General features: G+C 41.9%; 3 protein-coding genes across 6 annotated transcripts; 1 reads left to right on the top strand and 2 right to left on the bottom strand.

Moving 5' to 3' along the window:
- Positions 1–9,531: 9,531 nt before the first annotated feature.
- TARBP1 (TAR (HIV-1) RNA binding protein 1) lies at positions 9,532–45,770 on the top strand. The gene is made up of 30 exons (XM_035559108.1): positions 9,532–10,375; positions 10,608–10,705; positions 11,786–11,855; positions 12,684–12,832; positions 14,026–14,078; positions 15,918–16,015; positions 17,007–17,142; positions 18,136–18,232; positions 19,151–19,240; positions 20,976–21,114; positions 22,182–22,278; positions 22,582–22,757; positions 25,807–25,904; positions 26,513–26,674; positions 28,204–28,397; positions 29,116–29,368; positions 29,466–29,654; positions 32,148–32,347; positions 32,508–32,579; positions 33,539–33,659; positions 35,146–35,256; positions 36,260–36,409; positions 37,705–37,791; positions 38,622–38,818; positions 39,850–39,931; positions 41,223–41,394; positions 41,655–41,846; positions 42,833–42,957; positions 44,127–44,263; positions 45,390–45,770. The coding sequence occupies exons 1-30, from the start codon at positions 9,532–9,534 to the stop codon at positions 45,550–45,552; spliced, it is 4,752 nt and encodes a 1,583-aa protein (XP_035415001.1). The 3' UTR covers positions 45,553–45,770.
- A 705-nt stretch (positions 45,771–46,475) lies between these two features.
- LOC118254760 (cytochrome c oxidase assembly factor 6 homolog) lies at positions 46,476–48,146 on the bottom strand. The gene is made up of 2 exons (XM_035560348.2): positions 47,805–48,146; positions 46,476–46,876 (listed from the first exon to the last, which is right to left on the bottom strand). The coding sequence occupies exons 1-2, from the start codon at positions 47,946–47,948 to the stop codon at positions 46,781–46,783; spliced, it is 240 nt and encodes a 79-aa protein (XP_035416241.1). The 5' UTR covers positions 47,949–48,146; the 3' UTR covers positions 46,476–46,780.
- Positions 48,147–56,983: 8,837 nt separating this feature from the next.
- Positions 56,984–113,667, bottom strand: SLC35F3 (solute carrier family 35 member F3). 4 transcript variants are annotated; one of them, XM_035560324.2, is made up of 7 exons: positions 113,614–113,667; positions 97,034–97,358; positions 64,439–64,658; positions 61,024–61,149; positions 60,062–60,254; positions 59,374–59,463; positions 56,984–58,590 (listed from the first exon to the last, which is right to left on the bottom strand). In XM_035560324.2, exons 2-7 carry the CDS (start codon positions 97,312–97,314, stop codon positions 58,346–58,348), a joined length of 1,155 nt encoding a protein of 384 aa, XP_035416217.1. In that variant the 5' UTR covers positions 97,315–97,358; positions 113,614–113,667; the 3' UTR covers positions 56,984–58,345. The 4 variants fall into 4 exon arrangements, with proteins under 4 accessions (XP_035416217.1, XP_050565958.1, XP_035416209.1 ...); XM_050710001.1 differs by lacking the exon at positions 113,614–113,667 and adding an exon at positions 113,572–113,588; XM_035560316.2 differs by lacking the exon at positions 113,614–113,667 and adding an exon at positions 112,888–113,038.
- Positions 113,668–144,179: the final 30,512 nt, after the last annotated feature.

The following is a 144,179-nucleotide window of genomic DNA, read 5'->3' as shown; positions in this document are numbered from 1 at the left end:
TTATTTCCAGCCTGCTGCAATAAAATAGTCTCAGGTGTTTGAGAACTATTTGGAGAATGAGTTTTTATGGGCCTTCTGCTAAGGCCAAGGAGTGCTTGAGGTGCTTGTGGGATGGCAGATTTAGGTGCCAGAACTGCAGATAGGAAGCGGTGTGTCACACCGACACTGCTGCTGTGCCTCCTCTCATACTATGCTTCTCCGGAACAAGACATGCAGGCATTCCCCATTGCCTACATTTCTGTCCAGGTATTTCTGAAGCCTATTCTAATCACTGAAAGTACCTCCGAAATTGCAGCAACACCCTGCACTGCTGCTGGTTTTTGTAAGAATTGATCCGCTACACAGAAAATTCAGGATGCTGCTGATCTGGATCATCTCTCAGCTGTTTGATATCTATCTTGATATGCCACAAGCAAGGCACAGAAGTTAGAGAGAGATAATATTTAGAGAATGAAGCAGATAAAAGAAGATGTCAGCCCCCCAACGTACATCTCTTAGGATTACAGCAGACATATTCCTGGCTTCTCGGTTGTCACTGGCAGGAAGCTGCTTCAGATAGGGAGCTCTGCAGGGGCTTGTCACTCACGGAGGAAATATGGTCTGCAAGTGTAATGTCTTTTCCCTCTGCTACAGCTTTCGGTAATGCAGGTATGATCATCAGCTACCAGCTGAACAATAAATCAAAATGCTTGGAAAAAAAAAAAAAGACAAAATACACTCCATCCTCAACAACTGTTAGGCACAGGATAAAAGCAGCCACCAGCATGTGTATTAGTTAAGTAATTTTGTACTGTCACTGATGTCAATTGGCTTTAAAACAAAGCCTAAGATTTAGAATATATTATTAGAATATATAGATACACCACTTAGAATATATTTGTCTTTACCGTGTAAGTCAAAATCAGTCTTACGTGACACCATCTACGTTTTTAGACACAACGTGCATGGTCTAAACAATTCTGGTCCTATTTCTGTTTTAAGCACTGACAGTGCGTTATGAATAATGACAGGGACTTCCTTGAAGGGCTCACATCCATAGCTGGAGAAAATGCTCGGCACTTCTTTCACACTGTGGTCTCCTTCCACCATCTGCTGGATTTTCTCTGTTATTGCATTATTGCAGGAATTAAAATTCAGAGATATTTTTTTTAATTATTATTATTATTTTTATTTTTTAAGGACATGATTACTTATTTTAATCTTATTTTTCCCTCATTTCTCAGGTCTGATTTGCTGCTAACAAAGTCCCAAATGAATGGCTGAGTGAAAAAGTATTGCTAAGTTTTAATGGAATGTCATATCTTACCAAAATTATGGCCAGCTATGAAGGTATTTTTTTAGAGAAAGGAAAGGTTTAGTCTGTTGTCATGAGTAAAAAAAAAATAATAATCATCTGTAGGTATTTTTCTTTCATATATATGTATATTATATATAACATTTTACAGACAAAAGTTGGTTGCGCCCTATTTCTAAATGACTCTTTCTTAAGTCTGTAGTACTCCACACCAGCATGAACAGGATTTTGGCTTGGACTTCACAGCATAAGCAGTGACTAACCAAGCATCTCTTACATTTTTATGGGAGTGATGCACACATGAACAGCTACACAAACATTCCTTTTCTTAAGGGTCCAGAATGAACTTGCCTCAATGGTGTTTAGGTGAGGAAAGTATTTATTTAATATAAACTGCATACATATACATAAAATTATCAAGAGATGAGAAATGCTAAATTCCCCTTCCATACACAGCCATCCATGCACACATCCCAACACTATTTTTAGACTCGTTTTTCAGAGTAGCAGCACATTTTAGTTTGCCTTACAGTCCAGAATATGGAACTAGTTCAGTGTCAAAATTCAGTGTCAAAAGTGATGCATCAGCACTGGTGTTCAGGACAGTTTGATACATGAGGGGGCTGTATCAGAAAAAGGAAAGAAACATTGGTTTCAGCCTGGTAATGACACTGAGTCTAGAGCAGACACTACAGATTGCCTGAGAACATGCTTGCAGAGCTAACCAAAAGGCAGGCGTTTCCTCTGTGGCTTTTGTTTTCAACATGTTTTTGTAAGGAAAAAATCTACACCAGGATCTGTAAAAAAAAAAAACATTTTTTTTTAAAGCACAGCTGGTGCAGAACTGTCAGAGATCTCTAGGGTGGGCTTACAAACATAACTCCAATGTGACTATGTATTATAAAATTGTTTTCCACTAAAAAAAAAAAAAAGTGAGATCTCCAAAGAACTGCAAAGCTTTGCTCAGCATTTATTTATGCAGTAATTTCAATGGAAACCAGAAGGAAACTAGGCTAAGGTTAAACGCTTCTGGAAAACGCCATCTCCATTTTCCTTTTTTCTTTTTTTCTTTTTACAATATAGCGCTATGCCTCTACAGTGGGAATTTTCAAGATTTATGTGACACTGAATAAAAAAAGAGAACTAATTAGCTATCATGGCAGGATGTGGAGGGGCAAGAAAAGATTTTAAGGTCAAGATTCTCAAAGATGGATAGTTATTTTGGATGCCTCCATTTTTGGGCAGCTACTGGAAGAGAGCCATACTTGCAGAAGTACATTCAGCTCCCGAATGCTGGGTCCCATTGCAGTGTTTCTACTGTCCAAATACTGATGACTAGTTATTTGGGTTTTCAAGTTGTGTAATTATTGTGGTACATCTTCCTGAGTGTAAAAACGTAGTAATAAATGCCTCGGTAGTGTGCTTTGAAGCTTCACACATTACTGTCTATAAGATGCTTTGAATGGACTCTAATGGAGGACCTCTTAGATGTGTAGAAGACCACCAGCATCACTCTTTACATGCCCAAGATTTAAGGGATGAAGTAAAGAAGAAATGTTGTGGCAATAAGCTAAATGCCTCTTTTTTATTATTCCTGTATATAGGACAGGAAAAATTAGACCTGCAAGGCCAAGTTCAAAAATAAAACAAAACCCACTGCCTTTATAAGGAGGTTGTAAAAGAGTTGTATTTCTACAAATGAGCTGATCTGGGGGTTTCTCCTTTGATCCCGCTATCTTTAAAGCTCCTTGCAAAAACTGAAGAGATTGTAGCCTCTTGGAAAAGCTTTTACGGCATCAAACGAGAGCCCTCCTCTGACTTTGAAGATATCCTGCAATCAATTAAGAAGGCCCTAAATGATGTTGGAGTGAGTCAGGAGTTTTGCAGAATAACTGGCAAGCTTCCACTTAGAGAGAATCACTGGGAATATGAGAAAACAGAGAGGATTAGCCATCCCCATTAAAGACAACAGCATTAGGAGCTGCTTTCAAAACACCAGAGCTTCTTCTTGCCTAATGCTTTCAAAGTTGCTGTTCTCAGCTAAACCGATGAGTTGTTCTGTCTTTATTTTTAGTATGGAAAATTCAAAATAGACTTAAAAAAAAGTTCTCTGAAGTCAAATGCGCAATTCAAAATGTGGAGACTACATCTTGAAACAAGTGCCTATTGCCTTTTCCTTGTGAGGTTAGTTAAGCCTAACCTAAAATACTATGGAAGATGAGGGAGGATATTTAAAAACCTTTTTCCTTTGCTTTATGGTGATGTAAAGGACTGTTGGAGATGGAAGGCAGCAGTGGTGTGGGTCTTTCACGCCCAAACTTCCCACGCCCAAACATGAAATAATCTTGCTTTCAACCAGTGCCTGACCAATTTCTCCACTAATCTGAAAATCTAAGATAACTTCTGTGTATGTAGCAGGTTATGTCTGTTCTCCCAGAAGGGATAGCAGATTTGCTTTAGCTCACCACAGAAAAGCTATTCACCCATGCTGCATCTTCTTAAGCCAAGGCCCTAAAAAACTCTTCATACCATGCATTTGGAAAAGATAACACTTTGCAAACCTTCACCTCTGCAAAGAAAAATACCTAGGAGTTGGAAGCAAAGTGGAAGCTTCCTCCCTCCCTCTCTGTGCCCTCCCCTTCCTCCTTTCTTCCTTCCCCAGAATAAACTGGCATTTTGCTCTGTTCTCACTGAACTAAGTGAGAACTGTATTGGTTTTTGTGATTTGGTTATATCTGGGATTGTTTTAATCCGCCTTCCTGTAGTAAGGCTCTACTCCCAGTAATATCACCAGGCATTTAAAAAGACTAAAGGCTCCCAGGGTTGCAGCTGGTAGATATTCATACAGGAGTCACAGAGTATTTTCCCCACTACCACGGATCCTCTTATCCGGTTCATTATCAATAGAATCCCCTGTACACTAAAATCCAGAACAGCAAAATACTCAGGCATGTACTTAGAATAAGCTCATGTTTACATGATTTGCTGGATGAAGACCTGGAGACAAAGGCTGTCACAGAGAAACTATGTGGTGCCATATGGACATTTGGTCAATTGTCACATTTCTTCCACACCTATACATACTTTCTGGGCTGAAAGCTGGAGAAGGATGGATTATGTACATTTTAACAGCCCTTTTACTTCTCTATTGAGCCAATAGTAAAATCTATTTAAGCTTTACCATCTGGCTCAGCGTCCTAGCAAAGGGGAGAGGTTGAAAATGAACGGTGTAGCCTACAGCTGAATGGAAAGTCCTAAACTTTATTTTTAATAAAAATAAAAAATAAAAAATAAACAGGGCCAACAAATGGGAAAGCAGGTTGTGACTGGGAAGATTTTTGATTCCAGTCTGTACAGCAAATGATCTTCAGCTATGTGAAGCAGATGAAAAACGACTGCAGATTTCAGCAGTGCCCTGTCAAGTAGGTTAGCAAAATAAGGACAGATGGCAAAGGATTACATCTAATTCTTTCTCCTAATTCATCTTTCCGAGACCATTCCACTGCATTCAGTATAACTAGAGATTTACCAGTTTAACTTCCTCCCTATAGCTCCTAGTGACAATCCACATAGTACCTATTTGTGAATTCCCATCACCAGGAACGTTCAATTGGACTCAACTGCTTTTCACCCGCTGCCTTTAAATGTGCTTCTGAGGGAAGGATGTTTAGTGTTGGAACAGCAACTTTATTTTTATAGCAAACATCCTAAAGAGCACACAGATAGCAGTGTGTTTCTGATGAATGTAGCCATCCTGCTCAAAGAAGGACTTCAGACTGAACATCTCTTACCCAGGTGTGGGTAATGTCACTGCGCAATACTACCACTGCTGTCCTAAAGATACCTTTCTGTTTCTTTTTGTTGTGCATTATCTGTTTTATCAGGTACCTTCTGACCATTCTTCCTTCATGCTCCTTTTCTTGCTAGAACAGATAATAAAGGTAGCTGTGCAGCACAGCCCAGATAAAGCTGAAAGCATGCGGTCCATCACTGAGTGCAAGAGGGCTGGTTCTGCAGTCACAGCTTCTCATTACCTGCCTCATTCTGCTCTTCCTCCTTCCCCACTCAAATATTTAAAACTATTTTTTGAAAATTCTCAGGGTTTTTCAATGTCTCTGATTTCAAATGCTTGGCTTGAGATACACTTCCAGGTGACAATAGCTCCTTATAAAGTCAGTGGGGAACTGCCAGTGTTTGGCACCTTCCTCATCAGAGTTCAGGGTGTCCTGAAAGCAATGGGGAAGGGAAGATCCAGAATACAGCCTGTGCTGCCTCTCTGCCTCTCCTAATTGCTTTTACACCTTCCTCTGTACTAGCACCTCTTGAAAATTACAGATCTGGTCTCTCTTTTAGATAGCCCTTTTGATTTTCTGTGCATTTATCATTCTTCTCTTTGAATTTCTTACTTTCACTAGTTAAAAATCCAGGAAATGGCAGTTATCTTCTTCTCCTATACTTTTTTCTTTTCCTTTCCTTTCCTTTCTTTTTCTCCATGGTCACATACTTTCTTTTCTCCAGAAAATAAACTGGAAGGCACTTGTCAGTGACAACAGCACCATCTGCTGTTCTGCAGAGATTAGGAAGCCTTCACTCATGTTTGTGAATGAAACCCACTGCACGTTATGAACTGTGCACAATTACCTGGAAATGTGCAGGTGATGGTACAAGACTATCTTTCTGCACGAGAAGGGAGATATTTTATGTGATCCAAAATCACCATCAAAACTAAACTTTTTAAAAGACATCTGTGTGGCCTTGCTCTAATAATCTATCATGGTGGCTCAGCTCAGCAGTGGCTTTCTAGAATTGTACATGGGGATTTCCAAAACTTTTAAATAACTGTCTGTAGTTTATACTGTAATTTTGTCCATGACCCTTTTCCAATATAACTGAGTGCTGGAATGGTCATCACTGGACTGTTCCTCACACAGAATTGCCCAGTTGTGTGATTACAGGGGAAATATTTACATCAGAACACGGATCCAGTTGACTAAAAGAGTGTGCACTTAACCGGGGCACTGATTTTTTAACTAGGGGCATGAGGAAGGAACCTTAGTCCTCTTGTATTGCTAAATAGGTATAGTATTACAAATTACTGAAAAAAGAAAAAGATAAAAAAAATACTGAAATCCAGTAAACTATAGTTGTTAAACATGTGAGTTGTAAAATCAGCCTGAGCTTGGTCAGCTAGGTGCCATGTGCTGGAAACCCTAATCATCATCAAAGGCCATGTTAGACAGTTCAGATGTGAATCAACACTAATATGCATTTCTCATCTCTGTCCTGCCTCCCAGAGGCTGAGTAATAGTATTAAATGGCACGGACAATCCACTTAAGGGAGAGGAGAGTGCAGTAAGCCCTTCATCTGTTACGGGGTGTTGAGAAGCGTTTTGTGGCCTATAGATAGTAGGGGCCTGTGACAAGGACACGTTCAGACTGGCCCTTTATTTCAGGGCTGGCTGCTGCCGTTGTGGACTGGTTTTGATGTTTCAGGTAATACCTCTCAGTCCCAGGTTTCCAAAGCAGATTAATCTGAATGAGGGTGGATACCTCATGTGGCAGAGGTAAAGAAAAGAGCTGCAGGCTGTCCTGTTTAGAAAACAAACAGCACAACAAAATACAACCAACCAACAAACAAATGAAAGCCAACCAAAGTATTTCAGCTTTTGATCTAGGCAATATGTTTAGGCTGGAGGGCACCTGGATAGGTCAGGAACTACAGAACATCTTCTAAATAAAAGTGCAGAGGGATCAGCAGGGGTGGGATGCTCTGAGTCCCTGGGTTGGTACATTAAGTGAAAAGCGTTGAAGGGTGAAAAGGGTTTGGGATCCCAGAGGTGCCTGCAACTGGCAGGCTGGGGCCCAGGAGCAGGGCTGTCTTGGGAATAAGGGTGGGAAGGAATAGGATTAGGAGGTGGGGAAAACAGAACGGGACATGGTGTTTGGTGAGGTAGGGCTACGTGTTGGGAATATAAAGCTGGAAGGCACAAATTCAGGGTTCTGAGCATTAAGGAGTGTGGGGTGGGGGTGTGAATGCTGTGGCTCTTGCCACCTGAAAATTACAAAACACTGCTTCTTGGAAGAGGATTTTGGACAATCCCCAACATACAGCAGAATTATTGAGCTCAGACTGTGGAAAAGTCATCATGTTCACGGACTGTCTACTGATGTATAAAATTTGTGGAACCTTCTCCTGGCATGTGGCAGAACCACCACTACTGTTACTATTGTTAACATACTGCTAATAGTGAGTGTAAGGCTTGCTACATATGTACCGACTAGGTTGTTAGGTACTAAAGAGTGCCTTTCTGCTGCGTGCAGCACCAGCCAAGGGAAAAACATTTCCTTTTGATGATCCCTAGTGTTCCTTTTTGTTCTCTTAACTCCATAACCACCTTTCTGTGTTTTTTTTTTTCTTTTTTTCCCTTTATCTTTCTGCATCACATTCTGCTCAGATGCTCCCCCGTCTATAATCTCCCACGGGCATAATTTCTCACCCACTTCTTTTTGTCTGATAAAATGATCTGTAGTAAACCAGTCCAAATTTAAATGCTGATGTTTAAGTTGATGTAATAGGACTTTAGAATTGGCACCCCATTGTCATAAAAATAATAGCAAGGCTGAAATCAGGCAATAATGGAGACCAGCAAAGCACCTAGTATTTTATTGTATTGATTACTACGTGTTGTACAGACCTTTAATGCTTCATTCAGTTAAGTCCTATAGGTGCCTAGAAGAGAAGGTAGATTGTAATAAAGAAATGTCCCCTTTTCAGGACTTATTCAGACCTGCTGAAAGAAACACCCACAATTCATCTTGACTGCATGCTGCAAGTAAGAAATGAAGAATTTCTGAAGAAAGACATCAAAGCAACTGGAAGAGCAGACAAAATGTATTATGGCATGAAAGAGATTTCAGCTGCAAGCATCCTATTTAGTAATTTAATGTATTCTGTCATTCCTCCTCTGAAAAAAAAAAAAATGTTTTTGTGTGTGTGAAACAAAGCACTATGTTTTACTTTACATTTAAGTAAATGTATGAATTTGAGCTGTTCTCTTAAGCTTTTTCTGGATTATGTATTTTATATGTAACTAAACATGCAGAATGTGAAGGCAAACAGAAACCACGTTAACTAGCAGGTCTAAAATATCTCCTTTTCCCCTTCTTTTTCTGGAATTTATCTCATAGGCAGTCAGTCACACTATAGGTCCCTTGCAATAACAAGCTTCAGCTCTTTTGCAGTCAGTAGACTCTCAAAGATCACAAATTTCAAAAATGCATCGGGGAAGTGGGTAGCCAGGGAAAGGAGAGAGACTATACTTGTGTGATTTAGAGAAAAAGATCTAGTGGGAGCTCACAGGGAAAACTTCAAGAGGCCTTTCTTTTTCATTAGACGCCTGAGAAGTTAGCCATGGTAACTCCCATATCCATCGGAAACTATGCTTTCCTAGTGCTACTGTGCAGGGAATTCGCTGTCCTTTGCTTTCACAGGACCAGGTTCCACATTTGCCTCTCTCTGTGACATCTTCCTGGAGAGTGGTCTGTGACCATTTTCGAGGTGCTAATTTCTATCTTTTTTTTCATAGGCCTTGTGGATCCTGTGTAGTGAATTTACACCCCCTGGAAATCAGCCTGCTTTCCTTTGTCCCTTTTGGCTACATCAAACCGCCCTGGTCCCCACACCAGCTGCTGGCATGCAGCTAAGGAGCTAACAGCATGGTGCCAGCGCCCTAGAACACCTCCTACAGTTTTCCTGGGGCAGATGCAGGGCACTCAGGTGGGCTTCATTGCCATGACCGTGGGTCAGATCTTGAAACTAGAAAGTGTTTTATGGGGCAGATGCAGGGCACTCAGGTAGGCTTCATGTCCATGATCGTGGGTCAGGTCTCGAAACTAGAAAATTATTTATTTATTGGAATAGATGGCAACAGCAAGCACGACCGATGGAAGAACACCACAGTTAGTGCATTAAAACTGGAACAGCACGGTTTGGTTGGAAGGGGCCTTACAGCCGACCTCCTTCCAGCCTCCTCCCACCAAACCCATCTGCCCAAGGCCCCATCCACCCTGGCATCGACTCCTCAGGCTGTCCCCCCCAACATGGCGGCCCCTCCCTCCCCCTCAGCGGGGCGCCGCGGCCCGGCCCCGCTTCCCCTCCCCTCCGGGGCCGCGCCTGCGCAGCGGCGCCGTGCCGAGCCGAGCCGGGCCGAGCCGAGCTGTGCCCCCCCGCCGGCGGCATGGAGGTGGTGCTGGCCGACGCGCTGCTGGCCCGCGGCGGCGACCCCTGCGCGCTGCTGCGGGCCGTGTGCGCGCCGCTGTCGGCCGAGCGTGCGGAGGCGCTGCGCCTGCTGCTGCAGCGCCTGGCGGCGGCCGAGGGCGAGGCGGCGGGCGAGGCGCTGCGGCGGGCCGCCTGGGAGGTGGCGCTGGAGCGCTGCCGGCCGCTGCTGCGGCTCGGGGAAGGGGCCGCCGGGGCGGCGTGCGCCGAGCGGCTGCGGCTGGGGCGGGCGCTGCGGGGCGCGCTGCGGCACTGCGTGCAGCTCTGCGGGGCGCCGCTGGCCGCTCGCCTGGCCCGCGACGCCCTGGCCGAGCTGGCGGGCGGCGGGGCGGGCGCCGAGGCGGCGGTGGAGGCGCTGGCGGCGGCGGCGCCGCGGCTGGAGGAGCCGGCGCTGGTGGCGCGGAGCGTGGCGGCGGCGCTGGCGCTGCTGCGGGACGAGGGCGAGGCCGAGGCGGCGGCGGCGCTGGCGGCCGGGCGGCTGCTGCCGGCGCTGGGCGGCAACGGCGCGGCGCTGGGCCGCGTCTGGGAGGGGCTGCTGGGGGACGGCGGCGGCGGCGGCGGGGGGCCCCCGCGGGCCGGGCGGGCGCTGCTGGCGCTGAGCGCCCTGTGCGACGCGCTGCTGCCCCGCGGGGCGGCGGCCGGGCTCGACGCCAGGCTGTGCCCCCGCTTCTGGCGGCTGGTGCAGGAGGGGCTGACCGAGAGGGACGGGCTGTGCCGGAGGAGGGCCCGCTACCTGCTGAAGAGGGCCGTGGACCTCTGCGGGAGCCAGGGAGCCCGCCTGCGCTGCCCGACGGACGGCGGGGACGGTAAGGGGGAGACGGAGGGAGGCAGGGAGGGAATGGAAACAGGGCCCCGCATCGCGCCCCGGCCCTGCTGGCCCCCCCCCCCCCCCCCCCCCAAGGGACTGGGGGCTCCTGGTCCCCCCATGCGGGCACACTCGGGAAGGGAACAAGTGTGATCGCCTGTCCTGGGCAGGGGCTTTTGTGGGAGGGATGGTGGAGCAGCCCGGTCTCAGCAAGCTCTCTGCGTTGCCTTTAGAACCCAGCCTGTTCTGGTGGTCTGCTGAGGAGAACGAAACGCTTCTGCAGTTCTGGGAGACATACATCTTGGTGATGGAAACTCTGGAGGGAAACCAGGTAAGGGCGCCTCAAAACCTTAGAATCATAGAACCATAGGATATCCCGAGTTGGAAGGGACCCATAAGGATCATCGGGTCCAACTCCTGGCACCACACAGGTCTGCCCAAAAGTTTAGACCATGTGACTAAGTGCACAGTCCCTTGTCCTTGTGACAGCTTATACACGATACGTTAACTTCTGGCACGTACAGTATAAATATTTCATTAAGGTAAAACATTTCCAGTTTTGGTGATCGAAGGCATTTAAGCATTATCAGGAATATTTTTATTTTGAATTTTAAATATTTAAAACACAGCAAGCATAGTTTGTTTGGCATACATTCACAACTCTATCTCTGAAATCTGGTTAAGGCAGTGCATTGAACTAAGGAAGGAGAACCTGGGTTGCAGCTTATTGCATGACCCATTGGGCTACCCGGTGTGGTAACCCATTTCTCAGCAAAAATCAGGCTGTTACACTCAGTAACTTCTTTTTAGTAGAGGGCACTACGTCTCCAAGTAAAGCACTTTGTGCCCCTTGGTGGAAATAATTTTGAGTTTGACTCCGAGACCAGTGTACTTGGTACAAGTACTTGCTACAAAATTGCTTTTGTCTTGAGAACCTCTGTAGTTCCATGGTATAAATTAGTTGTGACTACCTCTTTGTAGTTTACTTATCTTGCATTATTTGTGCATGATTGTCCTGTAACTGAGAGAATAGTAATTATCAAAATGTTTAACTGTAGAGTTTTGTGCTGTTTGACTTGAAAGCTTCACACTGTAATTGTGATGAATAGAAGTTCACACTGTAATTGTGATGAATAGAAGGGTTGGTTATTGGGAAGGATTACTTTTATGATACAGTAGCATGGAAGTTTCAATTCGTCTTAATCTCTGGAGGACGATTAGCTGTTATATACCAAGTCCTTGGATCAGTTGCACAGGCATTGCAGAGTATGTTTGTTTATTTAAATGCAGTTTAATTGTCAATTGCCATGTTGATGCTGTTGATAGTAAGTTCTAGCTCATGACTAAGTGCCAGTTCTTAGATTTGAAATTGTAAACTGACTACTTACATTGTATCTGATTTGCATTTCAGATCCATGTCATAAAGCCAGTATTACCAAAACTAAACAGTTTATATGAGCATGCTATATCAGGGGAAAAAGGTAAGACAAAATTTTCTGAAGCATCTCTGAAGTATTAGGCGATTAAGTCTCACTTTTTTCTTTGTTCTAGTAGCAGCTTTTTATTAAGTTTTCACAGTCAGTGTCGCTCTGCTCAGAGATGCAGCAATAAGAAATCCTAGCATATGACAAAATTGCTTATCTTATTATGAAGTATTTTCTTCTCTGCCAGCAAACCTAACTACATGGTCCTTTCCTATTATGTTTTGTTTTGCTTGAGCTAATGAGAAAACAAAACGCAGCCAGAGATTCTTAGGGTAGGTCTTACAAGTCAAGTCAATTGCAGAGCTCTGTAGAAGGAAAAAAACTCAGTGGAAGTGGTGAGAGAAAAAATAAAAGGAGTGCTGAAACAGCAACGTGATCTTCTATAGGGCAAAACGGAGCACATCCAATTACTTAGCGCGAGGTGTTAGAATTTAAAGTTCCCACACTTCTAAAGTAGAAAGATGGTAAATAGGACAGCGTTGCAGGTGAATACAAGGAGACTTGCAAGAAAAAGGACATGCCTTTCGATTTGTTAGCTGTTTTCATTTGCAACTACTAAAACTTACTCCAGGTTTTGGAAACCATGTTATTGTTTTTTTTTTTTGTTTGTTTTCTATGGGAGATTTAGTAGGGTATTTTTATAAATCTAGCAGCTATAATAATATTTTTGAAGTATGTTGTGTATTGACTGTCACGTTATCCAGAATGTCAGTGTATTGTATGTGTGTTTGATAAATTTCCTTAAAACATAGATTTGTATGAAGAGTATATTAATGCGTCACTGTCATTTTTGTCAATTTAGAAGAATTTGTTTTTTTTTAACAGGTTGTTGGTTGTTTCACCCATCGTGGCACATGTGCATCTATAAAAGAATGTTTGAGAGTGAGAATAAGACATTGACAAAGGAAGGCATTCTTCATTTTTTAGAGCTTTATGAAACAAAGCATCTTCCAAATTCTCGTGGTTTTTCAGAGGTAACGGTTTTATTGTTACTTGCCAGAACAAACAGATGTTTTAACTTCTAATATATATCTTAACACTGATGGAGTCAGTATGGAATTAGGTGCATTCTGTAAAAATACCCTCTTACTTAGCTGCATGAGCGATGGCAATATTTGTAAGTGTTGTCAAATATAAAATTAATTGGAAAATGGCCAGGCTACAGGAAATGGATTCTTAAATGCAGTCATTCATTCACATATTTGAAGCTAATGCTCTCTAATTAAATGTAGCACCCAATGTATTGAAATTTTTATCAAGGGTTACATTAGCAGGGGAATGATTGATGCTTCAGACTTCCACAGCTCCTGAACTTCTCCAAAATTATTAAATCAATGGGTTGAACAGAGTTTTGGGTAAACTTGGTCAACAGACTTTAGGTCTGTGCACAGCGTCTCCTGTTCAAGAAGTGATTTTGAAGAACCATTGCTAGATAACCCTGCAAGGTATTTTGAATATGTCTGTAGTATAATCAGTATGTTATTGCATCTCCCTTCAAAAATACACATACGTGTATTCCATGTATGGGGTATATGTATTGTCAGTTTTAAGTCTCTTTTTTTTTTTTTTTAAATGGTAACATGCGTGGGTTGATACCCCAAGCCTATACCTTAGTAAGAAGCGATCTATATTATACTATCATTACTTTTTTCTCCCCCTCATAGAAGGAATATTGCCCTCAAAGTCTAATGTTTCTGATTTATACAAATTAAGTTAGCTTCTTGATCATTAACTTGAAATCCAGTCAACCTTTAAAACAAAAAATCCTTAATCTTTCTACTGCTGGTTTAGTAGTAGTTCAGTAGTCTTTTCTATTGCTTTCTTCTTCATCTAATCTTTCCTCTATTTCATGTTTAAATATCTTTTCCCTTCTTATGCTGAACACCATCTATTCTCCATCTGTTTCTCAAAAAGTTTTATGTGCCTGCATCTTTCACAATGCTTTGTGAAATTTACCTATTGAAAAATACTGTTCTGCTTGTTTAGTCTCCTGCTCCCCCTTCTCTTTAGTTTCCAACTCCTTTTGCTACTGATAGTTATTGCCAAGAGTGTTCTCTAATTTCTGATTCTTTACTTTTAAAGTGAGGTTGAATAATTCTGGTTAGTCTCTATGTATCAGTGCCTTGTGAGTGTACATTTACCCATTGTTCTTCTTTCTTTTTATCAGTTTGTTATCGGGCCGTTAATGGATGCCCTCTCAGAAAGTTCCCTTTATAGTAGGTAAGCCACTGATTATTAAATGTATTGATTATTGGAAATGTATTCTAACAATAGTGGTTTGAGCATGTTAGTAAAATTTTGGATAAAGGAAAACACATTAATAAATAAATAGTGTTCGCTAAATTCACTGACAGATGGAGCGTCTCAGGAAAGACGGGTGGCTGTGAGTAAGATGAAGCAGGTTCAGTTTCATACTAGTGATAGCAACATAGGGATGCCCAAAGGTGCCACTTAGCACGTAAGTGTTAAAATACTAATTTGGAAATGAAGTGAGATATGATTAATGAAAAACTTTCTGAAATATTTATCTTCTCTTTTTCTTTTTGCACAGATAGAGGGGTTGCTCTAGCTGTTGCAAATTCATAACTGATAGATTTTTTTTTCCTCCAGTGGATGACTATCTTTTGGCAAATAAAAGATTTTTCGTAGCAGATTGTTAGAGTTCAAGAGGTGACAGTGGCCTCCTTGGGTATAAATACGTAACGAACAGATAAAAGTTGGAGGGGTTACGAGTTGCAGTATATTCAGTGTACTGATGGCTTTCAATCCTTTGTGTGAGTTGCATGGAAAGTACTAAGAATGGGAAGTAAAGTGCTGAATGCACTTTATTCCAGATGAAATGTCTTGGGTGATGAACGTTTGGCTAACAATCTGAAACTCCAACTCAGTTGGAGTAGCCTTGACTGGCAGACCTTTTTCGGCAGCTAGAAGAGTTGACATTATTTTCCCACTTTAGGTGTGGGGGAAATATGGTTGTCACTTAACCAGTGGTCAGTTTGGATTTGGTTGCTCTGGATACCTGTGTAAGCATAGTCAGAGTATGTTGTTTCATCTAAATGTGACAGGACACGTGACTTTTGTTTCAGGCTCTTGCAGCAGTTTTGTGTTTGTCACCTCAATTAGCTGGCTGCAGTATGGTTTGCACGGGCGTACACTTCAAGTTAGTTGAAGCAAATGCTGCGTGATTTGGTGTGCAACATGTATGGGCATGTATGTTAGAACAGGTTCGGGTTAAGGCTTTATAATCTTCTGTCATAGCTTTTATGTGTCTAGTGAAACATGTTGGGATATATCTGAAGGTAGAGGAGGGGTATGTGTTTGATTATACCAAGAGTATACAAAGTTCTGGGGGTTCATGCCGAGCCATATGAAAGGAAACTACGATTTCACAACTGCCTCGTGCTAATCCTTGATAGAGAGGATTTTGAGACTTCTTACATGATTTTGCTTACCTCTATTTGTCTCATGGGAAAATTTTTGCATCTTTACGTAGTCTTTTGTGCCAGTCAGATGTTTTGTTTATACTGACTTTATAATCTGTTTCAGGGAGAAATCCTTCCTCCCTACTGCACTTGTATAGGTAATTTTTCTTCACTGTTCTCCAGATCAGACTTGTCACGTCCCCACTACATATTGTTTGGAGAATTCCCTGATCATCTTACATAGGCTTTGGTAACCTGCTTGCCCGAAGGCCTGTAGAATACTGCGAGTGCAGACACAAAGTTGAACCCACAATGCCATTTCGTTCTGTGGGCTCAACATTTGATACTCCCAGTCCAGTAACTTTTACCTGAGTCTATACTTGAATGCCTGAGTCTGCTGATGCTGTACCACATCCTTGTAGGTGGCTAGGGAGATTTGTATTGTTGTGACCTTCCCCATCCTCTCTATATTTATTGTTGGACTGCTGGGCAAAGTGGAGGGAGCAGGCTGATGCATTCCATCTCTGTTGCCTGTTGGAACTGTCTCTGCAGCGAAGTAACCGTTCTGGTTTAAGGTCAGTCCCACTTGTAGCTGTTCACATGTCAGTTGTGTATTTCCTGTTTTAAAACTCAACAGGACACCAGGTCAGTTAATGGGAGCCTGTCCTCCATTGGGAATGAGGCTGCAGAATTTTTTGGCTACTTACCTGATGCTTCTTCCAGAGGAAGAAAAAGGTATGTTTCAATATCACCTTTATCTTTTTTAAATAAAGAAACCAAATAAAAACTGTGGACTCATTTTCCATATCCCATGTAAGCATTTACCCCAATTTTTCCACTTTACTTGAGGAGGGAAAAAGAGTAGTTCTCATTATGACAGTGAAGTTCCCAGAGAAGAGAGAATTCTTCAGAGACTTAGAGGGATGCTGCTGTAACAAGTTACAAAATTGTTTTAAGGAAAACTCGAGGGCACTTATTTTTTTATTAAAAAAGAGACAAAAATAACCACAACACGTTGTTCTGAAGATGAATAGTTTTTGCAGATTCTTTTTTCTTTGTCAGTTTAAATAATGCTGTGCTGTGTAAAATCTTTAGAACTATTCTGTATTGGTGTTCTTTTATTTCTGTTGTTGTTGTTGTTGTTTTTTGCTTGTTAGGTTGATTTATAAAAACAAACAATCTGCCAGACCTTTTTGGTCACAACCTGTGTAGTTAGCACTCTGTTTCTTTTGAAGCCCTAAGGCAGAAGCTGAATGAGTGTTTTTTTTTTTTTTCTTTTTATTGTCAGGTTGGATACAGGAAGATTTCTAGGATGTCTCCCAAATTTTGGTGGTAGTGTAGGATGAAAAGGAGCAACCTTTTAAAGACCAGAATTTAATATATGGTCTAATTGGATGAAATCAGGGTAGAACCAGCTCTATTCAATATACTCTATTCACAGGTACATATTGTTGTAGAAAACACCTTACATGCTTGTAGTGCCATAGCTGCTGTTATTTCTTTGCCCTTTCCTATGGCATGTATTTTGTTTATCACAAAGTCAGGGGTCTGTGATTAGCAACTTGGAGACACCGTTTGTCATTCATTTAGTTTTCAGAAATGATTTTAAACGTGCAATGTGAGTGCATCATAATGTTCTCCTGCTGGGATCTTTGTCATTTAAATGCATTGGAAAGCAGAAAATCACACCTGGTTTGTTTATATTTTGTTTACTTTTTATTTTAAGGTAGTTTCCTGTTAAAGTTTATTCAGAAGATGACAAGTCGGCATTGGTGTGCTGTTCCCATCTTGTTTCTTTCTATGGCTCTGGCGTGTATCCCTGCGTGTAAAGTACTCGGCACTGATGGACTTCAGGCTTTAAGGTAAAATGTGTACTGCCTTGCATTCTTTCCTGCTTCTTGTAAGGAAACATGCTGAACATCTGGAGAGCCAGGATTTTGTTCGTGTTTGTTACTTCTGGGAGGATGTGATGGTTGCACATGAGAAAGGAAAGTTCTCTCTCCTTTATACCTAAATCGCAGAAGAATGCAATTCAAGAACTAAAGTATTTGTATCACTATGTGACTTAGAATTAGTTTTACATTTTAGTCATTTGCCATTGCTTCTTTTTTTGGCATCGTTTTTTTCCTGATCATCCATACTTCCTGACTGATACGTGTCAATCAACTTTTCTTTTAAATACATTAAAACCTTGTGTAATGGCAGTTGAGCCTACATCTGGAGGCAGCCCACAAATTGACACCTGAAAGACCTGTAAATAGAAATCTAGGTGAAAGTTATTGGCATGCACTGTGTCCTTAATTGCACTGATTTTTTGGAAGTGCCTGCATTCACTTTCCAGATCTGTTAAGTCAGTAATTATTCCAGTTTAATTGAATTTGAACTTTGAAATAAAATCTTATGGGTAGACTAAGGAATATTGAATAAAAGTAATTTACAAAGAATAAAACAGACACATCTGCTGATAAGAGAGCAGTGAGGGTTTCATCCAGCTTCTTTCAGTGCTAGTGTAAGAATTTGATGACATACATAATTTACTTCCCTGTTTGTTAGAAGTAGAAATGCAAACATTAAATTATCAGTTTGAACTGATGTGATCACAGAAAATTTTCCTGTACTTTTTCAATACTTTTAATATTGTCATATACATTTATCGAAGTTTTAACCTCAGTTTTTGAAAGTACGTAGAGCAGTAGTCTGGGATTAGGGTTGTATTCTGTCCGATTAGGGCAAAGATTGTTATACGTAATATGTATGTTAAATACAATCTAATATGTGGAAAATCGTTAGTAATTAGGAAATGTCTAAACTTCCTAAACATGTATTTTCTACAGTACATATTTTTCTCTTTGCAGAGATGTGCTGCAGTGTACCATGATTACACATCAGATTTTGTTGCGTGGAGCTGCTCAGTGCTATCTTCTTCAAACAGCTATGCATTTGACAGATGTGGTGAGTTCTTTCTTCCCGATGGTGATACAAATACACCAACACTTGTACTGTGTAAACAGATGATTAAAAAATTGCTAGACACAGCATTGAACAACTGGTTTTATTGGATTTGCAATTTTGTTGTCGACTACTTAAAAAAAATGAGTACTTAAGAATGAGTATACTTCTGTTAATTCTGGTTTTCATAGAATGAATTTATTTCATTACCATTTATTCGTTGATACTATCTTGTAGGGTTTTCACGAATCTAAGGATTAGTATTCTATTATGATATTCACTATATAAACTCAGGTTTTAACAGATAGGAACTGAATGGACTTCTGTGAGTACCTAAGAGAGTAAAAGTATTCTTGATATCAGAATGATAAAACTATTGTTAATGATGAAATAGCAAAAAAGCTTTATTCAGTAGTCAAATTGTTTATGTTCTGGCTGTCTTATGATATGCTTGCTTTCTTAGATGAGTGGAGTATTAGCATTCCTCTTCAATTATAGGCTTCTGTGTTCAGTGTTACAGCTAGAGGAACGGAAATTTCCTTTCAGAAATAGAGAAATAAGACTTACTGGTGACTGAACATTTATGTCATTCATTTAAAAGGTGTTAATAATGGATATCACTATTATTCTAGTCATTCATTAATTTTCAGATAGATTTCAGATGGGTGTTGGAACTAGATGATCTTTAAGGTCCCTTTCAACCCATTCCATGATTTTAATACTTGGGAGAGTTAAGTTATATTCTTTGATAAAGGTACGCTGGTCCCTAAGAGCCAAAAATGAGTCTGTACCATGGAAAGGCAAGGTCAATTTCTTCTTCTACAACATTTGCTAGATGAAAGTGACTTCCTGAGTCCTTAGGTAGATGTTATTCATTGTATATTATGTTAACAACTATTATATCTTAATCGATTTCTTCAGGAGAAAGTGTCTTTTCCAGAAGTTTCAAGCTTTCTTCTGTGCCTTAGACCAGATGAATCCCTAAGGAGAGATACTATGTTATGGATAGAGGTGAGAACTAAAGGTACTTATATATTTACTAAACACTTTTTAAAATACCCGTACAAATGCATAATATATTATTGTTAATATTTAAATGGTTAGCAACTTCTGCATCAATGCAGGACTTTCTGGATATTGAGTCCTAATGGATTTGTGTTCCAGTTGGAAGCTGTGATTTTTTTTTTTTTTTTTTAGTACTACAGAGGAGTTAATGTTAACCCCAAACAAATTATTTGGCAGATTTGAAACAAAAAGGAATTCTAAGGTATGCCATCATAGTTGTTGAAAGTAAGGGAGGGAAGAAAAAAGTGACTTTTTCCTCTCTTCATGCAGAAATTCTCAATTCTACAGAAGAAAAATCTTTTTTGAGGCAGAGGCTTTTTTGAACACAGGAGCTTGTATACACCAGTTCACCACGTTTCTTAGAGTTTCTCTAGTATATCTAGTATTGTAGCTGTTGGGTTTAACCATGCTGAAATGCAAATCAGAATCAGTTCTTACTGAGACTTTGGTCCCTGAATACTGGTCCTTTAAGAGGCTTTGATGTGTTCACCACAGTCCTAGTCTTCTGCATCCTTTGCCATTGTTGTAGGAACTAAAATAACTACTGGTAAGCCTGTACTAGTATCTGTAATCTCTCCCATCAGGGATCCATGCTCACTCCTCTAAATCGTTGGTAACTTCAAGGAGAGAGTGCGAAGCAGGGCATCCTATGGAATCCATGGAGCCACGACTTGGGCTTCTCTACTTTTATTAAGGATACCAGGTGGATGTAACATCCTCAGCTGAAGCTGTTCTTGGTCATCGGATCTACAGGCAGTTATTTCTCTGTATTATATATTTTTCTCTCTCCTTTGGCTAATTCCTTCTCCTCCTTTCCTCTAAACTATGTTGTAAAAATTCATTTGAAGAAAAACTTTTTTTTAAGTTTATCTTTAGAGTGATAGTCTGCTAGAATGGTGCATGTTTTCCGTTTCTCTTAGTTCTGAAGGTAGTGTCTGAGTATGCATCCTGAGACTCTCTGAATGGGCCAGTATATGGGCCAAAAAAATGTATGAGCTGCCTCTGATTTGCATGTAGCTTGGATGAACCCAGCACAGGCAGGAGTAAAAGGGTAACCTCTAAAGGAAAAATGTGCCTAGGGTGTAGAGTGAGATTCTGAATTGCAAATTTACAGAGGGCGTATGTGTTACGTCTTTGTAAGGTGCAAAATGCTATGGAAAAAAAGAAATCATTTTGTATATAGGATATGCAGAACCAGATGATTAAGTAGCCATAGTTTTGGTTGGTTGTCTAGCAATACGATAAGAAGGTTTGTGCAGAGTGACCTCTTGTTATATATGCTGTACCTTCATCTTATTCAGTTGCTTTTTGGCACAGAAGTTGAAATAAAAGCTCAGCTCTCATTAGGTAACGTTCAATGATCAGAAGCCTTTTTGAGATAAGGAGATTTTTTTTTACCAGCGTTATATTGAAGAGTTGTTTTTTTCATTATAATGGTACCAATAATTTCATTTTTTTGGGTGCTCTGAACTAGTCTATGGAAGAAACTTTTTCTGTATTTGAGGAGAGTAGTCTGTTAGGCCTCCCAGTAGTTCCAGTGAAAGCCTTTATTGGTGTGGATCTGTTGATGTAACAGTTGATATTTGACAGTGCTTCAACATACTGCTGTTACCTTGCAACAGTAATGTCAGTACAGAGCTAGCAGATACAGTTAAATAGTAACATACTGGTTTTAATTTAGCTTTGCAGTTGGCTGCAAGTGAATGACAGAAACTTCAGAAAGTCTGTGCGCTCTGATTTTGAGCATCAAGAGACATCATCACTATGTCTGTATGTACGCGGTCTTGTGGTAGAGTATCTTAAGACACCAGCATCTGAAAGTAAGTTCAATATTTGTTAGTATAAAAAGTTCTTGAAGATAATTTTTAAAAAAAGTACTTTGGATTTTAGAAGTTACTAATTTGTTTATATTGTACTTACTCAAATTCTGCTAAAGTTGTGGCATTCATCGTTCTTAAATATGAACTTTTATTTTCTAGTTCCAGTTTTTCTTCACTAAATATAGTCCTGCAGTATTAGTTGAAAGTTAAGCCTTAATATTCAGTTTTATTGCTGCACTGATGCTAGTCCATCAGATTTCTTATGTTAGTCTTTTGGGGATGTGTGAAAGTGCTAGAGTATGGGGGCAAAGGAAAACACAAGCAAATGTGGATACAGACAGGTCTGGTAGCCTTGAAAGAAAATCTCTTGCCTTTGACAGGAAAGCTTTGTAAAAGCTTTTTTTACAGCAATGTTTCTAACTTGTTGCATTTACATGAATCTTAGTTTGTAAGCAGTTCTAGGTGGGGGGGGAGAGAGAGGGGAGGGCTGTATGCAGCTGCTTGGATTGGACCTCCAAAGGATATTTTGCTTTCTAGATTCCCAAAGCCAAAAACATACCGATCAAAAATCCCAGAGCCACTTAAGTACTATTTAAGAAATTATTCATAAATACGATGTGTTCCGGTATCATTGATGAAACTTTGGTTAAAAGTTTTTTTTAATTCTTTTGATAGAATAGCTTTAGTTTTTGATACAATTTCTAGCTAGTTAAAATAACAGCTGATGTTTCTGAGGAAGCATAATGGAATTATGTTCTTGGTTAATTTATTTTGAATATGCTAATATATTTTTAAAAGCAGTAGATAAGTCTGTGGGGAATCTGCTACTAAATACAGCTCATTGCCTAAAATTGATTTTGGTGCAGAGGCAAATGGGATCAACTTCTATGATGTGTAGAGGAAAAGTACTTGTGTTTGAGTTTGTATTTAGGTAAAAGAATGCAAAAAAATAGTAGTAATATTATTTTTAACAGTAGTTGCTTTTATACTATTAATTTCTTTCAATAATTTATTTAAAAAATGCTATTTTCTAAATGTTGTGGAAACCTTAAAATATCTTTAATTAGGAGAAAATTGCTTTATGCCTGACTGGTTTGAAGCTAAGCTTGTTGCAACAATGATTCTGTTGGCTGCCGATGTGGAGCAGATGAGGAATAAATCCAGGTAAGTATGAATTATCTTACTTTACATTTTTGCTCTTTTTTTCTTATCTACCTATGCCCTAAGGGTCTGATAGAAGCCTAATCAAGATGGGAAACTGTCTGTTTGTCTCTGTAGACATCGGGTCAGCCTGATAGACCCTTAGACCTTATCCAAGTGTTGCTGCAAACATACTGGATAACATTTCTATAGATACTTAAGTGGCTTGGAAACCTGTGTCCTATTTATTTCCATAAGTAAGTGACTTCAGTACTTAAGGCAGATACTCAGAAGAAGACTTTCTTTTTAATTTTTGTTTTTGTGTAGTGGAAAAAGCAACATAGAATGGATTGAACTAGAGGCTTTCTTGAACCCTCTTCTGGATGTCTTGATGAAACTGGGCAGTAATGCTTACATACCAACACTGAAAACAGATAAAAGCCTACAGCTTCTCTTGAAGTTATTGCAGACCCGTTCGTTAAAATGTTCCAATACGCAAGATGGTTAGTGATGTCTTCAGTATACTGTGTCTTATATTAATTATAGTCTAACTAAAAATAAGGTACTTAATGTTTTAAGGCTATCTTGTCAAATTAATACAAGCCTAGAAGTGAAATTTTTTTTTAAGTGGACAAGCTGACATAATCTTCTATGAAATCAGGCTGTGGGTCCAGTCCTACAGAGGCTCTTCTGAAGGTTTCCCAAAGTGGGAATTGAGAATATGGAACCCTAAAAAAACATGGTTATCCATTAAGATTAGATTTGCAGTTAGTTAAATTTTGTAGAATGTGCCCATGTTACAAGTGCCTATAGGCCTGTTCTTTGCTGATGTATGGATTTCAAAAATCATTTAGCCACTTGAAAAATAAATTAGTACAGAAGCCCAGCCTAACCTGCTTAGTTACCCCAGGTTCAGGCAGAGCCTTACCTGAGTGCATGAAGTGATCTTCCTAGACCTACCGTTCTCCGGGTTGACTGGTAGACATTTTTGTCTCAATTAATTTTTTTCAGACTGAAAAAGTTAGGATGACGCTAATTATTTCACAATCTTAGGCATGATTTCAGTTGGCAAGCTTAACTGACTTGGTTTAGTTTGATCTTGGTCAAAAGCAGGACGGTTAAGTGGTACTCATTTAAGCACAAGCCTGCTGGCATGATTGATGTGGTCCCCCACAGACTGAGCACTTGTAGCCCTTTCAGCTACAAAGTCAGGGCAAAGGCTGTGGAGTCCTTACTACTCCTTTTGCTCAAAGGTTTTGTCAATGTGTAACCAGAACAGATCTATTGTTTGTTTTTTTCCTGAGAGCAAGTGAAACATTGCAACCTAATTGCCATGATTAGAATGCAGAACTAAAACAAGAGGGAACTTGACGTTTGATTTCTGCTTCACCAGACTGTCTTTTTTTTTTTTTTTTTTGTCTTTCTGTGTTTTATAACATGAAATACAAGAGTATACTTTGGAGCAGGGGCCACAAATTTAGGCTCTTACATGGGGGAAGAAATGATTTTGGTTTCTGCATCCAGGTTTCATAAAGATGTCTAAATGCAGTCCTGACGTTAAATGCCTAACCTTATTTTAAAACGTGCTTTATACAGTAACCCCCCTCCTGAATTACAGCTGTTTGACTGAAATGTCGAATGCTAATTATGCAGGCCGTTAAAGTTGGTATTGTGGGATGGTCTCTGACTGCTGAGGTGGATTCCTTCAGGTGAAACTAAGTTGGAAGATGTGTTTCAACTGCCAGTGTGCTTTCAGATCACAGCACTGGGCTAGAGCAAGCTGGAAGCAGAACCCTCTAAAACACATGAGACTACATGTTAGGTTTTTATTCCATAAATCATTTCCTTATGTGCTGCTATGCTTGCTAATGTAGATGCAGTCAGTTGCTTCTGCTTTGGGAATTTGGATGCCTAACTTAGAATTAGTTCTGCTGCCAGAGTTCTTAAGCTATTGCAAGGCTGAGCATCACAGTATCTTTGTCCTTTCGAATGCTTCCCTCCTGTAGGTGCTATACTACAGCTCATCATCAGTAGCCTTTAAAGAGGCTTTTGGAGTTGGACTTACAGTATTACGTCTGTTTGTGTTAAGAAAAGTAATTCTTCTATTATTTCCTACAATGTTTTCATGGTTCTTCATCTTGCTCAGGGGAGCCAAGTAATAAATCTTGCTTCCAGAGCTGTGAATAGACTGCATTGGTGGTTGGGGGGGTGGGAAATGTAATGCTGTAGAATACAAAAGCTTTGCTGCCGTGAAGGTGAACAGTCCTTTCTGTCAAATGGAAAATGAGAAAATGTTAGGGAAGAAGAAGGGATTTTTTTTAAGCTTCTAAAACAAAAATAATAATAATTAGAAAGTGCTTTTATTTAAAAATGCTGTAATGGGGACAGACATATATCTGAAAGCAGCAGTATTTTTCCAGAGGTCTTGCTGTCTGTACAGCTGTGAGACTTCACTGTTTTAAACAGTAAGCATTTGCTATTTATTGTTTTTGATAGTGTTATAGAGCCACTGATAGCAAATTGTCGTTTTCTTTCTTAAACGTTTTATCTGAAGAATTTCTGAATTTTAATTGCAGAAGACTTTTTAGTGATTTGAAACTTCAGTCACTTTAAGAAAAAAATGATTAAATGTTAGTAATGTGATGTAGTTAAACTGCTTGTTCTATACACACAAAGCATTAGAAATTCAGTCCGGTGAGCCATTTTAATAGGGACCATTGAAGATAATCACAATATTGATTTGGAACTTCTGGAAGTGAATCCTGTTTTATTTCTACCTTTTGAAGGTCTTCCTCTATTTCATAAAAACTTTGCTGAATTAAGTCTAACTCAAGGTCAACAAGTGAAAAATTATCAGTAGATGTATCCTCTGGGTAACTCCCCTAAATACAGAAACTAACGACTTATGGTTTTAGAACAGGATTGTCATGCAGAGGATTTTAGCTCCATTTTCATATTGATATATTATTTCTTTGGCTTTCAGTGCCAGCTAGCTCTCACCCTTTTGAAGCACAGATTGAAGTGTGTTTGTAGATAAGTGTGTTTTACCAGGGGTAAAGATTGGTCTCTATCTAAATCTCAATTATCTTTAAATAGTATAAAACAACAAAAGAAAACCAAAAACCCCACCGTTTTCACTTCTGTACATATTAGAGAACTGTGTTTTTCTTGCATACAATTAATTGCTGGATGTGAAAACTCTTCTTTATTAAGGAATATGTTTACAAATAAGGTGTTTGTGCACAGGGATGGAACTACGGTGAGTGTGCATTAAGAAATGGAAAATCAAGCTTTTATCTTTGGGTTTCCCATGGATTTTTTTGGCTTGCCAATTCAAGATAAACCACAGGAAAGGTTATCATCTGGTTTGATTCACTTGGCTCTAATGTTTGTGTTGCTAAACAGTACTGAACTGTTTTTAAGGTTTTCTTCGGTATTTGAATACTTATTACTGTATAACATTGACACTGTAACAAATCTGTATGATGTAATAAATTAATTTAAGAAAGTGCACTTCTGTATGTTAATGCATTTATTTTGCTTTTCACATAGATAAGGTATTGTCTTTTATTTGGAAATCTCTAATGACACCTGTGGAGAGTATTCTTGAATTTATACTCCGTCAGCTTACTACAAATGAATTAAGTACGGTAAGTAATTGTTATGAGACTTACTTTGGCATGACTTTGCTTGTTAATTTGATTTACCGATGTTCTTAGTTTTTATACCAAGTCTTCAAGCATTTTAATATGATTCCCTGAGTGAGCAGCTTAATAGACGGGTAGTTTTATGGTGTGAAAAAAAAATACAAGTACAATAGGCTAGGAGAATAAAAAGCCATAAAGTAAGATATAATCATGAGAGAAAATCCAGTTGGAGAAGTGCAGAACGTACCATTGTATGTGTATAGGGTGCAATGCAGTGCTATGTCCTGATAACTGAGTTAGATTTGAACACTGTTTCAGGCTAGCTCGGGGGATTTTATGGGGCATTCCTTTGCTCCCAGTGAGGGAAATAACCTTACCAATTAAAAGAACTGGAGATTTCTTACAGAATTTCAGACTGCCTCTTCTAAGGCATAATCACAAGCCCTAAACTAAAATAACCTATAAGATGAAAAGACAAGATTTAAAATACTGATTTGTTTTCCTTCCTGTTGCTTTCCTTCTGCTATCATTGTTGATATTACGTTTTTTTCTCTTTTCAGTTTGTTTCCACCTCTTAATGCTTCAGTTTACTTTTGTATCCTCTTTCTTAGGTTGGTGATCTGGATCGTTGTGATCTATACTTAGCCTTAATTCCAGAGATTGTGAATTTGTGCTCCCAAGTCAGCTGGAAAAAGTTACCAACTATCAAGAATTTCATTTTGTCCCTCACTAATGCCTCTATTCGTAATTTTCGGGAGACAAATTGCAAAGAGGTAATTAATTCAGTATTATAACAATATTTATTAATATAAAGTAAATTAAACTGTAGTTATTAATACAGATATCAATGATATAGTTATAGCCATATTTCTAGTATAAATTGTGTGTATGCACGTATACATATATTGTCCCGCATGTGTAATTAGTTGGGAATATAATGTCAATGTAAAATATTTGTAGCTAAGATTTTTAGTACTTTTGTTTTCTTACTTCAGTTTCATTTTAGTTGTATCGACTTTTTTTTTTTAAAAAAAAGTGAAACTTCAGTTGTAATAGTGGACAGTAGGTACTCAAAAGCTTTTTTCCTCGAACGTGAACTGATCTTACCTAGGTTGTTATAGTTAAATGAAAATGCCTTTGGTATGCCTTAGTATCAATGATCTTTACAATTTCAAAGTTTGAACATACAGAGAAAAAAATTCCAGAACCTAGCATTGCTTTGGATTTTCATACAAATCATTATGTTCATTGTTCTATAGTTGTATTTCAGGTATACTAGCCTAATACATACATTTTCAAAAGGTAAAGAAACATTACTGTCATATAAAAGGAGGGGATTAAACAAAGACTTCCTGGGCAGTATAGGCTTTGGTATTGTCTGGGTTGAATTATCGATCAAGAACAGTTAATAGCACAGTAAAAAAAAAATTAAGTATTGGATTTGCTAGGTTTACTTTTCTAACAAAGAACAAGAATGAATTTCTAACAAAGAACATATATGAATTATGTGCTTAACACCAGTAATTTCGAAGTAAACATTTTTCTGGTTCAGACATGTTCAATGATGCCTTTACAAACTTCTTTTGAATTCAGTGACAACTGTACTGTTGTGATGACTTTTCCAATTGCTCGTATAGCACGTTCTCAGCTTAAGTTTATTTAAGAAGAAAAAATAAAATGTTGAGTAATTCAGATGGGAAAATGTTTTCTGTGCTCTAGACGGCTGAAAGTAGTTTGAAGATATTTAAATAACACTTAGCTTTTAATATTACTGGGAAACTATATGCTTATTGATGCTTTAAGACTTTTTGTTTCATTCAGCTTTGAATATATGCATATAAAATACACAAAACACAGTATGTGTTGTGACCATGCAGTAGCTGTTCCAAGAGGCTAAAAGGAATTCCAGATTTGCACCGTCCTGTTGCATTGGGTTTGTGACTACATGGACGTTAATCTTTAATTGGTGTCCAGCAATATATAGACTGCTACCTGGCAATATACAAGTGTTCCAAGCTAGAGTGTCAGGCTAGACTCCTGCACTTAATGAATAAATGACTGTAATCTGTAAGGCTTGTACTTTTTTTCAGTGCTCCCAACTTGTGCTTGATTGCACTGACCTAGCTAAGGCAAAACTGTGTTATGCCTAGGTTAAGAGAAAGGAAGTACAGGGGTGCAGAGTCGCTAGTTTGTGATGTCCAAGGTGACAGAAACAGGATTACCATATGTATCAGTTGGTTATTAATATATTAGAAGAAATGGATGCATGTTTGATTGTTCATATTTGATTTGATCTTATTAGGAGCTGAAGCTTAAAGAACAAATTAAAAAAGTAATAAGCATGGCCTCACTCACAGTAGTTTGCGAAATAATGGATCAGAAACCTGAAGCACATCTTGAAGCTCTGCCTTCTGTGGATGCTCTAAAGAGATTTATTTCCTTTTTCCAATTTAATGAAGTATTGAAGAAACCACCTTACATTGAAGAAAAAAGTAGGTACGTCTGTGAGGTAGCTTAAGTAATACTTCAGAAAAAGTTGGATTAGAGAGTGAAGAAGTGATTAAAGTGCTGTTTTTTTTTCCTTATCTTCTCTTTGATAACTTTATACCAAGGTAAAAAGGAAAAATTCTGAATATGAAAGATTCATTCAGGTGCTCTTCTGCCTTTACATTCAGATTTTAGAACATTAAAGCAGCCATAGTAGGTCAGACCAAAAGTTCTTGAGCTCAGTCATCCAATGCTGTAAAGCTATTTACTTTCTAGTACTATGTAACCAGAACTGGTTTTGAATACTGCTGATACTTATGCCAGTTCACATATCTGTAGAGAGCACAAAGCCATGGCATGTACACAAGTTGGTTTAAAAGGAAATTATTTACTGTTGGGGAAGGGAAGGAAGCCCAGAGCAAGCCAGAGGGTTAAAAGACAAATTCTTTGGGAACATGAAGGTATGGAAGGCATATAGTATTCTGTGGAAACATCACTGTCCCAGAAGTTTGAATAATGAGACTACTTGAGCCCAGAACTCATTTCTCTGTGTTTAGAAAAGTTTACTTGTAGACTTCTCTTCCATGAGTTTGCCCAGTCTCCCTCTGCACCTGTGCAAATTTTAGCATCTCAAAAATAGTAAGTACGGTTAAGCTCTTCCTGGTAGATAGGAATGCATAAGATGAGTTAATATAGTATATATTTAAGACTGATACTTTTCTTACAGCTTATGTGAAGAAACATCATCTCAGGGATGGGGAAAAATTGTTGCACGCTATGTTCGTGACCAGTGGATTTGTCTGCGTTTTGTTTTAAATACGTTTCCAATGCTGGCTCAAGAAGAAGAAACTTCAGAATTGTCCTTATTTACAGTTGAAAGATCAAGAAAAATTCTACAGTCTGCATTAGAAGCCCTAACTATTCTTCCTTCAGACCAGGTTTTACCTGTGTTCAACTGCATGAAAGTCCTTGTTCCCAAGGTAAAAGATATAACCAGCTGCAAGATACTAACAGTTTTGTTTGGTTGTTTGTTTTGTCAAATGTACTACTACTTTTTTTTTTTCCTCTTCGTTCTAGCTTCTGAACTCATCAGAATCTCTCTGCATAGAAGCATTTGATTTGGCTTGGAAAATCATATCTTCTTTGAGCAACACACAGTTAATATTTTGGTCCAATCTGAAAGCATTTGTTCAGTTCATCTTTGATACTGAGGTTCTAGCTGTTGCTGCAAGTGCAAAGGGTCAAGCATATGCCAAAATAAAAGAGGTCAGTTTAAGAATTCTTTTTGGGAAATGAACACAAAATTTACCTGAATCTAAAAATGTGTTTTACTTTTTATTTTCTCTTTGGTGTTTGTGGTGAATTTTTCCTTTTCGAAAAGGTACTAGTTTGATCTGAGAATTAGAGTGAGGATAAACAAATAGAACTTTAAACAAAAAGAAATGATAGTTCTTTTTGGTAAAAAAGTAAAAAGATTTCTGAAGCCTTCATACTCATTCATTCAGTCACCTTTTTCTCCTGCTCTGCTAGTGAAGGTAATAGCAAACAATTGAAGGATATCTGCAATGCAGTACAAACAAAAGATCAAAATGCATATTTCTAAAATGTTAGTTTTTTATTGTTTGCAAACTTGTGCTGCTTCAGAGTAAGGCTTACAAATGAAAAACTACATATCTGTTGTTTGTTCTTCTAACACAGAAAATGAAAAGTACCGTTTCTTTGATTTTTAGACTGGTATGTTCTGCATTCAGTAAAACGTATTTTGGTCTTTGTTCTATACTTATATTAGGCAATTCTTTTTTGTTGTTGTTGTTTGGGATTTGCCACCTGCACTGGCAAAAACTTAATATTCTGGGAAATTTTTCTAATGGTCTTTTAAGAAAATACTTTCTCAGATGAAAAATTACAACCCTTCAGCACTTAATAAGATGGAATGAGATAGATTTAACTACTTTAACTGCATCTTTAAAGGTCTTTTTTTTTTTCTCTGAATATCCAGGTGTAGGAAACAACAGAAAAATCATTGTCTCCTTAGAGCGTGGTAGAACTGGCTTCATATTTTGGAAGACAAAAAATGATTTTTTACTGTTTTTTGTAAGATGTATGTAGTTTTCTATATTTCTGAAGTCCACACATGTCATGGTGTTTTCATTTTGAGTCACTGTATTCAGTACTGGGGCTTTGATTCAACTTGGCTCTATACACAGGAATGACATAAATATTTTTCTTTTAAATAATCTTTGATGTTTCCCTGCTTTTTTAATTGTTTTTTCCCCTGAACATTAGATGTTTGTACAGAGCAGTCCACAATTACTGTAACACATTTACCAGAGCAGTAATACTTCGTAAATGTTACCCATATGTATGTATGCTTAGAATTATTGTCTTGTGCTGCTTTGCACGTGGCACAGAAGTTACCGTAAAAGGGGTTGCAGTTTTGCCTTGAAGGTCCACATAATTAGCTTTGTCCTGATTTCAGACTCATATTCGTAAATAATAATTAAAAAAAAAAAAAAGTATTAACTTTGTTTTGGCCCATTTTCTTCAAAACAATGTTGCTGTCATCTATTTTAAACATTAGATAACACTTTGCGTTTGTAGTCATAATGTGGACCCAAGTCAAAATAAGATGTATACAAAGAGATGCAAATGCCTAGATCTAGAAACCTGCTATCTTTTTGTTTTAATGAATGTCTAGAATTAGTAATTGTGTGTGGTAACTGATGAGCTGTAGCTTTTATTTTTCTTTGATCTTTTTTTTTTTAATTTTCAAGAACTACTTGTCTTAACTTCAGTGTTAGTGTTTGAGACATTATTTAAGGTGTATTTTGCCAGTGTTGAATCTTGAGTCTCTGTGACAGCTATCCCATTGTCTGCAGTGGGGCACACTACGACAACAAGCATCAGGAGGTAATGAAGGTCTCCTATATTCAGCAAAGGGCATCTGGTCGAGCCACCCTCTGCCCCTTCATAAGAAAATGAAGATAAAGTTCCCAAGCAAGTGTCTACTTACATATATTCTTATCCCACTCCTTGGCAGTCTCTTTTGCCATGACCCCTTGTGCAGTGGCTGTATAGTTTTAGCTAGAGACAAAGATAAATAAATAAATAAATTTGAATTGCCTGATACTGATTCACTATAGAAGCGTAATTTTGCCTGCCACAGTCCACTGTCTTTTGAATAATAGTTAGGGGTGTGGAATGAAGAGATACTTTTGTACCAAAAAGGAAGTATTGCTGTGGTAAAACACAGAACGTCTTCTAGAGGGGTGCCCAGAGCGCTGCGGTTTTAGGCTTCGTTTCTTCTGCTTCCTTCCTTGTGATTTATGCAAATATTAATTGTGCTAGAACTTAAATTTCCTAAACTTCTCAAATATGAACTTGAACTTAAAAATAGATGTAATCCTCATTAAAGAGAATTAGTGATATAGGTACATATGGAAGAAATTATTTTTTTTCTAAATTCATGCGGATTGATTAAAAACACCAGGTTTGTGCACTCATTGAAGTTGTGTGTTACATTTGCATAAGCATTTGTTTTGTTTCCTGTTCAACATAAACATAGTGGGCCAGTTGTTAGCCATTCACCTGCCAATATAATCAGAGAATTGTGAATAAATTCAAGATAGTATTAACCTGAGCAAGTCTCAGATGCCAGAGGGAATCACACCTGTTCTAATAGGATAATATTGCAGTAGTGTTTAATAATTCTAGCAAATGTGGAAACTAGACTTTTAATCTTTTATTTCTTCTTTTCAGATAATTTTCAAGCTCATAGATTTGTCCGCTACAAAGACTGGAGTCTTCAATGTAGTCCTTAGTCATTGTTGTCGATCTTGGATATTTCCCGCCGTTGATGACAGAAGTGCGTTGACAAATGCTTTCTTAAATGCTGGGAATTACTGTGAACTTATCACTGAGGCTTGTGTCTTTGGAACTGTATTTAGGAGAGATCAAAGGTAAAAAAATAAAAATAAAAATAAAAATACTTCAGGTCCATGTGTATGATTGCTACAACTTTGTGGTCTTTGTTTTCTTCTAATCTTTGAGATATTTGAGAAAAGTTTTTTCTGTGCTATTCTGCTAACTTTGTTTCTTTGTCTTTTATTGTCTGAGAAGACTTATACAGGATGTGCATGCCTTTGTAGAAGACCTTGGAGAAAAATGTGCAGCAAATGTTGTTACGGAAAGGTATGTATCTTACAATATTTAGTCTGAATTGTGTCTTCATCACTATTGATGCTGTAATAGGAAAGACATTTTTTGAGCCAGCTTCTTAGGAGTATATTCATAATCTTAAATATCAGTGAAAGACAATGATGTCACATTACATTCAAAATGTAGATAGGTATTTTCAGGAAAGTATATTCAAATTTGATAACCTGAATGGAACAGAAATAACTACTTCCTCGTTATTTCACCTCATAAAAATAAGACTTTTTAGGGTGCAGTTATCATAAGGAGTGCTGATGTGTATCTCATCATTGCAGACTTAACGGTTAATAAATTTAGGCTTTAATTAATGCAGCTGCATTTGGAGCTTGACTTTTTTCAACATGGGCTGTAGGCCTTTTTATTTTGACATACCGGCAGTAAGCTCTGCATCCAGTTTTCAAAATGGGGGGACATTGGCTGCTGGAATATTGAACTTTTTTTTCACCCTGACTCCAACCTTTACTCAGTGGAAAAAGAGAAACAGTTACAATGTAGTATTTTGGGGAAGTGTTGTTGCCATAACCTGGACTGGAACTCACCAGTTTTCTTCATCATCAATGATGGTCTGGTTTGGGTTATTTATGTATTCTGTCATCTCACTACAGGCAATTTGATGGCAATTTCTCAGTCTTTTGTGACAAATGGGAGGTTTACTGTGTTTGTTTTGCCTTCCACTTTCAAGATTTCCCAGCATATTTGCAGCGTTTGTCATTCTTCTCAAAATTTGAGCTTTCTAATGTATTTTTGGCATTAACTGAGTAACAAAATGCATTCATCTTAAACAAGTCCTTTGACTTCTTCTATAGCCCAGTCTTTTCTGCAGTTGAGAGCATCGTATGTATGTTCAAGATAAAGCTTGCTACTTCCTTTAATTTAGGATTTATCTTTATATCTGAACAAATAGTTTGACTTTTTTTTTTACTAATATTTTACAGTACAAACCGAGATGATCACTATGTGAGGGTTTGTGCTATTAAATTTCTGTGCTTGTTGGATGGATCAAATACCTTGCATAAGATGTTTATGGAAGACATTGTCAGCAAACTACTTGATAAAGTAAGCTTCATTTTTTCATATATAAATTTAATGTTAATTATTAAAATGCAAAGTACTTAAACAACAATTCAACTTTAAGTACTTCTGTAGTTGTTTGTATAGCCTGTCTAGATTTGCCCTTTAAGACATTTCTTTTGCTCCTTATTATAAGACATGAGTTAATTCATCCAAATCGCCAAACTGTAATGGTTAAAAAAAAAAAGTCTCTTCCAAGTTTATTTCTGTATTTTAGGGGATGTTCTGACTTCACTGAGTAGTATCCAAATTGTAACCATTGTTCCATTAAGTATTTTCCTTTAGTCTGCATTTTGAAGCACTGCATTTCACTTTAACAATTGCAAACTACTTTTTGAATTATGAGAGCTATTGTCTAATTAGGCCTTTATAAATGAGATTAATGGAGAAGATTGGGGTCTGATTTTCATTTATATCATGACTGCTTATACACTGGCACTAGTGTAAAACCAGTGGTAATTTACTACAGCAGCTATTAGATCATAACCTGTGCATTCTCGTAGTATAGAATTCTGATCTTATCTAATGAACGAGGAAGGGGTGATCCTTTACTCATTCCCTCCTGTCCAATTAACTGGTAAAGAAAAGTTGGTAATATTTTTGTTATAAAGTAAATCAAGTGGAAAAAGTAACTTGAGCTTTAAAATGGATTTCCTTTCTTCCTCAAATATGAGGCTTAAACGTGTAAAAAAAAAAAAAAAAAGTGTTTCCATTTTAATATTAATATGGAACTTGCATCACTGCATAATTTTCTTTTTAAAAAGTTAAGGAAATAGTTTTCAGTGTCATGTGTTTACTAAGAAGGCCAAAACAGAGTACATAAGGAAAGAATCTAAAGCTATACGAGTATGTGAGAACATTAATTTGTTATTTTCAAAGTTCCATTTATTTGATCTATTTTCTTTCACATAAGCATGTTTTTTATTGCAGAATACTAGTTTCCGTCCCAAAACTAGAGCTGCAGTTACAAGCTGAACTAATGTAGAGAATGATTAAATCCATTTTTATATGTATATATTAAAGTAGAAATGTTGGAATTTATATACTCATTTCTTCCCTCAGGTTATTTAGTTCTTGTTTTAATATAAATAAATGACAGCTTGCCTTCATGCTCTATTTTACCTAGTATTATTTTAATTGTTCATGTACAGTAGGTGCTGCCTTTACATAAATTCTTCAACTTTCTGCTCTGTGACTATTCTTAATATCTAACATTTTTATGCTCTTAAGTAAAAATACAAAGTGTAATTGTGTGTGTGTGTGTGTGTTTATATTTTTTTAACTTCCAACACTTCTCACATACAAGCTTCAAAATTTATTTCTAAATTAATAAGGCTAACATATTTTTCCTAGCTTTGTAGTGCTGATTACTAGTTGTACAGTAGATGCTGTTCTCAGTACAGTTAAATACACTTCCATGTCTTCAATTTTAAAGGAAAGATAGATAATACAATTTCTAACTTGCTTTCAGGATGAACAGGTGTCCAGATCTAGAACACGCTATTATGCGAACTCTTTACAGCATAGAATTAAAAACAGGATATGGCAGACTCTCATACTACTTCTTCCTAAGCTGGACCAGGTATTACTCTTCACTATAAATTTTTTTAAAGATTTTTTTTTTAAAATCTACTTTCAACAATATTTGTCATGCAAACTGAATGCATTAATTGTAGCATGGTATAGAAGACATCTAATCTCTGTGGCTGATTTAAACGTTGTGTGTAATTTCATTCTTTCAGTTTGAAATTGTGGATTTAAGTATTTCTAGAGGTTACTAAAACCTGGATCTTGGATTTGTGAAGTATGGCAGAATAGATTGTTGAGGCTAGCTAGGACTGTACTGATTGTCTGATTTCAAGCTTTTCATTTAGTAAAAATGCTGCTATTTTATGAATATCCAGAAAATATAGAAACTTTATTTCTTGATTTCATCTAATGCTTCTTCATAATAAAATGTTTGAAAAATTTAGTAAATTGCTGTGAAGTCGTGAAAAATAGAGTCCCCTTGAGTGTTAGATCCAGCTCTAAGTTATTCAAATGTCAGTGAAAATTTAGCTTACGTAGGTGCTATACTTGGTCTCCTGTGGCAACCTTGCAGGGACGCAAGTTCTTCCCTAGGGGTGCTGTCTCCTTACTGTAACATTGTACCTATGAGTTTGAACATTCTTTAATAATTCTGTATCCATCAGTTAAGATTATGAATGTTAAGTATGTTTTGCAAGGAGTTTGTATTTTAAACAAAAAAAAACAACCAAACCTCCTTTTCCTCAGTTCTTCCATATGAGGAATAGAGAACGATATGGTACGTGTTTCTAATGTGTGCATTGTTTAATTTGCCTGTGCTATAGCAATGCTTCTGTAGCACTTTGCTGTCTGATCCCAGCCACCTTTATAGTCTTTTGCCTGTAAGTATTACTTACATTAATTGTGTAACAAAGAAATTAGATGGTTCTAGAATGTTTTAGTTGCAGTATCAAAAGTATTTCCAATATTATAAAACTCATAATGTTTATTTAGATTTTTTTTTCTTTAATATTATTAAAGTTATTTCTATAAGTGATTATCTGATTTTGTTTTCTCAGAATTTTTTGTGTGGAATCCTTGACAAAGTTTTTCAGGCTGGATTTGGTAACAATCAGGCATCTGTGAAATACTTCATAGAATGGATTGTTATCTTGAGTCTTCATAAATATCCCCAATTTCTTAGTAAATTCTGGGACTGCTTTTGCTATGTAAGTAAGAACTTTGGCTTTCACTCAAAGTAATTTGAACAAAAAGGGTAAAGTGTTTTTTTGTTTTTTTTTTTCATATATTGTGTGTATTTTCATTTAGAAGAAGTGGGTTGTTGAGCTCGGAAGTGGGTCTGGACTGTTGTCTGAGCCATTTAGAAGTTTGTGATATAGAAGTGGCTGAAGACAATTGAATTCTTCTTGAGAGATTTCCCTTTATAATGTAAACTCTACTATGGACTCAGTAGAGCTGGTGTAGTGAATAGGAGTAGTCCGTTCAGTAGCCAATGTAAGTGCCATCAGGCATACATAGACAACTTAGATTCTGAGTGTGGGAAGGTATTGCCAAGTCACTTTTTGTTTCCACACCTAGCTTCTGCAAGGCTTCTACATAGTCTTGTTTGTCAGAGGAGGAACGCAGCTTACATAACACACATATAATTTGCACCTTTGAATGTAAACTTCTGTCAGAATGCCATTCTAAAAAGCAGTTCCAAACTGAAAGCAGATCGTGCATATGGTACCCAAAAGTTGTGAAAGGGTTGACTGAGAACATGCTAGCATTTAATTTTTGTCTTGGATTCTTAAGTAATCTCTAGATTTGACCTAGAATAGAAATAGTCATAGTGTGTTCTGACGACCTTGAATTTATTAGCATTGTACATTTGGGCTGAGTAGATAACATGTACTTGCATCACATCCAACATATAGGAAGACATTACATGTGGGCCTCTGCTGAAACTCACCACTCAACATAGTTAATTGGTGATGTCTTGCTTATCAAATACAAATAGCCTAGTTGGTACTGTAGTTATTTTTCAAAAAGTCAAACAGTAGAAGAATTTAAAAGAAAAAAGAATTGAAAACTGTATTTGTATATTTTTGCCCCAAACCAGGCTGGTATTTAATATCACCCTGTGTGACAACTTTGTTCACTGATGATGTGTGCTGTACTTTTCTCTGCACTGGGGAAAAGTCTCTATTTCAGAGTGTATTTAAAATCCTTTGATACTTAGAGGGTCAAATTAATCTAAAAATTCTAGTTTGTTTAAATGTTGTAACAGTACAGTCTAACTTCCACCAATTTGAAGTTGTCAAAAATACTTAAGAAACATTTCCTGCCATGTTTATTTTTAGTGAGACCACCTAATATAATACCAATGGTTCTGGAATGGCAGTGCAGGAAGTAAGCTTCTGCACTGTTTGGGTGCACCATAAGCACACAATACCTTATGCTGTCTTTCACAAAATGTTTTTCACAGAATTTTAGAAAACATGGCATTCTTTTTTTCCTTTAGGATGAGGAAAAGCTTAAAACAAGCATCTGCACATTTTTATCAGTGTTATCACACTTTGACATCATTCTTCAAAATACCTCAGAGAAGGTAAGTTTGACTAAAGCTGTTGTTTATTCAGTTGCACTGTATTTGAATTTATGAAATAACTGTTTTTGCAATCTGTCTTCAAAACCTTTTTAATACTTACTTGCTGCTAAGGTACCTTTTGACACAGAAAATACCAGCTCTTCTCGTCCATATTGGACTTACTGAGAACTAGGTAAATAGCAGACGTTTTGGATACATAAGGGCCTGATTACCTGTGAGTTTTTTTAGAACAGCTGTTCCAGTTTAAATAAGATAGGGTTGTTTTTCTTGATCTGAGTTTAATTTGCATGGTCGTGGGCTCAGGTAACCTGAAAGAAGGTCATCTTTCTATAGAATAGTAACACTCATACAGAGTTCTTTGGAACTAACTAGTCCACTTTACATAAATATTTTTTTATTTGGAATTCTAATTTTTAAATGGAACTTTAAATACAGTCAGAAATTACATGAAACAAAATACTACACATCTGCAGCAATCCAAGCATTTCTGTTGTTTTTGACTGCGTAAATTTACAAAATAAGCATCCTAAGTACTAGAAGATAAGCATGTTAAATAAAGGCTTCTATGTATGCAGAACAGTATTTTTATTTTTTTTTACAATAAACTAATACATTTTCAAAACAAGTATCTCTGTGCCATAGTGAGAAGGAAGGAAGGAAGGAAATCAGAACCATGTTCAGAAGTCTGTATCTGCATGTATAGGTGCTGTTAAAGCTTTTGGACTGAAAGACTTCCCTGAGAGCATCGGTTCTTAGGCCAGCCTTACTTTTCTACTTCCAAATGATACATTAAGACTTAACATAAATGAAAATCTTCTTTTGTTTTTTAGAAGCCGGTTCTGAAGAAAGCCCTCATAGTAGTTCTACAGTGGTGTTTCAACCATAATTTCAGTGTTCGACTTTATGCATTAGTTGCCCTTAAAAAAATCTGGGGTATGTGCAGAATGTTGCATGTGGAAGAATTTGAAGCTCTGACACCAGTCATTGAATCTAGTCTTCAACAAGTGGAAAACATGCATGGCACAGGGTTAGTAACATTCTGCTGACTTAGAGCTTAACATTATTCTTCAGAGACATTTGCAATAAGTCTAAAGTTCTAAAATAGTACTTGATAATTTCTGTTGGTTTTTTTATTATTCCAGTTTAAAAGAAAGCAAGTCTTGGAAAGTGAAGTCTGTTTATCAGCAAATGAAGTAATAATTTACTGTAGCACAACAGAAAAAAATGAGGCACATTTGAACAGTGCTCATAGTTTAGAGGTGGTGTGAAAAAAAAATGACAGTCATAGGTGCTAAGTCATCTGATGGGTTATGGAGAAATAAAAAATCATTCTTCCAGACTTTCTGATACCAGTAAATTCTCAAACATAAAACTGAAATGTTCTAGGTGTCATATTTTTCAAAAGTCTTCTGTGTGGGCAAAAAAAAAAAAAGGGAAATTAATTTTGGGTGATGATTAAATAAGGTTTACATAAATGCTTTTCAGTTTAGTGCTTTGGAAATAAAATATTTTTATACTATATGTGTTTTTATCCGTTTTTACCAGTTGTTATGAGTTACTTAAAATTAGTTAGAATTTCTAATAGTCTTGTAAGCCAACATAAACTTGGACTGCTTTATTTTTCCTGAGAACATTCTCATTCGTTTCCTTGATGAGAGTCACTGTTAAGTTACCCAAGCTGGTATGTCAAGATGTGGGATACAGATAAGCAGCAGGAAATAGCCTTTTTTGAGTGTGTTTGATAGTGGGCTTTGATAATTAAAAGTAAGTCACTTGACCATAGGCTAGTATTTGGTTTCTGTAAGAGGCCCACACAGGATACCTTTTATTGCCGGTCTTTTTTCTTCGAATAATAGAATTTGGAGACATGTTATGGGTCTTTTTTGAAACATAAACTGATTTCCCGAATGCTGTATTTTTTAAATTAGCGCTTACTTAATTGTTATTTTCTTTCCCATATAGTAAATGCAGTCGGGTTGCCATGTTCCAATTTGATAATTAAAAAAATCTGGTATGTTGCATTTTGTGTACCTCTTGCATTACTTTCTGCAATTGCAGGAATGCTAGAAGAAACTGGCAGCGAATCCAAGATCACTTCTTCTTTGCAACTTTTCATCCACTAGAGGACTATAGTCTAGAGGCAAGTCCTAAAGAATACTGTTTATCATTGTATCTGCATAGTTGTACAAGTATATTTTAACTTTCTTTATATGCTCTATTGTAGCAGAAATGATAGACTATTACGCATTTAAAACTCAAAAAAATTACTTTGTGATGGATTTTACGTTAAGACTACAACTTAATTCTCTTATTAATGCTCTGCTATAGAATCATAGAATGGTTTGGGTTGTAAGAGACCTTAAAGACCACCTGGCTCCAACCGCCCTGCCATGGGTAGGGACATCTTCCATTAGATCAGGTTGCACAGGGCCCTATCCCACCTGGCCTTGAACGCTTCCAGGGAACGCTTAACTAAATTGTTGTCTAATGTGAACAGAATACAAATATGTAGCTTCTAGAACATCTTTTTCAGCTATATGTTTTGCCATAGCTTAAATAACTGAAAGCTGAATAAACACTGTGATGGACAGAAGGCAAAAATATGAGTGCTGATAAAAATAAGAGATGGAAATAGGAGGTAAACTGAAAATAGATGAGAAACATGAATACGAAAGGGGATAGATGAGTTTTGGCACAAGCAGTGCTGTCTTTCAGAGAAGGAATTATTTGTATTTTTTTATTTTTGAAAACTGATGTTCTGTAAGGTACTTACGTGAACACTTAGATGTGTTAGATATGACTTACCACAATCAGGCAGTGAAAATCTTGAACAATAAGAAAAAGCAAGGCTGATACTTGTTGAGTGTTTAAATGTATTCAGGGTACATCTTAATAGGATAACCACAACATCTGGGTTTTAAACTCCTCATTTTATTCATACGTTCAGTTCGAGCAGGGTGATGGTGGTGTTTGTTTTTGTCCTTGATTAATTGTGGTTAGCTGTTTTGGTGGTGCTGAGTTGGGTTTTAGGACTAGATTTTAATGTTTTTGACCATATTCCTCTTGTTGTTAAAGCAATCTGCTTTATTTACTAGAAGTTCATGAGGGCATCTGAAAACCCTTCAGTGTGTTATACATAAAATATTTTCACAAGACCTCTGCTGAAAACTATAGAACAGTAATCAATGCAGATCCTTAAAAACATGTAACTAGAGAGAGTAGTGTAATGAAAGTTTGGGATAGCACTCGATGTAAAGAGATGATTCATGAGAGTTGTTAGCAAGTTAAGTCAAGTGGCAAGAAAAACTAGTATTAAAATCATGGGATGATAGATAAAAGATGTGTTCTTTAAAATTGCCTAGAGGTTAATTTATTATCTGCTATGCTTGCTTTGAGTGATGCTTTGCTAATAATGTTGTGTTACCTTGCAGACAATATTTTACGCTCTTCCACGCCTTTCAGAAGTGGCTGAGGATGAATGGATCTCACTCTGTAAATTTGACAGATTCACTGACATTCCTTTGCCACCAACATTTCAGTGGTATCAATCTCGAACTGAACTTCTTGATCTAAAACTGAGTGACTGGTCTCAGCAAGACATGGGTAAAATATAGCTAATCTGTGTTAAATTATTTGTGTGTGGCAATAGCGTATTTCTGTACTAAATCTTGTCTTAGTATGCGCACAATCTCTGTTATCCTGCTGTATTAGTTTTGTATCCGCATGAGCATAGTACGTCCCATAAAATGATAATAGGTGACTAATGTTGCGTACAGTATTACCATTTAGGTAATCTTCTTTACTGAAGCAGTAGCTTCACTATGACTTTTATATCCATATGACTTAATACTTGGTTTTCATAGGTTCAAATTCAGTTGAAACAGATGGCCAAACAGAATGGACTGATGTTCAGAAAAAGATTATACCCTGGAAAAACAGTACTCCTAGTTTAGACCTGGAAATGGTATTTCAGGACCGTGCTGCTAAACTTGGTAAATCAAACAGCAGACTGATTGTGGTGGCTTCACTTATTGATAAACCTACCAATTTAGGAGGTAAGGTTGAATGGACATTTTAAAACTTTTATTTTAGACTTTAGAGCACGCTCGGCTAATAAAAATTACTTGTAAGAATTTTTTTAGTATCTTGATATAAGAAAATTATTTTAGTACTACCCAGAAAAATAGATCCTTATCCTTCACGAACTTGGTAACCAAATGTTGCCCCCTTCACAAAATAGTATTCTGTAGTTATTTATTAAAAAGAAAAGAAAAAGCACTTGCACGTAGCGTGCATTAATTAAATAGAACTTCACTGTAATTTACAGCTAGGTTTCTCTCTGCATTCATATTCTTTGTCACAGTTAAGTTTTTCATAACTGTGTATGCTGTTAAAGGGAAATGATTTCTTTTTTTGTATACCAATTAAACCAAATCTTGTAGATATATTAGTTTCTCATGACAGTTGGACAACAGGAAAGTACCCATTTCCAATTTTAAGTACTCCTATTGTGCAAGTGCAAGCTGTGATATAACAAATCCTACAAATACGTTATTGCATTGTGCTTGCTGTTGTCAGCAGTTTTAATAACTAGAGGTAAACTGTTAATAAAAAATACGCCCACAAGCTGGTGCTGTCTGCCCTGTAATGCTGTGATGTGTCGTTCTCAAGTTTTTCATTTAACTGGTATTGGATTTAGAGCTTAAGTGTGTGTGCACATGTCCATCCATCCACACCTAGGCTGTTACGCTGGCCCATTACTGTGCGTAATTAGTACTGTAGAAGTGTGCTATCCAGACAAAGAGCTTTTACCATTTTTATCTGTCTTCTAAGTTACAAAACATTTTTTTTTTCTGGTAAGATATATGGAGCAAGGTGTGACTTGGAGAAGACCTAAAAGTACATGAAACTGATTAAAAACAGAGGGCTAAAATAAAAATGTCTTTTTTGGATTCTTTGTCCTTTTTCATTTGCTAAAATATTCTGGCATGGTGTTTATATTATTTTCTATACAAAAATCACTTTAATTCTTCTGTTGTAGGTTTGTGTCGTACAAGTGAAATATTTGGGGCATCTGCACTAGTTGTCGGCAGTCTTCATTACATACAAGATAAACAGTTTCAGCATCTTAGTGTTTCTGCAGAGCAGTGGCTCCCCCTTGTTGAGGTGAATGGAAACAGTTTAATAGCTAAAAACTATCACGTCTTGAGTTTAGCAAATGCATAGTTCACAGTCTTACCTCTTTTTCCTCTTGCAAAAAATGAGCTTCTTATTTAACAAGCTCCTGTCATTTCTGACACTTAACGTTGAATATTTTGGAATAACTTTTGAGTCAGCCTGGTAACAAAGAATTTGAAAACTTTAGTTTTTATTCTGCTGTGATAAAATTATGTGAGCTGCCATTATAGCTTACTGAGTGTTTTATAGTGGAATATTCAATTGTGATGTTTGTTTATAAAAGTTGAATAACACTGCATTTATCTTGCTTAGATCATTGCTTTTGGTAAGTTCATGAGTATAATCATTAAATTTGCCTGAAGCTAGCTTGTGCTAAGCTTTTTGAACCTATTGTCTAGCTTATAAAAATGAGGTTTTCAACCTGTATCTTTACCATTTGGTAGAAGATATGGTTGTGGTATTTTATAGCAATTTGTTTTTCAGTATCAGCTTTAGTTAAGTCATCTGAACAATTCAGTTTGAATTTTTAATTTTTTTTTACACGGTGTTTATTTTCAGCATATTGAGATTTTATTTTGTAGAGCAATAAAGCTGTAGAGTGTTTTGCCTAAAACAGAATGCTGATGAGCACACATTTTCATACCTAATCTCTCTGCTTCTTTACTGATGACAGAACTTCTGTTGCGTGGAAAAAACTGCAATCTAATACAAACAGGCAGTATAGAGTTGGATGAAGAAGGAACAAAGAAATTATTTATCTCTATCTTAAGCTATCACAAGTTGTAATACAGGCATGGAAGGCAACTGGGTTACAATACTGACCAACCACTACATTATTTCAGGAAGGGATTGCATGGTTAAATAACAAGTATGCAACTTACCTTATGCAATAGTGATTCTTTTACATTCAGCTGTCAGTAGTGTAGAAATGACTTTGTTCATTGTATTTATGGAGTGAATATTTGTGACATGGTACCTACCTTTTCTGCTGTTGAAGAGCCTTTAAAATAGTAATGTACATATATGGACAGTCTTTGGGGATAAAACCTAATTCTGCTAAAAGCTGTCCAAGTAAATCTTTTTTTACAGTAACTTCAGAAGTTTACAAATGGCAGTATTTAAATATTTGTGTATTTCTCCCTACTTTTGATGGACAGGTGAAACCATCTCAGCTTGTTGATTATTTACAGCAGAAAAAAACAGAAGGCTACACTATTATTGGTGTGGAACAGACGGCAAAAAGTTTTGATCTTACAGAATATTGCTTTCCAGAGAAGTCACTGTTATTGCTGGGGTAAGAACACGTGCTTTTTGTAAATCTACCTCTTGCCATCCATCCATGCCCTTCTACTAGTCGGATTTGGGTCGTGTAAAAACCGAGTGACACTGGTAAAAGTGGAATTAGAACAGGAAGAGATTGGGAAAATGGCAATGAGTTTGGCTTTGTGTGCTAAGGGATGGGAAGTATGGATATCTACTCCTGAATGATGCTTTTTCTCATATTTAGTAACCAGTCTGTATACTGCAACTCCTTTTTTTTTTTTTATCGGACATCCTTTAAAAAATTAGGATGAGGCAGATGTGGCACACAGAAGCAGGCACAGTATTTGCAGTTTGAGCAGAGGCTGAGAGGACTTTAGAGAAGAACAATTATCAGTTCCTACAACCAGAAAGCCTCAGATGTGACAAAGGGGAGGCTAAAGCAATCTATAAAATCTTTAGAAGTCAGAAAGATCCTGGAATTGCTGGGCCACCAAGTGAGGTCAGGAGGAAGGGGCCTGCCTCTCCTTTTAGGACAAAGTAGGCAAAAATACCTCTGTTTTTCAGCCCTTTTTGAATGTAGTTTGTTTTCAGACTGTAGTTCTCATAACCACTTTGTTCTCTTCTAATGAAAAGCATAGCTTAAATTACTGAAAACCTTTGGTATCTTTTGATGTGCTTATTCTAAAGAAGTGAAGTATTTCCAGTTCAAGATTTTGGTCAGTCTGAAATTCCCTCATACCAAGACCTTGTCACAAGTGAAGTGGGTAGTTGAGCCTTCCCCCCCCCCCAGCCCCTTTGTTGTGCCAGCAGCTTCATGCCCTTATTTGTAACTATTTATTTTGTTGCATATGGATTGTTCAAAATAAATACAGTGGGGGGAGTCTGAGTGATAGGTGCTCAGCTGTTGCTGGCCCAGTGAACTGAAGATGGAATGCTCTGCCAGTTTTCCTGTATCACAGCTTAGGTCACCCATGCTTTCTTTGTATCAGTAATGTAAAATTGCTTTAATAATAATAATAATACTCTTGTAGTTACCTTTAAGGGCAGATGCGCCATTTTCCAAATGGTATTTAGTTGCTATTGTGACTTCTGTTATCATCTTCCTTCTGGAACATCTGTCTTCTCCCAGATGTAAGTTGCTGTTTCTTCTCTGTTAGAAATGAACATGAAGGAATCCCAGCAAACCTGATTCACCACCTGGACGTCTGTGTGGAAATTCCTCAGCAGGGTATTATTCGATCTCTCAATGTTCATGTCAGTGGAGCTCTGCTGATTTGGGAGTACACAAGGCAACAGGTGATCAAGCAAAAACAGAAATAACTACCAAGAATTTTGTGCCTTACAGTACATCTGGGTGACTTCCTATGGTGCTACAACATGAAATCCTGAACAGAGGAGATACAACTCAGGGTGAATGAGGATTCTTATATTTTGCATGTTTTGTTCTCTGTAGTTCAGAGTGATTTTTTTAAATGCCTTAATGCTTTACCTCCTTAAATAAACTGGTTGCATTGGTAATAAATACTATTTATATTGCACGTGGTGTGTGATTTATTTTGTGATCATCAACACAGTACCATGAACAATCCCAAATTCAAAACATAGGATTTTTGTTGTTGTTGATTGTCGGCCATATTTGACCACATGCACTAACCACAGCGGAGGCACTAACCACAATCCAAACTTGTAGTATGAGTAGTGTTTAATGCTTCCAACATCAGGTAGTGTAAGTGAATTTAATTTTCAAAATGTATATAAAATCCAGTCTGTAGCAAATTTCCTACGCTGCCCCTTGTTTAAGTGTCCTTTATGGTCGAGCTTACTAGTCCTGCTGTAAACCCTGGTACGTATTTCTAATGGAGTTACTTCAGTAACATAATTAATTCTAAATCACACGGAAGACCATAATGTGGGATAAACAACTGCCCTACTTTTAACAGATACTGATTGGAAACCACTTGTTACAGCTAACAACAAACCTTACTGTTTCTAAAAAAAAAAAAAAAAGCATACTCAAAATATGTATCTTATGTATCATATACACAGGCTACATTAGGCTTTTTAATGGCTACCGTAGTAAACTGACTATATTTTAAAATATTTTGAAATACTTGGCCAATGGTAAATGCAGATGACATAAGCCACCCTCCCCTGGCTTTTGACATGGAAGTGAAGTTGGAAAAGCTTTCTTAAGAAAAGTTAGTTCACTTACTGAAAAACACTTTAATTCTTTTTAGGATATGTACATGATGCTATCATATAATCATTTATTTATTCTTGTGAAACAATGACTGTCATTACATGTTCAAAGCCGCAGATTTGCGAACAGCCTGGCACCATACTACTTTGACTCATACTCAAGTTGTCCATGACCATCCTTTTTTAAGCAGACGTGAGACCCTGCAACAAGAACAGCGGCCTGCGTTTTAGGAAGACAGGTTAGCAGTTCTTGACCTCGAGTTCTTGCACTGAAGCAGGTTCTGTTGCTTCTTGTGCTTCTTCCTTCCACAGCTTTATTCTCATCATCTATACTTTGAAAGCAGAGTACTTATGCCTTCCCAGCAGTTTCTGGAGGATGAAACCCTTCTGCTTCAAGCTTCTTTTTGTATTTTAAAAAGTCTCTTCTTTTGTCAAAGTATTTAACCTGTTTAAAAAGAGAAATAACTCATGTTCATCATAAGAAACTAGCAGAACAAGGAAGGGCCTTTGTGCATCATAACAAGACTGAGGAGTACATGGTCTTTTGACTACTAAATTTCAGTAGGGTTTTAGCTTTCTACCCCAGTTACGAGCTTGTTGCTTGACTGAATGAGAAGATTCAACCTGTCATCACCTCTCCCCTTATTCCCGTGAACATCTAATAAAAGTAGCCCACTAAGTTGCATTTTTTTGCTGCAGTGAACAGGGATTGTGGAAACAGGTAAATTCAGCAGCTTTTCTATGGTATCGCAGAGTGCAGGACCTCTGCAAAGCGCTGCAAACACCACCACCAGCACTGGAGATGCCATACAGCAGAACTGCCACCTTCAGAGTGTAAGTCAGCACAGCCACTGGGAGCATACTGATTTTTTCAGCTGATTTTGGCTCGTGGGCTCAAATAGGAAGTGTTCAGCCCCTTGGACACCACTGCTGCTAAGGTGCAACACCTACTAAATCAGATAGGAATTGTAGCTCGTGCTTAGGAAACTGGAAAGCATGCAGGCCACAGAAGAGTTATGTGCAAGCAGATGGGTCACTGTGAAGCCCTGCTGTGCAAAGAAGGTTTTTATGCGCAGCAAGACGCCAGGTGTGGGTTTTATGATGCAGCTGCACCCCCTGGGCCTCACTTCCCTTCCCCATTAGCTGTTCTCCTTTACCAACGATACTTTGTGTTGCTTCCTAAACCTTCCCGGTCCCCTTCAGCCCTTTTGAAGTTCCAGCTGCCCAGCTGTACGCCCCTACGGGCTGCCTGTTTATCGGGGAGCCCGGGCTTGCGGCGTTCCCCTCTCCCCCCGGGCTCGTCCCCCCGCGGCCCGCAGACGCTCGGCTGTCCCGGCACGGCCCTCGTGGGGCCGCCCGCGGCCACCGCTCACCCACTGCTGGGGGCACCGGGACTCGAAGGCCAGCCGCAGCTCCTCGCACCGCGCCGCGTCCTCCGCGTGTGCCTCCAGGCACTGCCAGAACTCGTCCCGCGCCCCCCAGCACGCCTTCCTCTCCTGCATCGTGGGCGCCGACATCTTCCCTGCCGCCTCACGCGGGCACACGGGGCGGCCGACACCGCGCCTCGCCCCTCACCGCAGCGGGCAGCCCCGGCCCTTCTCGGCCCGGCTCGGCCCAGCACGACCCGGCTCGGCTCGGCCCAGCACGACCCGGCTCTCAGCCTCCCTCCCGAAGGTCAGGAGCAGGCGCAGGCCGAGCGCGGCTGCGGGCGGGGCGGAGGCGGGGCGGGCGGCCGCCATTCCGCGTCCGTCGGGGGTTGGCATCGGGCGTGAGGCCCGCGGGGCTGGGAGGAGGCCGTGCCGTGGTTGTGTTTGGGAATCACAGAATCACAGAATAGCCGGATTGGATCCACAGGGGTCATCGAGTTAACTCCTGGGTCCCCAGAGGACCACCCAAAGAACAAAGCGTGTGTCTGAGAGCACTGTCTGAATGCTGCTTGAGCTCTGGCAGGCTCTGTGCCGTGCCTACTTCCCTGGGGGAACTGGGAGGGTCTGTGGTGCTGCACAATTAATTAATGGTCTTTGCCCAAATATACGTCAGCCGCCTGTAAACGCTAGGTGCCGTGCAGTTCCCGAAGCGCCCGTTTCCATGGAAACTCCCTGCGCTGCTGCTGTGGGATGGGGGAAGTTTTGGCTGGGCAGGCCTTCATAACACGAGCCCGAACTGGTGGGCGCTGAGCCACCGGCATCTGGTGGTCTGCAGGGCTACGCGGGGCTGAATTGCAAGCCAGAGTTCAGGCTGAGGGCCTGGCGTGGTGACGGCAGTGCTGTTGGCTCCCCATCGACCCCAGTGCCCTGGTGAGCAGCTCACCTGCAGGGCACCTCGCTGGAGCAGGGGTGCTGCAGGGGAAGGGAGCCCACAGAGCCCTTCTGTTCTGCTCAGCCCTTCCTGACCCAAACCGTGTTTCCTCCTTGGGCCACGATAACAACTCTGGCCGGTGATGGGAGGCATGCTCTCATGGGGCACGGTGTCGGTGGCTCGCTTGTCTGTAGGGAAAAGTATTGTAAGAGAAGAGCACCTTCAGCAGAGCCCCTGTGAGCCAGCCACATTCGGAAGGGATTTCGTTTGTTGCAATGTTTAACCAACCCCTTGGAAGGGACATGTTTTGTCAAGATACTTCTTGTGAGGGATGTTTTGGGGGAGCAAAGTGAACGTGAATGCTGCAGTACACCTGATGGTGTTTAACACAGTCTGTGTTCTCATCTCTGGCTATTTACGTTAACCACCCTTTTATTGCTAGACTATGATGGGTAGGAGAGGGAAATGCAGTACATTAATTTCTAACATAATAAGGACTTTAAGGTGAGTAGAAGTCGCTACAAAAGACTTTTATTGAAAATAATTGATATAGTAGTAATTAAGCTTACTCATGACTCTTATGCACACAAGCTTTTGAGAAGCAAGCTTTTACAAGCGTGAATATTAAAAAGAAAATGGCCATTAAGTTTCAGGACCAAAACGTGGTAATAGCAAGTGTCACTTGTGTTTCAGATTTTAAAATTTATGCTGTGTATAAGGTTGTTTAGTTATTGCATTCATGAAACAGAAAGAATAATGTGTTTATATATAATTAATCACAAAGCCCCAATAGCATATCTGGGATATTTGTGATAAATAGTTTATTCTTTAAGGGCCTGCAGTCCAAGAAATACTCGCTGAAGACATTTGTAAATAACTCTATGTAATGGATATTATGGAAATCTAGTAATCTGGCTTTAGAAAGTACATGAACAGAAAAAAAGACAGATTTCTCTAATATATTTTTAATGACAATGTTTCCATTTGGTTAAACTGCTATCATAAGGAGCTGAATTTTTTTGTTGTTGTTAATTCGCCAATTCTAAGCGTCTATCTTTAGCCCTTTGCTTTGGGGAAGTGTGCCCAGTAAGTAATAAATGGGATATTTATAATAGCCAGGCAGAGGCAAATGGTCTAGAAAGATGGAAGGCTGAAATAATTCCAGATTTGTTAGGTGAGCTGCTTGCCACAACTGAAGCCTCTGAATTATGTTTCCACTTAATAGTTAGTGAGATATTAAAGAAACGGGTGCCCGTTGTCCACCAACACTCTTGCCAGGACCATGTTGAGGTGAATTGTGTGGGGTCTGTACAGTAGTTCAGCTCTCGGATTCTTTTGCGCCTCTTGTTGTTAACTGGGATACAGCTCTGCCTTCTGATGAACACCTTACAAATCTCTCGTCACCTGCAGACTTATTTACCCCATATTTACCTGGTATTTACCCAGCAGGTTCTGGATTGGCTGCCATGACAATTTCTCCTTTCACTGCTGAAGCAATTAGCATGTTACAGGTATATCTAGGACCAGTAATGAAAGCACTTCTTGAAGTACTGTGGCTGTGTTCAGCTTTGTGCTTATACCAAGAGCTCAATTAATTTGTTTTTTCTGCATAGAAAGGCTCATATATAACCTCCTTTAAATTATGATGCTTATCCATAATAAATTGTCAGTGGATTTCATTTGAAATAGTGTTCTTTAAGCAACATAGCCCTGTGCCCAACTATTTATTTTGCTAGAAGTAATAACAGGATCTTACCTGAGGTGGCTCAGGGCATTGTCTTCTGTTGTTGAGCACCAAGCCATATTTTAAAATGAAAATTGCAAAAATACGTAGTGTGAGAGAATCATGCATCAATATTTTCTCTTTCTTGCTTTTCAGATGTCTGTTAAAGATGTAACTCTGACTCTTTTAGTCTTCCAGTGTTCCTTGCTATGCCTGAGGAAAGAATATGATTAAAGAAATCATAATAATTAATTGTGTCTGGTTTTATTATTAAAAATGAATAAATTAAGCAAAGAAATACCATGAACTGCAAACAGTAGTCGCCTCTTTCTGTTCCTCTTTGAAAATGTTTTAACAGAGACTACTTAAATGGTTGGACATCAGCCATCTCTCTGGGAAGCTCTCACTTAAATGAAGATAAAAGCGTTTCATTTTAAACAGTGAATTTTACCTTAGTGTTTTGAAGGCAAGCATTGGATGGAGAAAGGAGGTTTGCCTACTAGTACATCAATCCTATTTCATGGAGCGCAGAAGCTCTGGAAAAAAAATCTAGAGGCTTTGAATGCCTGTTACTGGAAGGTCTTTAGGGGGGAGAAAGTAAGTAGCAGTCAGAAACAGGTTAAGCAGCAAGGTCCCCTCCCCATTCTCTTCTAGCCTTATTTGCTGAAATGAGTTTGGTTACCCAAAAGAAGCCAGCCAGGGAGTGTGTCTCTTGAGCTCTTGTAGGGTGTGACCGAATTTTAAATTCTACTTCCATCCTTTTGCTGCCTGAACACCCTCACAGGTTACTCTTGGCAGCAGCATCAGCTTTGAAGACGCAGTCTGCAAAGACAAGCGTAGAAGCACTTTGTTCTTGTGGAGGGAAAACTTTCATACGTCTTTATAGTTCGAAGTCTTCCCCACATTGTTTTCTGAAATTACTTTTGTGGTTTATTAGGGTTCAGTGGGACTTAAATTCTCATTCCAGTGGGTCATTCTTTAACAGAAAAGGTCATCTTTAGCTTTAAAATAACTTTTAAAAAGTGCTTTAGAAACTTAATACCCCTCTTGGAGAATCAGTCATTAGAGACCACTGATTTTTAGAGCAACAATTTTCTGAGCCTAGTAAGGGAATTGCTTAGGAACTGACAGACAGTTAATAAGTTCCTCAGCTGATAATTAGAGTTCTTTTTTTTAGTAGCCACTGATGTTACTAAATGATCTGTCTATGCTTACAAAGAAAGCTTCTCTCTTTCAATAACTTTGCAGGTAATACCAAATGTTTGTAACTAAGTGTCTGAAAGAGGCATATTATGTGTGCTATACTTTCTGTAGCCTTATTCAAAGCATTCCTTTTTATTATTTCATAAAGATCTTATGTTAAGTTTTATTTTATTTTATTTTTAAACAACAACATGAATCTCTTTGGATGAGTTAGCATTTTTTTGTTGTTGTTCTTTTGAATGAATAAAGAAGGAAGAGTGTATGAGGAAAAAGAAAACTAGCTTTTTTGGGCAGCTTTAGCAAATCAGTTTTCTGAATCCCTAACAAAATGTGCATTGCCACATTCTGTTTCAACTCAATGTGTGTTGTGGTTCTTACCTTGATTTCCTCATAATGTTGTTTTTGCTGTATGCTATGAAGATCCCTGCCATAGGGGGTGCCAGGGTGACATGAACATAGAAAATTAGGTAAATGCTTTGGGACAGCTGCCGCAGCTTTCTGTGCTAGCTCTGCTTGTACCAGAGTGCTGCGTGTGCCCAGGAAGCACTGGAGGGGATTTGATGAGGAAGGATGAAACAGGCTGGTGTGGAGATGGAAGGGGAGACGCAACAGACACAACAGCGATTTTCATCTTCTTCAGACCTCTGCATAGTAATGTGAAGCCTACAGAGAAAAGATTGCTTTTCTTTGCGACGCTTCATGGACATCAGTGAAGTGCTCTGTAGAACGCTGTCTGAATATCACTAGGATACCTAGACGTTGTGACAGAGGAAAAGATATCCTAGAGCGTCAGGATTCTTGTAAGGTGGTGAAGACATTTGTGTTAATTATAGGCAATTGTTTTTAATGCCAATATTCCTTTTTTTGTTCTCCAGTTTTTAGGAAGGAAGAAAACAGAAAAAGGAGTATTTTGGGAAGAGCAGGCAATGGTAAGGCAAGAATACTGACCAATTCTTATTCTTCTGTTGGCTGCTGATTAGCAATTCTCCAAGCCCACAAAGGATGACACAATCTTGCTTTGCAGCAATGTTGATGTTCAGTTTCTTGCAAGAAAGCTCAGATGGGAAACTGGGAATCTGCCCATTCTGCAGACAGACTGATTTTCAAAGCTATGTAAATGGAAGAAGAAAACTCATGAGTTTCATTTGGATGCCTTCGAATTACCATGGCATGATAGGTACTGAAAGCTAAGAAGTGGTCCCTGGTTCTCTCTGAGACTGAAACATACTCTAAATTTTTTTATCAAAAAGCCAGCTGAATGCTTGCATCCATGTGTTATATTTAATAATCCATCAGCTGCACCGATCACCTTAGCATTCACTGTAAACATTTCAGTGAAGCATGGGTGTACGGTACCAGATGGGATTGCTTTCACATGCACAAAGGCAACATTGTTCTCAAACATGGTGAATATTTGCTCTGAAGATCAATGTCAATTTTCATAGCAGCCAAGCTGGCAAGTAACATGCCTTTGATCGAATCCAGAATCACACAAGGAAAGGGAGATGGTTTTGTTTACATGTCAGGAAAGCATTAAAAATGTATAGCCAAAACATATAGCCAGGTGTTTAAAATGTAGCCAAAAATCACTAGGACAGCATTATACAGCTTCCTCTGTTTGCTCACTAGGCTGGAGTCATTAAAGACTTGGCAGCTTCAGAAGCTGGAGGGGCAGCAATAGCTGTTGCTGGTAGACAGCAAAGCTGGGCTCACCGGCCCTTCGTGCATGCTAGTGGCCAGCAGGGCAGAAAAACAGAGCCAAAGCTCACACCTTGTAAGTCCCCACAAATCCTGCTGCTTGGACCCCACTGGAAGCCAGCTTTGAGTCTTCAGCATCTTGGCCAGTTGTGGGTACGTGCAGAAGCAGGAGGTCAGCGTAAGTAATCTGCGGAGGCTAGCCAGGGCCACCCTCCCCTGTGGAAAGGCAAAGGAGAAGGGACTTCTTCAAAGCACATCTACTTTAGTCTTCTTTATGTATCAGTTGGGTGAAAGATGCTGTCTCATTGCAGAGAGAGTGCACTTAACAGGTGCAGTACTGATGTGAGCTCCACAACCTCCACCGTTTGGGCCTGTTCCAGACTTGTAACTCTCCTTATGTTTCATTCTTCGTTACTGAAAAGTATGCTGGTTGCATCTTAGTGTGTCTGTCGTGTGTGGAGAAATGCTGATCGCCACTCTCCTTAGAATAATTTTGTGCATATAGAATGAGTGATAGTGTATTTCCCCCCAGCAGAGTTTCAAGTAGAAGAGAGAAGTATGAGGCATTTTATCTTCAGAAACTTTACTTTGAGCTGCTGGTCCTGTCCTTAGGAATGTGATTTCCTCTAAAAAGAAAGTTTTTAGGCTGCAGGTGGGCAGCTGTTCATTTGACTTCCTCTTTGCTTTCAAAAGATCTTTCAGCTCTTTTTTTTTTAATTTCCCTTTTTGATGTTCAAGACTTTTAAGTAAGGAGCAGCCTGTCACAGAGGTGCCCTTAGAACATGCCAGCTGAAGAAGAAAATCTACTTGCTTCTATTTTAATGATGATGAGCTACTTAAACTCGTCCGTCAAAATCCATTACTGCTGGCTATTTTTTAAAGACAGCTTGCATGAGGGCTGGATTGTGAGAGAAGCTTCTCAGCCTTGGCCTTTGCCAAGGAGTAGCTCAGTTTTGGAGGCCTTGCAGGACTCCTTCCTGTCTGCTGTACAAATCAGGGGCGTGGAGCCAAGCTCCCCGTGGTTCTTGAGTTTACAGCATGAGCACAGACCCCATTTCTTCTCTGGGAGCTGTAGCAAGGGGCATGTGGGCATCTCACCCTGGAAGGTGTTTCCCAAAGGCCATTTCTGTCCTCATCCCATCTTTCCTGTGCTCCTGCTCCACACCAGTGGCATTGCTTCGGGGTCCTGTTCTTTCCCCATCCCCTGAAGAACCCCCTAGCCCCAGCCTGTGGCCTGTGTCAGCCCTGACCAACTCAGTAGTGTGCTAGCTTTGTACACAGAGCCGCACTGTGGAGAACCTGAGATGAGTGAGGCCGACCCCTAAAACAGTAAAGCTAGATGCTGGTTGCAGTGTCTTCTGTTCATCTGAGTGTTGTGGCTGGATTTCTGCCTGTTATAGCTATTTTCTGAAGGCTGCTGATAGGAATACAACCATCCTTGACAGAAGAACAGAAGAAACTTCCTAATATAAGCCCGACTCTGACTCATGTGGTGATGAGACTGTGGATGGCTGTAACAAAAAATAAAGGCAGCAGCAGGAGTCATCTACAGACAGGGGGCCAAGGAAAAAGACTTGCATGGGAGGGGGAGAAACCGTTGTTCCTTCCTTGGATTCCTCACCGCTGCATTGTGTAGCTGTGAAAGGAGGCAGCTGCAGTGGCCTGGTGATGCTCTTTACTTTCCTGATATTTTTTTCAACTTGCTGCTTATACAAGCCCACTGGATGTATAAGCAGGGAGGAGCCAAGTCACTTTGTGAGGGATGAGCTGGAGAAGAAGGCTGACAGTCCAGGTCAGCACTTGAGCCCCCTCCTGCAGGCCCGCCTCAGGAGGAGGTTTGGGGTGGCCACCCTGGGCTACAAGTGCTGGTTACAGGCTCGGGTTGTGGTGCTGGTGCTGCCCTGCAGAGCTGTGCGGGGTCCGTACACACCAGCAGCAGGACCAAATCACACAGTGCTGCAGGGATTGCACACAGTGCCTTTGGGGCACGCCGAGGAGCCTGCCAGCTCGGCCCTGACCTCCAAGGCACCAAATCTGTCCTGTGTATCTTTTACCTGACCAGCATCAGCAGAGTTCAATCTTGCCCTCAACTGAAGGGTGACCCAGCTGCATCTAATGTTTTCTCAGAAGGGCCGGCTCTCTGCCTCTCCTTCTGGAGGGAGCTAATGACTCCAGTTCCTTTTGCTGTTCAGCTTCGGGTCTGGGAAGCCTTGGCTCTCACAGATGCCCACATGTACCCATATGGATGTGCTGCTTTCTAGACAGTCTCCTAGTCACACCCTGGGCTTCACTCTGGAAAGTTTCATCAAGCATCTGCTTGCCTTCAAGGCAGGTATTTAGGGCAAGGTGTTGCCTGAAGAAGTGTAGGTCAGTTCATCTGATTAGTCTGTGTGTAGTTTAGAAGTACTTAAAATGGGTTAATCTAGTTTCCTCAGCTCATATTCAGGAGAGACACTGTAATAAAATACGGTTTGAAATCCCAGCCCTCGCCCGTGTTCAGCATGTTCTCAGGAAGGATAAGCCGGCAGAAGCAATGACAATCACATTTTGTAAATCGCAGTTTTACTGATGCTGCTGTCTGTTGTGATACGTAAATTCCCCCATGATCTGCACTAAGCACTGAAGAGTCTGCTGCCATTTTAGCAATGAACACACACCAGGTGCAGATTTTGAAGCATCATTTAGAGCCTTTCAGGTACGCATTGGACTGCATCAAACACACACCAAAACGGAGTGCAGAGATGACAGAAGATGCCACTTACTGAAATTATGGAAAATAGAAGGGCTCTTTGTACATTCTTCTTTGGCCTCGCCTCATCAGGGAGCTTGGGGAGGGATGCAGGATACTTTGAGGGTGACAAAATGATATACCTGAAAATGCAGTAAATTTTAATCTGGGAGCTTTGAGACACAAGCCTGTGTGTGTGTCCTTCAAGCCAGTTACTAGCATTGTACATGTCCTCCTGTCTTGTACCTTAACCTCTCCTGATTCCCCCAAATTTTTTAAAATTGAAGTGTGTTACCCTGAATGGGATGAAGGTTGTGAGCAGCTTCCCACAGCCTCAGATTTTTGCTTGCATGTGTGTAATCTCCATTGGCAAGCCTTTAGTGTCTATTTGGTCATGGAGAGAGATGAAGAGAACAAACACATAGCCTGGGCCAGGGCCTTATTATTCCCCAGGGAACTGGGGTTGTGTAGTCTGGGGAAGAGGAGACTCAGGGGAGACCTTATTGCTCTCTACAACTGCCTGAAAGGAAGGTGTGGGGAGCTGGGGGTCGGCCTCTTCTCACAGGTAATCAGTGACAGGACTAGGGGGAATGGCCTCAAGTTGCGCTGGGGACATGGACAATGCCGGCAGGGCTTGGACTCTAGTTTCGTATTGAAGGCAGTGGGACTCTGAGCGGAGGGAAAGCTCCTGTGATGTAGCTGTGGCTGTGAGACCAGACTGAACATTGGCTGATCTTGTCTCTGCCACCTGATCGCTTCGGCCAGATGCAACCCACAACAAAACTGGAGTAAAGGTGCAGCCAAGAGAGGGAAACAGCACTGACAGAAGCTGAGTTTAAAATCTTTTATTATTGAGCGTTGCCAAACAGCTAATGGAATCTGAAGTTGATTTGCTAAAATGTTTTGAAGTGGATGCCACCCCTGCCTGAGACAAAGAGGGCCTCAGTGGCAGCAGGGACCCTTAGGCTATGGCAGCAGTTCAAAATAACACTTTTAATTTTGTATGCAACAATGTAAACTTCAAAAATAGTAAACTATAACCTTTTTCCCCCCTTTTTTTACATAGCATGTGATCTATCACAGATAGAAATTTAATGGCGAACCAAAATCGCGTAAGTAAACATCCTGGTGCTTACAAGTTTCATAAAAAGTGTTACATTTGATGTAAATATATTACATTTTTAACTCTTAAACACTCACAATTATGGAGTAAAAGCAACTGGCGATTCACCCCCTCAGTCCGTGTCCTCAGACTGTACACCAGCAACCCCGCTCTCGTCAGCTCCATCGTGCATTTTCGGTCAGATTTTTCCCCATGCGACCACCACCATTTCCCCTTTCTCACGCTAGCATTAACCGAGTGTGGCTCCACACAGGGGTAAAACCTGTGCAAGCGGGAGGAGAACCAGGTCCCCTGCACACAAACCTGCAGTCCCCCGGGCCCCGCGCTCCCAGGGAAGCCACAGAGCGTGTGGGGGGCATGTCCTGATGCCGGAGGGGAATTTGGGGTGCCCGGGGCTGCAAGCCTGAGCCCCGCAGTGCCGCCGTCTTGCAGCGGGGCCTGGTTCTGCGCGGATAAAGACAAGAGTTCTGTAGAAGGCACTGGATTTCTCTTGCATGGTTTTAAACGTGGACTACAGTCGCATGCAGTACCAGGAGATTTGGGCTCTAGACTGCTTTCCCTCTAGTGCTTTAGTGCAAGCATTTTTAGCACTTGAATTTTTGTCCGGTTCCAGCGCAGCACGCGCTCACCTACACAGAGTGATTTCCGAACTTCCCTCCTTCTACTCTTCCCCCCATCTTCCTGTCCCCGTAAAGATTCCCTTTTGGTTCCTTGAAAACTATCAGAGTACAGCTCTGGTCAAAAAAATAAACGTGATGTAGCATAGCATTTGTTTCTTTTAAATCACAGTGTGCAATGCATCATTCGGTACCTAATGTTCAAAATGTCTGCCCTGCTTTTCATGAAAATCATTCTTTAAAATAACCTATGCAAATATATTTTGACTATATATTACATTCATTTAAAAAGAGAAGAGAGGTTCTTGGTTTGCAGTTTTTTTCAGTGTACTACTTAAGTGAAAGGTCTGATGTGAAAAAAGTACAAGCAAACTGGACATGCCAAGACTTGATGCCTTAGATGGTGATCATATCAAAACTGTACAGGTATGTACACCGTGTTGGACAGGTGTGCTTCTTCCCAAGAAAAGACCTTTGCATCATCATATATAAGGTTAACCACAAAGTTTTGGTAAAAAGAGCATTTAATGAGCAAAGGATGACAGGGAGGGGCGAGTTCTCCGGCTTTTGTTAGACAATCCTGAAGCGATGTCTCCGTTCCCTTCAGGGATTTCTTCCTTCTTCCGGACCTTGAGACGCGTGAGCAGCTTTATCACCCAGACGTCCCATTCCTCTGGCAAGAGCAACAGGAGGAAACCCAGGCCAATAATGACGATGGCGATTACTCGGACACTGTTGAAGACAATTTCACTCGTGTAGTGATCAACAACTGTGTGGGACATTGAACTGGTGTTATTATGTGGGACAAAGCACGAGGGCAGTATCCCCCTTCCCTCCCCTCGGCTCCCTGGCTCTGAGGGCTGGGCTGCGGTGCTGGGTCGGCTGCGCACGAGGACGTGGCCGTGGGGAGATGGTGGCAGGGAATAGCACACAGCAGGGTGCAGCCCGGATCAGAGCGGGCGCAGCAGGCCCTGGTTCATTTAAGGATCAAGGAACTGTAAATGATAATGTATTTTTTGTTTCTTTTGATGCCTAGCCAAGAAAGGGGGGGCTGTGGTTTGGGCCAGGTTTGCCTGTCCGCTCCCCTGCCCAGCCTTACTTTCCCGTAGTCTCTACACCTGCTCTTTTATTTACCAAGGCAAGCAGAATTACTAACAAATATTTGCTCTAAAATGTATTTAATTCTATTTGTTTCAATTTAATATTAAGCCTGGCTGGAAAAAAATCATTAAGAATTGATTTCTACTTCATCTGTGAGTTTTCATCCCAGCCCGGAGATGGATGACTTCAAATCTAGTTTGTTTTTCAGTACACTGGCTTCTTCAGACAGTAACTTAAAAAGCAATTCTAGAAATTATGAATAGTCATGCAATATCATACAATACGTATTTAACAATTAAAGTATACATTTTTAATGACTGTCATCTGCATAAGTTTTTAAGAGAAGATGTAAAATGTCTTTAACAGAGCTATTTGCTTTTATCCCCGGTAGATATTTGAAAGGCCACAGATTTCGTGTACTCATTAGGATGCAAAAGTCAGAAATTCTTACCCGCATTTACTGGCACACTCAGTACAATTCCAAGAGAAATCAAGGTGGGGTATGTAATAGCGATTCCAAAATTTAGTAGAATATTGAATGCTGAAGAAGGAAGGAAAAAATCACCTTTTACTCCAGTGAAACTAAGCAAAGCAAAATACTTCTGCTTTATTACTCACTCTGTACGTTGTTCATATAGAAAGCATATTAAATTCTGCTGGTATTCCTGGAAGATACCTGTGCACAGATGTCCATCTGCTGCACGTCTGTCTGCCCAAGACATTGCTATTCCCAGGACACAGAGACGTTGCTCTATCCCACTGGAGTCCAGTGGCAGGATCAGGGTGAGGTTCGGGTACAGCCTATCTCTTCATGTAATGCCCAGAAATACAGTTGGAGCCCTGGGCAATTCCTGCTTTCTATCCCAAGGCATTATTTTTCATCTGGGAGATTTCAGCCAAATAGCTGGTTCTGTCTGTTTTTGTTGTTGTTGTCGTGTTTCTTTTTTTTTCTTTTTTCTTTTTGGAAAAGCTGTAGGTTCCACATAGGAATTGGCCTTCTGAGTGACTTCTCAAGCTAAAATTTAGGTTCAGAATAAGGGGAAACAGCTGCAGTATCAGAGGGCTACAGCTTCCACCAGTGGCCAGTTTTTGTCATGCTATTCCACCCCAAGCACCACGAGATCCCAGCATGTACTCACTCAATAAGAGAATCGAAAATCCGCAGAGGTTTCCCCAAGGAACGACGGCAAAAGAGCTCCAGTATTCCACTTTGGTAAAATAAAGGATGACAGGAATACAGGTAACGAAGAGAACATTGAAGACGGCTAACACGGACAGAAATAAGGCAGCTTCTCCAAATTTTGCACTGCCCAGAAGAAGTTTGAATAAAACCTACAAGACAAAACCACATGGGCTGGTGTAAATCTTGCACCACTTCCCTGGAGGGCTGGCATCCCAGATCCAGCAGCTCCAGGTGACCTGGCTGGTGCTTGGGGCAGAAGGACTGCGTGTGGGGCATGTATGCAACGGTGTTGGGGACACTTGAGATGGCTGCTAGTGAAGCTGTGGAGAGCAGCTCGTGCACCAAATACACCCATGTGGGAGGGGGGCTCAGCCCCTCTGTCCATTCTAAGGAGAAGAGCATGCACCTCCTGAAAGGAAAGGGGGCTTGCCCTAGCCTGGAGCCTTGAGTCTGTTTTCCGCACGATCCCTTCAGGAAAACCTCAGGAAAATTTGGCATGAAAAGCAGAAGACTTGGTGGAGACAGGCAGGGGGAGGAGAGGAAGGGTGCACAACCCTCCTTGTATAAGACGTCGCCTGCCCATGCCTTGAGCTGTGACCTGAGGAGCGCTGCCGTGCTGAGCAAGCAGGTCCATACTGCCTGGCAGCCCTTCCCCGTGTCCCCACACACAGCACAGCCACCCGCGAGCACCTTTGTCCCCATGTCCCAACAGGTGCTCACAGCTCTGCCTTCCCGGTTAGGCTTTGTCCTAACTGAGGGCAGGCATCAAAGAAAGCAAATACCTGTGTTTATGGCAGAGGTGGGCAAAGAAGGGCAACGGTACCCAACTGCATGGAGGTTTACAAGCCAGACAGCAGCAGCGCCAGTCAGCGGTGGTGGTGACTGGCACCTTTCAGCGGGGAGCCCAGGTGTGCTTACCTTGTAGAGAGCAGACATTGAGGCAGAGCCCACCACCAGGGCTATCCCAATCACGGAGTGGCTGTGAAACCCATCAGCGTACGTCATCATAACTATCCCTGCAATAGCAAATATAGCAGCCACGATCTGGTTGGGGACAAACAAAGAAAGCGAGCGTTACTGGCCAGCCCCCAGCATGGAAAAACATGAGGGCAGCTTTACGTGAGAGGTACTTCTGCATCATCTGCCCCTGTCCTTAGGCAGGAAACCAGTAGCAGCCCCAGGCAGGTACCCATGGAGCCGATGCTGTCTCCGCTCGCAGCGTCCCTGGTTCGCCGGGTGCAAGTTTACAGGGGCTGGATTTGCTGGCAGCCCTGTCCCTGTCACACCTCTACACACACAGCTGCCTCTAAAGGGACACTTGGTGGTGTAGCTATGCCCTGCCAGCCTGGACAGGCTTTGTTTTTAAAGGCAAGGAGAGAAAAAAACAAAAAACACGGTGCCTGGCACTACAGCAGCATGGGGCTGTTCTGGATGGGCAGGGCTGAAGGAGCTCAGCAGCACTCAGCAGTCCTCTCACGTCAGCATGCTGCTGCTTGTCAAATAAAAATAAAAGGCCATGCAGACACAGTGTGGATACAGAAGCATGGGAGAAAAGGGCATCAAACAAAACTAGTGTGGTGCAGGTGCAGAACAAACAAAAGGAGATTTGTCTTCACCAGATGGGTAAATCAGCCAAGGGTATCCTTGCTGTGGGTGTGAGAAGTTTACAAGGATAAACTCATGGAGGAAAAAAGTCCATCAAGGACCATTAACTATATGAACATCTCTTCTATTTCAGGAAGTCCTTGAGCCTCAAACTGCTAGAGAGGCTGATGAAGGACTGTCACTGTAGGTTTCTCCCATTCGGACAGATTTTTCTACTGGCAGCTGTTGGAGACAGGCTGCTGGGGCAGATGCACCTCTGCACTGTGGGGCTCTTTGCAGGGTTGCAAGACACACGGCTAGGGCTTGCCTGAAGGATGGCAGCTCCAACCTTCAGCATCGCCTGGCCAGGAGACAGAGAAGGGCAGATGCAGCATTTCAGTAGCCCCTGCTCCAGGCGTGGCCATCTCCCATCCAAGCTGCATGTGGGTTGTCCAGCCGTCACTGGGGAGCATGGTGGAGACCGCAGCCACGCGTGGGCAGCAGCCCACAGCCTGGACCACCAGGCACATTGGCTGAGCCTCCCCTGGTGGCAGCACCTCCGCTGCAGCGAATGGCAGAATAAAAAGCATCGGGGTTTGCTTTGAGCATCAGGAGCTGGCAGCCTTCAGCGTAGCTCCCTGGAGGCAGGGAGGGCCTCTGGCTGGAAAGGAAGACCACAGTTTGGGATTTGATGATAAGTTTTTTCCAAGTCCCACTGACAGGATTTGTGCAGGAGGTGCTTGCAAGCAGTGGTTCCCTTGTATGCTGAGCTGCTTTATTTATTGTAGCGTGAAGGGAAACACCGAGGGCAAAGATCAAAGCAAACGAAGCCACTCTGCAAACTGCTTTGCTCTGGCAGAAGGTCTTACCTCTTCTACCAAGCACACCACGAGTGTCAGATGAGTCTTGCCCTGACCTCTCGGCCTGTTGACATGTCAGGAGTGTCACATCGGCTTTCTCAGCAAGCCTTTCAGCCTGTCCCTCAAGCACTGGATTAGCAGCAGCTGCACCGCAAGCGAAGGGATGTCTCAGCACCGCAGGGCTTGCAGAAGCAGCACCGCAGGCACTCACAACTTCACTATACGTTTGTCCTGTGTGGAAGGAGCAGGGCAACTCGTGCCCTGCTGGGATGGTCACTCTGCGCAAAGGGGAGAATTGCAGCTTCACTGCAGGAGATGGAGGTGCTCCTGCTGTGGCACATGGAGGTGGGTGGTAGGGCCGCTGTGATGTCTCACGCTGTGTTTTCTTTCCAGTCCCTGGGGACAAGCACCTCACATTTTGCCACAAATCAGGGCAACACCACAGGTTTTGGGGTGGAGAAATGTCTGTTTCAGGGCCAACAGCCCAGTCCTCCTGCAAGTCCCTTCTGCCTGCACCCAGGCCCCTTGCTGACCCATCAGTGGGACAGGGGATGGCCGTGTCCCTCCTTGGGCACATGGGTGTCTCGGGAAGCCCCTTGGCCACCTCTCACAAGCAGCCATGGCGAGGGGCTGGGATGTGTGGGGGAGCGTTGCTGCTGCATTTCCATCAGGGTGTCCTTTCCCGAGGCAGTGTGGACAAGAAACAAAGGACAGCTGGATGTGGCTGCAACTCCAGAAAGTGCATAAGAAATGTCCCTGCTCCTGAGTCCACATGTCCCCGTGGGTATCTGTACACACAAGTCAGCCTCTTTCCCCAAAACTCACATCCAACTGTGGGAGAGAGCACATACAGAGCAAGGAGCAAGCTGCCAGTGCAGGAGAGCAGTGGTCATCCATCTACACACCTCCTCTCCTGGGTCCAGCCAGCACTACAGGGTGCTCACTGACACTGCCACAGGATGGATGAACACCGGCAGAATGCGTATTTTTTCACTTTGATCAAAATGGCCAGCAAGGCCAGCTGGGATAAAAGTGACACTTCCCTGCCTCCAGGAGCATTTCAGGATACCCTTGCTTATGCACTAAAAGCAAAACAAAACAAAAGCAACCAAACAAAAGCACAACAGTTAATTTGTTTTCTGCATACTGCTACCTGGGAAGTTGGATGGGCAGGCACAGACACCAGCTGGCAAGGCTGGGCTGTTGGCAGGGGCGTTTTGCAATGCTCCCCTGAGCTGCCTCTTGGCTGCAACCACCACTGGGCTGTCCAAGTGCTCCTGCCAGAGAGCAGTACTTCCCAAAAGTTAACTCTCAGCAGTGAGATATCGCAGCTTTTCCTGAGCACTGAAAACTTTGCCAAGGCTGATGAGCAGTGAGCTCTTCAAGCACTGGGCGAAAAATAGGTATTACTGCCATCATTACTGTAAATACAAATCCAGTGCCTGCTGATGCAGGGAGGCTGGAGGGACTCAGCAGTGCCTTTTGGTTGCAGCTACCGCTGGGTCACCATGGTGGATGCCAGGTGCCCATCTGCCAGGCTCTGCTGCCAGAGGACACCGCGTGCCGCAGGCTGCCAAAACGGCAGCTGGGTCAGCGGGGGCCGTGGGGTTTCCAATACTCTCGGAAACCTTTTAACTCAGAAGAGACAGGCAAAGGCTGGTGTATGCTCACAGCAGCACGGAGATTGCAGCTAGCCTGCACGTCATGCTCCAGAGCAGGTTTCCTCTCTGCTGGTGGGAAATGCGCACGGAGCCAGGCTGCAGGTGAGGGCTTGTCCCCCTCTCCAAGGGTTTCTGTGCTGACACTGCATGGGGCACTGCTACGGGAAAGGGGGAAGGAAGGGCAGAGGGAGAGAGGTGAGAAAGAGACAGAAATAAGGAGTCACTTACCCTCACTCCCATGAACCTGTCCCTCAGAACGATCCATGAAAGCAAGAACACAAACGCTTTGTTGCAGCAGAACAACACGGAGACATCCGTAGTGTTTATTTTCTTTATTGCATGTAAGTAAAGGTAGTTTGTGAGTGTCCAAAGAACACCAAAGGGTGCTGCCTTGGTAAAAAACACCTTCAAAGTCAAGCCATTGTCTCCAAAAAATCGGCAGCACTCCCTAAAACAAGGAGAGAAAGACAGCATTAGTACACAAGCCAGTCACAATCTGTAGCAAACACAGGGGTTTTTCTTGTTCCTCATCTTTTCCTTTGGGGGAAGAAGGGCATGGACCTCAAAGACAAGGCAAAAAACAAGTTTCAGCACCTGCTGCATCAGCCACCACCTGCACAGGGCACCAACAGGGATGGGCTGCAAACAGGGAAGGGGCAGCAACGCAAGGTGGAGGTGAAGCCAGAAGGTTGAGCAAACCTCATCATGAGCATCTTCAAAGTGGGCCATCCCGAAGCAGCGTGGGGTTGCTCTCCTTTCACACTGCTGGGGACCAGGACACTGAGGGGCCCGGTGCTGCTCCCCAAGGCTGGCAGCAAAGCCCCAGCCCCCCGCTCCTGCTGCAGCCCCCTCCAATGCCCAATGCTACAGCTGGTGATTTGGGGGATTTGGGATTTGCCCCCCAGGGGTGGGATCTGGCTCTGCACAGCAAGCTGGCCACACTGGGCGGAGCTATGGGGGGTCTGTGAGGTGGCGAGGTGCCTGGACAGGGTTGTGCGGCTGCACAGGCTTCTTCTGCTCGATTTCAAAACCCCTGAGGCCTGGAAATGCTTTAATGAGGTGCTCTGGCAAAATTTGAGCAAAATTAAATTTTCCTCTGACAATGAATGCCAAATAGGTTTGCACTGCTACCTTGAATTTTAAGCTTTTTTTTTTTTCCTTTTTTTTTTTTTCTCCCTGAAACTGGCCATGCGAGTCTCTCTATTTGGAGCCTGATGAAAGTGTGTTTTCTATCCACTTTCTCACCAAATGGGCTGCATCAGGTGGTTACCTATAGAAATCAAGGTGTGCTCTGAGCCTTTTCAGATTTCCCTCATTGCTAATTCTCTCCAATCTTACAGAACTATGTCCAGTTTTATAGTCCTATCACTGTTTCATATGTCGTACAGCACCTCATGATAGGGCTTCAAGGTGGACAACTCTGGGAATAACATTGCAAATCCAGGAATTAAGTGCCTTCAGCAGCCTTCAGGGGAATGATCAGAGCCTGAATGTGAGACTCTGCCAGAGCTGGCAGCTGGGAGATAGAATGAGGCCTTCAAATTGAGGATCTCCTGGGGGTCACTGAAGCATCTGCACCACTGCCACATCCCCTCATGGCAGGAGGCAGCCCAGCCTCTGCCCCTTTCTAGCAACATCTCTGGAATCCATTCATCTATCCATCCATCCATCCATCCGTCCGTCCGTCTGTCTGTCCGTCCATCCACCCACCCACCCACCTAACTGTTTTCACTGCTGTGCCCATGCTGTCATGCACAAGGACTGTCTTTTTTTGGTGTGCTCCTACAGACAGCAGCCCGGTGAGGCTTAGTGCCACGCAACTCGGAGCATCCAAAACCTCCAATTCACTGATTAGCAAATGTGGCCAGAGACAAGAAACCACAGAAACATTCATAAAATGGTGTGCCATTGGTGCTCCTGGAGATGCTCCATCACCATGAATCCATTTCCTATTTCGTACAGCAGGTGTTTTTTGCTAAAACTCTCCCATTTTTGGAAGAAGTGGTTCAAACAGGACTAGGAACATGTGCTGGGACTGTGGGCCGGGCCTGATGCTGGATCCATGCAGCAGCACAGCCTGGGGTCCCCCCACCCCAAAGCACCCCAGAGGCCTGCCTCGCCTGGGCCTGGGTTGGGCCCTGAGCTGCACCCCCTGCTCTGGGAGTCTCTTCCTACGGGCCTGCACAACAGAGCCGCCTTTTAGCTGTTTTCTCTGGCCACACTAACTCTGAATTGCCTCTTGCAGGCTCCAGCCTCCAGAGGAGGCCTCTTTAGGCAGAGGTTTCCCATGGAGCACTGTCCTGCCCAACATGTATGCTGCTGAACTTCCTCATGGGGCGGCAGGTGGGCGAGATGGCTTTCTTGGACTTACTGTCAGTGAAGGCCGAGGAGCATTAAGAGAAACGTGGCCTCTTTTTGTGTCAGGATGACTCTACACTGTACAGGAACCCCCTCGCAATTAATCGTCTCCCCAGGTCTCCTATCGCTTATCAGAGAAATGATTTTTCCTTGGTGCCATCATGCCGCTCGTGAAGCGGCATTTGATGAAGAGAGCTACCAGGGAGTAATGCCTGATAAGCAGTTGTGGGAAGCAAGACAGGGCAGGGATAAAACCCACACAGTAATCCCAAAACAGCTCGGGAACAAAATCACTGCAGAAAAAAACCTTCAGCTCTAAATATTTTGACAGAACGTTTTGGACACAGTTCCTCCTGCTGTCTGGTTGTCTCGCTTTTGCCCACAAGGGCACACTGTACCCATTGCGGGGCCTGATGTTTTATGGATACTCCCTGGCAAAAACAGAGCCTGTGTCCTGTGGCTCTCCAGGCACGCCTGAACGTGCCAGAAGAGCCTGCCTATGAATATTTTAACAATCTCATCTGCTAATGAAAATGTAGTTTTTTAAGGAAGACAAAAGCCACCCTAACCCGAGGGCGGTCTGTAAGCACTCAGCATCCTGCGGAGCCAAACTCAGCAGCTGCGGATCCCAAAGCGTCCCAAAGGTGCAGGACGGATGGGGAGCCTGGGTTGTCTCCTTGCAATTTCACAGGACAGCGACTTTCAGCCCTGCCTGCTGGCTCGGGCAGCACAGCGGAGCCATGCCTGCAGGTGCGATGGTTTTAAGCAGCACGCAGCATTCACATGGGCAGGCAGCATTTGCTCACCGCGGCAGCATGACAAACGCCTACTGCTGTGCTCTGAGTCACTGGAGATGCACATCCCTGAGCTGCTCTTGATGCCCACCTCAAGAGGAGTGGAGCCCAGGGAGAAGCTGTTTCTTGCCTTCAGCTCTAAAGGGGAGTTCAGGGTCTGGTAAGAGAAATGCCACCTTATGTGTTAAAAGAGAAATTGCCACCAAAGACTGACCAGACCTACTCCTGCCTGCATTACCAGCAGTTCTGCAATAGGCAGTCTTACTTTCAGCATGGATAATGGCTGGAGAGGCCATAGGAAAAGGGCTGACACAGGGCTGAGGCGTGCTTTGGCCCTGTGCATGTCCAAGTAGTGAGAGTGGAGCTCCACTGGTTTAAAATAAAAACAGCAATTGGTTTTAAAAATAAGCAACGCAAGGCATCAGTAAGGCAATGGTGAAAGGCTATGTAAAACTGGAATGGAAACATCAGATTAAGAGATCTTATTGCCTATATATATATGTATATATACATATTACTCTAAATTGTTGGTTTCATAATTCTTCATGTGCTAATTCTTCTTCATAATCTTTTTACTGTGTATCTTCATTAACCCAGCAAATAGCAAATTAGCTCTGCCCCATTGTGCATGTCTGCAGCACAGCAAGACTATCAAAATATCTCAGGCACTGGAAATGAGCATCCCCAGTGAAGTTAATGACAAATAGTTGGTGCCAAAATTGCATGCTAAGTAAGTAAGAGTTAATCTTATTGAAAGCAGGTGTTGCAGTCAAATAAAGCTGGCAAATAAAACACGATACTAAAGCTCTTTTTTTTTCCCACTGAGCTCATAATTACATGCTTAACAACATTCATCTTTGACTTCCTTCTTTATCTTTAACCATTGCTAGGTAGCTGGGATGTTTCTTCCTGCCTTGAACCTTGTGCAACTGAATGTATAAATTCTGCCCAAACTGGAAGGAATGCTTTTTACATCCCTTTGCAAAATAAAGCCATTTCTTGAAGAGGAAAGGTAGACAAAACCTAAAAAAGTATACACGGCATGTTCTACTAGTCTGGGGGTTCAGCTTCTTGATACTGGAAAGCAAAACTATGCCAGAGAAGTTAATACACCACTGAGGTTGCCATTATATTTTTGGGAAAGGTGCAGCAAAGTAGAAAATATCTGTGAGGAATGCACAACATAAGGAAATATTTTGCACAACCCAGTTGTTTTTCCTTTCCAGACTGTTAACTGTTGTTAAAATTTTCTCATTTTCACAATATTCATACTGGAACCTTCTCCAAAGCATGTTTTGTTCTGCTGTTGCTCCTAGTCATTGATTTTTGTTCTTTGTAGGCTGCATTTTTTTGCTCTGTTTGACCTTGTAGGGTCTGTACCTGCAAGCTGAATTTAGCTAAATTGCTCCTGATTTTCACCAGAGTGAGCATAGGCTCCACAGAGCAGAGCTAAGCAGCCACCGTGCCAGCTAATCTGTCCTCTTGATTAGAGATTGGCAGGCAAAACATGTTTTGCTCATCCCTGCACTGATGAGGACTGCATGGATAAATAGTCTGCAGTAGCGCTGCTGACAGTCGTGCATTTTCCATTCAATGTACGAACAGAGACATGCACTAAAATGCCACGCATGAATGTCTTCTGCGTGACTTGAAAGCCAAGCAAAAGCCAACAAGACAGACAAGGTGCCACAGCTGTTAAAAGAAAGGAAGGAAACTAAAATCAAATTTTTTACAGTGAAAAAAAAAGATCCTTTTTTCATATTTTATCCTGTTAGAGCCACATCATTTCTCCTGCATTATGCTCATGAGATAGGCAGAAGACTACTGTGCAGATACAAAACACAGATTAAGCAAAAACATTCCTCAAAAATCCTCTCCAGGAGTGCACACAGTGTGTTTCCCAGAAATCATGCCTCCAGTTCCGCTTTGCTCTCCCTTGAGCCAATGCTCATGTGAACTGCAGCCACGGCAAAATCACCCTCCCAGGTGGGCAGATTTCGGAGCCATGCAAGTGGAGGGTAGCTTCCCAATCCCCATTTTACAGATGGACAAGCTGAGGAACAGAGCGGCAAACTCCGCAGGTGCTTGAAGGAGACAGGATGAGGAATGCCTGTAGGCTGCATCTTCTGAGATCTGTTTCCCGCATGCTTATTTTGTAGCCAACTTCTCTTACTGATCAAGACAGCCTCCGTGTGCATTGTTCCTACATCACCGCAGGTTCATGTGCCAGCAGATCAGTTGCATGGAGGCTCCTGTGGTGTGTCCCAGACCATAAAACACTGCAAATAAACCCGCCAGCCTCAGCAATTTCCAGAGAGGTGCCCGAGGTGCCTGCAGTGCCTTTTAAATATCAGCCTTGGCAAATCTCAAGCTTGGAGTACCGTGTCCTTAGAAAGGGCAATCCAGCAAGGGCAGGCTGTCATAAAAGCACCGTTTCTGCAGCAGATTACATGGGGAAAAGTTTATTTAATTGATTGCTCCTGGCTAGAGGGTCAGGTCAATTTGAGAGCATGTCTACAAATCTTACACTGCAGGAAACTCAAGCAGCGTGTCACCCACGGCCGTGCCATGCCAGCGCTCTGCTCACAGCCTGGCAATGAGCCCAGGTCCATGCCAAGTCCTTCTGCTCACCCTCCTTGCTGTATCCCTGGGATGATGTCTCTTCCCTGCTGTCTCTCCATGTGCCTGGGGCCCCCACAGGAGGTTTCTTGAAACTGAGAAAGGATGGAGAAGCCCCTGATGTCAGATACCGCATGCCTGCTTTCCTCTGCTCTGGGGGTGAATGTGTGCTGTCAGTACAGAGAAGAAGGCCTGAATCAAAGCTTAAAGCACCAGGTAGATCTGGGGCTTGTCACTAAACCTACATGCTTACACAAACTGAAAAATAACTACTCAAGATACTGAACAGTTTCTCAGAAATGGACACTGCCTAAAATAATCTAATGGTTTGTTAATGCCCATCAGCCCATGCTCATGTTTCTGTAAGCATTTTATTAAATGCAAGAAATGACCCTAAAAGTCAATCCAGCATACAGCTATCACTTTTAAGTGTACCTCTGATGTTGAGCAGTACTTGTTTCCACACGTGATTTGGGGCTGATGTTCTGCCTTTAAACTTTGAACTGTTCCAGGAGTTTCCAGTTCGTTTGCAGAAACTCATTCTTGTAGGAAACGAATGAGAAAATTGTCTTCTCTTGAATTAAACAAAAAATCTCCAGGCTGATCTTTCTTCTCTGAACTAGGGAGGCAGAGGCAATTGGTTTTGCTCAGCACTGTACATGTGCCAAACTATGCATTTGCACAATAAATGGTCCCAGGAAATGCTTAGTTATGGATTTACATAATACACCAGAATGGCTCCAAAAGAAGCAAATAATACAAATCTTACAAACCACCTGAATACACATTTCCAAGACAAGTTTTAGCACACACTCTGAGGCCTTAATGAGAGACTGTTTAAACTAACAACAACAACAACATGCAGTTTAAAAGAACAAGACCAAACCCCAGGGAGAAGTCACAAAGTGTAAACTGCCTTAGCAAAACAACAACAAAACGGGTGGGAGCCTCCGGCTGCAAAGGCACAGGGAAGAGTCTGCCCCATGCCCCTCATCCTCCCAGATTTTCTGTCTACAGCAGCAAGCCCCTAGTCCCTTCCTAAAAGCATTTGGGACTGTCTTTCCCCAGGGTCTCAGTCTCCAGCCTTCCCAGTACTTTCTCCCTGTTGATGATGCCAAGGGACACAGGTGCCCTTCCTCGGGGGTCAGTCTGGCACAGTCCTCCGCCCCCATTACCCGCCTCTGCTCCCTGCTGGCTCCAGCCCTGTCTTCCCTCCCTTCCTGGTGCTCAGTTTTTGTCAGAGGAGAGAGGAGTCCGGAGATGAGCTTCCAGCCTGAGGAGCCTGCGGGAGGCTTGGAGAAAAGGGGCACCTCAGAGCCCATCTCAGTCCCCACCATTTCCTGCTGTGCTGCTGCCTGTGTCTCCAGAGTCAGGCTTATTGCTGTGCCCGGGGCACTGATCCTGTTCATTTTGCCTCCGCCCATTCCAGGTGAAGAGCAGTAGTCCAGTCCTAGCACACACTGCAGCTTTCAAATACACGACTGGCTCCACAGGCTGCAGGAAGTGGATTATATCGGCGTGAGTATTTCATTTAATTTTTGCCTCTGAACATACTGCAGGATTTTGATTGTTTGCTGTTTGGGGAGCAGGGCCAGCAGCCACCTCTGGAGTGACATGATGGGAAGGGCTGAGGTTGCTGGGTTGCTGAAGGTTGTTGGTGGTGAAGTCAAGTGCATCACCACTGCTCTGCTAGTACTTCACAGGAGCAGTACAGGATATCACAGTGAGATTTTGTTTTGCAAGAGCTTTCCTGCACAATTTCATGCCCACAGGCACCCGAGCCCATGCCAGTGTGTGCTCTGGCGCTCTGCCTGCAGCCTGCTGCGTGGGGCACGCTGGCAGCCATGGGTCTTCCACCAGGCCAGGGGGGACATGCCATTTTGGAAAACAAAGCAAGCATTGCTAGCAAGAAGATTGTGATGTGACAGCGTGCACACAGCTGTCAGACAGCTGAAGTTCCCACATGCTGCATTACCCAGCATTTTCTGCCTTTATACCCTAGCGGCACCCAGAGCCTGAGTTGCTTTATACTTTTACGGATAATTGGTGTTATACAAATCAAATGTAATACTGTTGTTATGTGTAAGCTCCAAGCACCCAGACAGGCATCACACTCGGATGTACTTGGAGATGAGCCTTTTGGTTACGCTCAGAGGCTGCTTCATGGAGCAGCTGGTTACAGAGCCCACAAGGAGCTGCCGCCCTCGACTTCATCTGGATTAGCACACAGCATCTGCCTTAAATCCAAGCCAGAGCCCACCAGACCGGAGGCTGGGAGGCATTTAGACCAGACATTTATCCTAGGCGGCAGCAGTGGCTGACACAAGAGGGGGCAGAGAGGAGACTGAAAGCTTTGCAGGTGCCTGGGGCCCCTGATGAGCCTGCGGTGAGAGTAGCAGGCAGCTCCTGCTGTGTGCTTGGGGCTGGAGGACGAGTGAGAGGAACAGGCCTGTCTAAACCGTGGGGTGTGAAGGCAGGAGGCTACCTCGGGGTAAGTCATGCCCAAGGGGAATACACGTAAAGGACCACCAACTCTTACAGAGGCATGTAAAACCACGGGCGAGAAGCAGTCAGCGAGGTGAACCAGAGCTAATCACGGTCCTTCCTCCACAGCAGGAAGAAGACAGTGGCAGTGACTGGTGGCAGAGCACAAGCAGAGGACTTGGTCAAGAGCAGGTCAGGGCAGGGCGGGCAAGTGGCTTCTCTGCAGCAGTGGTCACAGCAGAAGAAACAGGGAGGTCTCCGTGCTTCACCTTCTCTCTGTGAGGGGATTCAGTAGTGGATCTACCCAAAACTGGAGTGACCACAGGAGGTGTTATGGAGCAAACTGACAAAATGGGCGGTAGGCTGTTTCCAGGCAGTATTTACTCAAGAGTTCAAAAAAGCCTGAGGATGACTGCAGGGATCTATAACTTGGCCCTTAAAACTGCCCTCCTGCCCAAGGAAATGCCATGCTGATTATTTAACAAGGGCGTGGTGGAGAGATGGTAAGTGACAAGTTTCTAAACTTGATGTTTGGGACTAGATGAATTGGTAGCAGCTCTAACGAGACCGGAATTAGTGGCCAAATTGATAAACATAACCTACTCAGAAGTACCACCGTGCAAACCTCTAGGAGTTATCTTAGATTGCTTTTTCCTGAGAGAAAAAATGCAAGTAAATCACAGATTCCATGTTTATAAGGACTGTTACTTTCCTTCCCTAACATTTAATTCTAATGACAGGAATTATAAGGAATAATAATCTTTTATTCAAAATCAGCCTTCTATCCTGTCCACTGCTGGGCTATCATCCCACATTTGTCTGTGGGAACACCAGGGAGATGATTTGTCATTCTCTAGACATCTGTGTGACTGTAACCTATCAAAGGTGCTATGATAATATAACCTTTCACAAGGAAAACTGTTGAACTTCCAAGGTATGGTGAGCAGAAAAGCCTGGTCCTAGTTTTAGTATGTGTCCTGTATGATGAGGTGTATTAAGATTACACAGGGTCTAAATTCTCCAAATTCTTTCTTCTTTATTCATCAAGCCAAGAAGACTCCATCATTCTGAGCACTTTTCCTCAATGCCCTGATGGTCTGGTTGGCTTGGGTATTCGAGACAGCCACAGAAATGCCAGAGCAACCCCACAGCTAGCCACAGAAACCCAAGTGGCCCCCACAAGACTCCCTTTCTTCACTCTGTCCTTCAATCTGCCTTACAACTTACCTCTTGAATCCACCCTTGTTTTCTGTTGAAAAAGCTATCCTAGGAACAGTATGTTCACTGGACACCTGTAGAGTAGATGTTAAGACTGTGATTCAAAGGCAGGCTGAGTCATTCTAAAGCTATGACTACCCTTTATTACACAAGGATTGACAGGAGATCTAATTGGGGCTGTGACTGTGGCTGGCCATCCATTTTGAAGACAACGCTGCCAGTCATCTTCAGCCTGCACTGCATGGCCTCCTCCTCCTCCCAGGCTCACCAAGGGGAGATGAGGACAGGGAGGGCACCACTAGAGACATGCTGACAGGGCTGTGGTCTTGCTGCTGCTTTCATAGACTTCCAGCCCGGCAAGATAGCTGAGAGGAACCTGCCCAGGCTCCAGCAGGGCCATTCTGGCACATTCCCCCTACCTAAAGACTGTGCAGAGCAGATGTGCACTAATTAACTGGGACTCTCCCTGCTGGGGCAGTGCTCCCCTCAGCAGGCCACGGAGCAGCACCACACCAGCCACCATTTCAGAAGCGCACCTCAGCTTTTGGAGTGTGTGCTGATACTGCCCATTAAGAGCTGAACTCAGTGAAGCTGGTGTTTGCTTTGGAAAAACAGAAGAAAACGAACAAAGCCAAACCTAGCCACATTACATTTAATGTTGCCTTCACAGATTAGGCAATTCCCCGAGCTCAGCAGGCTGCAGAGGCACGGTGAGCAATGCTCAAGCACTTCACTACTGAAAAGCAGCAGCCAAGAGGCTGCATTGGAGGTCGGCTGCAAAGCTCTGCCACAGTTTTCCTGAAAGAGATTGGCCAAGCCCCTGGCTGGCCCAGGTCCCTGCCTCAGCAGCGTCCCAGGCTGTGCTGAGGTGAGTCAAGCACTTGTGCAGCACTCGGCGTGTGGTGAGGGACAGCATATACAAACCCAGGCAGAGAAAACCTAAACATTAGGCTCTCAAGGCTTTCACTGCCGGAGTCAACATCGTCACTGCTCTCCGTCATCATCCAAAATTTCCATTGACGTCAGTGGAAGTTCAGGGTGTGAAAGGCCTGCGGCGTCTGAAACTGTGCAGCGATCACTTGCGGATATCTTGAGCTTGGCCTGTTCTGATTTACATCCGGCTTGTACGCTGCAGCTGTGACCTGCACCCTACTTTTTGGAAGAGTCAAAATGAAACTTCTGGGAGAAGCTGGCCAGCTGGCCCTCCTGGGAATCTTTTTTTTTTTTTTTTTTTTTTTTGGTGCAGGCAGACAAAAAAAGCTGGCAAGAATAAAATGCTTTTATAACAGCTGGCACCTTGGTTTCTGGAAATGCTGGGGTCTCAGACCTGCTGGTTTGGAAGCACAGTGCTGATGGAGGGGAAACCATGCTGTTGTGTCTTGGGAGAGGGAAGGAGCAAGACATGGGACAATACAAGGAAGAGAGAAATGCCTTGGTGATAACACTGGCTACAGAAACATTGGTGTTACCATATATATAACCATACATCTATGTTGGAACATACATATGTAAAATACATATATACATACACTCACACACATATTTACTTCAGACCTTTATGCCTGTGGGTGATCAGAAAGACTTTGCACAGAGATATGTGCAGTTCAATCTGGCAAAGCACTGCCAGCCCACAGCCCGTCTCACTGGTGATACAAGCCCTGGGCCATGGGCATAATCTATTGGCTCAGTAAATCCTCACTAAATAGCAGTATCAAGCTGTAATACAGATGAGGGAAACAACTCAACCTCACAGCCTAAACACTAATTGTGCAGCACTGTGACAGGATGCTGGGAGAGCTGGGAACAGGAAAGCACGTGATTCAGGAGCTACCAGAAGACACACCATCAATTTGGCATCTAGCCAATGAAAAGAAGTAAAGTTATACAAAAAGAAAGCAGAGAGCTCACTGACACAACAGAGAAGCTGACATTGATGATGCACAAATTGCTGCTAGATGCATTAAGTAAACCGGGATACAGAAAGGAAATAATCTTTTCTAAATACTTTTATTTGTGGCCATTTTTAGAGTGCCCTGTATCAACAACAGGTGATTTTTTTCTGTCTGAAGTTTGTTTGCCTTTTTAATTGCACTGCTGATGTCCATTTGACACAAAATCAGAGCAGCCTCTGTCCGGTGCTCTCTGTCTTCAAGAGCACCTTGTGCAGAGCAGCAGAGCAGGGAGGGGATCGAGTCCTCAGCTTCCCACAGAGGTGGAGTGAGGAGGTCTCAAGGTGCTGTGGTGGCATCTACCCTCATTCCAGAGCACGATTTAACAGCACGCTTCAGAGAACGGTGATTTTGGCAAATGAGAGTGTGAGGAACTGAGAAACTCCGCAGCCTTACGTCACATGGAGTGAAGGAGTACAGCTAACGATTTTAGAGCCAAAGGGGTGGTGTTATAAAATACAACATACAGCACTTCTGAGATTCATATTTCCAAACAGCTTTACTTGTTTTGACATTTCTCCCAATAGGCTAGTTCTTCAAAAAACATGTTCTACAATATGTTCCTGTTGCTGGCTGCATTAATTTAGTGTAAGAAAGACCTCAGTATAAATGATAATAATGGAGTGATACATAATGGTAACCGAACGGCTTCTCTCTGCATTACTGACTGGTACATTTAGGTCTCTCAAGTGACACACAGTAACTGAGAATGGCTTGGAAGTCAATTACCTGTTGTCCAGGAGAAATATGTCATTTCTGACTCCTCATATGAGCGCTTCCTTGTTGGAACAGTAGACAGGCAAAATTGGAAATACTGACACCACTGTACTGTTAAAGAAGGATTGGAAAGCACAGAAAAGGAGCCATGGCAGCTGAAATTCCCAGAGACTGTGCTCATGAAAAGTTAGGTAGATACAGCTTCAGCAAAGAGCTGTGGGAACCTGTGTGGTTTGGATCTTTGAAGACATGTCCTACAGCATTTGGTCAAGAAGTTGTAAATTATTATGTTCATTTAATTCTCAGTGAAACAATTTGGTGAACCACAATGCTAATTCACTGAAATGAAAGCTTCTGAAGAGGGGTACAGGTTCAAAACACTTTTAGAGAAAGTACTGAGAGAGGTTTTGAAATTGTTCTATTTGAACATTTTAAGTGAAATCTCTTTTATAAATTCAAAATGGATGTTCACTAAATCTATAGTGGAAAATAACGGAAGTGATCAAAATCAACAAAAATTTTAAAAAGAATTGGAAAGAACATTTTAGTTCAAAGGAGGTTTTATTTTCATTTTGCATCTGTGGATGCTCTGTATTTCACCTCATTATAAAGATTTCTTTTGAAATTTCAGAATGTTTCCTGGAAAAAAAAGAAAGCAATTGCCTGCGCAGTCTATTAATGACACATTATATTATCCCTTCACAAATCTTCAGTGTGACTGCATAAAAGCCTCTGCTGACCCAAGCTTCACAGGCAAGAAAGAACTATGTCTTGAGGTAGGGGAGTTTTCCCTCCATACAATATAGTTTATAGTTGTTATCATTATAAATAAGATCAGTAGGAGGAAATTTTAAAAGAAAACATAAACTTTACTCTGCTAGAAAAATCACACATGCCAGTTCAGCTGCATTGTCTGAAGGAGTTTCCTCCTCCCCAGTTTTCAGAGTTACAAAGGAGCCTGTAAAATTATGGGCAGTATTACATGAGGATCCTACGTAAAAGCAAAACTTTATCTGAAGACTCTTCTTAAAACATAAGGTACAGAGAAATAACTTCATTTATTTTCCGAGCACCAGAGGCAGGTCCAGAAGATGGATGCAAGCCATATTTGTCTTTCAGTCTTCTTGAACTTTGAGGGGTCTACATCCCCCTAGTTCTTCTTTGAAGCTCTTTTTATCCTCATTGATTGATGAGCCACTCCCTCTTACACTGATCAGAAGCTGAATCTCCACCATTTTGCAGGCAATGGGCTTTCCTCCTTTATACCCTCCAATGAAGTGAATAGGACAACTGGAGTTCCACGGTGGGCCCATCATGGTGGGTCCACCCTCCAGAGATGATGCTGAGCTATTCCACAGCGGCTCTAGAAATGTGCTTTGTCTCTGCTATTGCAGCTCAGATTTCCTCTATCAGCTCCTTGTAACTTTCCAGACAAGCCAGGTGGAAAGTCCTTCCTATTTTAGAACTCTTGAAGATGATGCTCCCTGCCTCTCCTCTGCTGAAGCCAAGCAGCTTCAGTTTCCAAAGGAGGTACAGCCCCTTCTCTCCCTGAGAGCTGTGGCACTGGCACAGGGAGAAAGTGCTGCCTACAGGCTGGATATGCACAGAGAGTAAAAAGATGGCTCCAGAAACCTGACAGTAGCAGCCACATGCCTCACGTCTTCCCTTGGATGTGTCAAGTGACAGAGAAGAGGCATGAAGAAATTCATTAAATAGGCAAATGCCTCCAGCTGTGGCAGCAAAGACAAGCTCCAGCAGAGCCCTGTTTGCTGATGTTGATGTGGACTTGGAGTCCAGAAGCAGGAGGAATAGCAAACAAATACCCCAAATAGCCACAGAGACCACTTTATGCATATTGTTGTACTGGACGGCTTAGGGCTTTAAAAATGGTATCAGCTGCCAAGGTTATTAAATCTTGTATTCTTTTTCTTGCAGAATGGTGTAGCTTCCTTTGACCCCCTGCTTTCTAGTGGAAGAGTTAGGTGGTGCATATGTGGGTCGCTGTTGTGCCCCCACTTCTGGCACATTTGGTGGTGACTTTTATTCCTACTCTGAATTTTACAGCCAACTTTCTCATTAGAGACAAAATAAGAGTGTAAATAAACTAATGGGGTTATTAGCTCTTGATTGCTTCATTCGGAATGAAGTAAAGCAAGCATGATATTAAAAAGAACAGAGCAGAAATATAAAGGGAGAGAGAGATCAGATAGAATTGATTAGTTCCACAAGTAAACAAAGAGATTATGGCACTGAGGTGACTGCACTACTGAAAGGCTGTAAGAAACTGAGATCTATTTGAAGTTGCTGGAAAGATCAGAAATGCGAGCACTGGTGAGGGATATGCAGAAATCCCAGGGAAGCAGAATGTAAGGTTTCAGATTTGCTGAATTTAAAAACAAGACAAAACAAAACAAAACAGACTTGGAGAGTTCATTTGGTGGAGCAAACTGACATTTGCGACTGCAGGAACTGCTGGAAGCTACAAGTGCATCTCTGAATGAGAAACTAGCCATTATTATTTATGTGTTTGGATGGGATACACAGTGGTTCTTTGGAGGCCAGGAAATTTGCTTTAAATCTGAAGCCTGCCACAGATACTCTGCTTCAGAGTGCTGATCTGTATACTTTAGAAATGTTATTTAAAAGAAATATTTCATATTTTTAAGGTTTTACTCCTACAAGACAAGAGATGTTGGAGCCACCATCAAAACATGGCAGATGAGAAGTCTCTGGCCAGAGCGTGGTACCACAGAAGTACAAAATACAAAGCAGTTGGGTCTTGTCATTGCAATGCATGTGTGGGGGGAATGTCAGTGTGTTTTGGATCAGGTTGTTACAGCGCACACTGCTCTCCTTCTTAGTGACTTTTTTTATGTACTTGTTCTTTTTCTTTTATATTTTTATTGCCTACTAAACAGATTGTTTTGGCTCTGCTTTGTGTGATCCTCAGTAAAAGAAAAATTCTGGCCAGAGAAGCACTCTGAAAACATTGCCCCGATGTGGAAAGAGCTGGTGCCTTGCTAGTATCTAATGTGCCACCCTAATCTTAGCTGCAAATCTACAAATTAAGATTTCAACACAGTCATCACTGATCTACTTTGTGAATGACTTGAAAGCAGCAAGGAGTCCTTATCTGCAACAGCGGTAACACAGGAACTTTTCTGACCAAGACACAGAACTCCCGAGTTAATGAATTGGGAAACCCATCTGCTGGTCCAAATGCTGTACTTGTGCTTTAAGCACGAAAATCACTGAAGTAATAACACATTGTAAGCCTTCCCCTCTGCCCAGCCTGTGTCAGTGTGGGATTCACTTGGCAGTGCCTGCGAAGGGATGGACCTGTACAATGCAGGAATTACCAGCCTGGGTCTGCCAAGCCCTGTCTTGTCTCCAGCATCATCCTTCCCATGGTGACCCTGCCACTTTCTTGTCTTTCTCTTCCCTCTCTTCCACTTCATCCACCTCAGATGCATCAGACAGGCACCCTCACTCAGTTCATCAGCCTGTAAGACAAGCGTAACTCCCTGCAGATCAGGAGTGGTGAGAATTAATGAACATTTCATTAATTAAAGAGCTCTGAACTGCTTAGGTGTGAGTGTAGAGCTAAAGTACAGCTCTGTTGCCTTTGAAAGGATGCTATAAGCTCCTGATAAGCTGCTCAGCTCAGCTTGGACCATGCCAACCTTGCCAGCATGTGCTTGGTCTGGCATGTGGCCCTGTAAGTTTCTGTGATAAGGAACCATCCACCTTGCTGCAGGGCCAGCTAGAATTACCAGGACTACGTCTGGGAAACAGCACAGCAGAGAGAGGGAGAGTCAGGATCATCCACAGCGGAATTATATCGTCTGGTGAGAGCACCTGGAAGACTGGAGAGAACAGCCTTGTGATGCTTAAATGGCACACACTGACTGCTGATAGTAAACCTGAGGTGACTCAGGAACATAATATCTGTATTTGTCTCAGGAATGCGAATGTGACATTTGAAACTGTCAAATGAAAATGACAGATTTTATACTGGATTTACCTTAATCGGAACAGATTATGTAATTTCATGCTAGAACTGTTCTGACCATTATCTGCTTCTGTGTTTATTACATTTTGATGTGCCTCTGGTAATGGCTTTAATAAACTACCTGGAACGGAGCCTGTTAAAGAGTTTTCTTGCATTTAGATGCTCAGATACCATGTGATTGACTGTAGCACAGACGAACATCGTTTTATGATAGAGAATTTCTAAAGTAAAACATAAGGATATCAGGAAAGACCTGCAGCAACTTTAACCTGATTTAGGGTCACGGAAGTAATTTCTGTTCTTTGACAGTGTTCAGCTATAGAAATCAAACTCTTTTGATCTCCATCAGCTAAGTGTGCAGCACATCCACTTTTACAGCATTCACTTCTGGCTAAAACGAAATAGCTCTGTGACATACAGCTGCAGTCTATGTCATCCTCCTGGATTTAATGTGTGGAAGGAGTTACAGGGAGTGTGGGAATGTGATTTTTGGAGCGAGGTTGTAAGGGCAGAGCAATGAGACTCCCTTTGGCTTGCCGGTCCTGAAAGCCGAGCTGCGGTGAGGACAGCCAAGCATTTGCCAGATACGACATTACCGGGTTCATTTGTCTTCCACTTTCTACTCCCGTGACATGCTTATTCCTTCCTTCATTCTGGAGAGTGACCTTGTGATCCTTACTTCCAGGATAGCACTCTGCTTCCAGAGCAGCTGCACAGACAACAGTCACAAATCGGCTCCCTCCTGCCACAGTGCAAACACACCGGTAGGGCACAACACCTGCCCTAGCGAGCTCCTGCTGCAGCCTTGCAATTTGCCGCCTAGCAGGCAGGTGGACATCGGCTAGCATTACTAACGCCTGCATTGTGGGCATGCCTGCTCTTTTTTTTTTTTTTAATATATGACGGATTTATAAAGCCCCTGGACTTAGACTGTAATTATAAAATGGCTTTTCTGGCTCTCTCCCAAGGCTGTGGCTCCAGAGGCCGATATCTGAATGTGCTACATAATCTGCATCGGATACTCTTTGGTCGCAGTTATGGTCAGTGCAATTGCAGCCGTGTGCAATGGATTGCCTGGGTTAAAATGAAAATGGTTGGTTTTGTAGCAGAAAGCATGGAAGGAGGGGGCATGGTACTGCTCTGAGAGTGGCTGAAAGCAAAGGAGACGAGTACAGTCAGGTGGCTTGTTTCGGTGTGCCTGTGAATCCTTACACATGCATAGCAGGGGGTGTTGGAAAATTTAACAGAATTACTGCTGGGGATGTATCACAGCCTACATATTCTGTAAGAACTCATCTCAGCTGAAGTTCAGACACAGATTAATTTAAACAGATGACTTGTTGATGTTATCTAGAGAAGCAGGCTTGCATCTTTCTAAGATGCTCTTAGATTTCTTTCGACCTTGAATTTCTTGAATATCTTTTGGTTTAACCAGCCCAGCCATGCTGGAGGCCATGCTGCAAGCCTTCATGGGGAGGTTCCCAGCGAGACTTGTCATTTGCCTGCTTCTTGCATAGGGCTTCCTCTTTCACTGACTTTGGTAGGGTCTGGACCTCTTCAGGTTGCAACATGAAGGGGTGAGAACGCAGCACCATGTTGGCAGAAAGCTGATCTCGAGCAGAAGAGGAATCAGGCCGTCTGAAAATCATGGGTTCATCCTCATCTACAAGGACATTTGTAATTACGTCCCCCCTGTTCATCTGCCACGTTGCGCTATCACATCATATGCTGTGTTGCTTAGGCATGGACCTCAGCAACCCATCATCAGTTACATGAAAACCACCAGGCTTCAGCAGATCTGTATGCATGTATGCGCCTCAGCCTCGACTGCAAGCTCTGTGGCACAGGCATTGTGTTCAGCCCCCTGCTGGAAAAGCATCTAGCTCAAGGTGCCAGTGCAGATCAGGACTTCCAGGGTGCTCACTTCGTACAAATAATAAGTGATAACGACACCTACACAGCTGCGTGAAGTAGGCAAAGGAGACACAGGTTTAGATAATGGAGATCCAACCTAGCATGCACACTAGCAGAGGAATGGAACTAGAAATAAATAAATAGAGAACAAAAATACATGAATGAATGGTTCAGCAAGGAAAATGTGTCCAGGCTTGAGGTAAGCCACTGCCTGGCCTGTGGGAAAGAATAAGACAAAGAAGTGTAAGGGTAAGTCTCTTCACTGCTCATCTCATCACATGGCATCTGAGGTATGTGTAAGATGATATATGCGTTAATTAGCTCATGGCATCTCGGTAGCTGAAATAGTTGGTAGGTGGGCTGAGCCATAAACCAAAATATTCCCAGCATGTGAGAGATGCTCAGCAGGCAGCTTCAGGACTGGGAGAAAGGAGCAAGCCATGTTAGCTACCCAACAGAAAGCACGGAATAATATCTTGAAGATACATAGCAGGGGAAAAAATCTACCTAATAATTCCTGCTCTTTGGTTTTGATGTGAAATTTATTTCATTACTGTGCTCCATCACTAAAAGAATATTTAACTTTTCCCCTTTGGGATCAATGTAAAAACAAGGGTGCATATACCAAACTATGGGTACACGGGCAGTGCACATCTTAAAAAACAGTTTTCTCTAATTATAGAGTAATTTGTGCAATAACAAGCAGACTATTATTTTGCTAATTCCCTGTATCCGAATTTCCTCATGTTTACTACCAGAAGTGGGTAATTCTGTTTTATGTGAAGCTGTTATTAAAACCTAGAGCATCCTAACAGATCTTTGAAAATTGAGGTTTACATGTATAAGGAGACTGCTTGCAATCAAATCTAATGTATACATAAATCATACTTCAAAGTAAACCAACAGAGACACATGATTTGGTGTTGATGAGATCCATTAAATTTCTTATCAAGGTAATATAAAAAGAATTTGATAAATAATCTACAGACGGCACCAATGATCAAGCTGCAAGGATTACTGAATTCCTCTTCCTTCACACTGAAATCACATCAAATTAAAAACATAAATCAATATTCAGGTACCTAAGCACACTGACTTGTTCAGTGGGATGAAAACTGTCAGCACCCACTGATTTCAAATGGATTATGGGTGAGCAAATTTAGTTTTAAATAGAGATTTTAGAAAGGTTAAGGCAGCTAAATTTAGTGTCTCCAGTGCATGGCATCAGCCACGACAGGACAGTAGCCCAGAAGAGGGCCAGAAAATGTTGTTCAGAGGGAGTTTGTCATCTTGGAAGTGGGGACACTGCCTGTAGATGGCTGTGGAGGAAGAATTATTTCCCAAAAGCTAAGAATTTGAAGAAAAAAATAATTGGGTTTTACAGAGAGTGAAGGTGTGTTATTTTCCAAACAAGGTATACTCTTCCAACCCTACCGTAATTCATCCCCAGTGGAAAAACACGGCTTTACTCCTTCCACGTTTGAAATGAGGATGACTTTGTCCCAGGGCACTGCAGGGGCCAGAGCGAGTGCTTGGCCGTGCTGGCGGAGGGCTGGCACAGCTCCAGGCCATCACCGAGGGCACTAGATTTATCCTGAAACATGAGTGGGATGGAGGGTGGTGTAAAGGGAGGTGAGCATCCATCCCTCAGCCCAGCCAGGCACATCAGTGGGGAGCACCAGCCGGGCACGCTGTGCTCCCAGGCACCTCGCGGGTACCCCCTGCTTGTGCTCCAGCTCCGCTCTTCGGAGGGGAAAGGATTTTCAGAGCTGCACCGGCAGCACTCGTAGACAGATGCTTGAGAAGAAGCAGCTTTCCCGGCGTGGAAGGCAGGTGTCAGCTTGCTCAGAAGCCAGCCTGTGCAGGAGGCTGTGCAGAACTGCGGCGAAAGGCACTTGAGCTGTCCTGCAGAGCTCGCACCAACCAAGACCCTCTCCAAAGGTTTTCTGGGCTCTTCAGACAGAAGTCGCACCCTGCGCACTGAGCCTCAGTAACAGGGTAATTCCATGTCACGGTGCCCTGTGATTTCCCTATCTGACCCCACTGATTCACACAAGGCATAATCTGGCTCAGTTACTGTGACTGTGCCTGGGGTACACTCTGTTAAATCTGGCTCTTTCAATAAAACCTCACCTACACAGCTAGAATAAAGATCTTCAGTGGCTGGGCTCAGCCCTTGTTCAAAGCGTAATGCTCTGTGATGAAGCTGAGAGAGGTTATTTAATAATCTCAAACCCTTAAGAGAGAAAAAATGCACTGAGCAGTAGTTCGCATCATTACTAATTTTGGCACAGCATCTGGATCTCTTTTCAGACTGTTTCACAAGAAGAACGATGAGCGCAGCAATGCCGTTTTGGGCTCTGGGGTGAGCCCATCCGCCTGGATGCCAGCAGCGGGGGCACCCTCCACACGGCGGCACCGTACTTTGCTCTGGGTGCAGCCTCGCTGTGCCCATGCCGAGGTGCTCCGCAGGATGCCAGCACCCAACAGGCACTGTGTGCTGAAACCTCGTTATGGTGAGCAAGGGTTTACAAGCTGCAGAGCTATGGGCACGCTGACCACAGGGGAGACAGGTGGCTCTTTGCTGAAGCAGCAGCTCCTTCGCTCATGCGCAAAGAAAGACAAGAGGTACACACTGGCAGAAAGCAGGTGATTCTGTCATCTAGTCTGAAATACTTTTCATCCCTTTGCAAACTGTGTTTGCTTGTTTAGGGCTGGCAATACTACGGGGCTAGATCAAGCAGCGTTAGCTGCTGAGCAAGATCATGAGAGAGGTAAAGACTGTATGGCAGATATTAGGCATCAGTCAGGCATACTGAGGCTGATTGGGACTTCAGCATGACTTGTATCAAGTCTAATGGAAAAAAACAATTAACCCACTCTTAGAGATGCATAAGATGACAAAGTCACATCAAAAAAACCTCTCCTGGTCAGTGCCATCTGTGTATAATTGCCAGGAGATGGGAGCGCACCAGAACGTGGGAGCGGTTACAAACAGCATCCCATGCAGAGGGCTGGGCAGGCGAGCACGGAGTAACACCACCACATGCCTTTCAGCTGTCCACACTCTGTCAACCTGGAAGGACCGCATTCAAAGCCCTGGGTGAGCTGAGTCCGTGCTAAGGGGCTCATCTGCATGAGCAGGGTAGCTCAGCCACAACAAACCTAATTAACAAGGCATCTAACCTGCTGCTGCTGGTCTCAGTGTGTCTGTATTTTGTGAGGACGGATCCATCAGGCCTTTACCTCTGGGACAGAAAAGAGGCTCCCTGAGCAGAGAGAAGTATCTGCTGGTAACCACAGGTAGATATTTATGCCTGTTTTCAGGATGGGGCACGCATCTCGGCCATTTTGTGGATCTCACTCTGGACAGGCCTGGCCCCTCAGGAAGGAGTGCCAGCCAGCACCACTGAGAATCAGTAGCAGCACCCCTAAACACCAGTCATTTATGTAAATTAATTATTAAAGACGCAGAAAATAACATTAGCAAGGAATCAGCAGGGTTTGCTGACGACTCTCTTCTGATTTGGCTGATGCGTGTTGCTGGGGAGCTGGGAGAGAATTCCAGGTGACAAACTCGTCCAGAGCCTGATTCTCACCAACTGCAGAGCTGCACCGACGGGAGCTATTTTTGGTTTGAAAAGAGTGTAAATGAATTGAGAGTTTGGCTTACGGGGTGAGAACTGGATAACATGATGACAGAAGGGCTTTATAAACATTTATTATTCAAAATCTCTTCTGCAAATGTGGATACGCCTAGGCAATTATCTCACTTTAGCTGCAGATGGGCAATTTTGATGCGATTATTATGCACCTTCAGTACTACAAAGCTTCCAGTGCCATTCCTATTGAAAACGCCTGAATTATACAGAATGGCAAAACTAATGAACTATTGCAACTTTTTCCTGCCAGCTGCACAACATCTCGTAGGTGCCATCAGCGCGCGTCATGCGGAGGAGCCGCGTGGCCGTGGCTGCTGGCCCAAAGCCGTGGCAGAGACAGGCTTCCTGATGAAGGCAGACCGACCGAGTGGCTGAGCTACTTGAGGAAGGACGATTTGCCATTACACATTCAGATCATGGCATTACACTGATTCCAAGACATTGTTTGTCATCTCCTTCTCAAATTTCCCTGGTGAGATGTTTCTACGTGTGCCTAAAATCTGTTGTTAATTACTCTGCTGTGCTAGACACAGTTTTTTTTTGGTAATGAGACTCCAGATATCAGCAGCGTAATAGTGGAAAATGTCTAAAGCCACACAGAGAACAGTTTGTTTTCAGCACAATTGCTGTGGAGGAAACACACTTGCCTCCAGTTCTTTGAAATGACTTGTCTCTGGTTTCTTACAGCAAACATACCCGGGAAGCCAGCTGTTAATTTTTTTGAATCGTTAAAACAAAACGAAGTTCTAGAAATATAAAGCAGCAGACAATGTTTTACAGCCTGACAGCCAAAAGTTAAGTATACATATAACATATGTTATATACATTAACTACACATATAACTGGTATGACTTTCAAGAGGAACGTCCTCATTATGATTCTTGTTTACCTAAAAATAAAGCCAATCTGGTGCTCCCTTTTGAAAAGATCCCAAGAAAGTATCTTTAGCAGTTTGGTAAATTTTAATTGTACATTCATTCTTATTCAGAAACAAATCTGTTAACCCATGATGCAGCTGTTGCTGGTCTTATTAAATCCTTCACAGGCACTCCCAAGAGACTTCTCTGGACCCCTGTTAACTTGGATGGCTCCGTGGATGCTGAGCCCCACTGGGCCCTGGAATATCCCATGCTAAGAATCTGCATCCAGGCACAGGACTCAGCACACCAGCATTTCCATGCTAAGCACACTGTCCATTGAAATCATATATCATTTACTGATCTAGCTTTGCTTGTAGAAGAGGACGTTACCTAGGGTCATATGCTGACTGGACCCATCACATTTAATATAGAAAACTTCATGAAATACTGATAATACTAGGTGAAAATTTGATTATTTAAAATAAGTTGAGCAAAAACACTGTATAGTGGGTTAATACCATTTAAATTTAAAAGTTTAATAAAAAATAAATCAAATCATCAGTGTTTGAAACAACATGTTCTTGTCAGAGGATAGACAAACATTTAAGGTGGCTCTAGCAAAAGGGGGCAAACAGCAGCAGAACGGGTACCGTTCATGCCAATGCCTTCTGGTATGTGTAATTTTGGGATTTCTAGAGACAGGACATTAAATGATGTAATAAAGTAGACAAAAAAATAAACAACAATATTTGTCTTGTTCAGTGTATGCAGTTCACTAACCTTTAACAAAACGAAGTAGATATGATGAAGCTCTGCGCTCATCATATGAGACCAGAGACTATATGAGACCAACTTTGGTTGGTGGGGACCTGGGGAGGTGTCTCATTCCCATGATACAGTCTCTCACCATTCCCACAATGACAGACTTCCCCAGGTCCCCACCAACCAGACTTATTCCATGATTCTACGAGCTAACACTCGGGATACCCTGGTGAGACGGTCTAAGAGCAGCACCATTTGTTAGATGGTGGAAATATCAGACAGCATTACAGAGCTATAGCCTCATTTTTATTCAAGGTACTATTAGGTAGTACAGAAAGTTTCTGGCTATTTTTGAGTGTGCTATTTAATAGGAGAGCTTTTCACAGCTGAAGATTTTTCTTTCTGTTCTTGGAAATCTATATGCACTCCAGCTGAAAGCATAAAGAGCCAGACTAGTGAAGAAGGCTTCACTTTCAGTTTCAGTGCAGAAAAAGCAGAATGCAGTTTTCATTTGGTTGGCTTCTACAACAGAAAGTGAAGAGAATTAAGTGGGAAAAAAAAGAGTACTAGGGAAAAAAAAAAACACACGCAGGAAAGAAGTAAGGTTTTTTAGATGCAGCGTAAGGACAAATGCCAGACGACATTTAGGAATGGTTCTACTGTAGTGACTTGGCCTGGACTCATGCTATCCAATGTGTGAGTCTGACCATTTTACTGATGTATTGGAAGGTTTTTGTAGATATGAAGGAAACACTACAGGAGTCTCAACATACTGGTGAAATAATCAGCTTAAGCAAACAAATAAATAACCACTCAGCTCCAAAGAGAAGGAATGTGGCTTAGAAATTAATAAGCCAACTGAAACCAACTCCGCATGGAAAGAGTCCAGAGATATGGGGAAGAGGGGGTGGATAAGAAGGCTGCCGGGGACCTGGGTTGGTATGGGCTTGCTGAGTACAAGAGACCCACATGACACGGCGATGATCGTGAGGCTGTAAAGTAGATAAGGCTCTTGCCTTTAAGCTCACTGAGTTTTAGCCCTGGCCCCAAGGACTGACAAACAAACTAACACAAAGGTTGCTTTGTTTTCACAGCAGCACTGAAGAGAGCTGGCCCTTCACTGATTGCCATGCAAAGTAGTCAAATGAGGAAACAAAACCAGATTTTGTTCATTTTTCCATTTTGGGACAGACTTTCTGGCAGGAAGCTACCATTTGGAAAGGTGTTTTAGCACTGGAATACACAGAATTGGTTGTACATGGGTGTGTGCAAGCACATAGATGAACCTGTCTACCCATCAGCTCATATCTTAACATTTTTTAACTCAAAAAAAAAAATCTATGGATGTTCGCAGACTATCTCGTGTAACTGCTTGATAGGGTTTTTCAGTTTCTGACACCCTGTTCATATATACCTATGCTAATGCTAACCTTCATCTTTGGCTGTTTCTCCCTCTTGGTAAAGCTAAAGCTGGAGCTTTGACTAACAAATGAGGGTGGCCAGATCCCTTAGCCCCTGACTTAATGGGATCTCCAGCCAGGTACTTGTGCATTTATATGAGGCTGTCTTTTAAAACAAACACAAATCATCCTGGGAAATCTGGACATGGGCCATAACCACTAGGCAGCTGGACAAAAAGGTTTTTTCCACTTCTGTGGTGCTGCCAGCCTCGAACACTTCTCACTGTATCATCCGTCTTTATTGAGAGCTGTTAATTATAGCTACAAAGTCTGTTACCATACAGGCACTTTCCCTTTTTAAAGCAGCTTTAAAGGTAGCAGCCTTCAAGACATTTTGACACGGATCTGGGCTGAAAAAAATACCCTAAGCTTCCTTACCACTCCCTCCTGAGTTGTGTTGTTTTTGTTTCTGTTATAAACAACACGGAAGAGCCTGTGCAGGACAGTCCTTGTTTAGTGTGTTTGTGCACTGGGTGTCAGGATGCTTGATAGGATGGCTGGGGTTAAACACTTCCTGCAAAAAGACCAGCCATGAACGCTGTCTTCTTTCATGTTATAACGATTGGAAAAATGGAGGATCCATGCTTACTCCAGCTTTCTGCTTCTTTCTGCACGTAGTAAATATGATCACACACTCTCTTCCTAGTCCCTTTTCTCCTCTGCCAGCCACAAAAAGCAGATCCTTTTCAGTTGGTGCATGCTGGTCATGCACCGGAGGCAGGGCAGGGAGGAGGTGACCTCTGAGGTCCCTTCAGCTCTGCTTTCTTTGGCTCCACAGTCTCAGTCCATGCAGAGGGGTCAGTATAGCTAGGATCAGTATAGGTAGATTTGCTCTAGAGGTCTCCTGAGAAAAGCCTTAGCAGCCCCGAAGTTTCGCAGCTTCCTTTACTAACTGGGGAAAAAGCCAGTTAACGAAGTGCTCTTCATCTGCAGCTCAATGCCGACCAGGGGTCACTCAGCGCTGCAGGACATGACATTTTTTTCAAGCAAAAGCCATTCCATAAACACGTTATTTCATAGCACATGCCCCATCATCAGGTAACAAGAACAATTACTTCTGTCTGCAGCCCTTGCCTCAAGCACCATTACCTCATAGGAGGCATATAATATAATTATTTCAGAGTATCTGCTCAAGACACAGGAGAGAAGACAAAAGTAATGGAACAACGAGACAAAATTACAGGATGGCACTTAATTAAATCATCCTTGGAAAGGTTTCGCAAACCAGGCTCAAGAGAAAAGACCATATATTTCTCCCGATCAGGCAGTACCCAATTTTTGTTCTCCCTTAACATTCCACATAGGTCCCAAAGCCCAGAGCAGATGATCCTCAACAGATGAAGGATTTTCAGATTAAGGGAAAGATTTTCACCAGGCATGAATGTTAATGAATGTTTCAGAACATCATGGTCAGAAATACAAAGGATTGGTTTCCTAAAAAAGGAACCATGACAATTTTCTTACTGGGGCTAAGACACAAGCCCTCAAAGTAGCTGCAAAAGTTGAGGGTAGGTTTAGAAAGCGAGGTAAGCACGTAAATGCCTCTCTATGTGCTTAAGGCTCACATGCAGGCTTTGCATTGCGAGAACTGTCTCCAGGGAAGTCAGGACTTGGGCACTGACTTTGGGGCATTCTGCCAGCCCCTCACACCATCAGCTCGGTGTAGGAACCAAGCTCTCATACCACACATTCAGGGAACAGAAAAACTACCACCTGAAGCCCAGGTCCAGGAGAAGCTTTTTAAACTCTCCATCGAGAGCAGTGCCACAAGTCTACACAGGCATCTAATGCTGGGATGCTGCAGGGCTCCCACTAGCAACTCAAGTCTGGCAGACAGATTTTTTCCTCAGCCTCTCCTGTTTACCTCATGTCTCCTCTCCACTGCCTCACGTTTGTGTCTCCTCTACAGGTGTGTGCTCTCCCCGTGCATTTGGGGGGAAACCTGGCATTCAGCTCCACGCTGGCAATGCTGGAATACGCAGTTTGCTGCTGAGGAGCCAGAGGTGACAAATTTCCTTGCCAATCTAATCCCTGGTACTGTCTTGTGTATAGGGAAGACTTACGTGAACAGGAAGATCCCCTAGAAATACTCTGGAGCTGCAGGACTACATATTTTCTCAAGAACAGGCAGCTCGTAGAGCACATTTTTGACATTTGGCTGAGAAAATTTTGTTTCAGAAGCCACAAAGAGACAGAAACCATGACATTACCCATTAATCACCTAAGAAAACAAATCTCCCGCAAGAAACAGCTAAAATGATAACTTGCATGATAATCTGGCAATAATGCAGCACAGCTGTATTATGACAAGACAGCAGCTAGGAGCCACCTACGGAGCTCCGATGGTGTGACGCACCCCTACCTACCCTGTTGCCCACTAGGGTACGCAGTGTTTTCAAAAGGAAAGAGGCAGCACTACCACAATTTTCATCAGAGAGAGGTAATTCCTCAACTTTGAGAAATGGAAGATAACAACAGCATCACCCTGAGCTCTGTGGCTTGGACTGCAGCTGAGCTAAGCCCAAATCAATTCTCCGTGCCCGAGTTTGACTCTGCATGCACAGCAGGTGCCCACCAGCACTGCCCCTACCACAGTCATCACGTTGTTCCAGCAGGAGGAGCCACTGCTACTGCTACTTGTTGACAGTACAATCTGTCCTTGTTTTAGCCAGAAGCCCTGGAAAAAAGTGCAGATTTTTCACTGCAGAGAGGCAGTGAAAACAGCCTAAGAAATGATACAGATGCCCACCAATAACATCACCAACAATAATTCAAACACCTGCAGTAGAGACGCAGATGACCAGGAGTATGATAAACCTCTTGGAAAATATTCATAATTTCTTTGAATTAATTGTTTTGATCCCAAGAACAAAGGTAAGCCCTGACAGACTGCTGTAGAGATCAAATTGATTTAATTTGGAGTTACTCCTGATTTGTGTCCAACTTGGGTAAGAATCAGATGCCATATCTTTTAACAGTCCTTTTTTGTTCTTTGGTTGTTTTCTTTCCCCAACAAGTAAAAGGAACTTGAATTGTAAAGTGATTTTATTTTGAGGAACACAAAGTAAATAGGCATTATTTTAAGGCTAATGTACTGAATTAGAGAAATAGAGTTTATAAACTGCAGTTTTTTGAAAGAAAACATGCTTCATTGCGTGACATTTGCTAAAAACACTTGCCTTCACCACGTCTTGATGCTTTTGTAGCTTATTTATGACTCTGTTAATGCAGTCTGCTCTGGTGGTGATGCTCCCACCTAAGCAGTAATATAAATCAGTATGATGCCAGAAGTCAACCACACTGCAACATTTTAATGCAGATGGATAACAGAGACTCATGAATACAAAATGCTGGAAATCAATAGTAAAAAAATATATCCAGTCACGCCAAAGCAGGCTCTAACCTTCTTCCCTTGCAGAGCTGCATCGTGCCCAGGTGGTACCAGCACCTATGTGGCCAGGCTCTCTGCCTGCAGCAGAAGAGCTGGGTGGTGCTGATGGTTTCGCTGAGTGACACTTTGGTATGAGTCAGAACTGAACTAACAGACTGGGAATTACTGGGGTGGTTGGCTAGTACCTTGTCTCCTCCGTGCTAACAGAAATACACATAAAACACGCTGAGAAACTGGCCCACATTGTCTGACCACCAAAGAGCAAAGTCTCAGTCCTGAGTGCATATATACATAAATCAAAAGTAGCTCAGTTAGTAAGTTGGTAAATCAGCATACATGTGACCTACTACATCTGTCCTTTTCCACTGTCACTTCCAGTATTTTGGTTCAGCTCCAAATAAGTAACTATACCTCAGTGTTACCCTCAACTTTTTTTTTCCTTCTTTTCCATGAAAAATGTTCAAATACCTACAGATCAGTGGCAGCTAGTTTGGGGGCAGTATAGGGACAAAATTCGGATTCAGTGAAACGGAAAACATGTTCATGAACATCAAAACATGTTCAAATGTGGTTGTGGATCACTGCAGGTATGTGCAATGAATCTTTCACTCACCCAACACATCCCCTGTATTCAAGACTGTTGAACAGATTTGGTTTTAGCTTCTGGTGCTTTCTTTAGCCCTAATGCTTTATGAAATAATAATTGAGACCTAAATAATAAACAAACATACAAATAATCACATACACCATTGTGGAAAGTCCTGCCCTTTCCTTCTTAAAAATTTTCTTCAGATAAAGCTGTATCATCAAAATAAACAAGCATTCTGAGGTATTCTCTTGCTAAAATGGGAGCAGAGCTCTATTATTCCCCCAGCTGGCACATACAGAGTAAATCTTTACAAAAGGTATGTTTCCTCCTGCCTGGAGATACGCAAAGCCAAACAAGGTCTTACAGGGATTTTAATTTCATCTTCCATGTAGCCAGGGAGCTTTAAGCTCTAGTGCTTTTAATTTATGTTACCTCATAAATTAATAATGTAGATATGATGGAGGGCAGCTCATCAGATTAAATGTGTCATTTTATAAAGCAGTTTGGAAGCAAAAAGTATGAAGCCAAAATGAAGTACTCTTAAATGATCCATTAGGCACATAAATCATTACATGTGTTATTTCTGGACTGGACAATGGTTGAAATAAATGATAATTCAGTTACTGTAATTTTATTTTAAGCTAGCAAGTCTTTGCACAAGAAGCAAGAGTGCAGCGATGAGCCTGGAGTGCTCTTCTGTGGCCTGCTGGAATTTTCTGAGTCACTTCCCCACAGACACAGACCTGTGCAAAGGGTGCACGGCCCCCTGGGAGCAAGCGTGGGACAAGTTCTCCCTGATCGATCTACATTTGGGCACAACTCTTCAACGTGATGGTGCTGTACAGGGAGCACACATCAGTTTGTACGTGAATGCAGGCATCTTGGTTTGCCTTAATTCATTCTCAGAAGTAGGGAAGGGATTTTATCCTTCATCAGGCTCTGAGAGGCTGGATACAATTTGGACAGTTTCAGCACTGCCTCAGTGAAATCACCAGTGATTCCCTCCCCATGCTGCAGACACAACTGGCAAGTGTAGCAGGGCTTACACAGGAGGTTACTTACCATGCAATATCGGTCGGTCAGAATCCTTAATGCTTTACATTGCAGCCTAATACTCAAAATCTTACAAAGAGACAGAACAAACCTGTTCTTAATGTGCTACTATAAAGTTTCGGTACCAGATTTACTGTGGTATATGCTAGAAAATGGGAAGAAACTGGTACAGCTTTAAACTGGTTTGTGTCCACAATAAGTATGTTCTCCTGTGAGATTACAGAACATACAAATTCGTACCTATATGGCATAGTACATACACCTACAGGTATAATACAGTAGGAATTCAAAACCATAATAGACCATACAATCAGTATAAGAGGGATGGCTCATCTATTCACTGCTTCTACATTTTATAATCCCTCTTTTGTGTATTTTTTCTAATGATCACTGTTCATTACATGTTCTTTAGCTGTACGGCAAGCTATACTGAAGCACGCCTGCCAGCTCAGACCTCGCAGAGCCACCCACCCAGGCAGGGGCGGTGTGAAGGCACTGTCTGTGCTGTGCTGAAGGGAGGCTGAGCTGCCCAGACCTGACGAAGAGGTGGTGGCAGCACAGGTGTCCTCAGGAAGCTTTGCTGTCAACACACTTAGGTGTCTATAGATTTTAGCAACCTGCCCAGGCAAGATCTGAGAATCCCCTTGTTTACTACCTTACTACTAAGGTGACTTAGATGTCACATTCCTACCTTCTCCCAGTACCTACTTTTCATTTATCTCACTGCAGATTCCTGCCAGAGAGCTCAGATAATAAATTAAATATATGAAGGTGAAGGATAAATGCAGCAGCAACTGATTAAGCAAGGTGCTTTTTTTTTGTTAGTTCCACATCAACTGTCTATTTTAATTATCTAGAAGCCCATCCTCTGCCTCCATAACATGTCTGACTGTGCCTAGAGTACAAGCTTTCCTGAAGATGGTAATGCCTCATACAGACCTGCCAAGTTTCTGTATAGGTGTGTACATATACATACGTATATATATATGCACACACACACATAAAAAAATATGCAAAATAGGGGGAATAATTAGGAGAGGATTCTGGAGCCCAGAACCTGACTTACAAGCATGTGAAATCTCAGCTGTACTGAAATAGGCAGATGATCAGTAATGCTTTTTTTTTTCATTGGTAGCTAGTGCAGCAGCACCAGAAGGTCTCAGTTTGGATAATGGACATGCTGGGGCAGACACCACATAAGCACATGATTCTATGATTCTAAGGGACAATCCTCCCTCTGAAGCACTGTCTCATCCAGAGTACAAAGGAATCTGAGGTCTGCAGTGACTTGCTCAAAGCCACAAAACAAATCTGCAGCAAGGACAGGAAACAAAGCCAAATCTCCAAATATCTGTTGACCCTGACACCAATAAAAACTCTGCAAATTAATCCTAGTCAACGTGCTAGTCAGACTCACAAACGCACATTCTTCACTAAGCCTGCTGTAGGCTTATTTGTAATGATGTTCCCCTGCATCCCAAACAGGCTGCAGGGCTTGCACCTGCTCTTCAACTCAGTCATCATTTAATTAAATGGAAGATGGAAAACTATCACCCATATCAATTAACTGTGGCAACGAAGAGTGTAAGGCTCTGGTTTTAAGCCCAGGGATCTGGTGAACCACAGGCGTTCACCCTGGATTTCATCAGTATTTAAAACATTGTCTGATGGCACTTGGAAAGAAAAATACTGACAGAACAAAGAAACTAGAATACAGTTGTTTGGGGCTAGCATTTGTTCCTGTTTTTAGATTAAACTCTTTCTTTCTCTAACCTTCATACTTTTTTCAACCCTGAAGCCCCCATGTCTGTTATGGAGTAAACAACAAACTGAAGACTGAAGTGCAGGAAACACAGCATCTTATGAAAATGTCTTTAAAACTTCTGGTACTTCTTCAGGACCTGCAGTGAAATTCCTTTATCTGTAGCTGCCTCAGTGATTTAGGAGAGGAAGAAAATACAATAATGGCTAATAAGCACAATTTAAAAATTAATAATCTTAACCCTGGTACTAGGAGGTACAGTGTAATCAGTATAACTGAGTAACCTGATTTCTTATGTTTCCCATAGTGAGTTTCCTCCCCACTAGCTGCACAGCTGGAAGCTGAGAAATGTGCATTTCTTACTGTTTATTTTCTGAGCTACTTCATTAAAAGGCTGTGAGTCCCACTGTGTAACAGAAGGGGAAAATGTTGTTCACATCCTTCCATGCATCAGGGAGGCTCTGACACAGGACGTCCTGATGGCTGATTCATCCCATCTGTCCCAGGCGCCTCCCTGAAGCCAAAAGGAGATGAGATGAAGGAGCGCTCACCAAGAGGCAGTCCTTCAAGCAGCTAGAGCATCCTCGCCTCTCATGGAGGATGGGCACTCACGGCTTTCCACGAGTGCTTCAGGCTCAGTGGGTTTGGCTTGCTGTGAGGAAAAGGTGTGCTGAAGACAAAATACTGTCCTTGGTTATGACTGTGCTTCCTCCCGGAAATAAACAAAACAGCTCGAGTTTAACTGGGATCAGAGTCTGGCCTTAGATGTCAGGGGCATAATGCCAGGAAAATACTGTAATACCTTTTACTTGGCTATTCGAGGCACTGCACAAGTCCTGACTTTGGAAAGAAGAGCTTTCTCTACTTACTCAGAGATTGCCATAAAGGTCAGCTGTAAGGTAGAGGAAGAAGACCCTAATAAAGAAAATGATGGCCACGGGAGTCTGAACAGAAAACTCTTGAGAAGTAATTACAGAAACAGTGGACTTTCATTAACCGACTTGTATGTATTTCTAATAAACCCGGACTTCTTACTTTTGGAGTCAAACTGTATTAAGAGTAATAACAACAGCTATCATATGACAGAATGAATTCAGAGCACCTTTTAACAAACCTGAAGAGGAAAGCAACTGCAGGTTTGATTTAATGAGTAAAATGTCAGCTTAGAGGCAGAGCAACATGCAAGAGCCACAGGAGAAAAAAACAAAAGCTCCCATACCTGTATCTCTGCTTTGGAGACTGCTTTTCAGCTGACTTAAAAACATGTCCAAGATAATACAAAGGAAAGAATAAAAAGTTCCAGTTTGTTGCAAACCATGTTAGAGTGAAGGGTGCATCAAATTTCTTAAAGGTTAGTTTGGCTAGCTGGGTTGAACCCGACCAGGAGGAGCAGACACCCAAGACCACGGCCACACCCCAGAAAATTTTCTTGAGTTGTGTCACGGAGCATTTCCAGCAACAGCGGCTCACCCTTCCACCACCTTCTGCCCCGGCTTGCATCTGTGCTTCTGCTGGGGCTGGAGACTCCCGGGAGCGCTCATCCCCTGGGGAGAAGAAAACACAAGGCTTACTGAGGAAATCCGGGCAGAATTTTACTTTTCCCATCCTGGGGCCTTCTGAAGTCAGGTGGGGCTTTACCAGCCAAAATAAACAAATAAATACAGATCTTGCCACAAAATGTCATTCATTTTTAGATCATTGCAAGGCCTCTGGTTCAACTAAGGCATGGTTAGAATGTAAATAATAATTATCACCTCTAGATTTAAAAGCCACTGAGTAAATGGAAATTAAAATTACATGTTCTGATGTATGTAGAAAGATTTAACACGCCACTTAAAACTGATGCTGTAAGGACATGTAGATGAATGAAAAATACAGCACTGAATTTGGTATAGCAGCAAAGGGGATTGCAGCAATAGTTGGAATTATTATCGTCTTGGAAAACGTGGAATTGGGCAGGGCAGCTTACGCAATATGATGTTTCTTTAAGAGGAGGGAGGGGACAATGTAGTTAACCTTGCAGTGAGCATCCTCACTGCAACACACGTAGCACGACTAATACTGAACTTGGATCACCCATTTCAGCGGTCCCTAGCTCTCCTGAGGCAGGTGCCAACAGCTAGACCAACCCACAGGCTGCCCTGAACAGCATCTCAGACTACGCAGCCCTCACTTTTTTCAGCTTGAGTCCTGCACCAGATGTGATACAGCACGTTGACTTTTCCCTGGTTTAACCAAGCCTAGGATGCTGCTGGAAAGCTGGGTTTCACACATGCCTTAGGGCTGGACCTGGCATCCAGCACCCCAAAGTGGAGGCAGCTCCTCAGCCGCACACCTCAGCACCCACTGGCCCAGTTACAGGCAGTGTACAAACCAGGCGACGATTCTGAAAGACAGCACCTGCTGTTATTTCTGGTTTTTACTTATACCCTTAAACATGAATTGTTAGAGTCCTGCTGTCTTACCACTATCAGCAGATACTGCGTCCAGGTTGTAAATGAATGAGCAATGCAGCGCTAGGTGGCTCAACTCCTACTGAGATCAAAAGGTGCTGGCAGACCTCAGCAGCAGGCCACTGCCTTTAGGGCTTTCACCTGCTGTAAATTAACTCCATTCGACATCCACTGAAGCCATCAAGTCACCTGCATGCAACAGTCAGCAGTGATTTGTCTTAAAGGCTGATTTGTTTAGTTGGCCCATTCACTTTAAAGATGAAGTAATAGTGATTTTTGCTGAAAGCCAGGAGCCTACAACTTCAAAAGCATCCAAAGGCATTGAAAGGTGGAAAGAGAAATGTAAGTACAGCCAGGATAATGAGGGACTATATTACCAAACATTTATCCATGCTCACTGCAGACTAAGAGATCTACGTATGGAAGTCCTTCTTTATATTGGTGGGAATCAGTGGTTGGAATGGACAATCTCTTAAAACATCTTATTTCAGGTTAACCTAAATTTGTATTTACGTAAGCTAATACATCATTAAATGAAAGGTTCATTCCAATGGAGAGAAGTATTTAATTAGTCCTTTACATAAAAGAAATGTTTGATCTGAGCTAAAGAGTACCGTTAGTTTGCCTAGCAAAGCTGTATTTTGTAACCGTCTGATATCTTGAGATCTATGAAGAGCATTCAGCAGCAAAGGAATAAACATCTAGATTTTTGTTGATGTTTTTGAGTGGCTTTAAAGAGATGGGGACGTTGCTGAACTCTTCACTTATTTCAGTTTTCAATAGAAGACTGTGTGGGCAGCTTCCCACATAATGGGAGATGCATCAGCAGGCCAATGAATTATCCAAAGTTAATGTAGCATTGTGTTAAACACACAACGGGAAGCTCAAAAGCTACCTGCTAAACATCAGAAGAAGATAGAATTGAAATAAGGCTGAGGGTGAGGCTCTAGCTCATTCTAAACATTTTAATACGTTTTCTTTACACCACTACTTGTAAATAACGTTCCTTCCCCTATTGCCTGGCATAGACTGGTCAGAGTTCAGTTTGCTGTACAATGATACATTGGTTTCCTTTAACTTCAGCAAATAATGTGCAGCTGACAGCACCTTCTTTACTGTCCACCACACAAGCCCTGCAACGATGGCTGTAATTTTTAATTTCCCCTCGCGCCTTTCTAATGGATGCTGCCAGTGTAAGACCAAACACTTTCCACACCTTCGTGAACTCCCCTTGGCATGCTTCCCATGGGCCAAGGAGGAGAGCTGGGCACAGCAAAAAGGAAGCCAGGGTGCCAAGTGAGAGCCACCTCAGCTAGCTATGCAACGGGCTTCAGAGGGGGCTGTGCCACTGCTAGTGCAAGGAACGGCCTTCCTCCACTCACAGCTCATCTCTGAAACCACTGGAGAGGCAGACAAAAATGCTCCTCCTTCTAGAAGACAGCCAGAGGAGTACTCTCTGCCCCCTTTTTCTCTGCAGTTCTTCCTCCTGGATGCAGGAAACCAGCATTTAACCCCCTCCCGCTGAAGATATTTAACAGCAGGGAACATGCCTGAAGCCACTGGGATATACGATATCCCAAGACAGGTAGGTGCTCTGAGTGACAACACTGAACTTGTGTTATTTTTTCTAAAATAAGAACTGGTCACTGAGACAGCAGGATAACATGTCTGACCTCTGGGGTCCAGTACTTCTGGCACCCACTGAAAAGGTGGAAAATCACAACCACACGCCCTGACCCACCAGGCACTCAGTATGAAGTAATGCCGTGTTTGATGGACACCCCGCTGCAGACAACGTGGTGAGGATCTTCCAGGCTGAAGATGCCTGTCCTGCTCCCTGTTACAGCATGCACGTACTCATAAGCTAGCAGTTCATTTGGGCAGCTTGTAGGCAATGTTGCTATCTTTTAGGTCTATTCTATGGCAATTAGTCCCTATGAAATAAAGCTAAACTTTACGGATGTTCTCTCTACTCCATAGGCAAAATGACTCATCCATGTACATTTAACTTTGTGTTCAAAGTACCAAGACATTCACTTTCAGCAAATAACAATAGTGAGTGTACCACTTCTAATACAGTGATATTACTGCTCAACGTTTAAATGTCTAGGGATGCTCATTCTTTGGATGCATTTACATGCTGGATGGATTAAAAACTTATCCCAGGCATGACATGTTTCATGGTGATGGACCTCAAATTTTGGGGTAAAAATCACTGTTGGCTGATCAAGAGTTACAAGCAGGGACATCTTTTAACTATCTGGCTGTGAAACTGCATCTTGTGCTCATTATTTTCTGTGCTCCCAAATTTTCTGTGCTTCTGTCTCAAAAAGCCAGACTGTCTTTGGAAAAGGTGGAGGCTACAGATAACATACACACACATCATCCCCTCCGTTCATTTTCTGTGTTGGGGACCTGCCGGCTGGAATGCACAACCCCCAGAGCTGTAGCTCTGCTTGTCCACTCCCTGTGTCCCCATAGGGACAGTTTTCCTTGCACAAGTCACAGGTGTAGGTTGGGTGATGGCAAACCCACACGTGGATGAGAAGCTTCTCATCCTCTTTCTAAAGCTGCACAAGGGCCAGCTGGCATCAGACTCCACAGCAATTTAAAGATGGCAAAATGGCTTTTCAGAGCAGATGAGGCAGGACTTTAAAGAATTTTATTTCTGGACATCTTCCTCCAGACTTCCTGTTTTTTTTTTTCCTTTGCCCCTTGCAGCAGACTGCTCTGTATGCTACTATATGCCCCAAAAGAGTAAATCAAGATGCTGAGATAGATAAAAAATGCCTATCTTGCTTTTACTAAATTTGGCTTTCCATTCTCCCTTTCGATCATTCATTTTCCTGTTTCATAAATCCCAGCTGAAACCATTCCTCCCTCCCTTTCAGCCCAGCCTGTCTCCCATGGCATTCAGAAACACCTGAAGGAAATCACCTCCGATGCCAGTGCCCCCTGGGATCCTCAACCCCAGAACAGACATTCTGCGTTTCCCCCATTAAGGATAAGACCCCTCTCGGCTAACTTAAGAAACCTGTGGTAGGGACACCCACACCTGAGCTAGTCATCCCCAGTTCCTGATTGAGTCCAGGGAAAGAAACAGGCACCAGAAGGCACAACTAATCCCACATAAGGTATATGCTTTCACTGAAGTGCCCTTTCTCACTGACTAGAGATGCACTGGGTTACAGAAAACCCACCCCTGCTCTGGTATCGCCCTTAAGCAGCCTGTCCAGAGCACTTCAAGGGCCTTAAGCCTCACTTATGGCTTAAGACTCCTGTGCACAGCTCACCAGTTTAAGATTCTCCATAGGGCTGAACCTCACAGTGTATCTTCAGAGCATGATACTGATAGAAACCAAGGGTGGCATTCCTCTTATCAGTTTGAGACATCTGCTATGCAGACTTGTATATCTGAGACAGTCATTTACACTTTCTGCATAGTTAGTAGACAGAAAAAAAAGACATTTCCATAGCACGATTTATCTCATCCTAAAGTAGACGATTAAAACAAGCCAGATGAATCACCCTCTCCAAGTGCTTGTTTCTCTCCACCAGCCCTAAACAGTCTGGGGAGATAAGCCCAGAAGTGGGTGTCTCTGGTGTAGGAGCCCGAAGCAGGATGAGATGTGTCCCTCCTCTCCACCACTGCCGTCAGGAACCAAGAGTAAAGCCACAGCAGGCAGTGCTGGCAGGCTCTGAGATGGGCCCATGACACAAACATGTATAGCTGTCAGCAGCAAGCTGCTCTCGCTGTTCCCAGCTCATCAGCAAATGACAGAAAGAAGTACTACAAAAGCGCAGGGTGCCCTTGCCAGCCCTTCAGAGAGAGAAAGTGACCCTCGCAGACTAAGGTCTTGTCTATTAGGGACTGATACATGTGCCTAATGATAATGTACAACTCCCTCAGCTTCCCCAGACTACGAACGTGCTTACATGTGAGCATAATGTAAGCATATTCTTAAACAGCTCTTTAAGGAACACTTCTGAAAAATCATTGACAGAAGGAAGAATCCTCACAGGTCTCTCTAACAATTACAAATGAGCCATCCTCAAGGCATCTGTATTTTGCTAGCCTCTTAAATATTTTGTAGCTGTTTGGGTGTTGTACAGAAAGTTTGTAAAGCTTGCAAAAATATTATTTTCTTCTAACAGATACGGGAGATGTCTCCTGTAAGACAGCGCCTGATCCTCAGAGTGGTTAGGAGCTCTAGAAACCCGTGACATGCAGGGGGATCAGAGCTGGGCACTACACAAAGTATATTCACACAACTTCGGCTACTCTGTGGCTTCCTCTTCACCCAGTAATTACTACATGGACAGATTAGTGGGTGACAGTTATTTCCAAAACAATTACCATTTCCAAACATACCTAAGAACACACATGATGACTGCTGCTGGTGGTGTTCAGGACGCAGAATACTATTTGCCTCAGTAGCAGAGTCCCAAACTCCTCCAAGTGTTTTTATCCCATTTCCATCTACCACACTAGCTATGCATTATTTAGCTGTCCAGGATTTTTGAGCTAAGCTGTTAAAAACTGCTGAGGCATAATCCTGTGAAGAGAAGAGTAAGTGCCAAATCCACAAAATGATTTACGTCTCTAATTGCCTCTGTACCTGTCTAAATCTGAAATACTGGCATTTATTCAGATATGTTGCCCAGGCGTTTTCTTCACAGTTGGTCAGGTTAAAGAACGAGGTCTGAGGGGGTCACCTGTCACAGCGTCCAGTCACTGGTGCAGATTTCCCATGCCATTCTTAATGATGACCTCTCCTCTCGCAGACCATCCTGATAGCTGGTTTTAAGGAATTCTAATATTTCATTTAGGAAGCCAGTAATCTCCATGTAACAACCTTCCCAAAGGCTTATGTTTCTGCTCCATGGAAATGCAATGAGAGACCGTACAGCCTAATTTCTGCACAACGGGACATTGCCTCCTTCTCCAAATGAGCTTTAGCTTTGCCAAGCTGCTTGCACCAGCTGTATCCTCCTCCCATACCCCTTAGAGCCCCTCAAATACCAAAGAACCTGTCCCTGGGCTCACCTAAGTGGATTCCTAAGCAGGTCGGTGCCTCTCTTACACCTAGACCCTGTCAGGATTCAAAGCACAGTTTGCATCTCTCTTTTAAAAAGTCATCTCCAAGAAATATTTCTAGTCTATATTTGAAATAATCATTGGAACAAGCCTAAAACATCACTTTTTTTTCTCCCCTGGGCAAATGACCTCCTCAGTTAATGCTTTCCCAGCAAACGAGAGTGTATTCCACTCTGAGCAGACCGGCCTTGCTGCTGTGTGGCTCCCCTGGCCCTGGGCTCCTTCCAGCTGGGGAGCTGCCACCACAAGGAGGTGCCCTATGTGCTGAGCCATGGAAGATGAGCTCTTGCTCCCCCTCCGCTTTTTGAAAGGCAGGGTTCAGAGCCTTAGCTGCCAACTCAGCTGTGAAACAGAGCAGCAAGTGCTACAGCGAGCAAGCAATAGAGAGGGACGGGCATCCTAGTGTGGCATAAAGCCGTGCTCAGGCCTGCTCTCAGCATTACCCACAGGACAGGCTAGGCCGCTCATCCTGCAGCCTCACTGGTGTCCTTTGACAGGGGTGGATGGCCACACTGATGAAGGAAATCTAGTTTCTCTTTCCAGGTTTAAAAGAGGCTTCTGACAAAATCCCACTCCAAAGGGTTGTACGGAAAACAGGCAGCCAGGGAAGGTGCTGGAATGACTAAACGGCCCAGTGCAAGACAGGAAACCAGGAAGGAGTAAAGGAAGCAATGGAGAGGAGTGACTGGAGCTCTGCAGAGGCCTGCTGTGGGACCTGCACTCTTCAACGTAATTATAAATATCACGGGGGCAAGTGGTGAGCTGCCAGTTTCCTAATGAAATGAAGCTATCATCCAGGGCTGCAGGATGACAGGCAAAGTGGTGTGGTCATAAAACAGCACACTGGAGAAGCGTACAGATGTGCAGGTGGGAGTATGCGAACCACATGCTGCATACACAGAGATGGGCTCTGACCCATCTACCATGAGGGATCCTGAGCTCTTCCCAGGCTGTCCCACAGAAAAGACAACCTACTGTTCAGGAGCAGCCAAAAAAAAAAAAAAAAGGAAAATTATTAACTGCCAGCAATTATTAGGAACAAAGCAGAAAACAGAGTAAAAAGTTGTTTTCTGCATTGAGGGAAATTTCATCTGACAGCACGCCCACAGTGGAAGAGATGCATCTCAGGCTAGAAAAACACCTTCCCAATCAATTCCACCAAGCTGAAGGCAGGACCAGAAGGACCTTTGGCCAGGCCCCATAGGTGGCTGTTCATGTGCTTGTTGAGGAAATTGCTCTTAGCTTCCTAAGGGGAAGCTGGCAGTGTCCATGGGTGGCTGGTGGATGGGACTGTAATGCTTAGTGTTTGGGTTTGTCTAAGTACACTACCCAATCTTCCCTATTGTGGGAGGTCCTGAAGGTCTATAACAGACCAGTTTTACATTTTTCAATGAATACCAATTAACGCATCATGATGGAAAAATGACAAAGCCCCATAAATCTTCATAAAGTCAGTTCTTAAATGAGAATAATTGGTCAAAATGGCATTGCACGTGTGGATTTTTAGACAATATTTAGGAAACTGTAAAAGTGCTCTCTAAATACTTTGCCTTACAGTAACAGATAAAAATTATGTTACTTAATTTGATCACGGAATAGCATGACTACATTAAGAATAAATGAATACAAGATAAAATTTTAGAAAGTCACAGTAGAGGTTATTTTAAACAACAAAACCAGGGCATTAACCTGTTAGATCAGAAAGTCTGAATTTGTTTGAGGCTACAGCACAAATTCTATGAAGGATGAAGGTAACTGTAAATGGGAACTCTGCATGAGTACAGATTCAAAGCAAGACAAATGCAGACTGAGTTCAGACCTTTTTTTTTTTTGCTATTGGAATTTATTATATAAATTAATTAATCATAAAAAATAAAGTGTTAAGATAATCTATGCAGGACATTCAAATTTATCTGATCATCTCACCTTAATTTCAACAGGGTAGGAAATAGGTCTGTTGGCTTGTAGGCAGTCAAGATGAGTCTCCTGTGCTTTTATCTATGGAAATCTGTGTCCCATATCACTGATACTACTGAATCATCCGTATAGCTTATCTTGCCAAGCAGGCATAAGTTTACTCTAACAGGTACTCCAAAATCCTTAAGTACTACTCAAAACTATAGTGATTTCTATCACTAATGGTTATCATATATTAATTCCTGGTTTATCCTGTGCTAGATATTATACCTAAGCTTACTAAGAGTTGGAATTAAATAACAGATCTGCACATATTTGTTGAAGATATGCTAAATTCTCCTCCCTAGCATATATATATTATTTTATTCCTGTCAAATACTCCAGCAAGATTTTCTGCAAAATCTATATTCTAATTCCTGTTAGTGACACAGAGAGAGCTGATAAATTATCAACTCTACTGCAGCAATTTGGACTGTAATTCATTTAATTTATCTTCAGAGGCAACTGCTTAGAAATTCTATTAAAATTGCTGCATTGAAATGAACCTCATTAAAACATGATATTCCACTTTGAATGTTGTGGGGTGAGGCGTTCCCCTAAATACTGTCCTTTTTATTATTAAGCAGAATGCATGACTGGAGTCCAGAGTGAAAACTGATAATACTGTGAGCTTCTTACAGTACACTGTGGTAATGGAAAGTAACATCTGTAAATGGACATAAAGAATAAACCTGATTATGAGATACGTATTCTTGATAGTATGGAAAATTAGATTTTTTTTTTCATTATTCTGAATTTCCTTCCTGAATAAACATTGCAGTTGGGAGTTTTGCCATTTATTTTGAGGAGACCAGCATCTCTGTGGAAGTACAACTTGCATTAGAATAAAAATAAGCCATGGCCAAAACTGGATTCTGGGCAAATGTGAGTTGGAGGCTTTGCAAATTTCATCTGGAACAAAGGTTTAAATAATGGTTGTCTGTTCTGGTGAAAAAAAAAAACAAGACTGTATTCTCTACAGGAAACTACTGTATTAGCCAGCAGTTTGAGTGCCACATCTTTCCTGAGCAATGGTTTAATTGCCAAAGGCTTATACTCAGCTACTTATACTAATATGAATACCACATCCGTATCAGGACATGTAAACAGATATTATATTGAGTGGTAAACCAGCTATGCTGGCTGCATTTTTTCAGAAATGAGACAATGTTGTTTTTCCCTTACAGAGCTTTCTGAAATTCTGAGCTGCTTGGTATTCAGATGTACACAGTTTCAGATAACGGATTTTGTCAGAGCCCATTGGTCTTTTGCACACTGAATTCTAAGTCCAGTTGATTGTTCTCTTAGGAAAAACCTGCTAACCTGCTATTGAACCTAAAACATGATGCTTTTTTAGGTCCTAAATTCAGAACATGACACTCAGAGCATCTGTTCTCTGCCAACTAACAACCAGACAATAGAGCGGACTTGAAATGGATTTGAGTCTGCTCACAATGGTTGGAGCAGCATACATATATCCAGAAAAGTCCTCATGTGATTTGCTGCTCAAGGATGTACCAGAGGAAACAAGAGGATGCCTCCTCACACCTCACTGGCAAGCTCACCCAAAGCTGGGTCTCCTTTGGTAACAAATCTAGGCTTGGCTAGACCCTTGTTGGCATCAAGAAAATTATTACAACTGAGCAAAAAAAATATTACATGTAAGGATTCCAGTTTCCATTTTCTCTCTGATAATTACTTTTTCCTCTTTTCAATAAGAAAGGTTTTTGGAACCTCTTACTGTTTCAATCAGCTATAGAAGACATACTCATACTTCTTTTCAGCCGTAAATACAATGCTATCTTTGCTGAAAGATGCACTAGTGAATGGGAGGTGATTGTGGAAAAGCTATATCCAGAGCATATTTCCTCACTTCTGTATTCTCCATGACCAAATTACAAGGCTTATGGGACTCACAGGTCTTTCCTTCGAGGAGTTTGTTCTATGGCCAGAAATAGTGAGGCTGAGCAAAACCCATTCCTGTTACATCAAGAAAATTCAGTGTATAACTTTTGTATAATCAAAGAGTACTAGATCCCATGAAGAAATTTATGCCTTGTGTGGGACTCTCGAAATTTCAAGGCGAGGTTCCTCTGCATTATGACAAATTAGAGTGGATTTAAGTTCCTGGAATCAGGCAGTTAACGTTGGAGGTGGTGCCTGGCTTCTCCAGTACACGGTGCCAACACATTTGGTGGGCATCTCCGCCTGAAAGCAAGCCATCTCTGCAATGCAAAGAACACCTTGTTTCCTGTTGCCTTTGATCTGATGCTGCAGTGACTGCCAGCAAAACTCAGTGATGATTACAAAGTTAATCTACTCTCTTATCAGCCAAATTCCTGCTTCTGCAGGATGCTGTCCAGATCTGCAGTGGCACTCACAGTTTATAATTAACGAACAGTAACTGGGCTTTGGATTAAAGGTTGGTGATGGTACTCCAGCCACGTTGAGGGAACCACCTAGTATGCAGGTGAATGTGCTGTGCTGAGTATAAGGGGCTAAAACAGGTACAATGTAAATAATACTACTCATATGCCCTATAACTAGGCAATGGCTAGGGAATACACATTAAGCGATTGTAGATCTTCATGTGGAACTTCCGGTCTTTTCCCTAGCTCTTATACTGAACTGCTTCTACGCTATATACTCTTCCATCTACAATTGTAGGCCATTATGAAAAGAGAGGTGAAATTTTCTTCTACAAATACTATCAAATGAAATTAGGAGACAATGCATGATGCATTCTGGCGACTTAATATTTCTTTTTACTAGCCTTTGTTCCACCTTCTCATGAGAGAAATCTATGATTAAATAGACGGATTAGTAATCTGCTTATTGTTTGGAAGCAAATGCTTAAATTGATTCAAGATGACAAGAAAATGCACCTTGCTTCATTTAGGGGTATGTGGGTGAAATGTAATGGTCTGTGATCTACAGAAAGTCTCAGAAGATTATCCAATGGTTGATGTTATTCTTAGGTTCTGTCACCGTAAATGAAAATGTTGTTTGTCTGTATTGTGTACATATTGGCTCGTTTCAGCCACTAAAGTAAGGAAGCTTGGATAAATCTTTAATAACTTATCTTTCTGCTCCGTGATGCATTAAAGCTCCTGCTCTAGCATTAGTTCACTAACATCAAAATGGTCTCATACATTCGTTTTATTTTTGTATCATTTGGGGAGGGGATACACAGCGCAGAAGCAATGAGTCACCTCTAAACCTATAGATTATGAGTATGCACAGGCGAGATGGTATAGAAAACAATGAGTGGGACACGATCAAAGATGAGCTGGCAGGAATCCCCAGTGAGTAAGCCTAGCACAGCTAAGAGCGGCTCATTTTGAGACTGTTTAAAGACTAGGAAAGCACTGCGCCATTTGGGAAGGGTGCCAGGTGTTATGAAACAAGAAACTCCTCACTCCTTCGGAGCACGATCTTGGATATCTGCTCAAATAGGCTGTTGAATTAGCCGAAAATACTGAGAGAAATAGGAAAATTGGGCAGAAGTTGCCACGGGTTAAAGCCAGAGTGTAATTATTGCCTATGTGAATTTACCACTCAGTAAACGTGAAATAGAGCACCCCTTTTCCAGCAGAGTAAGCTGCATTGACTTTACCCTGGGATAACAGCACATGGCAGCAGGTACAGTGGAGAAACAGACAAACTGCAGATTACACCCCCATTCATTCTCATACCTGTATGCAAAGCCCCTGCCTCTTGTTACCATAACTTCACCCCTAGAGCATTCATTTTGTCCCAGCTCTGGCCAGGAGCGAGTGAAAGCTGCTACCACAGCCCTGGAACAAGCAAAGCATGGGTTTGATGGTTTCTGCCGTGATTGTGAATGTCCACATCAAAGAATCAGCTATTTTTTGTCTTCTGTGCAAGAAGACAGGCTGAACAGATGCAAACATTTTGCAAATTAATTACTCCACGCAGAAGCAGGCGTGCATTCCTCACAAAGGCCATTTCAGTGGGGAAGCATGGGCAAACCAGCAGCCTTGGCTGAACCACTGACTCACCAGCCTTTCCTGCTCTCCCGTTTCTTCTGTTTTCTAGAATTACATGAGCACTGTATAGTTTTACAATGTACATTTCTCACATAAAAAAGACCAGTGGGCACAATTCTTGCTCTACAGATGCTTACTCCTGGGTGCAATTTTCACGGGGGCTGTCCTAGTGCTCAGCCGAAGTATGAACAAGCACCGTCTGATTACCAAAACCTTCAGATGACAGCAGCAGAACACTGCTAACAGCGGCACAGTATTCATGCAGAGATGTATTTATGCAGCATTTGAGCTTTTCCCCCCAAAAGGAAGTTTAATTAGGAACATGAAAGAAATCAGCGACTTCAGTAGAAGCCCTCTCGCACCCTGAGCATGTCCAATCTTGGGGGTGCCCTCCTGTGGCCAGAACACAAATTCGGGGCTTAGGGGGTCTGTTTCTATCTGTTGTAGGTCTTTTCTCCCCTGTTCTGTGAAAAGATGTGCTGCTTGTTTTTAGACAAGCTGCTTCATTCTGCAGTTTCTCGTCTGCCCCATCTGCAAAATGAGGATAATAAGAATGACATAGCTGAGGGAGGCATACTGCCACTCATGGAAGTTTTTGCTGCGGTTGGGATCTTCAGCCTAGGCTTGCTAAAGAAGCCAAAAAGATTTATTACTGAAGTAATTACAGCGTTGATACATTTGTGACGAATTCCCTGCAGGCATGAAATACATTAAAGGCCAAATTCACCTCCCCTTTGTACTTGTAAAAATTCCCTGTAACTCCCGTGATGCAAACAAAGTTACTCCAAAAGAGCAGGTGGAGGAATCTGGTTCCACAGCAACTACACTGAGACATATAGGTGTAATAATTGAAAACAAAGGGGTATTATTTGTGTTACAAGCAACCTTGAATACCACCAGCCACTTTTCCTGATAGTGCAGAGGAAAGGTGCCATATGGGGAGGCTGTGATACTACTTCGTTGGTGCCAGAAGCCTGAGAATAAGGAGCTCTAAGTAGGGACTAATTAAGTGAAGGATGGGTTTTCTCTGGCAAGGTGATTGTCCTGGAGCTTCTTGTGAAAGCTGATGTCACCTGCCTCTGGAAGATCCGAAGATGCAGAGCAGGGATGGATATTTACCTTCCCAAGGAAGGGAAGACAGTCCTCCAAGTACTCTGAACTTTCACATACAAAGAAGGTGAAACCAGCCAATCACCTGGTTCAAGAGAAATGCAGTATGGATAGAAACTGGTGATAAAAACAATGACAGAAAGATAGACAGGCACAAAACAGGCACCGAGCCTACATTTCTCAAAATATGAAGTGTGCGCAATGGCACCAGGCACACAAAACACATGGTATGGTTACTGCCTGCCTGAGTGATGCGTGTAGATAGAGTTGTCTTTAAAAGTGCTGGTACAGCAGGCTCAGTGCATACTGATGATTCAATCTCTGAAATAATTTGAAATGGCAGTCACGCTTCTGAAGGCGCACAAAGTCCTTATCTTCCTTTTAAAGTAAAGAAGCTACTGCATCGACAAGAAAATATAAAGGGAATGCTGGAAGGCTTCACGGCAATGCATATCAACGAAAGGCTCCTCTTGGCTAACTATCCTATAGGGAAGCATACTCCCAGGAGTTCCGCCAAAGATCCTTGAAAGGCTTTGGTGGTGGTTGATAGGGAAGAAAATAAGCTTACCTACAAAGCAGAGCAAAGTTTTCGCTGTCTTAAGCTTGCAGCGCTGGTTGTGCCTTTGCAAGGGATGTTGGCTACAAGAGAACTTTGGGAAGACAAATCTTTGCCCGGGGTACAGCAGCCAGACCGAGGGAAGAAAGCAGTCCACTGTACGCCCACTGTCTCACTTCACTCTATAACTACATACTGGCTTTTTCATACGGCTCTAAACACCAGCTGGCAAAATTAGTCAATATTAGTCTGAAAGGAAATGTTGTTAATTGATTTGGAAAGAGAAGCTCTCAAACAAAGCCAGTCTGTTTCATTAAAAGGAAACAAACAGCAAAGGAAACTCTTACCTGCTTCTGTACAACCTCTCGTCTCTATCATACACCATCAGGGCAATTTACACATTGCCGTTGATGATAACAGAAAGAAGAATCTGAACTAAGGAAGGAAAAGTCCAACTAGGTCAACAAAGTCCCCGGTGGGCGGTGGTACGGTATCACAGAGCTGGTACACACAGCGGACATGGATGTGCTTGAAAGGATTCAATTTTGCAGCACAGGGGAAGATTGCTCTGCTTCTGTTTCTATATAAGGTAGGTAATAAACTGTATTTGAACTGGTAGAAACAGAATATGACCCACATTTCAAAGCTGGAACCTAGTGGGTTATTATTATTTATGATTCACAAAGCTTGTGCAGTGCACCAAAAGAAAGGAAGCCATGCTTACTGCCCAGAGGGGCCTCCGATACAAACCTTGAGAGAAACACTTTGTTGGGCACGGGGCTAACTCCAAGGGCTTTTATTTATTATAATTACAGCATCATTAAAATCTGGCTTCTTCTTTCACTCAGCAAACAGAGATCCATTCTCCTACCTCTACAGCAGGAGGTTTTTATGCTGGGAGAATGCAACAGCTGTATTCTCCATGAACCGAAATCACAGCCTTCAGGTACTCCCCATTTAGCTCTACTTGATGATTTTAGTTCCTCTCCCCCTCCTTGGGCATTTCTGCATTTTCCCTTTCTTCTGCACAGATGTATTGCTACCATTTTTTCTTTTCCTATCTTTTTTCCCCTCAGTTTTTCAGTATTATTATTTTTCTCCGTCTTCATGAACTTTCCGTGGAGTCTCACATTCACATTTTACCTCTTCCTGTCCTCTCATTCCCCTTTTGGCTTCGTTCTTCCCCTCCTTTGCCTCTTGCTTGTCACCACCTGCCTCCCTCCGTTCCCCTGAGCCAACCTTTTTCTCTCACCAACCCCATTCTCTCAACCAACCACCACATCCCCCAGTGGGTACCCCAAGCCAGTGCCTTCCTCTTTGCCCTTCCTTGGGGAGCTCAGCTCCCTATGCACCCCTCAGATGAACTCCTTTTCCTCACCTGCACCCTCTGAGTTCCTCCGATCTCCGCTCTCCCCCGTCCATCTCACCTGCTCTGCCTAGCCCTGCTCTAGGACACAGCCTACTTCTTTCTCCCCAGGACCGCAGCTCCTCCAGCCAGGCCTCCCACTCACTACTCCTGGAGCCTCAGGGCTCTCTGGGGGGACCCCTGATTGCACCCAGCCCCTTTCCCCGTCTGAAAGTCTCCAGAGCTCCCCGCGGTCCCGGAGGGGCTCCCCATGCCCATCGTGGCGGCGGAGCCCTCACACAGCCCCACAGCAGCGCCTGCCGGGCCGGGCACGGGAGGCGAGGGCAGCTTCTCGGGGGGTCCCCCCGTCCCTCCCGCGGGGCTGGCCTCCCCCCGACGTCCCCCCCCGTCCCGCCGGGGTGCCAGCGGGCAGCAGCTCGCCCACCGGCTGTGGGGCCGGTGCCGGCTCCCCGGGCCCCGACGGGACGGGGGGGAGCCAAGAGCGGGGAGCACCCCGGGCACCCCCCCTCCGGCCCCCGCGTTACCTTCCACTTTGGTGAGGGTGAGCACGGGGCTGTTGCAGGCGCTGAGCGGGGCCACCCTGGCCGAGTGCTTCTTCATGGCGAGCCCGTCGCCGGCGGCAGCTCCCCGCCGCCCCGCGCCTACATCCTGGCGCCGCCGGAGCCCTCCTGGGCGGCGCTCCCGGCACGGCCCCGCGGCCGCCCGCCGGCTCCCGGCCCGCCGCCCTCTGCCGCAGCACCGGGCGGCGGCGGCGGGGGCTGGGGCTGGGGCTGAGGCTCGCCCGCTGCCGCTCGGGGCTGCCGCAAGCCCCACGTCACCGGCGCGCCCCCCCCGAGCCCCCCGGGGCCGCCCCCGGGTCGGGGCGGGAGCGCGGCGGAGCCCCCGGGCGGCCCCGGCCCCGGGCGCAGTGCGGCGCGGGCACCGGTCCCGCCGCCGGGAGCCGCCGGGTGGCTGCGGAAGGGGCTCCCGGCTCCCTGCGCACCGCTCAGCCTGCCCCCGCCGCCTCCCGGCGCAGGGCGAGCCCTCCGAGCCGCTCCTCGCTACCTGCCCCCGGCGCGGCCCCCGCCGCCCCCCTGCTCCCCGTCACGGCCGAGCCCCGCCGGCGCTCCGTGCCGGCTCGCAGCCGGGCGGCCGGTCATCGCTGCCGGCCCGAGCACGGCCCCGCCGCTCCTGCGGCGTCAGGGAGCTCAGCGCCCGCGAGCACGCACCAGCGGTTGATCGATAATGCTCCGATACTCGCGGAAACGTACCCTACGGCTTTCTCAGCACAGCTTGCTAACTTCCTCCGGAGGCATGACACAAAATACCTCAGCACTTACAAATTAAATAAAATGGGGGATTTCGCAACTGGATGTTGCTCAGATGTAGCAACTTGCTATGCTCGTGTTTTGTTTCTTTTTCAGAAACAATTTTAGGACCCCCAATCATGCCATACCAACAAGTTGTGGTCGGTTTCCCCTTCTGTTGATAAGCTTTTCTTATATTAACTAACAGATCAATTAATACAGTGGATCCAGCAGAGGACACATTCTAATGAGCAAGTATGAAATACAAAGTAAATAATAATAATAATAAAAAAAAAGCTATAAGCCAGGAATGAAACATTAATAAATAAATAAAATTATACAGCTATAAGCCAGGAATGAGATTTTGCAAGATGCTGAGCACCACCTGACTCCTAGTGAATTCTACTGTGGCTACGAAAACACTCAGCACATTCACCAGTTTCAACCGTGAGATGTATTAGCAGACCAAGATGCAAATACTCCACAGTTCTTAAGGTTTAGTCAAATTAACAGGAGTGCACTTTGCAAACAAGCCTAGGCGGCCAGCAGTACTCCCCAAACACTCCAAAGTATTTGTTAATGATATAAATAGTCACTATTGAAAAGCAGCCCTGACAGACTGGTTAGCAAACGGTGGAAAAGGCCACCTTCCTTCTGCAGGCTGGACAGCTATTTGTATTTAAGAGGCTAGCTTTCCTGGGGGTCAGATCCAGACTTAGCTTGCAAAGGTCTCATCTGGTGACCTGCAGGCTGATGGAGCCAAGGGGCTGCTTTGTGTTTCCTATCAGTCTTTAGGATGAGCTGTATCAAAAAATCAGTAGGTTCCTTTCACAGGATTCTTTAGGAAAGTTTATTGGCGTGCTCAGCATGAAGACCACAAAAGCCCAGCTCAGTCAAATGAAAAAAAAAAAAAAAAAAAAAGGCTTTCATGGTTATTTCCAGGCTATCCTAGTAGGATTACCTGACCCATTGATTTTCCTATGATGTTACAGATCATAGGCATGTTGGGAACCGTAGGTTCATCTTGTTTCACTGGACTGTTTCATCTAGGAGTCCAAACAGTTTCTGATCTTTGAAAGAAACTACATGAAGAGAGGCAGATCTCACCGCGGCTGGTTCTGTCCATAAAATATTTCTCAATGCTAGTGCCTTGTATATGAGGATTTCAAAGTGCAGTATAAAATATTCATTTTGCACTGCTTCTGAGAAGAAACTTCAGATTCACAGGTGAGTAAAATGCAGCCACAGAGTTTAAGGAACTTCCCCAGATTCAGCTAATCGAGTGACACCAGCAAGGAACAGAACCCAGATGAGCTGTGCCTCCTTCCACCCTGAGCTTAGCTTCCACAATGATCTGAACCCCTGCTATAGGCAAGAAACCATTGAATCAGCATTTTACATTGAAATTTCAGGCAAATGGTTGTGCAAGGCAGAGGAAAATCAGACTTCTCTACTGTCTGTAACTTGTCATCACCAGGACATTTATAGGAATTAAAGGCTATTTATTTTAAAGCCTTCTTTGTTGCTGGGCACTTACACTCTTCCCTTTCTGCAAGGTTTATGCTCTCATTTTTTGTAGGCAAGACATGGTAAGCACATTATTTTACTTGGAGGACAGCACCGTTCACATAAAGAATCATGATGAAAAGGAGGTGAGTTATTATTATTATTTTTTTTGATAGCATATTATTCTAACTCAACCACGCATATACTTACTATTCCAGGATTTGCAGGGCTGTTAACAGGTTTCAAGCTTGTGATGTTTTATTTATGGCTAGAACTCCAGATGTCAAAGACTTTCCTGGCAACAACCATCTCCTGTGGCTGGCTGGAGCTCTGCTAGCTTAGGTGATGGTGGCGGCCAAGCGTGCTGCTTTGAGAGGCTGGTGCACCTCTGCCAGCTGGTGCTGCGAGAGCTAGGAGGCACCTCAGCCTTCCACACTCCCGTCCTCCTCCTCCCTCTGATGACACCTTGCACAACCACAGCACTCGGGGCTCTTCTCCTTGATGCTCAGTTTAATCTCCCCAGGGAAGCTTTCAAAGGAACTGAGGACAACGAGTATCCAACTAACACTGGTTTCAGATCGGGAACAGGACATTCGCCTGCTTGCTGGCTTTTGGACATCATTTGGACAACGCGTGTCAAGTGCAGCTAATTAGGGCTAATGCAGTTTGATATGGCTGTACTTGACCCTCGATCCCACTGCATTTTAACTCCACCAGACTCTGATTTCTCTTGCTGCCCTTGCAGGCACAAATACTTACAGCCAGAGATCCATGCTAAGCCCCTGTCTTGCTCTGTGCATAAAAATCAGCCACATACCACAATAACAAAAAGTTGTGTTTATTTAATGAAGAATAGTACGTCTGAGGACTGTATTCCAAGGGCTCTAAAAGCAAGAGCTGGGTTTGGCAGCATGCTTGTTACTTTCTGTAACTTGTATCGCAGTGAAACCTCCCCACATCCCTAAGCCTTAACACATTTGCTGCTGGATTACATTTAATTGAATTCATAGTAAACACCTTACAGTATTAAGTAAAGGAAAACCGATGCACTCAGGGTAACATTTCAAGTCAAATTTCTGGCTATTTTTCCTTAAAACACCCCTCCAGCATTCAAGAGGCAACAGGGGAGAAGCTGGTGGATGTCTGGCTTCCAGACAGCTAATAAATTGGGAGAGGAAACTCAAAGCTTGAAAACTGGAGAGAACAGACTTCCAATTCCAATCAAGAGCAAGGATGTGTCATGTGAAAAAGGCAGAGTCAGATTAAAAATCCAGGATGAGATAGTTAGAATTTGCCCAGCCAGGCTTCTGTACGGTAAAGTCCGATGGAGCTGCTTTTAATACATACCATCAGTTACCTGAAAGTTCAGATTAAAAAATTACGTTTGGTTGTTTTCTTTAACACACAGACATGTAAATGGAGGCATTAGCACCCAGCCATCATGCTGCTTTTAAGCTCATATAACATCACCACTTCTGTGAAAGACTTACCGATGTAGAAAGGTATATTTGGGACAAAACTAAATTCTCATAGTTATGTCTATTACAACCCTTGACTTTTATCCTATTAGCTAATTTGATTAACCAACATGAAAAACATGTACAGTTGGTATTTTTCCAGTTCAGATATTTTCCTATTTAGTGTACCCATTAACAGCACATTTATTAATTTACGTGCTTGCCTTACCACTGAGGGCAATCACTGCTGAGCCCAGCAACCCTAAAGGAAATGGAGTATGGACTTGTACATGTGTAGCCAATTTCGTAACAGGCTACATCTCATGCCAAAAGGAATTAATCTGCTAGGAACCAAATACATGCACGAATATTAGCTAGACACCTACTCTGCCCACAAGCTGTCCAGGAACAGATCCTCCTTTCCTCTTGTTTATTTGAAGTTATTTGTTGAATATTCTCCACAAACAATTATTAGTCTGTTTGTGAGGAGCTTGTGCTATTTGAATGCAGTGTTAGTTTTGTCTGGCTACCGTCTAACAACTTTCTAAACCATTTTTGTTTCCTGACTAAAAAAACATGTTAAACACGCCTTTCCAACTCAAATAATAGCTATTTTGGAAGTGACATTTGCTGTCCTGCTATCATTTTGAAATAAGCATTTACGACACGCTGCCTGGTGACCAGCCACCAGTATGCTGTTTGCACGTCTTCTATATTCACAACCATCATCCACTCAAAGCAAATTCCAATTTCTGTCAAAATCACATAGACGTCTTTCTTTGTAATATGTGCCTGGCTGCAAGGATGATGTCTTTCCAGCCTTCCCTATTCCAAAACAGGTCAGTTACTTTAGGTATGATATCGTCAATTCACAGAATGAGACAGTGGAGGAAGGAAGGTCTGACTGGCACCAGACCACACTGAACAAAGACTGATATACCCAAATGCTTTTTCTTCAAAGCCAAATCTGAGGTGTTCTTAAAGGCTGCAGGTTATATGTATGACCATATATCCAACAGTTCCTAGACATGGATGTGAAGTCCTAGTGAGAGTATCTTCCTATCTTCCTCTTTTTTTTTTTTTTTTAATCCTTCCGTTTATAACTGCTGTAAGCACTACGGGAGGAGACAGCGCTGATTAATTTTATTTCCAAATCTCATAAAATATTAACTGTTTCCAATACATTCTGAGAGACTGTCCTGGTTTTGTGCATAAAAAACCAGCTGCATTTCAAATAATCCTGGTGGGTTCCACAAGATGTAATAAAAAAGCTAGTTTAAGTCTCAGAGTTTCAATACTGGAGTATATAACTTAGTTATAGCTTTCAGACTTTTGCTTTAGGATTTTGTCAAGGAACATTTATGTCTTAACCTTGTTGTGAAAGGGAAATACTTTGAGAATTTTTATTTTACTTTGAATTTTAAAGAAAAGTTAATGCAGTGCCCATGGGCAGGTAGGAGACTGCAGTTTCATGAATGTAGTCTTACATTTACAAGGGGATCAGACAAAAGGATGTTTGCCAAGCTGCTTCAAACTGCTGGGAGCTGAGGGGATCCCAGAGCCACTCGGTTTCAGCCTTATTTTCCTCAGCAACATGGGTGAAATGAGCATTGCTATTAGCCCAAGGCAACTCTTCCTGAAAAATATACATCCAGGAGAAAAGACAGGGACTGTTCATTTTCTGAAGGCCATTGGGCCTCCTGTGACAAACAGCAGTTGTTTAAAGGTGAAAGGCCCAGGAATACGAGGCAAATTCCCATATCTGTTTTCATGATTACATGATTCCCATCCAGCTCCTTCAGCTGACAGGCTCTGCACTTTTGCCTCTGTACAGCTGCAGTTTAGCCAAAATGTACACTTTTGGATCAGGTGGCTCGGGAACAACCCCTCATCGTGGCAACTGTGATTTTTCAGCAATCCACACAGTACCATCAAGGTTTGCCTTTAGGAGCTGTGACCTGTAATTAATCCAGTGATCAGACTACTTACCTATATAGCATTTCTTGATATTAGTGGTGGGAACACAGCAGAAACTAGAATGGAGTAAAACTGTAACACTTCAAATGCCTCTGTCTTAAAGCATGTAATTCCCTGGAAACTCCAGCAGGCTCAAACAGTTTTGCCTGGTAGAAGCTGCTCTTCACTAGCTGCTCCTGACAACTCCACCAACCCTCCTTCTGTCTCTTGTCACTTTTTAGCCATTTCAAATGTTGATCCCCAAAGCTACCAGTTCCCTGTGTAGTTCTGGCTGAAGACAAGAAAGCAGAGTCCTCGCTCCTTCACAGCCTGGCATTTTTTTCTAATGAGTCTCCAGGGGTTTTCAGGTAATTTTTTTGCCTAGCCATATTTGATGCTGCCTAACTAAGAGACCTCTATGACCTCAAATCATAAAAAATAGATCATTATACCATCAATATCAACAATTCAATAACTATTTCTGAGCCTTCTCATTATCTAGGATACATACACTATTACAAATAACTGGGCATCACCTCTACATTCTTCACTACCACCTCACTCCTTGCTAGCTGTCTTTGTAAGACACTGGATGTGAAGTGCATTTAAATGTAGTTGTGCATGTTTTCCACCATCAGAAACAGCTGTGCTGAACCTCTACTGCTGTTACATCCCAGCTCAGGAAGAGTTGGCTCCTCCTGTAAAGATGCAAAGGCCAGGAGACAATGTTTGGCCATCGCTCACACTTCTAGCATCGTAAAACAAATAGGTTCAAAAATCTGAAGTTAGAATATATGAAAACAGAATTAAAAAATCTGTGGTTCAGACCCTAGCTCAAAAAAAAAGAAAAAGAAGTTCGATCTGTGAGGCAATCTTATGTCCTTGAATAAAAGGTTCTTTAAGAATAGACTAAGTAAGCAAGTAAACTCCCTGTCTCAAACACAAGCAGAGATCATGAGAACTGAAGGCAGAATCACATCTGTTTCTCCTTCCCACCTGAATACTTACAAGAATTTTGCACTGCCTTCCCAAGTAGTATTAAGCAGGAAAAGAACAAAAAATTAGATGAAAAAGGTCATCCAAAGATCATTCAGAAAATAAAAGTAAAGGCACTTCTGAGCAAATCTATTCTGTATTTTGAGTTGTATGGACAGTGCTCTGGAGTGAAATTCATAGCCTCTCTGTCAAATTTGTTTTCTTGACAGCTCCTTGAAACATGATTAGGTAGGATGTAAGCACTCCCAGTGGTCTACGGACTGGAGAGTCTCAGCCTACAGAAGTAACTTGCCAGTTATTTGCCAGGCAGAAAATTGCTGCCAAGATCCAAAGATGCATGAGACAACAGGTTCAGACAGATTCCTTTGTTGCCCTTTTATCAGGAAAACTGATTTTTAAAACTTTAAATAATAACTTTCTTGCCATTCTCCTCTGTATACTCTGCACTTTGTCTTCTTACTTTTTATGTCAGCATTTCTTTTGTTCTTTTTTTTTCTTTGAGTTGTCTTTCCCTTCCTCCTCATGCCTTCTTTGTCATTTTTTTCCCAGTGCTAACACTAAAAACCTTGCAATGTGAACTGAATGCCAAATCCATTTATAAAGCCACACTGACAATCAGGAAAAAAAAACATTCTTTTTTTTTATTGTTATTTCAGTCAAAACCCTTAATAGCTAGTAATGGGATTTTTGGAGGTATCTTAGACCCCACTACCCTTTGCTCTCTGATTTTAAAATTCTGCCTGTGCACGCTACCAGTGCTAATCCAGAAGAATTCAAGATGAGACTGAAAAATAAAGCCATAGGCACAGCCTCATCTCAAATCTTCCAAGCCTGTCCTTGCAGGGCTCCAAGCAAGGTCCTGCAGAGCAGCAAGTTGACTCCACAGACGCAACAAGTTAATTTTCCTGGGACCTTTAACTGAAGTGTTTTGAGTGAGTAGCTGGGCTGATTGCCCTCAGAGAGACCATTCAGTTTGGCACACTGAGTTCCTGCTTCAAGTGTAGATTTTATTTAAAAGGCATTATACAGGATGAACCTTTTAGCACCAAGTGCTTTGTAATGATATCCTCCCTACCCTGCAATCCTAACCACTCCAGTCTCCCATTCCTGGAGAGGCTAATTGCTTCCTCTTGAGCCCACTGGTTACTTCCCTCTTTCTAGGGGAGCTTCTCTTGCTTCTTTCAATTGCTATTAAGGGAGATGTTAATATAGTTGGGCACCGGCTATTATACCACAGTATGAGAAAGCGATATGAGCTTGTTTCCTTGAAGAATATCTGCCCTGAAATTCTGGGAAATGGTAGAGAATGCTGGGGTACAAATGGTTCTCTCTGGATATTACAAAATATAAAAGCACCTGCTGTGCTATGTGTTGAGAGCAATGGCATCAAGATCCTCCTACTCCCTTTCAGGCTCTGCATTTACCATAACAAAAGGCATGAGTTAAGTTTCTGCCACAAGTTACTCATGAGTACCCTGAGACACAACTTTGTTACTTCCTTAATGTGCTTTTGAGATACTATGATGAAAAGCCCTGAGAAGAGCCAAGCATTACTGTTATTAAACTCTTGGAGCGTACCTAACAACCTTACTATTCATAATTTATCACCCCTTCTTAATAAAGAGGACAAATTTATTAGCAGTGTATAGGGTAAATCTATGGTTATTGCTGTTCATCACTAGTGCAAGAATAATTAAATCTTTAAGCTGTACACTAAAACTGAGTTTTCAAAATGAGAGTTAAAACAGCATTTTGTAGACCAAGAAGTATCTCTTTTAACAATTCTAGGTATTCATAAATACCTAGAGATTTCTACAGTCTTCTTTGGGACATGAATATCCACTGGTGGATCTTGTCTGTTTTTCCCTTGGAGTAGGAGAAGAAAGCAAGCAAAATGGTTTATTGCTGTTTCTCACTAGCCAGTAATTGCTAAATCTGTACAGATTTTGTTAAAACAAGCATGACTTTTTAAAAATGCTAGAGTAGAAATTTCAAGTTTAGTGCTTATGTGACAATAGCTGTAAGCATTGAAGATGTGTCATTCTATGCCGTAAGCCCTGTATTTTACACAATAACAGGATAGCACTTTATAAAGACCTGCTGCTGCTGCTTATCACTAATCCCTCAACTTCAAGACTGGATTTAGTTAATACTTTGGGGGAATGAATCTGGATCATTAATTAACAGTACCAAGGATATCTGTAATAAGATTACGCACATGGTTTTACATTCCCATGACTCAGTTGATTTTCTTTTGAACTAATGGGAACCTGGCTTCAATGTGCTCAACACTGGAACTGTCATTGCTGATAGGACAGTAATAATGAAACAGCTAAAAAGGAAACTAAATTTTAAAGTAGACAAATTAAAAACATTAGGTGATAGATGAGAAGGAGGGAGGGTCGCTATAAGCTATGAGTCCATAAGATAGCTAAAGGAGGGCAAAGCCTTAGGTAGAAATGTCCAAGATAGATAAGGGAAGAGAGGACTACCAAAGACAGAATAAGAGTAATGTAAGTGGGAAACAGTTCAGACAAGCATCAGAAGAAAGCACACTTGGAATCAGAAATTAGAAGAATATTGGGCTAATTCAGAAAAACTGAAGTATCTGCCTGTTGTGAAGAAAGACCATGTGTGCTTGGGACAGGGCATGGGAATTCAGTGGATCCTGTTCCTTTCAGCTGGAGGAAATTATAACCTACCAAAAGCACAGCTTTCTATTACAGGGAGGCTTCTTGTCCTATAATGCATTGCTTGGCATTAGCATGTATCCTTATGCAAAGAGCCTTCCAACTTGTTCTTTGGCTGCAGCTTGATCCTTTCACCATAGCCACCAGAAGAAATTCTTTGGAAAATCCAGATGATTTGCACCCCCCCATCACACAAAGTAAACCTGTCTGATATGGCCACAGGTGTATTTGCTGGGTGGCACGTGGATAGCAGGAGTAGTGGGGAGGAGACTGGCGAGGAGATCTGAGGCTCCCCTGGCTGGTGTAACCCTGGGGGAACATCAGCTTCTGGTCTCATTTACAGCAGCATGAGACATGCTCTGATCTTTGCTAGGAACTGGATAGATACCTGAGTGATGGGAGGACAAGGGACCCGAGAGCAAAAGATTTGCCTATCCATCTCCTTCTAGATGGCATGAACCTTCATTGGGCAGGTTCCAGCCTCTGCAGTGATGGCAGAATCATTCCCCTGAGATCTGAAGCAATGAAATGAGCTTCTCCTTCCTCTCCCACTCCCAGCAGATTCAGGTCTGAACCTCAGGTTAAATTTCCACTGAACTGTGAAGCAGCAGGAAAGCAGATTTATGCCCTGCATAGTATTTCCACTGGTGTTCCTCGAACTGTATATAAAACATTACTATAATTCTATCCTAGGGTTCTGTTGATGTTAACAAACCACTTGAATTTTACTTTAAGTAATTAAAATCACAAGTACCTTTTATAGTAGTTACAGGCAGGAGGCAAATGTGGCTGGGGCCTTGTAATTGAGATATGTCTAATAATTCAGGCAGCAGCATATATTTATCAACTGCATTTCTTCCATAGAAGCCTAAAGCCTTCAGCAATGCAACATACAGTTCCTCAAAGCTTTGAAACATAAATCTAGATCCCATGCCACCTAATGGAAATAAATAGCACAGATGCCAAGCAATTTTTTTCAGATTAACTACGTATAAAACACCTCGCAAATAACTTATAGATGTTTCATGTAGTAACTCATTGAAAATGAATGGCTCTTCAATGTACAGCATCAATTTAAACCTGCCATGGATATTAGCATACCCGATGCAAGATGTTAAACAAACTAACGATTGATACGGAGACCTAAAAATAAAGCTCTAGACAGAGTCAGGCTCTCTGGCTCTTTCAGGCATTTTTAGGAATAAACCGTCGCTCCATCAGAAGTAAATAGAAGACCCACTGTTTGCTCAGTCTTTTCCCCAATAATGGCATTTCTCCAGGATCGACTTTCAAGAGAAGATTAAAACAACAACGACAAGACATGCATAAAGAAAAGAAGGGAAAATCAGTAAGCAAATGCATTTCTAGGAGACTAGAAGGTTGTAAGGCCTCTGAGGCCCTATTCACTGAAGCCTTTAATCACTGTATAGGGCACAGCTACTGTATTTAAAGGAACTTTAGAAAACCTAATTGAAAAAACATATATACTCCCCAAGGCACAAGATTGCATATGAGAATTGACAAGCTTTTTCTTGGTGTCTTCTGCCCATTGGAAAGCTTATCTTATACTCTTGTCCAGATTGTCTGCATGAACAAGGAAGGCTGTGAGGAGGGAAGCAAAATCATGTCTGGAAGGCTTGTGTGAGACAAACGAAAGACTCAAAACACAGCTTTAAATCTGCAAGGAGCTAAGACCACTGCCTGACTAAACTTGAGAAAAGCTTGTGCCAGTCAAACAGGAGGAAGTAAGTTTGGTTTTGCTGACCAGGAGCTCAGAATAGTTGTTGTCATCCCAGCATTTAAGAACTACTCACACAATCAGTTTGTACAATAAGGTCATTGAAGACATACTTGTGGGAGACATTTTTTGAATGATACTTCTGTGTGTGCCAAACCTAACAGGGCATCAGCAGAAGACAGCAATCCAAAGGCAGGAGACACACAGAAGCATACAGAACTCATTAGTGCAATTAAGACTTTGGAAAGGGGCAAATGAAATAGTAACTCGAACTCTGGGAGGCGAGTGAAAGTTGGCTTAGCTGAGATAAATACATCAGAGCTCTATCCAAAACAGCACCCAAAAAGATATTCACAGACAGCTTGTATCCATTTCATAACTTGAGGAGTGTAAAGAACCACTTGAAAATTAATTTAAAAGATAACAATGCTTTTGCTATCTGGACAGGATCCATGTGTGGATGCCATAGGCCAGTCTCTTTCCAATAAGTGCGAAGATACTGCAGAGAAATACCCAAAACTACAGCTCTAATGTTTACATGAATATGACACCCTTAATTTCCGTGTTTCAGCGTACATAAAACAATAATAATAATACTCACTGCTTCATGTAAATTAATGCTATGTATTTTTTAGGAGTTCTGACCGTCTCTCCCCCCTCTGGCAGTGTATAATATATAGAAAGATAAGAAAATAAGCTGTTTGCACTTAATTCAATCTATACCACCTACATTAAACTTCACCCATTCTAACTGCCAGTTAATGTCTTATTGCTGTCTAAATCCTATGAAGTGGGAGGATTATTGGTTTAAGTCCCTTTACTTAAAAAGAAGCCTTCTTTACCTTATAGAGGATCATACACCTGCTCCAACAGATAGTATTTGTCAGTGAAGACAACACCTAGACAATGACATGCTATTTGATCATTGTAAATATGTTAATATTGAGCCAAGCTACACATTTTTCATCTCACATCCTTATCCCCTCCATATCTTATCAAACACAACTTTGTCATACCTTATTGCCAACCAGGAAGAATCTATTTCAGGATTCACCCTTAAACAATAGTGTCATCTGTTTATCACATGTTCTAATCATTGAATGCCGCCAAAACCAGCTTGCATTCATTGAAAAGGACTTCACCTGTGTTGTGGATATTCCATTTCCACTTATCACTCCCTTCCTGGATCATTGCATGCAAAGTGAAAAAAACATATATATTGTATTTCAGAGTGATTTTTACTCCTCTTATTATTAATTGCATTTTCTTTTTGGGCAGAATGTCTTGAAGAGTTATTAAGTAAAGAGATACCATGCCCTACTACATTACCAGCAAAGTGATTGCATTTCATTGTGCAGAGCTGCACAACAAGCTCTGACTGTCCGGTCTCATTTCCAGATAGTTTGCAGTTTCAAAATTGTTTTCACTGCTTCCGGGGAAGTCACCCAAAGTCACCAAAGATCTTGTTGTAAATGTTAGTACGGAAGTCATTATATACTGGCAACAGCCAGGATAACTGTGTTTTGCCTTTCATATCAATCTTTCATTCTTCTTACTCTATTTGGCATAAGGTACAAGAAAGTATTTAAATCTCCTGTGTTTTTTTCTGTGTTTTTGCTGAATTATATATAATTTATATATAAATTATATATATATATATATATATATATAAAATTTCCCACCCAAAAGAAGTACAATGTGTTCGCTATGCTGAAATTACTACCAAAATGACTGCCAGTGACTGCCTGACCAGTGCTGAGTTTTGTTTTTTAGTATATGGAAAACTTTGGGGTGAAAGGTAAGAGCAAATAGAAATCATTACTGCTTCTCTTGTCACTGAGATACTAACATTCCAATATTCTCCTGCCTGCTTGCATACTGCACACAAACATAAAGAAACCACATTTAAGAAGGAAACCAACAGAAATGTGGTTCTCATGAATGTACCAAATGGGGAAAGAGGGGTTCTTTGCAACTCCACCGGGTGCAGAATGCCAAATACTTACCAATTTGCCAGTAATAGACGGGAATGTGAGACTATCTGCTGCTGGAATTGGACCATAACAAAGAAGAAACAAGCTCATTTATAAAATGTTAATGACTACAGAAATTCCATAATTGAAATCACTGCTATGTCTGCTGCAGATAGTACAGATGGATGAAAGGGAACAGAGACGATCCTCCAGGCTTGTTGGAAAAAATCTTGCCGCTCAGCACTAAAGAAGATTATGAGAATCGAGAGCCTAAATAAGAGAGAAGCTGAAAAAGCAGGAGGAGTCAAAATACATCTAGATGTGAAAGGCATAACAACTGTGGATAACACATAAGACTGTGCCAGAATAGTTTAATATTTATCTCAGCCAAGGGCCTATTTTGTTGTGTTTTTCAGTTTCTTTTCATACTTTCTCTCCTCAGTATCTATTTCAATGTGAAGGAGACTGGGATTTGCCATGGATCCCAAGAATGAATTGAACTAAGCCTCAAATTCACAAGAAAGAAACCAAGTGAGCATAGCACAAAATCATTTATATTATAATCACATCAGTTAGCATGTTGTAAGTCTCCCATGTCAGTAATGTGCCCCAATTCCTGACTTCAACCATGTATATTAGTAAATTTGATTAGTAAATTTGATTTTATCAGCTGACATCAGGGCAATGTCAATGCAACTATTGCTTTCAAATGTTATGTCTTTTGATGTATATATTTTATGTGTTTTTCTGCGACATTGTAATATGGTTTCCATGGATTAGATGGTTGCTGCTGACATTACCCTTCAACATATTTGAATTCCAGGCCTCATTCTATGGAAAACTTCACAGGTACGTAAGCAAAATGCCAAATAATGGAGCTTCAGATTCAACTGACTTAAGCACATCTTCAGAGCTCTGTATCTGCTTACAAAGTGTTTTGCTGAATGGGTTTATGTAGATAGTTAAGGCTGAGAACATCCATCAGCGCTTTACTGATGCAGGCTAGCCTCCCTCGCTCCACAACATCTATTTGATTTAACCCTACAGAATGGGTTTCTCCTTCTTTCAGCTGCCATTGTTGGGAATACAGTGTAACTCCACCCAAAAAACTCCCATCCTCTCCTGAGTCCCACTGAATTCAGGGTCTCAGTATGGTTTTATGGCACCATATTAAAAATACTACTTTTAGTTTGACAGCTGCTGCCTCTCTCTTTTACTAGGTAACTAAACTATCACAATTCCCTGTGTTCTTGTTTAATGAGAATTCACAACCAGGGGAAGTCTGAAATGCGGTCCCTAAAACATTTTTTATTTTGCCAGCACTCACCTTACTCTCCCCTATTTAACACCTCTCTAAATGAAATAACTCTATTCCCATCCTTCTCTTCTTTCTGCAACTTCTATGAGGTCTTTTCTTTTCCCCCATCTTACATTTCTCCTATTCCTGCTGAAGCTGTTCTGTGAAAGAATGGCCCAAACTGGCCACAACAGCTGAACCTAGTGTAATAGACTATGGATTTACTGTTAGAGGGAATTATACTATTTCAGCATAGAACCTGGAAAGACACTGTGAGAAGAGATGCTTCTTTAAATTTGATATGATTAGTCCTACCAGTAATTCTGACAAAAGTCAGAGAAAGAAAATAAGGGACCATAAATGCTAAGACACTTTAACATGTTTTTAATCCCATATTCTTGAGAGCCAGCAATGGTTCTTTCTTCTAAGCATATTTGTGAGACCAAAACACCGTACAGGTAGTGCCTTTTGTAATATGTGAATTGCACTTTCCTACAAAAATAAGGAAATGTTCACATTACAAATCATTATGTCTGGGACAGAAAGAGACTGCAATGTGATCAGTAATTGCAACACGGCTGTTGTAAAAATTCACATCTCCTGTGAAGAGAGGCTTTGCACTGCCCATCCTAGACAGGCTTGAACAATGTAACAAGCACATTCGTTACATCCATTACCATATCCCAAGCACATTTGCAGCCAAGTCAGGCTGCAAATACAACACATTTCCCTAAATGGATTATTAAGAAAGCAGAGGTCCTAGAATTGCTTTGACATATCATTTGTACACATTGTCATCCTGACAACTCTTTAAGTATTAGAGAGAGAAACTCAAACACAAAGACTGTGTGTGGAGAGCCCACAATGTATTATAGACTACAGTGCAGCATCCTTGATCTGTTGATTAGCCCTAGGCTGTAGCAAGAGATGTCTCAGAAAAGGTTTAGATGACAGCTTACATAAGAGAATATTTCACACATATATTTGGTTTAATCTCGGGTCTTCCTTTTTTAACATTCTTCTTTGTAACGATATTTCAGGTTTATGATCAAGAATGTAGCCTATTGCTTTGCTAGACAATATCTGTTTTCATTTATTTTATGCCTTTAAATCCCATGAGACAAATGTGTTACTTTCTCAGAAGCAAAAGGTTCAAATAAAGCAGTATTGCAGCTGAACTCTGTATGCCTGCAAACTAAGATACGGCTCAGACTTCCAAATGACAGCAGATGAGGAAAGTGCATACTGATGCGGATGAACTGGTGTGTGTGGAAAACAGCGTGGAAGTAAATTACAAAATATCTGTACGGGCAGCTTATGCTGTCTGCAGAGAACCAGTTTGTGACAGAACGCCAGTATCCCTGGGCTAGGCACAGGTACCTGGCACCAACGCCAGCCTCCTGTGGGCACTCAGGGAGCCAGAGGAGATTTGTGCACCTGGGAGCTCCGTGAGCACAAGGCCTTGCCCAGCCACCCCGGGTGAGGACCTCAGGACTCCTGCGGCATTTGATGGTGAGTTTAGGCAGAATTTGTGAGCAAATACTTCTCTCTCTGCTGTTTCTGTTGACGTGCTCAAAGAATTTCAGTGGAGCAGAAAGGCTCTTTCCTGCCCTTTGGAAGCTCTGCTTACCATATTGTTATTGTTTCAGGTGAGCTGATCAGCACTCAGAACAGTTAGGTTGGACATCCAAATACTGACAATGTTTGTGCAATTTATCACAACATCAAAATCTGATTACGCACAAATGAGAGATCACTTACATGTCCAATTAATAGCAGAAAGCAAGAGGAAAGGAATCAAAAAGCACGGTGCCTAGCTGGCGTGTCTGCATGCTGTATAAGTCAGTAAGAAAGCAAAGATAAAGCATTATCAGCTGTATTAGTATTAAATAGGCTTGTTAACAATCTCTTTATGATGGTATCTCAATATTGCACTGTATTTACATTGAGCTTCTGTGTACCACTGCTTGATCAGTGATCGTCTCTGGCATGAGCCTACAGTTCGATTGCAGGAGTTATATGCCCAGTATAAATTTGTTACTTGCATGAGGAGATCTGACTTTCTTGAGTATCTGCAAAAACCTACAGTGTGAACTAAGTATATTGACCCATAGAAAAGTGAGGTATTTACAGTCTGGTCTTAAGGGGGTGGTGCAAAATCCACAGCAGCCAATGGAAAAGTTGTTGCCTGTATCTGTGGAAAATTCACTCTTGCTTAGGCAACTTTGAGTAAGTCACCAAATGCTCAGTTGGCGTATTGCCACTCAAGTTCGTGGAATTGTAGCAGAAGAGAAAATGTCCTAAAAAAGGAAGCATTTGATAAAGCCACTGTTTTTTCAGCGGTGAACTGAAATGTCAGGAGGGCTGGGAAATGCAGGAGGTTTTCAGGAGCAGATGAAAGAACCAGAGCAAGGGAATAAAGAGCATAGGTTTGTCTCATCTGTGAACAGCTGTCTGACACCTGATCTTCAGATAAAATATTGATATGAGAACAATAGGAAAAATGCGTAGGTGTTCAGAACATCATATTTATAACTTGTACATATGACATCATAAAATATATCGCTAAAGATCTTCACTAAGGCACACATTATTTATAGAAAATTCATAACTGAAAGACAAGAGAAAAAATAATTATTCAAGTAATTCTAGTGATAAAACATTTAGTTTTGTTTGCTTCTTCATTACGTCCCTGCTTTTATACAGAACTGGTAGATGATGTTAAACAAACATGAGAAACTCCTATTGGAACTGATGGATTTTGCACATACTACATGGGCTATCTCAATACTCCTCTTTAGCTTGATCCCTAGTAGAAAAGCAAGGAATAGTGATAGAAACTGCTGCTCTGACTTTTAGAAGCTTTGTCAAAGCACTTGAATTGGACTTTAAGTGCAATTGTGTTAGACTTTCACACAAAGCATGATAGGGCTTTTCTCCTTTTCTCTCTCACTCAGCCATTTTGTCTGGCTGTTGCAATCACTTTGTGATTGCTCTGATTTGGCCTTCAGTTATGCTTTTCAGAGTTCAGACAAGAAATTCAGCTTGCAGTACTACTAGACATATTTGGTGTATGCTGCTGTGAAGTGTGGCTGATATTTAGTGTGGAGCCACATAAGCACAGAAAGGCTACAATGCCATGATGGGTTTGTGTCCCTCACCAGAAGTAGGGGCATGGTGTATGGAAAGGCTACTGCTAGAAGTAGTGTATCACCTTTAACACTGTACTCTGCGTGGGCTGTCTGCAAATAACCCCCAAAGAAATAGAAAGCTGTGAGTTTATTAGGATATGCATAGTGAATACTTCAGATATATGCCGTACAAATATGTTACAGTCCTAGAAATGTAGTTACCATTAGTAACCAGCAAAGTTATTTTCACAAAAATCTAATAACTGTTCAAACTTGAAGGAATGTACTAATTAAGAAGCACAGTAGGATTATAAAACAGAGAAGTCTGGAGAGGAAGAAAAGTCCCACTAGCTATATTTGCATATTTTAATTTCAGAGCTTGGTGTCAGAGAAGAATGAAAAAATGCTGCCCGACCACAGGCATTTTCTCATGGGCACAAAATTTACCTGCTGCTGGGTGGCAGGACTGAGATAACAGGCAGGAAGATGAAGAGAATCCATCCTAAGCAGAGCAACAGGGTAGGTTCAACTGGAGGAGAGTTCCCAAGGCAAATCAGAGTGGCAAACTAAGTTCCCTATTGCTCTAGGTAGTCTTACAGAGCCACTCCAAGGGCAGGGGATTGCCGCCAAAAGAACACTATGGCTATCACTGCCAAGTCCACACTCAGAGCCCTGGCTGCCATGCAAAGACACTGCTATTTTTTTTTCTCCATCATCCAGAACATTATCCTTACAAGAGTAAACCTCTTCTTTGTATTTTAGGCTAGTATTTGAAACAGATTTGTGACAACCCAAAGCCCTTTGGTTCTCTTACTTCCATGCTGGCCAAGAATCCAAACCAGGAGACGTTGCAGAAGCAGCCCTGTGCCTGCAGCCTGCAATATGCACGGGCATCTGCAGGCACTAATGCTCCTCATCCGGCATTAGGTGCTGGGGAGAAATCAGCCCTGCCATTATGTTGTCCAATGCCTCACAGAGAAAGGTATACAAGGAAGACATCATTTATCACCTTGGGTGACCCTCAGGTTAACAGATAATCTTTGTATAGAAACTTATGTTTATTCCGGAAAACTACAAAAGGGGACAGCCTTGTACAACTGGAGGATGAATGAGTAATCTTTTCTTGCAAGGACAGACAGAAGCAGGGTTTTCCAGGCTGTTACAGGATTCATCAATTAGTTTGCAAGTAAGCTATGTTACAGGATTCATCAATTAGTTTGCAAGTAAGCTATGTGGCAGCAAAAGGCAAAAACACTTCCATTGCTGACAGTATTAAAAACAGATCAAAAGATTAGAGGAAATTACCTCTCTGTTGTCTCCCAAGAAAATCTTCTGCAGTATGATGCAAAGCTATTTCACTTCAGGGGAAAAAACCTGTGAGATCTGCGTGTGCAGCGAAGATGAAATGCATTTGTCATGAAGACAAAGGATTTCATGCAATCAACATCCAATGAAAGGGTTGCATCCAGTGAGCACTCCAGACAGGAAATAATACATATCCCTTCTACTCCCACCTCTTCTCTTAGCTGTCTTTATGACACCATTGAGAGATTCTTCTGAAGATCTTGGGAATAAGGAATTTTGATGAGAGCTATAGTAGGTGGACACCTGTGGTATGGTCCTGGGAAGCTTTCTTTTACTATGCCATGCCAAAACAGATGTCAACAATCCACGCTTGAGTGAGCTACAGAACCGATAACATTTTCACTAAGAAAACTAGGTGAGGAAGTGGTCTGAAAAGTGTAATACTGAACGTGCAGCCTCTTATTCCACTCCTCAAACCAAGAACTAGTCATCCAGCTTCATATTTTTTTAAATATGGTATTTTTAGAAGCAATATGAATTGAAAGTAATTTTAGCAGCACCATTCATAAGTTTGACAGCTTTTATAAAGTAGGAAAAATAAGTAATGTGAAACAAATATATGAGATAGGAATAACCCCCCTAAACTGTCTATTGACCAGTTAAAAATATATTTTGACTCATACTTTTCAAGGTTTAAGAAAATCAGAAAGTTTTCAAGAAGATATTTCAACTGAGCTACGAAGTCTGTAGAATAAAAGCTGTCAAGCAGTGCACTGTGTTATATCTGGGGTATTTTGAATACACCGTGATAACCTTTTCTGTCATCATTTGCTTTGTTTTATAGTCAGCACATAAAATGTAAATGATCATAAAATGAGTTCTCCTGTTAGGAATGAGTGCACATGACTTTTAACTTCAGTGGCACTTGGGTACAAATGATCTTCAGCCCTCCATGCTTGGTAACTGTCCTTGGTTTTGTTTTCCATCTCCAGGCCACGATACAGAGTCCAGAATTCAAGTCCTTTAATTTTCCCCATCTAGTATTACTGAGTCATTGCAAAGTGATTGTTAAAATATACGCTCCTGCTCTATTCCTTATTCATTTCAGGTGAAAATGCCAACTAGAAATTTTATTTCTCTTACCTCTGTGGAGCTGGCACAGCTTTAAGGGTAGCCATTTGAGATTTTCCTCTGACTTGCACATAATCAAAAATACCTTCCAGGTAAGTTCCACTTAAAAAAATCTTTATTATGGGTAATTGTATTACAGGTAATTGTGTCAAACTCTTTCCTGCATAAGATCCCCAGTGAGTTTGCTGTTCAGAATAAAACCAACAACATATTTTTCATGTAAACTTACTGAGTATGAAATTAGTAGGGAGTTTCTCTCTCACATGTACTTTGGGCTGAAACCACTGCAGACCTCGAAAGGAAGATGCATGGATAGATTAACAGAAGTTGGTTGCCCTTTAGGCTTTCTGTATTTTGTAGAGGAGAGGGAAGGGGAAACTTTCACTGAGAAAGTGAATCATTTGTCCTGACATGTTCAAGTTCATGGAAACCCTAAAAAAACACGTTACCCTAACTTAAAGCTTTGTCCAACTGCGTCGATTCTACTCTTATTTTAAAATGTCCTCAAACAATTAACCTACACTGACCTTGATTTTTAAAGATTACCAACAAATCCTCAGTCAGAATCAATGGTATGTTTCCTGGACATGCTGCTTAACATTAATGCAGGATGTGAGCCAGCAGGTCTCTCTGTCTGATCCTGCAAGGATGATTCAAAAGTTACCCTACTACCAAAGGAACAAGTTTATTTTCCAAATGAAGAAGCTCACACATAAGAAATACCACTACACATATCAGTCTTTCTGCTGCATAAGGATCCAACTTGCTGAAATGTCACAAGACTCCCCGTCAAAAATACAAAGCTTATTTGCCAGTGATACCCTCCTACTCTGCTGCAGCCCACAAAATGCTTAAAATAACCAGGCAAAGGTAAGCTTTAAAGCCCTCTGCTTTGAGCTTCAGTTTCAAACAAAGCAATTGCAATTTAAACAGAGGAAGTAAATGTTGTTCTGTTCAAGATTTCACCCTTCAACCAGAAATAAATATAAATTCCCCTATTCCTTAACTATTTCATGAAACTGTGAAACATGTGAGTGTTCATAACTGTGTGAAGCACTGTTAAAAGTTACCACATGTAATCATCATCACAAAAGCCCAGGCTGCTTGGGTGACCCTGCCAGCTTTGGTCACCATGTGAATAAGGGGAAGGCGTCACTACATTCTCCAATGCATCTCTGTGTTTTCTCTGCAATACTGCTAGGCAAGTACTTCATACTGGAGGCTGTAAATTCTGGAACAACCTCCTGTCCTAAGCTGCTGCCTTCACTCATGGTCAGCCTAGCAACTGTAATGTCTGGTCTCTAAACTGAGACAACAGTGACACAAGGAAGCACCTACGTGGCTGGCTGTAACACCTGTGTCACATTGGCAGAGTTACGCACTGTGGTTCCCAGTGTCCTTTTTTTCCTTGCCCTTTCTGGCTTTGATTCTCTCTCCATTTTTTTTTTTCCTGATCTGTATGCTGTGGAAATAGAGCTCCTGCTTAACTTACCTCTGAATCATTGCATGACAGTTCATGGTTTGTGCTGGTTGACACAAATTTTTAACTGTCAATTTTTTAAGATAGCACCTATGTGTCTGCTGCACGACCCCTTTGTTCCTCAGCCTATGACAAATATGACTCCTTCACTCCTATCCCATTCTTCTATCACATCACTGTGCCTTAGTTTCAAGACTAATTTTGCAGCTTGACCCTCTCATCCTCCAGTCCTTCACAGGCTACAGGGGCTGAAAAGCTGCACTGCTTACATCTGAGCCCTGCAGAGGTACTGCTGAATGCTCTGGAAAGCACTCTGGGGACAGCAGATGTTAAACATGAGAACATTAAATATTTGGGACACTGAGGAGTACAAATGAAGCTCCTAGCTGTCCTGTAAGTGACGTGAGAAGAGTTAACTGCAGTTTGGGTAGCATGGAGAAACAATTTAAAAGAAGGAAACCCTGAAATGTCAAAGAACAGAGTTATCAAAACAGATCATTGTTAACAAATGGCTGTTTATTGCTAACAAAGCAAGTGTATGATTTGAAGCTGGATTCTTTCTGTAAGCATTTACTAGAGGAAGAGACAAAAAAAGACATTTGTATCCTATCAGTTGTTCATAAAACTCAACTGTTCCCATATGGCCTACTGCTATACTGTTTTACTTCAGGATATACGAGTTCCAGTTGTTGGTCTTTAACAATGATCCCCTGAATGAAACATCCCCTCAGTACTACTGTAGCTACATCCTATTCCCAGTCTAATTTTTTAGAGGAGAATTAATTTGAGATAGTGACTGGAACAAGCCTCACACACCTGAAGCTCTCAGAACATCAGGCACACCTGGACAAAATTTACCATATCATAGTTAAATTGTGAACATATTGGTGATTGTACTGCTTACCTTGCATTTGTCAGGAAAACTCAGTTTCCCTGTCTGAGTTCATGTGAGTATCTGGGTAACTTCGGAAATGCCTTGGCACCTCTTTTGTGGTAGGAATTAAAATCAGTAATACCTCATGCGTGGTAGCAAAATCACACTGCAGAATATGAACTCGCAAAAGTGCTGCAGAGGAGGGACTGAAGTTATGCAGTCAGTTCAAGGAACATACCTTGGGACTGTTTTCAGAAAATGCTCTCCAAGACAAGTTTCATCAATAACTAATTTCTGCTGCTGTGGTTTCTCTCTGCGTGTGTTCAAGCAACTGAAAAATGGGCTGAAAGCACACACACCAGCCGAAGGCCCCACTCCTTAGCTTCTGTGCAATAAAAAGGATGCTGGTTTAGTATTTCTGAGAGATAGGCTGTCTGCTCTTCCCTGCCCTGGTCAGCCCAGCACATCTGAAGATTGTGAGGTACAGAATGGTAAATCCAATGGCTTGGCTAAATTTTGCCCATAGACAATTAGTGATTTGTTTTTAATGATTTCTACAACTTGCCAAAAACTCTCCATGCAGTAGAGAAACCACAGCCTTCCTTAGTGTAAAGCCCCAGGCAAAAGTTTTCACCTTTTGGAAACAGTGGGAGAGCCAAAGGTAGGAAGAAACCTTTGCTGCTTACCTCTGCTTTCACTGGCCAGCATTACGATGTTGCATATGCCAGCGTCCACTAGGCATCTTTATTGTAAATAACATTTCTTCTTTGGCAAGAAGAAGATTTCACCCCACCAGAAGTGTCACTAATGCATTAGTGCATAATTGAAATAACATTTACAATGCCACCTGAGAAAAGGCTTCAGTTTCAAATCTTATTAACCACCTAATGATGAAACAACACACTAGAACTATAATTGGAAGGGTAGGTAAATATATAACAGACTTCGCTGGCAAAGCAGGTACGAAGGAGCTTAGCACTATTTGGCCCACTGGGATAGAAAACGGAATGTAAATGAGAGTAACCCTGCCTGGTTACAGTGAAATGCAAGGCAGTGTTTGGAAAAAATGGAGCATAAGGTGACAAAAAGAAGCTAAAATCACACCTTCATTTTATGCATGGACATACCCTGTGTTTCTTTCAGTAGAGGTTGTGGTATCAGAAAAAAGTGGCTCTCGTTCCTTCCCTGGCCTTGTGATGCTTAGCTCAGGTCTCAGGGGAACAGAGAAGCTGCACTTGGTGTTCCCCTGGCATCAGTGGGACCTGATCCACAGTTCCAAGTTTTCACTAGAATAGCTGCACCAGTTAGGTCTGTGAAAGGATATCTTATCTGTAAAGTGTACAACTTGACCAGAAAAAAGCCCAAGACACCTGTTATACTGGCAGGAAATACTTTTGCTGACCTATCTTACTTTTTTTTTCTTTTTTTTTTTTTTCCCTGGTATAAGCTGTACAGGCCAAAAAAACTCCTGGTTTTAAAGACTCAGTTTAGAAGGGCTACACTCCACCAATGCAACCACATCTGCAAAACGTTCTTTACTAGTGACAAAGACTGAGTTTGTCCACGCTCACAGAAGAAAGAGAGATTGAGATCTGTTTTTAAATCCAAATTTAAAGAAGCTCATTCAACCCACTGTTCACAGAACTGTAAACTGCCAAAGGTGTATATCTCCAAAAACTAAGCAGAGGCAGCAGCAGGCATGACTGGTGGGGCAGGCTTTGGGTTACAGTAATACTTGGGGACTCCAGCTAGGTCAGTCTGACATGATAGTGAGGCTGGGGGTACATATATTGAGTCTGATGTCAAGACAATAAGACAAAAGCTTTCTAAGTTGAAATGTTTTCTGCATCTCTATTTTTCAAGTGTTTTATGCAACCTCAAACTAAATGCACTTGAAATTTGCAGCTAGTACAGCAATTTCATAGTTTCCTTTGGCTGGAAAACCAGAATTTGCAGTAATCTGAGGCACCGGGACCTCTTCTCAGCTGTTCTTTGAAAATTATGAGCATCAGGCAGAGCTAGACCCATTACACAGCATGTGACATCCAACACTGAGATCTTACACAGTTTTCTACATTATTAATTTTCTACCTGATGGCAATGTGCTCCTATTATTTCTGCCTCCTACTACTGTTCTGTGGTGAAAACCCTGCAGTAAAAATTCAGGTTAATTCCTTTTATTTTTCTACCTCCTGCTGCTGTCCTATCTGTCAGAGCTGCTGCAGGAAACAAAAAATTGTAGCAGAACAACTTAAAAAAAAAAAGCATTGCTCTACCCCATGTGATATTGACAGAATTTCACAGCTCCCTGTCTCAGACAATAAAGAAAACAGCCCTTAATTTTCATGTTCCAAGTATTATTTTCCCACTGTCCCAGGGTAGCAGAAAATCAAAACCACCCATCACCTCCTGCACAAAAGCCACCACAGAGCAAAGAACACCATCACTTTCAGGCGGTTTCAAAGATCTAGTTTTCCTTACTTGTTTTTTGGCTTTCTACATAGTTGTTACTATAAAATGCATGGCTAGAGACAAACTGAAATACTAACTTCCACCTGCTTTGTGGCCACAAAAAAACATGCTGTCACCTCTGTGCGAATTCTCCTCCACAGCTCAGGAAAAGGGTCAAAATAAGTGGCAATACAAAGAGAACAAACACCTTTATGAGCCAGCCTTTTTGCCTTATCCAGACACAATACTGTTATTTATTCATGCATTTTGTAACATAGAACCAGGAGTTGTAGTTAACACCAGAATTCTGTATGATTAGCAAGAGATGGATCCTTAAAAATTCATGTAAGCACCTAAAAATGTCAGTCCATATGACAACCTTCCAGTTGCAAGTGCTACTATTGAGATTTAGGGGACTGTATTGCCCTCTAGTGTCCACGCATGAGAGAGAATAATCTTATTACTGCTTCACCTCATCACTTCTCTTTCAGAAGGGGCATTTATTTACAGGTGGGTTTGCTGCTGGAGAGCATATGTGGGGTTCACGGCACCATGCACTGTGCATGCAGTGCTCAGCCGTCACCTGTGCACAGCCCTGTGCTGCCACATCAAGACTGTACTTTCCTTAAATCAAGTGAAAACTAACAGAAGCACTTGTTTTAGACCAGGCTGGTAGACCTGGCTTATTTCCCCTTGCTCCTTTGCAGGGGGAGGAGAGCAGAGCCCCTACTGAAGCTGGCCAAGGCCATGGGGGTCGCTGAGAACTGGGTCTCTTTAGCAAGGTCCCTCAGGAGTCTAAGCATGCCTGATCTTCTGCATGGGGACCTACATGTGCATGTGGGTACATGCGACATCTGCCTTGGAGCAGCCAGTCCATGAGGAATGGCGAGTATGAAAACACACAGCCCCGCACGCACAGTTACTTGTGAAACCTATGGCTTCTGAGATCAGGAGCACGTTACAAGACATCTTTTCACATCCCCGTCCTGCACAGAGATGCCCCAGGGACACATCAAGTTCAAGCAGGAGCCTTTAGGTGATGTGTCCTGACTGACTGGGGTCTGGGTGGAGAACCAAAAGGATGCCCCATAAAGGGGGAGCAGTGTTATTTCCTCACAGAGCCTAGGGATTGGGGTGAGGTAGAGGGAAAGGGGTTTTGATCCATCTGCATGCAGGGCGACACTCACCCTGGAGGAAAGATGGCTGTAACACTAAAGTTGAGCACATTTGAACTTGGAGAGGTTACTAATGCAGACTCCATATAGAAAAAAAATCCAAACTTTCTCCTGCATGTCCTCCTAACATTCCCATCACCTTGAAAGTGAGGGAGGATGTCCTCAGAACAGAAATGTGATGATCACAATAACAACATTTTGCACTGCTTTTATCTAAGTATAGATCTAACACCAGATGTACAGAAGACCAGAGAGGTTAACCTGTCTCGTTCAAGGTTACAGCACATGGCCACGAACAGACCCAGACCTCCTGGCTCCCAAGCCCATGCTTAAGTCACAACAGAGAGCCTTTCTTTCAGCAAATGTGCTGAGAAGTTGCACAACCTGAACCTAATGGTTGAGTTTCTTTCTGAAGTTCCTGACAGCAATCCATGACCAGACACTTCAAACTCAGCATTACAACTGTGGTCTGCTAGCAGTGACACACACGCTGTCTTAGACTTTTGTAAGTAAGTAAGATGCTGTATCAGGTCTCTTAGCCAAAATCTGATCAATGATTAAGAGCTGAGGTGCACTGTATTCTCACAGGTCTTTAAGGATATATCCAGTGACTTTCAGTATTATCCACAAGATGTAGAAGATGTCACTATGTCTCTTCAAGATGATTTTATTGTCAACTGAATATCATTTTATTCAATTGACAGAATCCTATTCACTTTACTTCATTTTCATTTCAAAAGGTGACACCTGAAGTTTTTTTCTTTTTTTTTTTTTTTGATGGCATCCTCCCTTTAATGCAGTCAGCTGAAGGAACGACTCTTTCCCTTTACTCTATTTTCTTTCACTCTAATTTTACAGATATACCCAAGAACTGAACTGCAATAACATTTCTTAGCTGCAGTGAAGAGACTATTTTGAACCTTGTACTCCATTATTTAAAATTACCTCTTACTGTCCTTTTTTCTGACTCATGAAACTGTGTGAAAAGAATATTTTATTTTCTTTTCCTTTTCTGTTTCTTTTCTTTTTCTTGGGTTATGATCTACTGAATTAGACCAAATCAGGCCAAAAGGGACTCTTGCCATTGAATAAGTAATGGTAAATGACCAACCCCAGCAGAGGAATGAAAGCAAGCAGGCTATAGATGAAAGGTCTACCAAATCACCATTAGACGACTTCCAAACTGGTATTCAGACATAGATTTGAGGATAATACAACAGAAATTAGTCACTGAATAGAATTCAGTTACACATTAGACAACATAAAAATGGGTTTCACTTCTCAGCATATGAATATGTCACAACATAAGCAGGGATGCTCTGCAGATGCAGTGAAAATGAGAGACATGGCTATTTAAAACACCTCTGCACGGTAGGCACTGGGGTAGGGCATACCAGTATTTGCTCTGTATAGAATATAACTAGTTTTTAGAAGAAAAATGTATTTTGTCCTTTTTTTTTTTTTCCTATTTTCTCCACCACTAGGCTGTTGCCTTTACCCCTCACTCCGGGGTTCTAAGCCATGAGCCCTGATCACCCTCGCAGACAGGTGCAGATCACCTCCAAAGGACTGCTCACTTTGCATTACCTCCATGTGCTCCTGCAGTCTCCTCACACCTGAAAGCTTGCTGTTCAGGGCACAGACTCCTTGCTGAACGGCAGTCCGCACTGTATCATAACGGGCTGGGAAGGACATGCAGAGTATCTTAGTATTGGTGTCTTAGTATTTCACCATCCCTTTGGGAAATGCTATACGATCAAGTCAACTGCAACCCTAATGCCAATCCTGTTAAAAATATATATAAGTAAAATAGTAATCAGAATGGCTACATTCAAATAAGAAATTGCCAAAGTTAGCTAACTAAACACAAAGTACCTCAAAGACCAGATATTTAAAACTCAGAAGCCTGAAAGCACTACTATGTATTTAGTAGGTACTTCAGAAGCTAGCATGTCCATTTTCCACTGAAATTAATGGAAATTAATGAGACTTAGGCCCACAAAACTCTTTCAATAACAACAGATTCTCTCTGCATCTCCATGTGCCTCTCGCTAACTTTAAATACCTGATTTAAAATCCAGCTTTCAGAAGTCAGCTCAATGTGTTGGATGGATCAAGCACACAAAAGCTTTTCATAATATTTTTAGAAAAATCAATCAAAAATTATGAAGAACTACATTTCCAAATGTTTCTTGACTAATTTAGGAACCAAAAATTCTTTTAAAACACTAATTATTGAATGGCAAGATATTCAATGGTACATAGAGATAGAAAGAAGCTTATTAGATTAGTAGAATTGTTTCTAAGTCTATTAAAAGGGAAAATATCACAATTTGATTAATCTTACATAAATGCACACACACTTTCTTCAATCAGCAGGGACTCTTACCACATTGGCTATTCTAATCATATTTGTCATCAACATTCCTTTTTTAAGCATTTTGTAGACAAATAGCCCACTGCTTCAATACAGTTGATATAGCCAGTAAATGTTTTCCAGAACCAACCCTATCAGACAAATGGTAATAGTTTAAACATTGAATTCATAATCCTCTTCAACTGTTGCTGCTTTTTGCACTTGAATTGACATTCATCTCAAAGAACAGTATACCCATGAATTTTCTGTTTAGAAAAGATTTGGGTTATTTAAATCCTACAATGTGTTATGAAAGATATAAAAGAGGAAACGTTAAGCTTACTGGCAATATTTAGCTATGTGAAACATCCATAATTTACATATATCCCTGTATCTTCTTAGCTTTTTTCCCAATAAACATTTCAAATCAATAATTTTACTTTTAGGCTTCATATGCATCATTGGAGCTGACTTGCTATTGATCTGTTGTACATTTCCATGGAGTTAAAATTCTTGTTGCATAAACATACTTAACTCATTAAAAACAAACAGAAAAAAAAAACAACACCGAAAACTTCAAACAAAAGAAATGAGCAATTACAGAAGTAAACATATAACATTCTGGATTTTACCTTGTAAGTGGATTAAAAGTTAATTGCTTTTTATCTGAAAACAATATGAAATGGGGAAATGGATGAACTTCTCTGCTCGTCTCCAAAACAGTAACAGTAAAAGCAGTACGAAGTCATAGTATCATAGAAGCACAGAATGGTTTGGGTTGGAAGGGACCTTAAGGACCACCTGGTTCCAACCCCCTGCCACGGGCAGGACACCACGCACCAGACCAGGTTGCCCAGGGCCCCATCCAGCCTGGCCTTGAGCACCACCAGGGATGGGGCATCCACAGCTTCTCTGGGCAGCCTGTGCCAGTGCCTCATCACCCTCATGTACAGAACTTTTTCCTAATGTCTAATCTAAACCTACCATCTTTTAATTTACAACTGATACCCCTTGTCCTATTGCTACACTCCCTGATAAAGAGTCCCTCCCCATCCTTACTGTAGGCCCCCTTTACGTACTGAAAAGCTGAACTGGCATAAAAATCATAATTAACTTGCTATAAATGATAGTAATAAAAAAGGTATCTGCCCTTTACAGTGAGGCAACTGTGTTTTCTAAGAATAAATTGTCTAGGTTTATCTAGTTTCCAGCTAAAGCAAGTTTCCACAAATAACCATTTTTGAATTGTCTACACCAATAATGGCGCAGGATGAAATGCCCATGGAACTGCTTCAGGATGGAATTACACACAGATCACATCCTACCTTCCCTTCTACACATGCTGGTGGTGTCACTGTTGCATAAGCAGATTTTTATTTGTTCATTTCATTTTCCCACCCGGTGAGAAAATACCTAGTGATTTACTAAAGTAAAATTCACCTTTTCTATTCAACTAAAGACCTATTTAGATGCTTGAACTCAGGCAGACAGCATCCCTCTCTGTAGCACTTTAGAGGTTTCCATTCATTTGGCAGGGGATACAGGTGCTTGTTACAGAAGACTTTCTTCACTGGACATCTAAAATTCAGATGCGAGCTTGACAGTCAGATGCAGAGTTTCGATACTTAGATGCAAGCTAGGTAGGTACGCTGGATCTTATCCCATGTAATTAGCATTTTATGAAAGCAGGATGGCCTTAAAAAGAAATCTCAGTGGTCTTTCTGCCTCTAAATATGTCCATTAAGATCCCAAAATATTTTTAGCCTTTACATATGATTTATTTTGTATTAAAGATCTAAGTAAGGAAAAAAAAATTCTGTGCATTGCTGTCAACCAGAAAAACAGCTTGATATGAAAAGTTTCTGAGTCTGGAATTCAGACCTATATTTAAATTGTCACAGTCAAAGTAATGAGGCAACTTCATCTTGGAACTGTAGGCACCAAAAAGAGGTCAAGAAATATGAGTCTCTGAATGAACGAAGGAGCAGACACTGCAGTTCAGAGAAAAAACGAAAAAAACTGCAAAACAAGAATTTTGAGCCAACACTGGAAAGTAATTAAATGATACCAACTTTGGATGTAACAGTTCCATCATGAAAAAATAAAATATCATGACTGCAGTAAAAAAAATATAATAAACTTAAAAGTTAAAATGGCAAAATCAAAGGAAACACTTTCCTATTAGGAAAACAATCCTTTCACTCAAGATATTCTGCACGTTTCACAAAATGTTTTGATTTCGCAACAAGGAATGATTGTATCAAATATTTTCAACTGATTGGCTGCTAGTAAGATGATAACAGATTACTAGATTGCTGTCCAGACACCTGCTGTACCCCAGCTAGTCCACGTTCTGCAAAGGTTTCTCATAGCACTGTTGTGATATGCCACATAAGTCACAAGAGCTTACACTTCCCATGTATTCCCATTTATCTTAGATCTTATGCTGATCACTTATGCTGAACTACAGTGTAACACTAAAAATGTCAACATTTCACCTAATTAACAAAATAGCTTCTAAGAAAGATTGTGAAATAAGAAAACAAATCCAAGAAACTCGAGAAGAGAATTCTAGAGAAGAAAAATTCCAATGTATCTTGTAAAACTCTTTAAGAAGCTTCTTAAGAGTTTCTAATTCACATTCCTTTACTCTGGCACACCTCCTCTCAACTTGATATTCTGAAGATTAAAACAAATGTACTGTAACAAGTGCCAACAGGCTCTTGCACTTTAAAATGATCAACCAATAGCGTATGTGGCACTCTAGCTACTAAAGCTGAGGAGTTTTTGGCCTCTTTTCTATTTTATCCTCTCAGTAACCTAACATAGGTCAATTCCTCAAAACAAATCTTCAGTTGCTAAATGTAATAGTTTTACATCAGCAACAGTAAAGGCATCATAGTATTGCAAACTGTGTACTAAGGAAAATCTGAATAGATTTTTATGACAAGTACATTTCAAGAACTACGCTGTCCTGCCAACCAAGATGCAATACTCAGATCCACTTACATGCT

The sequence above is a fragment of the Cygnus atratus genome, chromosome 3, assembly GCF_013377495.2.
Source record: "Cygnus atratus isolate AKBS03 ecotype Queensland, Australia chromosome 3, CAtr_DNAZoo_HiC_assembly, whole genome shotgun sequence".
Classification (NCBI taxonomy): domain Eukaryota; kingdom Metazoa; phylum Chordata; class Aves; order Anseriformes; family Anatidae; genus Cygnus; species Cygnus atratus.
The sequence above is the reverse complement of the archived record's forward strand: the minus strand, read 5'-3'. Positions and strand labels throughout refer to the sequence as shown.

What these genes read in the sequence shown, in the direction of transcription:
- TARBP1 (XM_035559108.1), top strand. Translation starts at nt 9,532, where the DNA reads ATGGAGGTGGTGCTGGCCGACGCGCTGCTGGCCCGCGGCGGCGACCCC. An exon ending in CTATGCATTTGACAGATGTG is followed by an intron (nt 18,233 to 19,150) that starts GTGAGTTCTTTC and finishes CGATTTCTTCAG; the next exon opens with GAGAAAGTGTCTTTTCCAGA. An exon ending in TAAGACACCAGCATCTGAAA is followed by an intron (nt 21,115 to 22,181) that starts GTAAGTTCAATA and finishes ATCTTTAATTAG; the next exon opens with GAGAAAATTGCTTTATGCCT.
- LOC118254760 (XM_035560348.2), bottom strand. Translation starts at nt 47,948, where the DNA reads ATGTCGGCGCCCACGATGCAGGAGAGGAAGGCGTGCTGGGGGGCGCGG. An exon ending in CCCGGTGCCCCCAGCAGTGG is followed by an intron (nt 46,877 to 47,804) that starts GTGAGCGGTGGC and finishes CTTTTTAAACAG; the next exon opens with GTTAAATACTTTGACAAAAG.
- SLC35F3 (XM_035560316.2), bottom strand. Translation starts at nt 112,963, where the DNA reads ATGAAGAAGCACTCGGCCAGGGTGGCCCCGCTCAGCGCCTGCAACAGC. An exon ending in ACAGGTTCATGGGAGTGAGG is followed by an intron (nt 61,150 to 64,438) that starts GTAAGTGACTCC and finishes GTCCCCAACCAG; the next exon opens with ATCGTGGCTGCTATATTTGC. An exon ending in GAGTGTGCCAGTAAATGCGG is followed by an intron (nt 58,591 to 59,373) that starts GTAAGAATTTCT and finishes TGTCCCACACAG; the next exon opens with TTGTTGATCACTACACGAGT.